Below are 125,441 nucleotides of genomic sequence, written 5' to 3'. Positions count from 1 at the left end.
CTTCAGTGATAGAGACTTATCTATGCAAAGAACAAGCTGAATTTAGAAAAGAAAGAAAACAAAATTGACATTTTACAACGTTCCGCATTATGGAAGATTCTCAGGCATTATGGCATCTCCAACAAGAACATCATAGAAATGCTTAATAGGGACTTTCACGCAAAGGTGATCTGCGGAACAGAACTTTCAGACAGATTTCAATTCCAAACAGGAGTGCTACAAGTATGCCTGCTCTCAACGCCGCTCTTTGATCTTCGCTTAAATTGGCTTATGACATCCAACAACAGGCCAATATAAAAATATCCTGAACATTCCAACAGTTACTTGAAGATCTTGACTTTGCAGATGACATTGTTTTACTAGCACAGCGACATAAGGATCTCTAAAGTAAAACTGATGACTTGTCAAATACAGCAGACTTAATACAAAAGTAACAATACAAAATTAATAAATATTAACTCAAAGAAAGATATTGAAGTTACAGCTAATAACGTATACCTTGGCAGCAAGATCAGAGCCAATAGGCAACCATTTTACGTCCAATACAGGATAACAAGAGCCCATGCCAACTTTGCAAACCTACCGAACATCTGAAAGTCATCCAATATCAGGACTCAAAGCGAAATCAGGATATTCAAAACAACATAATTAGAGTCCTCCTATATGGTTCTAAGTCACGGAAGGTGCCAAACACCATCATACAAAAGTAGACACCTTTCAAACAAGATGCTTCCTTATGATCCTTAATATATTCTAGCCAATAATGTTCAGCAATGAGGAGATGTACAGGACAACTGAAACAGCTGACATATCTGGCTAGATAAAAGAAAACGATGGAAGTGGATTGGCCATTTCCTGAGAAAGGACAGAAATACCAAGGGCAGCCTAAAGATGGACTCCACCTGGAAAAAGAGTTAGAGCGCTGCCGATGGAGATATCGCAGAGGTTAGTGGAAAAGGAGATAAAAAAATCAGGGATGAACTTGGGGCATGGTATAGCAAATGTCAGTAGACAGGCAGAAATGGAGATCCTCGGTGAACGCACGAAAAGCAAATAGTAAGTCAGTATAAATTGATTTTAATATATTTTTTTTTTAAATTCCATTTAATACATTCCCTTTTTCAGCTTATTTTTAATTTAATGCCGGACATGTTATTGCAATGTTTGTGCTTGTTATATATGTTTGTATCTATGCAATGTGTATCGTTCCGATCCTCTCAAATAGTCGTTTAACTGTATTCCACCTGTATCTCAAGCGACTGTGTAGTGCGCGGTCAGCGCGCTAGGTTCTGTTCGATATCGAAAGCAAGATTTTTGTTTTGCCTAGATAGCCGAATGGGGAGCGCGGTGGCCGCTCACTGCTAGGAGAATGGGTTCCAGAGGTCGTGAGTTCAAGCCTCGGTCGGGGCGGAAGGTGGAGCTCCAACAAAAGTGAATTTCTCTTTGCTTTTTATATATCTTTATCATTCACTATGGGCAGGTACATGTCAATTTGAGAGTTATTGCAATGTTTGTGCTTGTTATATATATATATATATATATATATATATATATATATATATATATATATACATAAAGTTTTACTAGTTGCGGCTGATTCACTAGTTTATTAAATTGCATATACAGATAATTATATCTGAAACGAAAGTAGCTTAATTTTATGTTTAATTCGAATTTTCTGTGTTTATCACAATAACTAGCAAATTTTTTGTATATTAAGTGAATATGCAATAAAAGATAGATTACATACCTTGTTAACAAAAAATTACACAATATCTAACTGTCTGGTGTGTAGGCCCGTTACATGACTGATCCTGCTCTGGTGACGTTTTAATCAGAAATGGAAAAAAAATAAAAGTTACTTCCCGTTCATCGCTATTGCGGTTATCTGGCAGTTTGTTATTCTTGCAACACCATGTGTCTGAAGTCCACTTGTGGCTGCAGGACACATGATCCCTTGTATTGTTAGGATTGTAGTTTGCTTGAAACCCCCCTTTTTAGCAGTCTGGTTGCAGATTGCTAATTTTGTATCGCTATATGTTTAGCCCTTTTTTTTTTCTTTTCTGACTTAATCAATTTAAATACATTAATAGTAGACTTTGACCCGTGTGTGCACCAGTTGACATTGCATCGATATATTTAAGTCCCTGACATTGCATATAATATCGGATATTTACGAAATAGATACATCAACACACAGTGTTGAAAACATTTTATAACCCAGCCTTAAGCCTTGTGGCAACGCGCTTTGGAAAACATTACACACTTTGAAAAAAAAAAGAAATTTCGAAGTGCATTAAATTTTGGTCCAAATCAAAGCACTATGAAATATTTTTTTAAAGTGCGTTATGAGTGTAGACCAACATTTTTTTGTTCATGACTCTTTATGAACTTTGAAAAGATAAATTCGTATTTGTTTTTTAACATTAAGATGTATAGCTTTATTTCTATATGAAATATTAATGGATATTTCATTTCGATGAACCGATACGGCGATCCATTCTTTCAGCAATGGAGATAATAACGTCAGATGGTATTAACAAGGATGTTTCTCATGCGCTGATCCATACTGCATGAGTTTCTTCCAAAGAACATTTATCCTACCAGTGGATTCAGTTCCAGAGGCCTGATGAATTGTGTTTGCCAATTTTTTAGAGATCAGATACAAAAGCAAAGATTTATGGAACAATTTTTTGAAGGGGATTATTGCACCTGCCATGGCCATTAAAAAGAAAAACAAAAAGATTTCTCCCCCTTCCCAACTTCGCGGGGTATAAATCGATGATGTTTAAAATGAGTTTAACACCACATAAAAGTATAAGCAATGAATTTTAAACTCTTTTTTTAAACGAACTAAAAATGTATTAATAAATGAATTTTGAATCCATAAACGAACTAAGAATGTACTATTAAACAACGTTGTTCCTATCCAGTTTAGGATGTCTAAGTATAAGGTCGCTAGCTTTTTAATTTAATTCAGTTTATATTTAAATTTCAGCTCTTATGTGAAGTAAAAAAGATCTTTTAGCATCAAATTATAAAAGCAAAAATATAAAATGGATAATTAAAAGAATTCATCCATTTTTGATATCCTATCTTTTATACTGAATGTATATTTCAGCCAATTATAAACATAAAATTTAATATTTAACATTAAGTAATTTGACGGCTACTTCTGTTGAAATAGCCCTTAAATTCGAAAAGAAAAATATGAACTCTTCCTAAGAATTGCGTAGACAGGGATTTTGAAATATGGATCTATAATGTAATATGAGCGAGGTCTATTGTTTTTTTTAAGTATTCTTAGTATTATTAGTAAAGATTAATCCGAACTAAAAATCATATTTGCACAATTTAGATAAAATAAGTAAAAAGTGAAAGAAAAAAGTGTAAATTTATTGTTTTAACAACCGCCATACGCGCGGATAAAAAAAAACCATTCCAAGGGTGGAGAGAGGGTTCTAGGGATAATTGTGTTTTCTGGGTGGGGCGGGGGTGTCCAAGGCCTACTTTTGATAAATTTACAATTTGAATTAATAATTTCTAAAAAATTTCACCCCAATTCCCTGACAAGTTAGAGAGAGATTGATTGGTCATCCATATTGGGAAAGCGCACATGTTTTGCCATCAATTTGTAACAAGCAAGTATGACGAGTTATCAAATAAAAAGATGAAAGAAAATAGAATTAAAAAAATAACATATAAGCTCTATTCAAGAACTCTTTATGGATTGTTTGAAATACATCAAATTCAACTAATCTATAACTCTATAAAAAAAAAAATATTCAATTTTTTTTTCAAATTATTCAATCATATCGCATCCTAGACTGTATTAGAAAATGTACAATATTAGAAAAGGTACAACACGTTTTCAAGAATAATATCAAATGGAATAATCGACCTGCGTAAATATTTAAGTACCCCTCTCTCTCTCTCTCTTTCTCTCTCTCTCTCTCTCTCTCTCTCTCTCTCTCTCTCTCAAATGCACCTTATTTTCTATGCTTTATTTACCTGTTTGCTTTTAGTACATATAATAACTGAGCAGATGAGGAGTTCTCCTTATGTGTGGGGAATACCCCCAATATTACACGTATGCATTAAATATTAAATTAGGATCTCATCTCCTCTTATATACCCGTTTGCATTCATTCATTTATCGCAGCTCATTGATAGTAACAAAAGAAACAGAATACCAACGTTTGCTTTTAAATACCCTTGAAATTCTTTTTTGGAAGGGGGGATATAATAAGCAATTCAAGCGTGTTTTAAAAAATGCATGTCTTTAGAAATAAATGCAAGATATGTGTGCATTTAAAATGTCAGGCATGACATTGACGTAAACAACTCATGAATAGAGACCGTGACAGTCCGGATTTAAGAGAATCGGTAGACTCTTTCAAATATTTTGAAAATTTTATGTGATTTTTTTTCATGATTTGTACAAATATTACAAATAGTAAAAGAGAAGGAAAATGTGGTCTTGATGCTGTTAATATGTACTACAAGTGTAAAATTTTCATGCCATTTATTTTATTGAAAAATGTGATAATGATACAATGCGCTGTAAAAATAATTTAATTACAAAAGGAGTTGATTGAAAGACAAGATTTAACGCCGTCGATCATTATTTGTGATGTTCTTGTAATATTAAGTTCATTGACAATTAATACTTTTGTCAATGAAAATTGAAGTGGCATATGTTTTTTAATTACTTATACATTTTCGGTTCTATCAAAATTTAATACTTTTGTCAATAAAACTCGGAATTGCATTTGCTAACGTAAAACTTACTCCATTTTGGTGCTATCAAAGAGATGTATAATTCAAAGTTCATGACCTTAACACGTTCAATTGAGAGTCAAAGACTAAACACTAAAGCAAATAAAGCATATTTAGAAACACAAATTTTCATAGCCATAATTTAAGTTTACAACTATTCAGATAATCTGACATCTCATGAGGCGCTGATATGCACGTAACTTGATCGTTCATGGGATGATTCTTTCACAGTTATTTAAATATTTAAACATACTTTACGAGATAAGTGCAACCAATTTATCTTTTGTATAAATAACAATAAAAACAGTCTCCGCGGACATTTGGTGTTATGAGAGGATCGCAGGCTGACTTAAAACCTTTTCTTTTCTGTTTTAAATCGTTCTGTTTAACATTAACTAACAAACAGTAGTAGCTTCTCGGCCACATATTTAATTATAATGCTAACAAAAAGAAAAGTAAAACCAAGGTATTTGTACATGATATCCGTATATTCAAATCACTCTTTGAATAGTTACTGTACGCAAACATTTCATATACAGGGTCCTGTAATTCCAAGTTGGCAAAGAAACATTGCTTTAAATATTATACCTCTCTCTCTCTCTCTCTCTCTCTCTCTCTCTCTCTCTCTGTTTTTTTTTAATGTACTTTTTTTTTTTAAAAAGAATGCCTTCATTTTATACGTTTCATTCCTGTGTATGCTATTAATACATGAAGTAACCAATTTTTGTTAAAATGTGTAGAGAGCAAAATTTCCTCATAACTATACTAAATAAATTCATTTAAGGTATCATCTTAGATATATGCTAAAAATACAAAATAAGCTAATGAATTAATGATCTTGGTTTTATAAAGGTCTTTAAACGAAAGAAAAACAAACAAAAACCGACTAAAGGGTTAAAATATATGTATTTAGACTAAATTGCTACAAATATAATTCAATTTGATGGTTAAAAGAACAGACGTCGGCAATTAAATACACTTTTCGTGGGGGGGGGGGGGGGGTCTCAAGAGAAGTCGCGCGTGTCTTTAAAAATAAAATCAACAACTGCATGCATTTAAAGAGTCAGAGATGACACTAATGTAATTAACACATCTATAAGAACCAATACGCTCTTTCAAACGTTTTTATTTTTTTATGTAGTTTTTTTTTCATGACCTGTAAAATTATTACAAGTTGGTAAAGTGAAAAAAATGTTGTAATTAAAATATATTACAGGTATAAAATTTGAATGTACCTTTTTTATAAATCCATGACCTTGGCACGTTTAAATTATAGTCTAAGATTAAAAAACAAAAGAGATTTGGAAACAAAAATTCCTCAGTGCCATTATTTTAAAATTTCAGAAAATCTGACATCTCATGAGGTGCTATTTTGCACGTAATGGGACGATTTTTGAGAAATATATAAAAATTTAAACATGCTTTACGAGATTAGTGCATCCAATATATCTTTTGTATAGATAACAATAACTACAGGTTCTGAACGGACACTAGGTATTAAAAAAGGGTCGCAAACTGATTTGTAAATAACATTTTCCTTCTCATTTAAATCGTGCAATTAAACATAACCTAACAAAAAAGTGTTGCTTCATTGCCAAATATTCAATTGCAATGCTAACAAAAAGAAAAGTGAAACCAAAACCATGACAGTCGCGGTAAAAGGTCATCCGTGATATGTGTCACAAAACTTTAAAAACGCATAAGCAGTTTAAACCTGTATCATTTCATAGGTATTTGTAAACGGCATCTCTATATTAAAATAACTATTTTATTAGTTACTGTACGTATGGATTACATACAGGTATACAGCATACTTTTAATTTCATGTTGGCAAATAAACGATACAATGATTTAGACCTAATACCGAGTTTTTTCTCTCTTTCGTTCTACCCCTCTTTCAATACTTATAACTCTAATAATTTTGAAGGATTTCAAAATATCTTCAATTCTTTTAAATATTGCGCATATATTTCAGGTCAGGTTTTGAACCATCAGAGGCAGTCGTTTTAATTTGTAAATGCGACAAAATGCAAAACAGGAAGTGACATATTTTTTACTTTAATTACTATGACTAAAAATATTCATAATTCAGTTCAGGCAAAGGAAATGTAATGTGTTGTTCTAATAATTAAAAATTGCTGACTGAAGGTCTCCGTTAATTTCCGACAAGGAATAGAGATTCTCTGCTTGTCAAAGATTTACGGAAACCACCGATTGTCTGGTTGAACGAGACTATAGTAAATTTAAGCGTAGGAACACATTCCACAACAAAATATATCTAATTTGTTCATACCATTTTAAATCTGACTTTTTAAAAGGTATTTATAAATAAGTTTCCTCGAAAACAGTGCTTCAGAATTTATTACCCCGAATTTATAGGTTTTTTCCGAGAACTAAGTCTTGTCAGCGGTGATGATTTGTGCTTAGGTCCAACCACTGTTTCACTTTCTGTTTGCCAGAGTAACTGCATTAGAGAGGTGATTAAAATCATTTCCCAAAAATCATGTTTCAAACTGTCATTTTTATTAAAATATAAAGGAAAAGAGGAACAAATTAAGAGTTTTATTCTTTTTTGACTAATAGAATAAACATAGAATGCCTTCGGTTTTTCTAAAAGCGGAATTTAACAAACTCTTGATCTCCTCCTTAAAATGTATCAACTATAGGTATCGGGATTACTTTTCCCTTGATTTTATATTGAATATTTAATTGTTTAATTATCTACATTATTATATTAAAGCCGTAAAGTTCGGAAACAAGATTCTTCAAATCAATTACGACATCATAATGGTTTTAGCATCAAAAAGACACTCTGAAATCATTTACTAAATCTGGACCTTAATTGCTTAAGGTTGTATGAGACACTTCCATGTTGAGACGTTTATCGAAATTAACAATAAAATAAAGTTTAATAAGATAAGTAGTGTCTTTCCCATCATTGCACTTAACAGCGTAGCGCAGTGGGTTAGAGTGTTCACTACGAATCTATCTGTCATGAGTTCGAATCCCACTGGGGTTTTTTCACAATTTTTACCACTCAGATTATTTTTAAAGGCTATTTTTGGTTAAATATTGTAAAATTTGAAAATTCTAAACCGATTATCGAGTATTTTAATGATAATGTTTTATAATCTACATTAATATCGACAAATGTCAATACATGTACCACCTTAAAGATGTTTCCATAATCTTGTTTAAATATTACCAAGCCTTTTTGGGGAAGATATTACGAGGGGTGTCTCAAAATAGTGTAGACAGAACTTATAACTTAAAATCTATTCACTGAGGTTAAATAAGACTTCTATGTTTTCTTCAATGTCCCTTTGGCAAACAATACAGAAAAATTCAAATTTATTTATAGTTTATATATTATTTTTTTTCCTTTGAAAATGAACAATTGGTAACAAGTTTTGTCATGTGGCGCAATATGCGACGTCAAAAATGTCTTTACGCTGTTGCTAAATCCTCAAGATTATTTACGCTAACACTAACCTTAATTTCTGAGAAAAAAATAACTTTGAAAATTTTATCTCTTTGAACACCCTGTGTGTACATTCAATATGAACTAACATATACATTTCTAGTTTGTTTTTACAATGTTATCTAAGTACAAACGATCTGCTGACTCCAAACTTGTCCCTTTTTACTTTTATACGTTCGCCTTGTCGAAATGTGACTAATTCAACAAATTTCTAAGCGATTTTGTTAATTTTATTTGCTTCCAATTTTTTGTTGTATTGTTTGTAATAATAGATGCCACGCTATATTAAGTTTTTATCTGTAATTATTTCATAGTGCACCTTAACAATTCCGCGCTCTCAGTTAATCTGTTTTGTTACAATAGTTGTAAACCGATATGGTAAAATAGCTGTATATTACATGGATACAACGCTTACCAAATATATATTTGAACATCACATACATACAATGCTTACCAATATGGTACACTTATTGTATATTACATACACACGATGCTTACCAATTTAATAAAAAAGTTTATTGTATACATTCAGAACTCAACACTTAATAAACCAAAAAAAATATTTCTGATCTTGATTCAAAAAGAAAAACAACTATTGATAAGATAGACTTCGATGAAAAATAAACCTTACTATAATAAATGAAAAGTTCAATGATAAAATTAATAATTTACCAAGTTAGTTAAATGTACAGTTTTACAAATATTTTATAGAAAATTCAAATGATGATAACTAAAATACATGTACTCCCTTTCTACTGATATACATCCTATTATATATCACATTTTAACAATACACAGGATGAAGCTTTGCCATTCAGTCGACTGAATGATAACTAAATGGCCTGAAAAGGGGACTGAATGGCATGGCTATGCAATTCAGTCACCTTTCAGTTACATTTCATTCACCTTTCAATTGACTAAATGGCAGAGATTCATCCTATGATAGGTGATGTCTACCTCAAATATTTGATTTTCTTTACATTACCTATGAGAACTTCACACACAAACAGATTGTCATCTTTGTCCACACATAAACCAAAAGGATCCTTCAGATCACAGTTATCAATGTAACGGAGAAATTGTCCATGCTTATCCAGTATGTGGATACAATGGTTGTCAAGGTCTGCTGTCAGGATACGACACTGACGGTCTGCTGTGATACCACATGGATCAAATGGTTTGTTCTTGATAACTAAGGGATGACCAGTGTATCTCCATTTTAGTGTACTGTCCTGATTAACAACCACCAATGCACCAGCTCCACAGTCAGCTACACATATATCATGGTTTCTGTTTTCAGTGATGTATTTAATTTTAACATTCTCTGAGTACAAAGGTTTACCTTCTTTGTCATATTGAATTGTTTGTTTTTCAGTAGATTCTGAGTAGCGGACAACTTTGGATTGAGTTACTTCAGCACTGTACATGCTTATCAGGATATCCCCAGAAGAGGTGACACACAGGTTTACTGGCACCCAACCGTATAATGATATCAACAATTTTGTCTGTCTGTTTGTAACTTTATTCACTGTCCCTGTTGCTCCATTAACATACAAAATATTTCCATCACTGTCTATAGCTATATCATTAGGAAAATTTCCAAAAGTGTGTTTGATTGTCTGAAGTAGCACACCTTCAATGTTAAAACATTTGATATCATTGGTCAATCCACTCGTCCATATCGTGTCTTCATTAAGGCAAGAAACACTTCGTAGATTTTTATGTCCAGTGTGTATTGTGGCAACAAGCTCCGGTTCATCCCGTAGTTCTCTAAAAGTAGGGTAAGGTTGGCTTACTGACAAGACACTTTCTTCTGTAGCAGTAGATAATGGGGTGATTGATCCAAGCAATCTGTACAGCTCCTCACAGTTTATTGCTTTTGAAATTAATGTTGGAAGGGATACCAGAACCATGGGTGGAAGGTTTTGGAACTCTCTGATCTCAGAGCTGTATTGGACGGTATGAGATATATCATTGGACTTCTCAATTTTCCTCAAAGCCAGAAATGTCTGTTTAATGAGAGACTGTATTTGTTTAATTTCATCTAAATGTTTCTTCAAAATGTTTTGGTGATTTACTTTTATCTCACCGATTTCGGACTTCATTTTGTTGATGATGATGTCGATTTCTCTGTGCCATTGCTCTCCTTGTTTGGACATCGTTGTTGATAGTTTTTCATATCCTTCATCCACGTTAACAAGCTGTTTTTCCAAGTCCAGTGCAATTTCCTCGTATGTAGGGGAAATATGATTCTCCAACTCTTCTATGTCTTTTTCAATAACTTCTTTCTTTGTCTTGTAAACTTTGGTAATTTCTACAAAGGTATGCCCCTTATGCTGTTTTGCTGCAATACACAAAGAACAAACAAAAACACTGCAATCTTTGCACTGTAATTCACAATGTTTTTGTTGATGCGTTTCACATTTCGGATAAATGAGGGTTGATCCTCGTTCCTGGAAAGGGACTGTCTTGTGTTTGTCGTATCCATCAGAGATATGTTCTCCTATGCAGGGCTTACAGAGGTTGACATGACAAAAGTCACAGTAGCTGTGTACTATGACAGTCTCACAAAGGTCACATCGGGGCACATCCTCAGCACTAGAATGAAGATCCATTGTTGTTCTACGAGACAAAAAAATCAAATACTTTTGACTGTTTGCTTAATGATACCGATCAAATACTTCATATATTCAATCTTACTAAAGGATTGATTTTGTATTTGCAAAATGTCTCAAAAAGGTTCTGACAGCAGGTCACATGTTACATCTCTCCATCTTGGTGACCTTGGTAATGCTGTGGCAGCTGAATTACAGTGGCAACACTTTAAATAAGCGGAACCAGTAACTAAGGGAAGGAAAACACCAACAGAAAACAAAACCGCTAGCCATCCGAGCAGAGTGGGTTGTGTTTAGGGTCAGCAATCCAACATACAAAAAGTATAATCGCTACAGAAACCAAATCCGAGGATTATAGACACACGGGTAGGATCGAAGCCACTCAGGAAACTGAAGAGATGATAGATGGCTCCAAACCCAACAGCAAACTGTCATCCAGATAGTGAACATCCTTCCCCTAAATAAGTATGTAGAGTTGTAATGTCTGCATCCTCTACGAGACATGAAAATTGGCTAAGTATTAAAAGAAATGGAGAGGTAAAACATCCAATTATTAGGCACATGTGAAACAAGATGGACAAAAGCTCGGTCTTGAAAACTTGCAACTGGTCATCAGACGTTTTACTCAGGAAGAAATGATGGGCAGCACAACAGCGGTGTAGGCTTAATACCCAGCATAAAACTAACGTAGTGTATAATAGGTTGGCATCCATTCAGTGATATACTTCCCTAGGCAAGATTTCATTCGAAGTATGCTAACTGATCATTATAGTCTGCTTCTCACAACTGAAGACAAAGAGGAGGAAGACTAGGACATCTCTTATGCAAACTTACAGAAAGCAGTGGAGGAAACACCAGTTTCCTCATACTGGATGATCTCAATGCAAAAGTTGGCACAAACAACCAAGGGAAGGAATCCACAATAGGAAAACATGGTTGTGGTGTGATAGACAACAATGGTTGTGGACTTTTGTCAAGAAAACATCCTTATTATAGGAGGAACAATCTTTCGACACAAGAACATTCACAAATTAACGTGGAGTTCACCTGATGGTGACACACAGAACCAAACAGACAATGTACTAATAAATAGAGGTAGAGAGGAACACTGCAGGATGTTAGAGCATCAAGAGGGGCTGTTATAGGAAGTAATCATACACTTGTCGTAGTAAAGCTGAAATTAATATTGAGAAAATTGAAGAGAGGGGAATGTCCATCTCCCCGAGTGGATATGAACAAACTCAAAGATTCAACCATCAACCATCCAAACATCATGGAATCTTTTTAACTACAGATTAAAAAATATCTCACCATTCTAGAAAGCAAACAAGAATTCGACAGTAAACAGTTCAACACCCCACTGATAGAAGCAGGAAAGAAAATACTTAAGTTGAATAAGAAAAAGAAGGAATAAATGACATGAGACAAATACAACAGAATTAATCGAACAAAGACGTAAAACAAAGAAAAGAATACTTACAAATAGGTCAGTCCGGCTAAAATATCAGCAAAAAGAAAAATACACAACACAGGACAAAGAAGTAAAAAAAACGTGCACGGAAGGACAAGAGAGACCTAGTTGACAGGCGAACATCGTCAACATCGATAATGATGTACGTACGGATAGTCCAGGAAGTAAAACAATCCATCAAACTTTATAAGAACCGGAATGCCCAAAGAATGACCATGTTCATGCAGAAATTCAAAAAGCTGAGGAAGTGCTTACACCCAGACTTCTAATTGATATCTTGGAAACCATTATGCAGACAGAAACAGCACCAAATGATTGGAAGGTTGGTCTCATTGTGAAATAATAAATAACTGTAGAGGAATTATGCTGCTGTCAGTTACCAGCAAAGTACTAAGCAGAATCATCCTAAAATTGTTTCAGTGATTAAGACTTATCTATGCAAAGAGCAAGTTGAATTTAGGAAAGGAAAATCGTGTGCAGATCAATTTTTTCTTGAGGCAAAACACCGCTATTTATCTTCTACTTCATCGACTTTGCAAAAGCATTTGACATTTTACAACGTTCCGCATTACGGGGGATCCTCATGCATTATGGCATCCCCAACAAGATCATACAAATGCTTAATAGGGACTTACACGCAAAGGTGATCTGCATAACAGAACTGTCAGAGAGATTCCAATTCCAAACAGGAGTGCTACAAGTATGCCTGCTCTCAATGCCGCTCTTTGATCTTTGCATAAATTGGCTTATGACAACAACAACAGGCCAATAAACGAATATCCTGGACAGTTTCTTGAAGATGCTGACTTTGCAGATGACATCGTTTTACTAGCACAGCGACATAATGATATCCAAAGTAAGACTGATGACCTTGTCAAATACAACAGACAGATCGGACTTAATAACAATGTTAAGGTAACTCCGTACCGATAAAATCATGGGTTCAAAGTTAAAAACTTAACTTTTTTTTAACTTATTGGACTTGAATTTCATCAAAAAATGAATAGAATATATATGTATCCATACTATTTAAGATGTAAGGTAATAAAAACCAAAGGCTAACATTATCATCTGAAAATCACACTTTCTTTTGTTTAATAACTAAACATAAGTGGATGGATACTTGTTTGTCTATTTAAATTTTATTGCTTAATTTGCCAGAAAACTAAAATTAATTAAAAAAAAGAAAAAAAATTGTTTACATTAGAAAAATTAATGCATTTAGATATATCACTCAGAGAAAAGTAGAAAAGAGTTATTTCCCTTTGTCATTATTGAATTATGTCGAATATAAGGATGAAAAATGCTTATTAAATATCTCCAAGTAAACAATGATTTGAGCTTTGATGTGCACCTATCATAACATAGAAATTACAAATCTACTTGCAAGAATTTTAATGAATTTATGGTTTATGTAAAATGTATGACGTCACAGGAGGGTGGATTTACTTTAAGAAAACAAAATTAATAAAGATTTACTCAAAGAAAGATATTAAAGGTACAGCTAACAACGTATTCCTTGGCAGGAAGATCAGAGTCAATGAACAATCTACCATTTCATGTCCAATGCAGGATAACAAGAGCCCGTGCCAACTTTGCAAACCTACCGAACATCTGAATGTCAACCAACATCAGGACTCAAACCAAAATCAGGATATTCAAAACAAACATAATTGGAGTCTTCCTATACGGTTCTAAGTCACGGAAGTTAACAAACACTATCAAACAAAAACTATATACCTTTCAATCAAGATGCTTCCTCATGATCTTCAAGATATTCTGGCCAATAATGTTCAGCAATGAAGAGATGTAAAGGACAACCCAAACAGCTGCCGTATCTGGCTAGATAAGAGAAAAACGATGGAAGTTGATTGGCCATGTCCTGAAAAAGGACAGAAATACTAAGGGCAGCCTTAAGATGGACTCCACCTGGAAAAAGAAGCAGAGGGCAGCCGATGGAGACATCGCGGAGGTTAGTGGAGAAGGAGATAAAAAAATCAGGGATGGACTTGGGGCATGGTACAGCAGATGTCATCAGACAGACATAAATGGAGATCCTCGGTGAAGGCACAAAGAGGAAAAAGAAAGTAAGTATAAAATGATTTTATTATTTTTTTTTTATTCCATTTAATACATTCCTTTTTCAGCCTATTTTTCTGTTTATGCCGGACATTCATACAAATCATGAGACATTTTAAAAAAATGCTGTTTCACTTTATATATATATATATAGTTGGGATTGATTAACTATTTTATTATATTGAGTAAACAGATACAATGTAATTAAATTTGAAACGAAAGTAGCATAATCTTTTATTTCATTCAAATTTTCTGTGTTTATCGCCATAACTAGTCATTTGTTTGTTTGTTAAATGAATATGCAATGAAAGATAGAGAACATACCTTGTTAATAAAAAATTACAGAATCTGTCTGGTATGTGGGCCCGTTACATGACTGGTCCTGCTCTGGTGACGTCTAAATCGGAAATGAAAAATATTATCAGAGTTACTTCCCGTTCATCGCTATTGCAGTTATCTGGTACTTTGTTATTCTCGCAACGTCATGTGTCTGAAGTCCACTTGTGGTCGCAGGAAACAGGACCCCTGGCATTGTGAGGATTGCAGTTTGCTTGCATTCCCCCGTTTTAGCAGTGTGGTTGCAGATTGCGATTTTTTATCGCTTAATGATTAGCCCTTATTTTTCCCCCCTGAATGATCTATTTAAGGTAGATCCCAACTCAGAAGCGTCATCAATTTAGCGGATATATTAAGCTTTAAAATCGAAAACGATATTTGTTCGGATTTGCGGTTTTTTGGTGTGTTTTTTTTTTTGGTTCTATTTTTTTTTAAATTCCGAATTTTAATGGACCAGTCAAGTGTAAATAATGTTTACCAGTATATAAAGGATTTGATCTTCAATAGGTCTAATAGTTGGAAATCGTGAATTTTTTAACTGAGATTTTAGTACGTTTGTGTTAATATATGCAGAGTAAAGGTACTGTTTATCAAAAAAATTATTTGTACTTAATACATGTAGTTTTGAGAGAAGACTTTTCGTGTTTATCAAAGCAAAGAAATGTAATGCTGTTTTCTGATATATTTTTGAATTGTATTTGTGACACTTTTTTAACTGCATTTGATAAGGGGGTATGTGTGTTCTAAAGGTCGTAGCAAAAAAAGAAGCACATGAAGAACTTTTTTTTTTATGCTTTTTAGTTGCAGTAAACATAAATCTAATATTTTAAAGTTTAAAAAATGGTGTTTAACCATAAAATTGTTAAGATAAGTTAAAAAATGCAAAATAATGTAAAAATTTTTAAATAGCATTTTTGTAACATTCCATTATAAAACTTCATTTAAATCAATCAAATGGTGATAATCACATTGATAATTACTTTCTTACAGATTGAATGATAAGTAAAAACATTTGAAACTTTGTTTTGTTTAGATGTTTTTTAAATATGAGCCAAATAATGATTTTGGTTGAAATCATGTGATCAAAGAAGGGGTATTCACCTTCTTGAGACTCTAGTAATAAAAGTGAATAGTTCAGACATGTATTGTTGGGACTTTTTTATTACAATAGGTATTATTCTACTTGATAAATGAAAAAAAAACCTCTAACCACAAAAATCCTACATTAAATACATTAATACTATACTTTGACCCGTGCGTTCACCGGTTGACATTGACAGGGACGTTTGTTCGTCCCTGACATTGCATGTAATATCGGACATTTATGAAGTAGATACATCGACACACCGTATTAAAAACATGTTTATAACCAAGCTTTAAGCCTTGTGGCAACGCACTTTGAATAAATTTGGGACAAAATTAACGCAATTTGAAAAATGTTTTCAAAGTACGTAAAATTTTGGTCCAAATCAACGCACTTTAAAATATTTTTTTAAAGTGCGTTATGAGTTTACAACAACAATTTTTTACATCATGTCTCTTAACGCACTTTGAAAAGATAAATTCTTATATTTGTTAAACATCTAGATGTATATTTGTATTTCTATATGAAATATTAATGGATCAATCGTTTTCGATGAACCGATACGGCGATCCATTATTTCAGCAAGGGAGATAATAGCGTCAGATGGTATTGACAAGGACGTTTCTCATGCACTGATCCATACTGCATGAGCTTCCTAAAAAGAACATTTATCCTACCACTGGATTCAGTTCCTCCCAGAGGCCTGATAATTTGTGTTTGCAAATTTATCATAGAGATCAGATACGAATGTATAGATTTATGGAACAATTTTTTAAAGGAGATTATCGCACCTGCCATGGCCATTTAAAAGAAAAACAAAAAGATTCAATAGGGCACATATGCATATCATTTTTCTTCCCCATCCCAATGTCGTGGGTTATAAAGCGACGATTGTTCAACTTAATTTAACACCACATAAAAGTATAAACAATCAATTTGAATTCATTTTTTTCCCTTAAACGAACTAAGAATGTAATATTTAACAACGTTGTTCCTACCCAGTTTATGATGTCTAAGTATAAGATCGCTAGCTTTTGAGTTTATTTCTGTCGTTATTTAAATTTCAGTTCTGATGTGGAGTAAAGAAAATCTTTAAGCATCAAATTATGAAAACAAAATTATAAAATGAATAATCAAAAAAAAAATATTCATTTTTGAAATCCTATTTTTATTATTGAATGTACATTTCAGCCAAGTATAAACATATAATTTAATATTTAACACTAAGTAATTTGACGGCTACTTCTATTCAAGTAGCCCTTCAATTCGAAAAGAAAAATGAACTCGCCTTAAGAATCGCGTAGACAAGTATTTTGGAATATGGATACATAATATGTAATAGAATCGATGGTTATTTGTTTTTTAAAAAGGTATTCTTAGTATTATTGGTAAAGATTAATTCGAACTAAAAGTCATATTTAGACAATTCAGTAAAAATCAGTAAAAAGTTAAAGAAAATAGTATAAATATATTGTTTTAACTTCCGTCATAAGCGCGGATTAAAAAAACCCCCAAGAGTTTGGAGAGGGTTCGAGGAATAATTGTGTTTGCTGAGGGATGGGGGTGTCGGAGGCTTCTTATTGCTTGTATTAGAAAATGTACAATAATAGAAAAGGTAATATCAAACGGAATAACCGACTGACGTTAATCTCTCTCTCTCTCTCTCTCTCTCTCTCTCTCTCTCTCTCTCTCTCTCTCTCTCTCTCTCTCTCTCTCTCTCTCTCTCTCTCTGCTGCATATTGGCCCTTATAGAGGTAGAGGTTTAGGGCGATGACGTAACTATTGGGGTCTCCTGGAGGGTATTTTTAGAAAAGTAAATTTATAGAGGTCGTGTTTTCATTGGAGGATTGAATATAGAGGTGATGGTATAGCTATTTAGAGAAAATGTTCTGTACAGAGCTTGTTTGTTATTGTTATATTTAGACAGGTATTGTTTTAGAGTTCGCATAGAAACATATTCATTATAGAGTTGATTACTATACCAGATAATGAGCATGCGCGAAAAAAAAAGAGTTTTAGTTTATTCATTTATGTAAAAACAATTTTGTCATTATGGATTGTCAAGGAGTGCAGTACAAATGGAAAATTATAGCATGGAGTGCATTGAAAAAAGATGAGAAAAACCCCAAAACGTGGACATTGAATGAGAGTCGTTGGTTTGACAATAAAAAAGTTTGTATAAAAGATTTTAGAGAGGTAACCCGAAACGGTTACGAGTTTGCTGACAGCTGGGAAATTAAAGAAATTTTATTTAAACGTAGAGTTATGCCCCAGTGAGCACCTGATATGAAACACGATGAATGCAATACAGACAAAGTTATCAATGAAAAAAGTTCAGTTTAACAATAACGTTTCACACCCTGTTAGTTCCATACGAAGATATGAAAGGTGAATAGATGAATTATGCCATTAATATTGATAGAGCCCATTTTAGAAGAAGAATTCAACAGACAGAGATGATTTTGTTGCCTGTATTGAATACGATAATAAAGTTATTAAAGGGCAAGTGAACGATGTTGGTTGAAATCATATGATCTAAGAAGGGGTAATCATCTTCTGGAGACTCTAGTAATAAAAGTTAATAGTTCAGACATGTATTGTTGGGACATTTTTTTTAATTACATTATGTATTATTCTACTTGATAAATGAAAAAAAACCATCTAACCACAAAAATCCTAAGTAGGGACCTACATTAAATAGATTAATACTATACTTTGACCCGTGCGTTCACCGGTTGACATTGACAGGGACGTATGTTCGTCCCTGACATTGCATGTAATATCGGACATTTATGAAGTAGATACATCGACACACAGTATTGAAAACATGTTTATAACCAAGCTTTAAGCCTTGTGGCAACGCACTTTGAATAAATTTGGGACAAAATTAACGCAATTTGAAAAATGTATACAAAGTGCGTAAAATTGTGGTCCAAATCAACGCACTTTAAAATACTTTTTTAAAGTGCGTTATGAGTGTACAACAACATTTTTTTACATCATGTCTCTTAACGCACTTTGAAAAGATAAATGTTTATATTTTTTAAACATCGAGATGTATATTTGTATTTCTATATGAAATAATGGATAATTCGTTTTCGATGAACCGATACGGTGATCCATTCTTTCAGCAAGGGAGATAATAGCGTCAGATGGTATTTTCCATGTGTACTGCACTCCTTGACAATCCATAATGACATAATTGTTTTTAGATAAATGAATAAACTAAAAATCTTTTTTTTCGCGCATGCTCATTATCTGGTATAGTAATCAACTCTATAATGAATATGTTTCTATGCAAACTCTATAACAATACCTTTCTAAATATAACGAAAACAAACAAGCTCTGTACAGAACATTTTCTCTAAATAGCTATACCATCACCTCTATATTCAATCCTCAAATGAAAACACGACCTCTATAAATTTACTTTTCTAAAAATACCCTCTAGTAGATTGTGTTTTTTTAATCCGCGCTTATGACGGCAGTAAAAAAATACATTTATACTATTTTCTTTAACTTTTTACTGATTTTTACTGAATTGTCTAAATATGACTTTTAGTTCGAATTAATCTTTACCAATAAAACTAAGAATACCTTTTTAAAAAAAACAAATAACCATCGATTCTATTACATATTAAATATCCATATTTCAAAATACTTGTCTACGCGATTCTTAAGGCGAGTTCATTTTTCTTTTCGAATTGAAGGGCTATTTGAATAGAAGTAGCCGTCAAATTACTTAGTGTTAAATATTAAATTATATGTTTATAATTTCATTTCTATCTTTAGTAGAAAATTATAGCATGGAGTGCATTGAAAAAAGATGAAAAAAAACCCAAAACGTGGACATTGAATGAGAGTCGTTGGTTTGACAATAAGAAAGATTGTATAAAAGATTTTAGAGAGGTAACCCTAAAACGGTTACGATTTTGCTGACAGCTGGGGAACTAAAGAAATTTTATTTAAACGTAGAGTTATGCCCCAGTGAGCACCTGATATGAAACACGATGAATGCAATACAGACAAAGTTATCAATGAAAAAAGCTCAGTTTAACAATAACGGTTCACACCCTGTTAGTTCCATACGAAGATATGAAAGGTGAATGGATGCATTATGCCATTAATATTGATAGAACCCATTTTAGAAGAAGAATTCAACAGACAGAGATGATTTTGTTGCCTATATTGAATAAAATAATAAAGTTATTATTAAAGGGCAAGTGAACTTAGACTATGTACTGTTTGGTTTTTTAATTAGTGAAACATTTTGACTGTTACGTATAAATCTGAGTTTTTGTATGTGGGTAAATGTTATTGTTCCCGCCAAGGAGACCCGAGAGGGTGGCACTACCGCCGCCATTCCCACCAAAGGCACCCACTACCACTACCAGTCCCACCAAGGGCACCCATTGCCACTGCCAGTCCCACCAAAGGCACCAAGGAGGGTGGCACCACCACCACCGCAAGTTCTGTGTTTGGATCCTCTATTGCGTTCAAGAAGTGGGAATTCAAAAAAAATTATACCTGATGTTGAGAAGATTTTAGATCTACTAAAAGACTAAATCAAAAGTTCTGCGAGGATTGCAAAAGTAATCAGAATCAAACGGGGTTTTTGCAATGTCCACGTTGCAATCCAAATAACTATTATATTGTGAAAAAAAAAACCAAAGATTCATTGTGCTCAAAGTACCCTTTGTCTTTAGTGATATATTTATGTATTTATCTTTGTTAATTGTGTATGTAACATGCTAAAAAAAAATTTTTAAATACATGTAAAGTTGATAAAAGAAATATTTTATTAAATCATGTACAAAACTTTCTTTTGTATCAATATGATGTGACTGCTATCTTATCATAAATTTTGTACTATAATAAAAATGTTTAATCATAGATTATTTTTATTTATTTTTAAAAAGACTGTGTGAATTTAAAAAGAGATGTAAAAGTTTGGTGTTGACCGAGGAACAACGACGGTACTTGAAAAACATGTGGACGAACGTGGAACATGCTGCGTCTTTTGCAGGTCCTTACAAATTGTATCAATTTGTGAAAAAAGAAGGGAAACAAAAAATTGGTTTAAAGGGTATTAAAGACTTTTTGTTAGATTTAGAACCGTATTCGCTTCAAAAGAGAGTTCAGAGAAAATTTCCCAGACGTCACATTTTAACCGATTCTATAGACACCATATGGGATGTTGATTTACAAGACATGCGATACATATCCAAAGAAAATTAAGAGATATAGTATATTATGGTTTTGCAAGAAATATTTTCAAGATATGTATTTACAGCTCCTTTGAAACAAAAAACGGCGTCGGATGTAATAGTAGCTTTAGAACGGATTTTTGCTGATGGAAGAAAACCCAACGTGTTTAGAACCGATAAAGGAAGTGAATTTAAAACTCGGTGGGTGTCCTCGTTTTTAAAAAAGGAAGGCGTACACCAAATTTTTACGGAAAATGAAACAAAAAGTAATTTTGCAGAAAGGAGCACTCAAAATTTGGAAAACAGATTGCAGCGTATGTTTACACTATTTGAGCAGTTACCCATGGCATCAATAACACTCCTTTCTGTCCTTTAGGGGGCCTAACTCCTGCATCTGGGACTAAAGAGAACGAAGAGGAGATTCGTTCTAGAGCTTATTTACAAAGGAACAAAAGAGCTGGTGCTGTGTCAAAAAAAATATAAAAACTCTAAAATAGCAGAAAAAAAGAAACATTATGAATTCAAAGTCGGTGATAAAGTTAAAATATCTCATTTGCGACGGACATTTCAAAAAGAATACGACCAAAATGGACGGGGGACATTTAAAGGTTAGTTAGATATACCGTAGTCAAGGTTTACCCGTCTACAAATTAAAAGACTTTGCTGAAGAACCTATAACTGGTACTTTTTACTCGTAGGATTTTCAGAAAGTACACACAAGTGACAATTTTTTATATTATATTTTAAAAGAAAGAAAAAAAATGAACAGTAGAGATCCTGGTGTCTTGGAATCAATAGCCTGCTAAATTTAACTCTTGGATAAAGAAACCCGACATACTGTTAACAAATCGCTCGCTGTCTATACAGTTGTCTCTTATAAATTGTTCGTCAGTTTGCGCCAGCTGTATGTATACCAAGTTGACTTCGATGCAATCATTTCACGTCATACCCGAAAAATGGAAATGGAAGACACATCAAATTCAACGTCATTCATGAAGTCGATGATTACCAGAAAGGGATGCGCAATAAGAATCAAAGGCTGTGTTATATGTATTATTACAGGCCTCTAGGGTTTGTTCAACCCGCGTATGAAACGTTTCGACTTTTAATGCACAGGGCGAAACAATATATACTTAAGTATATGATGTGAGAAAACATGCGACATGAATATCTAGAATTAGAGAGTATAATTGTTCTTGACATCAAACGTCGCATACCAGTAGTTTAGGTATAGTTTTACTTGTGGTGTACATCTAAAATGAAAGTTATATCAAAATAACTGTTGCAATTTAAGACAAATTCTAATATTTTTGAAAATCTACGTTCACCTCTTTCCTGATATATAACATGTTATTTGTCAGTTAAGCTGTGGAGCTACAAAAGTTGCATATTACAGACATGTACCTTACAAAGCTTTACCTATATGGTACTAGAACTGAACATTACACACATGCAATACTAACCTGATATGATACAATAGTTTTATATTACATATATACATGTAATGCTTTAAGGAACAAGGAATCATTCTTTGAGTATTATGGTGATAATTTCGGGCAGGACGTGATCAGATCAAATACAGCCCAAAGGGCTTTATGATAGATTTGATCACGTCCAGACTAAAATTATCACCTCATAATATTCAAAGAATGATTCCTTATAACTTATATTTATATAATTTATGCCATCGTACGATTAGATTTTAAAATATAGATAAAATATAGATACGCAAACCACAGTGTGGTGATCCGGAAAATCACAGGTGCTTGAGGACGGTATCGACCCCCCCCCTTTCCAACTCCCCCCCCCCACCCCCACCCCCCCCCACCAGTTTATAGACCCCCAGGACTTATTTTCCTTTTTAAAAAAAAAATTATCCTGTTATGACATATTTCTAATCTAATTTATACATTCATTGCACAAAATTACCAAAACAAACATTTTTTAAAAATCAGACCCTCTACATGTATATAATACAAGAAGGTTGCTAACTTCGTCTGCCAGCCGAGAAGCTCTTCCGATGAATATTTGTTGAAATGTACTATCAAACTACATCTACATGTACAAGTAAACCAGTGACCTCTTGTCGGTGCCCGATAAGTCCCTTCACTGAATATCTGCATGCCTGCTCGTGTAAATACATTTATTGGGTAAACATGACAATTTTCACCGACAAGTTGCAAGTTTTGAACCGATCTATCTAGAATTCATGGAAGTGAGGGTTTATTGCAAGGAAGATAACTCCGCTCTTAAACAGAGAAGTTCTGAGTGTACTCTAGAACAGTAAAAATGTAAGAAATTTACGAAATTGCATGGCAAACTCGAAAAAAGTACAATTCATTAGAAGTATGAATTCTAATTAAGCCGCGAAGAAGTGAAAACTTATTTATTGTCTTTGGTACACAGGCAACTTCGCCACATATGATTAACATATGTGAATCATATGTGGATCATATGATTTGTTTCATATGAGATCATTAAAAATGGGCATCATATGTGTATCATATGTAACAAATCATATGATGCACATATGATTCACATATGATTTACATATGATAGCCCTTTCATATGATTAACATATGAAACTTTTATGTGTGTTGGAAGTTATTTTCATATGAGAATCATATGAAAGGGGCATCATATGTAAATATGAAACATATGTGGGTTTTTTTCAAATTTATCAAAAGGAAAATATACACTTGTGCACACAGAAAATAAGGTATTTCTGCATTCGATAAAATTTATCAATATATTTCTAAAGTTTGTAGGCACAAGCATATTATTCTACAGATCTATCCCTCAAATGACTTATTTTTCCATACAAAGAAATAGCTTATTTTACACAGTGCACACAATTAAATTATAAAAAAAATATAGAAAAACAAGTTATTAGCATTTGTCGATACATATATTCTACTTAAGAATACAAATTATTGGACATTTGATTTCATAAATGTATAAGTACTGTCATGTATACCAATGAGGTCATATCATGAGTAAATATACCAAACTCATTAAAGTGTATATAACAAAGCTGAAAATTTAGTAAAAGCAATGTCCAGCGCTTCTTTAGAAATCTCTCAGCTGAACTGGAGAATTTCACGTGTTTAGTCCTGCTCTCTTGTTTATCTGCTTGCTGTCCATGGTCATGAAATGGAATAATGGCCAGAATCTTCTAAAAATAAGTATCTCTTAATAATTCTTCAGTATCTCCTTGATTGCTGACTAAATTTTCTTTAGAATATATGTATGGTCCCTTCAAAATGATGAAAAAATATTTTAAAAATTATAGACTAAGTGTATTTCATTATGTACAATACAGGTATTCATGAATCCATACATTTTTAAATCTACTTATTATAAATGAGAATAAAGCAATTCACCTGAAAGATAGTAGACTTTATTAGTTTATTTTTAATGACCTTTGCATATGCTCATGATCTTGAATCTCTCAATAACTCTTGAATTTATTTGGAACTGAATGAAAAAAACAATTTTTTTGATAGCAGCCATATAATACTTACCTTAATCAAAAGTCTGGACCAATGAATCCCTCAGAATAATCAGGTCACTTTTAAGCTTAAGATCGTAGTGCACATGATCCTTTTTCAACAATTTACTAAAATAAATAATTGAACAATTACTGAACATAGTGGTGCCTAACTATTCTTAAATTAAAAGTAAATTTAAAAGATCAACACACATGATCTTTTCAAAACATCTCAAAGTATTCACGTTAAAAATAATACAATGTTACTGGTTCTTTAAAATACAAGTAGTGCTTTAATTTACCATGAATGGAATGTTATGAACTTGTAATGCAATTTACAGTTATCATAAAGTTGACAAATATGCTACCTTTGAAATCCTTTGAAACCCAGAATGTGTGTATACAGTAAAACACGGTTATAGCGAGCACGCTTATAATGAATTGACGCTTACAGCGAAGTGAATTTCATTCCCCAAGTCTCTATTTCATGTTGTAAACTTGACGGATATAACGAATTACGCTTATAACGAAGCTAAATTGCCCGTCCCTGGGACTTCGTTATAAGCGTGTTTTACTGTATATCTTTGTGTGCAGTTTTACTCAGTTGAAACATGCTTTCTGGTGAGCACTTAGCAATCAAAAACCCTAAAAAATAAACGTTTTAATAAGCCCAACAATAAGTATATCTTAAAGAGTCACTGAGTGACCATTTTCATAATAAAAAATAGTAAAATCGTGATCAATTTTATATATTATACTGAATATTTTTACTGACACTGTGAATGTTTTGCATTTTGCATTGGTGACAGAAATGCAAGTTATAAATAAGATGTATAAATTCATAAAGGAAATATCAATCAATAAATTTACTTGCAATACATATCATATTTACATATCAGAATATTTACCCGACTATACAATATCTGCATGAGTTCTGCATGATGATTTCTGTTGATCAATCATTTCATCCTACACATTATCATTCAATCCTGTGAGTTTTGCTTTTTTTCCTGTCCATAACAATCACCTACTGTGTTGTGTGCGTCTTTAATTGGGCTTTATTACTGCTGATTTTCTCTGCTTTGTTTTCTTTTAAAACATAAAAACATAAAGTGTTAAACACAAACAATTCTATAATTGTCTGTTGCTAAACGGGAAAATTCGGATTCAATTTGACATTTCGCTATTTAACATTTAATTATTGCATCAATTACAGTATGTCAGAGAAGGTTTCAGGCAGTTGAAGCGACGACATGAATAAAAATTTTCCTTTATGTAGCTCTGCGTCATTTTAACCCAACATTCCCCTTAGGCAGCTGTTAGGTAGTCGATCTTTGTTTCTCTACTTTCATTTTTGATGTTTGTTTATATAACGAAGTTTAACAGATAAACTGATAACTGTAACATACATCTATCAAAGATATGAATTGCACATCAGATTGATCCTCTTAATTAATAATGTTTGTGCTACAATATTACGCCCATGGCCCAAAGTGTGTACCGATATTCTCACATACATATATAATTATCGATACGGTGAGTGAATAGGAAATTTATGACGATCAGATTGAATAAATCTGTTGTGCAAAATAAACTTTAAGTTAATGATTTAGGATAGGATAATGATAATCTTACATACTTTAAAAATCGCTCTCATCCCATCCTCTGCTTCTGGTGACGTAAAATGTGACGTATATGACAAAACAAATTTTAAACCGATTCCGGTTCAATTCCCGGAATGAGATTCTATTTTCTTTTTTTGGATGAATTGATTTTTTTCTCATGGTTACTTATTCGTTTCAAAAAGGATAAATGTGTACGTAAACATATATTTTAAAACTAATTCTTTTAACACGCATGTCTTCCAACACACATGTACTACATGCATAACGTTACATGTAGCTGTGTAATTATTCTACATTAAACCTAAATACGGCTTATACAACGTTACAGCATTTGTAAACATTAAAAAATGTTGTTCAAATTTGATTATATTGATAATATGCAAAAAAAAAATAGTTTTATAAACATTAAAAAAATATTATGAAATTATTTACAGATTTCTTTCATATGATTCTCATATGATTACACTTGTGTTATACATATGATCATCAAATGAAGGAATTTTCATATGTGAATCATATGTATATTGCTTCATATGATTCACATATGAGCGTTCATATGATTCTCATATGATCTGTCACATATGATACTCAGTATCATATGATTCGATATGCATGTGATACACATATGATTATCATATGATTCTCATATGAAAGGCAATACATATGAGAATCATATGTGGCGAAATTGCCTATGTACTGGAGAATCTAAAAATAAGGCATTCATACTGAGTGTATTGCAATGGAAGACATAGTAGAGAAAATAAAATAATTAATGTTACGAGTTATCTTCCTTGCGATAAACCCTTATTTTCGTTGATTCTAGATGGACGAATTTAGCAGCCTTCTTGTATCAAATACATGTACACAGAAGGTCTGGGTTTTTTTTAATGTTTGTTTTAGGTAATTTTGGACAATGAATGAATAAATTAGATTAAAATATATGAAAACCGAATATTTTAATTTAAAAAAGGTAAAGTCCCGCGGGTGGTATGATTGTGGGGGGGGGGGGGGGGGGGCGGAAGGATCGGTCCTGTCCTCAATCACCTATGAAACGGATCACACTCTGCAAAATCGAAAGTATCAAGAAGGGAAAATTGATAAGTATATACAATGTAATTGGTAGTGTAATCACAGGCAAAGACACTCGAAAATGTATACATGTATATTACATGCACCCAATATGGTACATGGTTGTATATTACATACACGCAATGTTAATCCGTTATGGTACAATAGTTGAATATTATATAGAGCTCAACACTGACCAAGAAATTACTTTCTGCTTTAAAAAGAAAATCTTGAAATGATAAATTAAAAAATGACAACAAACCGTGAACGATCTCAAAAATCCATTAAACGAAATACAAATTCAAAGCAGAGCAACACAGACCTACAAATAGATAGAGGTAGGATAAGTGCCTGGGAGGAGTGAGCATCCTCTGCTGACCGGTCTCACCCGCCGTGTGCTCTTTGTCGTAATCGGGAAACAAAATTGGAAAAGTTCGAAGACAATTAGGTGATTAATTATGGTCTAACGATTAGAATGAAGAACGTCAGTCAGCATGCGACCCAGTGGAAGATTGTATTTGCTGACAAGGTCGTTGTATCGATCATAGAATATACGAAAAGATGACTTCAAGCGAGACTGTTGATAGTCCTGTTTTATCAACTTGTTTGTCAGTAGCTTGCTTCGTCTTAGAAACTCTTCATACGAAGAGAATACCCTTGCGTATCGAATCAACTGAGAGACAAAAAACACCATATGCAGGTGATGAAGGTATATTGCTACACAAGTAGGGAAAGAAAAATTGAATGAAATACAATGTACATGTTCTCAGAAAAAGGAAACTTTCGTTTGGTTTACATCGCATATTACATCAGATTTTAAATCATATTTTAAGAATGGATAGTCTACCCTAAATATTTGATTTGTTTTACGATGCTCTTGAAAAATTCACACACATACAGATTGTCATTATTGTCCGTACACAAACCCCAAGGATTCTTCAGATCACAATTATCAATGTAAAGGAGAAATTGTCCATTTTGATCCAGAATATGGATACAATGGTTGTCAAAGTCTGATGTCAGGATACGACTCTGACTGTCTGTTGTGATACCTTTTGGATCAAATGGTTTATTCTTGGTAGCTGAGGGATGACCGGTGTATCTCCATCTGAGTTTCCCGTCCTGATTGACCACCACTACAGCAGCAGCCGAACAGTCAGCTACACAAATGTCATGGTTTCTGTTCTCAGTGATGTATTTAATGACAGCATTCCCCGAGTACAGAGATTTACCGTCTTTGTCATATTGAATTGTTTGTATCTTTTTAGATCCCGAGTAGCGGACAACTTTGGATAAAGATTCATCAGCACTGCACATGGTAACCAGTAGACCACCAATTGAGGTGACACACAGGTTTAGTGGCATCCAACCCTGCAATTTGATAAAAACTTTTGTCTGTCCTTTTTTTACTTTAATAATTGTCTGTGTTGCCACATTAATGTATAAAAGATCCCCATCACTGTCTAGAGCTATATCATTAGGAAACAATCCTGACGTTTGTTCGATTGTCTGAAGTAAGACACCTTTGATGTTAAAACATTTGATTTCCTTAGTCAGCCCACTCATCCATATCTTGTCTTCATCAAGACAAGAAACGCTGCGCAGACTTTCATACCCATTCTGTATTGTGGCAACAAGCTTCGGTTCATCCAGTAGTTCTTTGTTTGAAGTGTTTGATTGGTTTTGCAACAAGACACTTTCTACAATAGCAGTAGATAAACAAGTGATCTGTCCAAACAAACTATACAGATTTTCTTGGGCTATTGGTTTTGGAATGAATTTTGGAGGGGATACCTGAACCTTCGGTGGACGTTTTCGGAACTCTCTGATCTTAGAGCTGTATTCAATGGTAGGAAACATATCAGTGGACTTCTCAATTTTCCTTAAAGCCAGAAACGTTTGTGTTATGAGAGATTGAATCTGTTTGATTTCATCTAAATGTTTCTTTAAAATGTCTCTGTGTTTTACTTTTATCTCGCCGATTTCGGATTTCATTTTGTTGATGATGATGTCGATTTCTTTGTGCCATTGCTCTCCTTGCTTGGAAATTGTTGTTGCAAGTTCCTCATATTCTCCATCCATGTTGGCAAGCTGTTTTTCCAAGTCAAGAGCAATTTCTTCGTACGTAGGGGAAATATTATTCTTCAACTCTTTTGTGTCTTTTTTAATTACTTCTTTCTGTGCCTTGTAAACTTCTGTTACTTCTATGAAGTTATGTTCTTTGTGCTGTTTTGATGCAGTACAGGAAGAACAAACAAAAATGTTGCAATCTTCACACTGTAATTCACAAATTTTGTGTTGATGTGTTCCACATTTCGGATAAATGAGGGTTGATCTTCGTTTCTGGAATAGGACTATTTTATGTTTGTCGTATTCATCTAAGATATGCTCTCCGATGCAGGGCTTGCACAGGTTGACATGGCAAAAGTCACAGTAGCTGTGTACTATGGCAGTCTCACAAAGGTCACATCGGGGCACATCTTGGCCACTAAAAAAAGGATCCATGGTTCTTCTACGAAAAAAAATCAAATACATATGGCTGTTTTTTTTTTCAATTATAAAGATAAAAGATTTCATACATACTTGTATATTAATGATTGTATGTGTATAAAATGAATTTTATCGATTTTTACTTAAAATTCACCTAAACCACTCTTTTAGACTAATTTTTTTTATGCCGGACGTTAATACAGATCATGACATATATTCAAAAAATATACCTAAGTTTATAAATCATTTGTTTATAATGAACCAAACCTAATCAGTTTATTGATTTGAATAAATAGATCATATCTTATTCAAAACGAAAGTAGCTTAATTTCTAATTTAATTAGAATTATATGTTTTAATCAGCATAACTATATTATGTAACAAATTATGTGGTGTTTAAGTGAATATGTATTTATAGATCGATTACATACCTTGTTAACAAGAAATGACACAAACTCTAACTGTCTGGTATGTGTGTCCGTAACATGATTGATCCTGTGCTTGTGACGTCTGAATCCGAAAAAAACAATATCAGAGTAACTTCCCGTTCATCGCAATTGCCTTTATCTGGCAGTTTGTTATCCTCGCAACGTTGCGTGTCTTGAATCCATTTGTGGCCGCGGGACACAAGACCCCTGACATTGTAAGGATAGCAGTTTGTTTGAAATCCCCATTTTTTTTAGCAGTCTGGTTGCAGATTGCCAAATATTTATCGCTAAATTTGTTTGCCTTTATTTTTTTTTTTATTAATATTTAATATTATGTTACCTTTCGTAAGAATGGTAGTACAGTGCAAACATTTTATAGCGTCTTTATTATATCGCATTTCAAAAGCATGAAATACATGGGAGATGGATGGTCCATGTACTTTTATTTCGTACATAAATACAATTGAAGATTATGACTAAACCCCCACACTGTAACTATTGTAAGTGACAGATAGGGAGATACGTGTGGGGTTGTTTCAAGTTACAACTTCACAGAATTCCATGATATACATCATTTATTTTATTAAATTTTGCAGCGTATCGGCATATACAATGAATATGATTAGACATAGAAATATACAAAATATAAAAAAAAGAAAGAAAGGTGGTGTTCACGTTTAGGCGGATAAAACTCAATGTGAGTTTGCATCAACATATATTAGACTTTACTACACGCACGGGTTGACATTGCATGTCATGATACCGGATATTTACGAAACAGATACGTGAACACACCGTGACCGTATTGTTGACTTTAATATACCAAGCTTTAAGCCTACATATTAATTTCACTACACTCTGCTTAGTTAGAATGATCTACTCAGTAACTGGTCTCGAGACAAGCATCGCCACAGTTGAAATGTCTCCCATATATCCATAATGTACAGTGTTGTAACACATTGCAGAATCGCTCCGAAATTGCATTGAAATAACAGTTAAATTATCCAAAACATACCAGTTTGAGGCTGTAAATATCTTTCAACTAAAAATTTAATTCATATTAATGAAGAAATCAACACTTTTCACCAACGTTTTTTACTCGCTTCGAATTTTCACACCATGTTGACATTCGAAACTCTCGAGACTTTTCATATTAAATGCACTGAGTTAGAGTTATCTTCCGTATTTCCTTTGATGAACAGAATATATGAATAATTTTCAATGAAAATTTACATGCATTTGTAATATCGTTTCTGAGTTTATCCATGCAAATCATATATTGTGGAAACATAAACTAAAGAGCCATTTAGTGATTTCGTGTGAATGTAATATGCATGGGCAAGATTGCAAAATTCAAAAAATCCAGATGATTTTCGGACTTTTTAAAATAAATTACTAATTAGCGAAGCTTGATTGAGAAAAAATAAAAACAAACTGGTAATCTTCAAGAACCAATGATGTTTAAAACATATAAAACAAAAGATAATACTCTTCCAATTTCTTGATATTAAAGCCCAAAACTTCGAGCCGATTATCTTAATATTATAGTAGTATAGATACCGGTACTTGCAAAGAAATAATGTTAAATATTTACGTAAAAGGAGACTATATGTACTTGGAACTTATTTGACTGTCGTCACGAGAAAAGGACGCTAAAGTTCAAAATTTTACAAACTCCCCTTTTTTTGTTAATTTGGATTAACCAATTCTTTCTGAACACAAATATACAAAAACACCCAAGGTCTTGTGTTTTATAAGAATACAACGTAATGAAAATTTCAGTAGTAAAAAAAAAAGATAACTACGTCACATATGTCAACTGTTTTGTATTAAGTTTCCCTTGCCTCTTTTAATCGTGTTTAATTGTTCGATGAAAAACTTTTAATAATTTATTTAGAATTGTACATATCTAACAAAAAGAAAAAAAAAAGAACAACACATTTTAAATATCCAGTTACTTTTTCAGCAAATCCTAAACAACATTCACAACATCGTTTGAACCTTTGAATATTTATGAATATCGATCGGATTATGTCAGAAAATATGCTGCATAAATATATTGGAACATATTTAAACTGTTCACGACACAAAAAGTCACACATATTAGGTATATTTCACAAAAGCAAGGTTTGATCTAAATTATTCAATAATTCTCTAACCCCTTATTTTGATAATCTACTTTCACTTGTATTTTACATCTGATATGTATGTTATGTCAAAGTTGCATTTGAAAACTCAATCTAATTCTTCTGAAATCTAGATGAACCTCTATCCTAATATATAACATGCCACATGTCAGTTAACATGTTTGGCTTGAATAGTTGCATTTTGCATACACATAGTGCTTGTCCAATATGGTTCAACAGTGGCATATTATATTCATAGTGTTGAACACTGAACAAAAAGATTCTTCTGATCCGCTTCAAAAAAGTAAGTCTTGATAAGGTAAACTACATATATATAACTTCAATAAAAAATAAACGTCACCCTTGTTATTGATAGGTGAATGAATAGAATTAATGAAATACTTGCTGTATCAAAACTATAGTACCAAATGTATTTTATATAAAATTCCAATGATTAAATTTAATACACATGTAATAAGAAAAAAAACCACATTCCTTTGATTAGCATTATCTTCAACATTATTTGTTTTCAATAGATCATGTCTACTTTAAATATTTGATTGTCTTTACAATGCTTTTGACATTTTCACACACAAACAAATTGTCATCATTGTCCACATATAAACCAAATGGATACTTCAGATCACAGTAGAAACTGTCCATTCTGATCCAGAATGTGGATACAATGGTTGTCACAGTCTGCTGTCAATATATGACTTTGACTGTCTGTTGTGATACCACATGGTTCAAATGGTTTGATTTCGGTGACTGAGGAATGACCAGTGTATCTCCATTTGGGTTTCCCGTCCTGATTAACCACCACTACTGCACCAGCCCCACAATCAGCTACACAAATGTCATGGTTTCTGTTCTCAGTGATAACTTTAATTTTAGAATTCGCTGAGTACAGAGGTTTACCTTCTTTGTCAAACTGAATTGTTTGTTTCTCTGTAGATCCTGAGAAACGGACAACTTTGGATTGGTAGTCATCATCTTTGCACATAGTAATCAAGAGATCACCAGTAGAGGTGACACACAGCTTTGTTGGCACCCAATCCTGCAGTGTGAGCAACACGTCTGTCTGGCCATTCTTTACTTTATTAACTGTCCTTGTTGTCCCACAAAGGTACAAAAGATTCCTATCACTGTCTACAGCTATATCAATTGGGCAATTTCTTGAAGTTATTTTGATTGTCTTAAGTAACACGCCTTTAGTGTTAAAGCATTTGATATTATTGGTTAATCCACTTGTCCATATCTTGTCGCCATTAAGACAGGAGACACCGAGTATATTTTCACGTTCTATTTGTATTTTGGCAACAAGCTTTGGTTCATCCAGCAGCGCTTTAACTGAAGTGTTTGGTTGGTTTTGTAACCAGATATTTTCTTCTGTAGCAGTAGATAATGGGGTGATCTGTCCAAACAAACTGTACAGCTTCTCATGGTCTATTGGTTTTGAAATGAATGTTGGATGGGATACATGAACCCTGGGAGGAAGTTTTCGAAACTCTTTTATCTTAGAGCTGTATTCAATGGTAGGATATATATCAGTGGATTTCTCAATTTTTTTCAAGGCGAGAAATGTTTGTTTTATAAGATACTGAATCTGTTTGATTTCATCCAAATGTTTCTTTAAAATGTCCCTGTGTTTTACTTTTATCTCGCCGATTTCAGATTTCATTTTGTTGATGATGATGTCCATTTCTCTGTGCCATTGCTCTCCTTGTTTGGAAATCGTTGTTGTTAGTTTCTCATATCCTCCATCCAGGTTGGCAAGCTGTTTTTCCAAGTCCAGTGCAATTTCTTCATACGTGGGGGAGATATTATTCTCCAACTCTTTTGTGTCTTTTTCAATTACTTCTTTCTGTGTCTTGTAAAGTTCTGTAACTTCTACAAAGTTATGTCCCTTGTGCTGTTTTGATGCAGTACAGGTAGAACAGACAAAAATGTTGCAATCTTTGCACTGTAATTCACAAATTTTGTGTTGATGTGTTCCACATTTCGGATAAATGAGGGTTGATCTTCGTTTCTGAAATAAGACTATTTTATGTTTGTCGTATTCATCTAAGATATGTTCTCCGATGCAGGGCTTGCACAGGTTGACATGACAAAAGTCACAGTAGCTCTGTACTATGGCGGTCTCACAAAGGTCACATCGGGGCACATCCTGGCCACTACAATGAGGATCCATGGTTCTTCTACGAAAAAAAATCAAAGAAGTATGATTGTTTAATGTTAAAGATAAAAGATTTCATACATATAGTCAGAATGATCGTTTGTGTATAAAATGAATTGTATCAATTTCTTCCTAAAATTCACCTTAAACACCAACGCCACCTTTTCAGCCTATTTTTTTTTATGCCAGACGTTAATACAAATGATAATATATTTTCAAAAAATGCTTCTTAAGTTTATAAATCATTTGTTTATAATGAATCGAATCTATTCAGTTGATTAACTAGTTTATTGAATTGAATAAACGATCATAATATACAAAACGAAAGTAGCTTAATTTCTAATTTAATTGGAATTATATGTTTTAATCAGCATAGCTATATTATGTAGCAAATTGTGTAATGTTTAAGTGAATATGTATTCATAGATCGATTACATACCTTGTTAACAAGAAATGACACAATCTCTAACTGTCTGGAAAGCGTGTCCGTAACATGATTGGTACTGCTCTGGTGACGTCTAAATAAGAAATGAAACGAAATTATCAGAGTTACTTCCCGTTCATCGCTATCGCCGTTATCTTGCAGTTTGTTGTCCTCGCAACGTTGCGTGTCTTGAATCCATTTGTGGCCGCAGAACGCAAGACCCCTGACATTGTAAGGATAGCAGTTTGTTTGAAATCCCCATTTTTAGCAGCCTGGCTGCAGATTTCAAATTTTTGGCATTTAATTTTTTTGCTCTGAATGAATCATATTAAAGATTTCTAAACTATTCGAACTAAAAATCATTTTTAGACAATTCAATTAAAATTCAGTAAAATGTGAAAGAAAACAAAGTAAATTTATTGTTTTAATTGCCGTCGCATGCGCAGATAGGTAAAAAAATGTTACAAAGGTGGGGAGAGGGTTCTGTCCTTTACAAAAAAAAAGATTCTTGATAATCCAAATTTGGGCATGATAAAGGACAGTTCGAAGGATATTTGTATTTGATGGGTAGGACGGGGTGTCGAGGCCTATTTATGGTAAATTTACTACGTGAATTTAATATATTTGAAATTTGAAATTTTCACCCCCCTCCCCCCCCCCCCCCGAAATGGTAGATAAAATGTATGTTATATAATTGTAAGTCCAATTTTGTGTTTCTAATATATGAATTATATCAGTTCAGATAAAAGATCACAAAACTGCTTCTTATATAAAGTGGAAGAAAAAGAATAAATGGCAGATACCAGTAAAATAAAAAAATTAAAAAAACCATCAAAAGAAAAGATTTTTTTATTTGATGCATTATTAATCTTACATTTGCCAAAACATGAAAAAGAAAATAGAAACAGATGAACATTTGAACTTTATTCCGTTCATCTTGGGTATAGACAGTCTTCAAATGTTAGACATAAACATAAGATTTTTGTCACTTAACTTGCCGGAAAATGTTTGCATAAATCATGTTTTCAATCGATCCACTCATATTTGAAGAAAAGATTGGAGGATAAGGTTACATATGACCAGATAAAAAGGGGGCGTACATATTGTCAAAAACAAACAATAGCGACTGAGCATTTCTCTACATATCCATGCATCTTTTACACATTAAAGTGTATTATCAACAATATGTACAGAATATGGACTCCAAAATAAAGATGAAAGAGAGAGAGAGAGAGAGAGAGAGAGAGAGAGATTGCCAATGGTCATCCAAATTGGGAAAGTGCACACGTTTTGCCATCAATTTGTATGAAGCAAATATCACGAGTAACCGAATAAAAAGATGAAAGAAAGAAGAACAAAAAAAAATAAATATAATATATTGGCTAAAGAACTATATATGGATTGTTTACAATACGTCGAATTCATTTAATTTTTAGATTAATTGATAAACATTTAATTAACAATTATGAAACAAATATTAAATTAATAAAGTTTTTTAATCATAGCGCATCATAGCCTGATCTAGAAAATAAAATTGATGCATAACAAATTCTCTCTCTCTCTCTTTCTCTCTCTCTCTCTCTCTCTCTCTCTCTCTCTCTCTCTCTCTCTCTCTCTCTCTCTCTCTGTGACAATTCCCCTAAAGTAATAGGCAAATATCAACTTTCTTTAATACGTAAGACATACATCTTATTGCATAATTATGGAATGATTTTAACAAAATGCAGCACATTGCATAGATATACTAACAAACTGGTAATGGCAACAATGAATATGTAGTACAGTAATAATAGCATTGGAGAATGTACAAGTCACGCGCGTCGTTAAAAATAGATGCAAAACATGCTTGCATTTAAAGTGTCAGGCATGGCACCGAAGTAAACAAAACGTGAATGGAAATCGTGACAGTCCATGTCTTTGAGAATAAGTGGACTCGTTTTCAATATTTCTTTGTAGTTTTTTTCTTCATCTGTATAATTATTACAAGTTTTAATAGAGATGAAAAATGTGTGTTTGTTGTTGTTCATATGTGTTACACGTGTAAAATTTGCATGTACATAATGATATTCTATTGAAAATGCAAAAATGATACAATGCGCCTTACAATTATTGAATTACAAAAGGATTCGATTTGATCATTCTTTGTGATGTTCAAGCAATATTGGGTTCATGTTGATTTAATACTTTTGTCAATTAGAATTGAAGTGACATATGATTACGTAAAAACTTACTCCATTTTGGTTCTTTCAAAGATATATATATATATATATATATATATATATATATATATATATATATATAAATATATATATATATATATATATATATATATATTAGATATATACAGTGTATATTATATGTATAATTTAAACTTCATGACCTTAACACGTTTAATTGAGGGTCGTAGACTAAAAACTAATTAAAAGCAAATAAAGCAAATTTGGAAACCAAAATTTCTCATAGCCATTATTTTAGTTTATAGAAATTCAGATAATCTGACATCTCATGAGGTGCTATAATGCACGTACCTTGATCGTTCATTGGACGATTTTTGGACAGTTATTAAAAATTTAAACATGTTTTACGAGATTAGTGCACCCGATTTATCTTTTGTATAAATAACAACAACACGCTCTCCGCGGACACTGGGTATTATGAGAGGGTCGCCAGATGACTTGTAAATAACCTTTTCTTTTCTCTTTTAAATCGTGCTGTTAAACATCAACTGTCAAACAGTGGTCGTTTCTCGGCCATATCTTTATTAACATTGCTAACAAAAAGAAAAGTAAAACCACAACCATGGCAGTCGAGGTAAAGGGCCATGCGTGATAGGTGTCACGTAACTTTAAAAACACATAAACGGTTTAAACATGTATCATTTCATGGGTATTTGTACATGGTATCTCTATATTAAAAACACCATTTTATTAGTTACTGTATCTATGCATTATAGTTACAGCACGCTTGTTATTTTATGCAAGCAAATAAACAATATATATAAACATTATACTGTAATCTCTCTCTCTATCTCTCTCTCTCTCTCTCTCTCTCTCTCTCTCTCTCTCTCTCTCTCTCATGCACTTTTAAAAAGAATCAATGCCTTCATTTTACACGTCTCATCCCTGTGTTTGTTGTTAATACGTGCAGTAACCTAGTGTTTAAGTTTGCCTTATATTTGGGGAGAGCGGAATCTCCAAAAAAATAAACTAATGCATTTAAGATCTCATCTCATCCTGAATCTATGTCTATATCTTATCAAATATATTTGATTAAAAAAAATGTTTGCTGAAAATCCAAATTAGGCTTATAAATAAATGAAATGGGCTTTCTGCAGGTCTTCAAACAAAAGAAAAACAAGCAAAATCCGACTAAAGGGTTAGAATATATGAATTTAAACAAAATTACTACAAACAGAATTCAAGTTGATGGTTAAAAAAACTGGAACGTCGGCAATTAAATAGACTTCGACATTTCTTCTTTCTTTTTTTTTTTTGGGGGGGGGATGTCTCATAGGATTTAGAAATAAATGCAAGATTTGCTTGCATTTGAATAGTCAGGCATGACACTTAAGTAAACAAAACATGAATGGAAATCGTGACAGTCCAGATCTAAGAGAATCAGTAGACTCTTTTAAACATTTTCAATTTTATCATGTAGTTTTTTTTTCATGATTTGTAAAATTATTACAAGTTGTAAAAGAAAAGAAAAATGTTGTTATTAATATGTATTATATGTGTATTTGAATGTACATTTTTTTTAAGTTCATGACCTTGACACGTTCAAATTAGAGTCAAGATAAAAAAAAAACAGAGCAAATTTTGAAACAAAAATTCCTCACAGCCATTATTATAGTTTGGAGAAATTCAGATAATCTGACATCTCATGATGAACTAGTATGCACGTAACTTGATCGTTCCTGGGGCGATTTTCGACAGTTATTCAAAAATCTAAACATGCTTTACGAGATTAGTGCACTCGATTTATCTTTTGTATAAATAACAATAACAACACGCTCTCCGCGGACACTAGGTATTAAATCTATAAGTGGGTCGTGTAACTTTGAAAACAAAAGCGGTTTTTAACCTGTATCATTTCATGGGTATTTGTACATGGTATCCGTATATAAAAAACTTTTTATAAGTTACCGTACGCGTGCATTTTATATACAGCATTCTTGTAAATTTATGTTGGCAAAAACAATACAATGATTTAGATCCAAAACCTACACCTCTCTCTCTCTCTCTCTCTCTCTCTCTCTCTCTCTCTCTCTCTCTCCTCTCTCTCTCTCTCTCTCTCTCTCTCCTAATACCTCTCATAATTCTGAAGGATTTCAAATACCATCAAAAAAATAAATTTCCATGTGCATATATTTCAGATAAGATTTTATATCTAAAAGACGCTATCGTTTTTACGTGTAAAAATGCAAACAAATAAACAGGAACTGACTAATATTTATTTACTTCATTTCATCGCAAATACTATGACATTCAAACCAATTCTTATAGTTTCTGACGGAATTTGAACATAAAAATTGATTGAGTTCAGGTGGTGGAACTCGAAGTCACCACGATGTGTAAACAACTGAAGTATTTGAATTTATTCATCGATTACCTGACCCCTTTGTTTAAATCTTATAAGTCTTAGATTAAGATAATTTACAAAGTACCCACATTTGATCAATATATACATAGCTGATTTACTTAAAACGAGCAGTTCTGTTTGTTTTGTAATTGAAATAAAATCGTTTTCATTTACCAACCATTTTAAACGTATGAAGGTCTTGAAGGAAGTAAGAGGGGAAAAGTAAAACCAGTGGTCCCTATTAAGAGAATTTGTTAACACGGAAAGGAGAAAGTTATCTCAACAGTATTGAGAAATATGGAATTTCGATCTTTTTCCGAATGGCAAGGTAAATTGATAGAATATTTTTAGCTAATTTTATTATCACCCCCCCCCCCCCAAAAAAAAAACCCTAAAACAAGAATGTCTATCATTTATCGTCTTGCTCCATACCGCTCCTATTTTATCATATGTAGGTACAGAATGTCCATGTAATTAACCGCCCGTTTGTTTTAAAAATATGAACAGGTACTTGAAATTAAATACAACCAAATTCTTTCTTTCATTCATTCTTTTTGTGTAAAACGTTTCAGCCTATAGCTACCAGATAGATTTATGAATGAATGGTAATACAGGCAAAATTCTATTTTCTTTCTTTCATTTTTTCTTTCTATCTCTGTCTCTGTTTATCTTCCCCGAAAATAACAAAGTTGTATTGAAGTTATGATGATTCTGACAGTCTTTTATTTTGTTTTCTGATAACAAAACATCGACCAAAAAAAAAGTTTTGAAATAATTGTAAGTGCGTTTTCAGTAAAAAGGGGAGATGGAGTCTCCTTTAATGTTTTATCCAATTCACGTTTCAAAGCAATCTTTTAAAAAACCCAATCCAAACCAGGCGAACTCCAGTTTAGTTTGAGAACGAGGTCGCACATTTTTTTTTAAACTGTGGAGAATTGTTAATTGTTAAACTTGAAGAAATATCGTAACCTTAATATTGGGTGCTGAGTTTAAATTCTAATGTCTTACACACGCACAAAAAAGCACATGTGTGGTCCACTCCCCAATTTAATTTTCAAGTACTATAGAATACCAATTTTAATTCAAAACAATATTTTATTATACATCAAAAATAAGAGGTAGACATAAACGGTGCCGGTATAATTACCATCCCTGAAATGTTAAGCAAAACTAGAGCAAAAATCACGGGTATTGCACAGTTACATGTAAAACATAAATATTATGTTCCTTTTTTTCAATTAAAGACTCTTTTTGCATTTTTACAATGCAGTTAATAATGCTATGATATAAAAGACATGTGCTTACTCTCTATCACACACGCTCACATAAACTGAACATAGATATGATGCTTACTAGTAATTGCATCTTTTCACATCTAATACATTTATCTACATTGATTCATATGTCTCAAAAGTTGAACACTTGTCAGCAATAATGGAAAGGCCCCTTGTCCTCCTTCTCTCTCAATTTCTCTCTCTCTCTCCCTCAATTTCTCTCTCTCTCTTTCTCCTCTTTCTCTCTCTCTCTCTCTCTCTCTCTCTCTCTCTCTCTCTCTCTCTCTCTCTCTCTCTCTCTCTCTCTCTCTCTGCAGTAACCCAAAATTCGCGCAGTCAATATCGCTGAAAATAGAGATCTCTAGATGTCCACTGAATAGAACAAAATTGCAAGTCAACACGCTGTGGTGTGTCGGGGTGTATATACTTGACCTTTCGACAACGGGATCACAATATTATTTTTAAAACCTCCTCTCGATTTTTTCACTTGTTTCAGAATTCTCATAACCTAACGCTGTGAATAAATGATTCCTCTTGAGTTTTAAAAGCGCCGTATTGTTGACCCTTTTCTACCTCCAAAGAAGAAGAGTTCTCTTTGAGGTTAGCGCTTAATTTGATACAAACAATCGAAATTCGCAATGATAATATTATGGGAATTAACTATCCGTTTCTCTAATTCAATCCTGGCGCTTTAATTTTCTTGTGCGAAAAGCTGACATTTTCACAGCCCCTGTTTTTTTTTCTTTGTTGTGACGTAAATCTCATCACGACTTTGAATACAATATCAGTGTCACGTGATAAGGATTCACGGCTATATGTATTTGGAGATTGTGACAATTTCTTCGGAAAAAGATTATCTTTATGTGGCTGTCAAACATCAGAAGTTTTGAAAAGTGTTTTCAATATTTGGTAAACAACAAACCTGTTGGGGTAAGTTTTTGATTTTTTTTTCTGTATTTTACAATCATTTTCAAGTTTAAAAACTTTAAAATAAAAAAAAAAATTTGATTATCGATTTTTTTACTTTAAACATTTAAATCGTTACACGGAATTTGGCCAGTTTTTTTTTATTTGATTATGAATATTAAAATTATTTTTTTGCATATACTTTTGACTGAATAATATTCCTTTCCTTTGAAATCATAATAATGCAATATGCACAGAAAATGCTTTCGTTTGGTTTAAGCATAGTTTATTGTATAAACATACATAAATGATTCGAACACAAGTTTTAACAACTTACCTAATGCATTTCTTTAGAGTTTGAGTATCGACTCGTCCCCCCCCTCTTTTTTTTCAAAAGAAAAAAAAAACCCAAAAAGAATGAACAAACAGTCACGTTTATTTCCAATTCTAAAACCCTTGAATACGAAATTTGGAAAATCTAGAACAAATGCCAGAACATGGCATCCAACCGGAACGCATTGAGTCACAACGATCCAGCCATTGAAAAGCACAGATTATATCTTTTATCTGGGTCTTCACGATTTCTGCTGACATCTCCTGTGTATGCTGGCATTGCACACACAAACACACATTGCCCATTATACATAATATGTAATTAATACCCCGATACTGTGTGACCCCTTACTTCTATACTATTTCAATTTACACAAGAACTCTTCGTGGGCGAATTTAAAATTGGGTGATTTCTTAAAAAAAAAATCTGCGCGTATGAACGAGAAAACTGAACATTTAAAAGAAAAAGCTTTTTAAAAAATGACGTCTTATTATAAGTTAGCCTTGCAATATTTCAACCACATTGAATTTTTTTACTGTCTCCAAACTTCACTTAGTTTTGTTTTGTACAAACTTAAAAATTATTGAACACTTATATTTAAAGCATGTTATGTAATGGTGTAATGGTATAAAAATGATCATGTAATATTTCGTTGATCATTGGTGCCCAACTTGTAGGTTTGATGAAATGTGACTCAACGCGATAAATCACATTCAAACTCCTTGCCGTATTATTAATAATATCCACCCGTCCATGAAATTCATCATAATTCATTTGACAAAAGAGGTATTATGTTTGTTTTTATCGGGGTTTTTTTTAGGGGGGGGGGGGGGGGGTCCTTGTTTTGGGAGGATTTTTTGTTTGTTTGTTTTAATTCTTTTTTTTCAGGGTTTTTTTAGGGGGGGGGGGGAGGGGGGTAAAGTATTGGTATGTATGAGAAGTATATCTTTGTCTTTGACATCTACACTGTAGATGACTGCAAAAAAAATTTCAATAAACCACACAGCACCAAATCAGGAATAAAACTAAATTAATATTAAAATCGTCACAGATCTTTTCGTACATTTAACCTTTTTACTGTAATGGGTATTGTCACAGCACCAAATCAGGAATAAAACTAAATTGATATTGAATCGTCACAGATCTTTTCGTACATTTAACCTGTAATGGGAATTGTCTACATAAGGCCCTGACACTTGACTTGTATACTCAAGATTAGTTATGTTCATAGCTCTCTCTCTCTCTCTCTCTCTCTCTCTCTCTCTCTCTCTCTCTCTCTCTCTCTCTCTCTCTCTCCTTTTTCGCGTCACGATTTTCCGTTCAAAATGTACTCTAAACAAATCAACATTTAAACTTTCAAAATATTTTCCACAAAATGGGCGTGGTCAAACGATTGAATTTCTTCTCTCTCGTTTTTCTGCTAATTTTCTTCCCCCACGCACGATAACAAGGACAAGACGTATTTACTTAATACTTAATATTTAATACATTCTATCTCATTTTTCATTATAGGCAAACGAGGGTTTAGACCCCGTTTCTCCATCGGGGGAAGAAAATTAGGTCAGAGATTAGGCACATGAGAAATACCTTACCCCCATCAATATTTACACAGTACCCTCGTGTAGCTAATATGTATAAATCCTTAAACACATTTCGCATTTTTCTGCATCAATTTTATAAGGTAATCAAAGAAAAGATGAAAAGGAAAGAGAAAAAGGAATTAAGAAATAAAAACAGGACTGGTGCAATAAGAATTTATTGGTCGTGTAAGTTTCGTTCTGATGTCAAATTTCATTAACTGACCAATTTGATACTGTTAGATTTGTCGTGACAGGGTAGAAATATTTCAATAGTCACCTTCTCAGGTTTCGATTCTTTAACCCGGCGAGGGCACGCAAGAAATTTAAGAAAAAAGTATAAAGGTAAATTTAAACTACAAGTACATGTATACAACAAAAACTCCTACAAACAAAAAATGCCAAAAAAAATCTTCATGTATTAAAACTGTAAAATACCGTAGTTTTAATGATTATATCTTTTTTTTTCCCAATTCCAGAAAGGTACAACATAATTTTGTTAAAATCTCATTGATTAAATAATTTAAAATCAACTTTTGAGTCATCGATCTATGAGCTGATTACAAGAAGTCGATATATCAATTCAATGGTATGTTACACGCAAACAGTAGACATGGCATCATAACGAGGGTGTATTGGGACTTAAACGATCAAAGACTTAGTGCAGTACTGTATTAAATATATTTAATACTGTAGGTTGGGGGGGGGGGGTGTCCGACAAATAATTTGTTTTTGCCGGGATTGAAGGGACGAGAGGGTTTTTTATGCCCTTTTGGTAATTACTTTATATGAAATTAATAGGTTTAAACTTCAGGATAAGTTTCGGAACCCCCCCCCCCCCCCCTTTTCTCCGACACTCCCTCTAGATTCGCACAAGGGCTGGCCATAATAAGTAATGAAGTGCAATGGAAAATAAACACATTTATTTATACAAGAGGCTTTTAATAAAAGTATCCATAAATTTCCCTATATTTTATGGGTAGTTTACGTTTCCTAATTTTATTTTTATGTCGTCATCATCATAAATCGCCAAATCATATTAATATTTTAACACTGCTGGTCCAATATTTGATAGGAAATCTTGTTCAATTGGTTGTTTCAATACAGACAAACATATTTTTGCTAGCCTTGAAAACATCTTAATGACTTTCGACGATAAATAAATGAATTTTCATTGAATTTTGTATTTTAGTATAAAATAATTTTAGTTAAAAAAATCTTTATTGGGTTAGTATCCGGTATAATTAGCAGAAAATGAAACGTAGTTGAGACTGTGAAAGATATCTTCATCTCAATTCAATCAAATTTTAACTATCTATCTACGCAGTACGAATATTTCCTTATTATTAAATACAACAAACAGTTTTATAACCTTTACGTCAAATCATTTCACTGTGTATAATTGAAAAAAAAATAAACCTACGCATTAATTAAGAGCAAACTCTTCGTAACGCCAATTCTTTTATGTATTCATTTGCATAAAAGAATAGTTTTTTTTTTAAATTAGAGCTTAAAGTTTCATAGCCCCTAAATATTTGCACCGGATATGTTTTAGAAAATAAAAAATTGGCGGGCCAATCAGAAAAGCAAAGAAAAAACAGGATCTAACCATAAATGTCAAACAATAGTTGAAATTTATAATTTATATGAATATAAGTACCCCCTTTACGCCCTTTATACTCAGGTCATTTAACAAAATATATAGACAAACTCTCCAGATTTTTAAACTTTTATTGAGACAAATCTAGATCGGATCCGCGGTGTGACATCCCATTCTATTTGTATTCATTACTTTATCACTTCAATATTAATGGGGTTTGACGTCTGTGGACATTTATGACCTATAAGGCCATTTGAAGGTATCAATAATGTACAAAACACAGTAATTGATTGTATGAGAGAATGTATGTCTTCCCAGCTTAGAATCTGAGTTTTTTTCTCCATGAAGACTGATCAATTCGATATACGACACGTACATATATACATGTATATATAAATTTGAAACCAAGAGAGCAGGCACGTACCGTCGGCTTTGAATGTGGTGGGGAGGGATGGGATGTGGGGGGGGGGGGGGGGGTGCTACTTAAATTTTTCCAAAAAATATTCAAAATATCTAATCTGCTGAAGAGAGCGGATGGGGTACATGGTATCATAAAAGTTTGATTATATATATCAATCAAAGGGAGGGAGAAGCAGTATGTTCAAAATTCGTTTTTTGAATACATAAATTTAAATGCAAAAATTGGATGGGTTTTTCCTTAAATATGAATGGGCATGCCCCCCCCCCCCTTTTTTTTGCTCCCCCCCCCCAGTTCCCCCACGATGGAGGCACCCGGAATTCGCTACAAAATATCATTGAAGTGGATTTAAAATCAGAGAAAATGCTATCATGATAGAACATCATAAAACATAAATGATTATATACCGATTTTCTATTGGCATTGTTTGTTATACAAATGATGAGCAATTTAGTTATTGTGACAATGGACGCAAAGAGCAAATACCTACAATTGTACGTCAGAATTTCTTCACCCGATATCTGCCTAATGATAATATCATATCATAATATCTTACATGTGTGGTCAATCATAGAGAGCCGATGTAACACATACATGTATAAATAGATACATGTACACTCATTGTCTGCAGACAGGGGTGGTTATATGATAATATGCGAATTTTTAAAGGAAGCAAACTCCATTTTATGGACTTTGAAAAGCATTGTAGAAAATTATTATTGAAGAAACGTGCAAAAATAGGAAAACAGGAAGTCATCATGTCACTCTGTAAAACTGCAAGGTAATTGGTTTTCTTTTATATTAAAATACATTTTTTCTCGTGATTGGTTCATATAAATGATTCTAACTGTGGTGGTGATGTGTGTGTATGTGTGTGTGTGTGGTGGTGGGGGGGGGGGGTTGACGAGTGCGTTCTTTTTGTTAAACGGGAATTTTAAAAACAGCTACACCTCATCCCTTCTATAAGACTTCTGGCAGATCGCGACTGGTCAATAATCTGTTCCGTGTTTCTTATTCAAACAAAACTGTGCACTAGATGTCAGACCCTTACATGCCACACCCCTAATATTTCTTTTTTACCTTTTCGATCACGATTTCTTTTCATTCGGACACTTATAGTGCACGTCCTCATAGTAATATCTGTGGGATGTATTTCATAAAATGTTTGAACAGGGTCGGATGAGTTATTATCTTGCAACACATTTCGTATTTGCCATCACGTAAGCCTGTATGCGTCTTCATTCAATGTTATAATTGGATTTTTGAGTCGCCAAATCAAAGAAGTTTTATAAGCATGTGAAACTTTGCCTTCACGGCATCAGAAAACCATGGCCGGTCCCCACCCACTAAAATTTACTCATTGGCAAAAAAACACATTTCATGTGAAACAAGAGGCCCATGGGCCACATCGCTCACCTGAGGAACAATAGGTATGATAAAGTCAGCTACATGGAGTCATAAAACAAACAATCTGGACAATGTACAATAATACATGTAGATCCTGTATAAATAAAATCCATTTTTCCCCCTTGGAACTCGGATAGCCCTGATTGCTGCCAATATTTACAAGAGCAGACTTTAATCACCGCTCCTGCACATATATAGGGACTCAAAGTTACGCAGGCAGGGATGACCGCACACCTACGCAACTCAACAGGTACCAACATTTACGCAAGCAGGGATGACCGCACACTTGCACCAACAGCTCAACCTAACGCAAGCAGGGAGTGCCGCACACTTGCGCTAGAAAGGCCTGAACACCAGCATGGATGACCATACATTAGTGCTCCGCCGCTACCACCACCAATACAAGCAGATATGATTGCACACTTGTATTAATGCTATACAGGGCAGGAATGACCGCACACTTTGTATCGAAGGTTAGAAAACTCGTAGATTAGATAGAGCAACGATGTTCACATACTCAATCTATCCATACTTGTTCAAGTTTAACCCAAAACAGTCGCTCATCGAAATGCAATAGACACTGTCCCTATATATATGCCAACCTAAAATAATTCATAGTATCTAAAAATTGGAAATCAAAAATAAACAAAATAATCTGGCCTTACCCAAAACTTCTTATGCAGAACAACTTATATACATTGAATATTTATTATTGTATAAAAATAATCATCACAATAATTGGTTAACAGTGGATGCATTAATTAAAATAATCAAGAATCAATAAATCAAGGGCAATAACTCAATACAGTAATACAAAAAGATTCTAATGAAAAAATAGCTGCCTGCTTCAATTCTATAGTCATATCACATGTTGAGTATTGCAGTTCTCAAAAAGATCCTTTACAATTGTTTATATATGGGATATTTAGCTACATCAAACTCTGAACCTTCTTGTGAGGCCGAAGAATTGTCCTGGAGCCAAAGTTTTAACAATGATAAAGAATCATCTTGCTGATTAGTTTTTTTAGATTTTTTTTAGATTTTTAAAGATTTACTTTATATATTCCTATGTAAAACTTTAACACCCCCCCCCCATGTGGCCTCACCCTACCCCCAAGGATCATGATTTTCACAACTTTGAATCTACACTACCTGAGGATACTTCCACAGAAGTTTCAACTTTCCTGGCTGATTAGTTTCTGAGAAGAAGATTTTTAAAGATTTACTCTATATATTCCTATGTAAAACTTCGACCCCCCATTGTGCCCCACCCTACCCCCAGGGATCATGATTTTCACAACTTTGAATCTACACTACCTGAGGATGCTTCAACAACAGTTTCACCTTTCCTGGCTGATTAGTTTCTGAGAAGAAGATTTTCAAAGATTTACTCTATATATTTCTATGTAAAATTTTAACACCCCCCCCCCCCCCAATGTGGCCTCACCCTACCCCCAGGGATCATGATTTTCACAACTTTGAATCTACACTACCTGAGGATGCTTCCACACAAGTTTCAGCTTTCCTGGCTGTTTAGTTTCTGAGCAGATGATTTTTAAAGATTTACTCTATATATTCCTATGTAAAACTTCGACCCCCCCCCCCCCATTGTGGCCCCACCCTACCCCGGGGGTCATAAATTTCACAACTTTGAATCTACACTACCTGAGGATGCTTCCACACAAGTTTCAGCTTTCCTGGCTGTTTTGTTTCTGAGAAGAAGATTTTTAAAGATTTACTCTATATATTCCTATGTAAAACTTCGACCCCCCATTGTGGCCCCACCCTACCCCTGGGGGTCATGAATTTCACAACTTTGAATTTAAACTACCTGAGGATGCTTCCACACAAGTTTCAGCTTTCCTGGCTGTCTAGTTTCTGAGAAGAAGATTTTTAAAGATTTACTCTATATATACCTATGTAAAACTTCGACCCCCCATTGTGGCCCCACCCTACCCCCGGGGGTCATGAATTTCACAACTTTGAATCTACACTACCTGAGGATGCTTCCACACAAGTTTCAGCTTTCCTGGCTTTCTGGTTCTTGAGAAGAAGATTTTTGAAAATTTCTCGATATTTTTCATTAAATTCTAATTATCTCCCCTTGAAAACGGGTATGGCCCTTAATTTTCACAACTTTGAATCCCCTTTGCCTAAGGATGATTTGTGCCAAGTTTGGTTGAAATTGGCCCAGTAGTTCTTGAGAACATGTTGAAAATGTGAAAAGTTTACGGACGGACGGACGGACGGACAGACGGACAGACAGACGACAGACAAAATGTGATCAGAATAGCTCACTTGAGCTTTCAGCTCAGGTGAGCTAAAAAAAAAGAATATATAAATATGATTGGTTGGAATCATTGTATTGCGGAAGTCTCGAATTCTTCAACAGTTGAATAAACGTGATTTGCATTTGCTAGTTGCTATCATTTGACAATTTACACATGCATTACAATTTTTAGGACGAAATTGTATCTGTAACAACCTACATCCAACCATTTCTTGATTTCAAAACACAAATCACCCTCAAATCGATTTTTACTAAGTGTTCAGTTATCAAAATATAAAATAGACCCTAACTCCATTTTACCTTATGCTTCATGTTCATCACTTAAAATCGGGATATACCCCCCCTCGGCCCCCTCCATTCTATCAATAAGAACAGCTCTCTTTCTCTCTCTCTCTCTCTCTCTCTCTCTCTCTCTCTCTCTCTCTCTCTCTGTAAAATATAAGGGTAAAGTCTCCCGTATGAATAATATATGCACATTTAAAATTTACTTTACCCGCCTTACTCTTGTGCTTGCTATAAATACATATAGTAACATAGCATATGAGGTGTTTTTTCTCAGATGTAGGGAATTTTCCTAAAATTAAAGTACAATGTACATGTATTGAATTTAATAAAGAACTCATCTTCCCTTATATCTGATTACATTTTTGGGAGTTGATTTTAATCAACTCTCCTATGCACTTACTCGGGCAAAGCGAAAGTGAAACAGTGTTTGGACCTACATGTAAGCACAAATCGATACCGCTGACAACACTTCGTTCTTGAAAATAATCGATAAATTCGATGCTATGTATTCTGAAGCATTGTTTTTCAAGAAAACTTATTTATTAATACCATGAAAATTATAAGACTTTAAATTGTACAAACAGTTTAGATATTTTTTTAAAGTCGTATATATTCCTACGCTAGAGTTCAATGTAGTCTCGTTCAACCAGACGCTTGACTGTCTCCGTTAATATCCGACAAAACTGAGTCTCTCTTGCTTGTCGGAGATGAATGGAGAAGGCGAGCGTTTGTTTGAACAAGACAAGATCGAGTTCAATCTCTCAGAAATATTTCGATTACTGATACTACTTGCCATGCAAAATCACATATCGTTGATTTTGAATAAATGATAATCGATAAAATCAACTCCCGTCAGTACTTCAGTACGTTGATTCTTATTTATTGCGACTTTAAGAAAAATGTGTTTGCTGAAAAAGTAAAGCTATTGAAGACACGAATTAGACTTTCTACGAGTCTTAAAATTTTAGCGTTGAACCCCCCCCCCCCCCCCCCCCAAAAAAAAATATAATAATACATGCAAATAAAACAAACATTGATGTATGGTTAAGATGAAAAAATGGGAAAAAATATGATGCACGTCAACTCCAAACATCAGGCCACCTTTAAAAGTGATGTCTGTCTGCTCCGCCTCCGTAATATTTTTTTAATTGTATGGACAAATTCAATACAAAAGTTGAGATAACTAAAAAATGGATCCGAAAATAACATATTAGGATTTTCAAAATGTTAGATCGGGAACCTTTCCGTCAGTCAGGTTTTATGTACTGTAATTTATTTTTCTTGCATTACTCAAACTTGTATGAGCACTAAATCTTCGCCCATCCCATTTTATCAAACATTATTTTCAAATTTAAAAATTTTAAATTTCGAAAATGTTACTTCCTCATACCTACCCATGGAGAACTTCTTTTATTGTTATCTCTGGGGTGCACTCCAATATGTTTGAACAGTGACAAAACTTGTCATGATTTTACTAAACCAGTATTTACCAACATGACTTAAGCGCAGGTGCATTATTTTTGGAGCGGGGATTCAGAGCTACGATTGGATTGTTGAAGACCACCAACATAATTAATTGAGTATGTGAAAATTTTCTTTGGAGAAAAAATTACGCCCTGAATTCAACAAAAAAAAATCTCTTAAATACAATTGGTCGAAACCAGCATAATGAGGAAGTCTTAATTCGTCATGAGTTGTCATGGGAACGGTTAAACAGACAGTGGTGCTTCACATGCATTTCACGTGAATAATCCAATGGCTATTAATATCGCATGGACCAATTTGTTTGCACGGCGACTATATAGGAAACACTGGACTGAGCTGCTTCCTTCTTACATGTAATTTTAAATCTTGAAATATAAGTGTATGTACGACTGTTACCCTATCGACTTCCTGCACGTGAAGAAACTTCTAAAAATTACAGTGGGCGGTATGAAATTATATTTTAAAGCTGTGGTCGTGTTTTTTTTTTTTTATTGTGTAAATTGAAAAAGATATTTTATTTTTATTTTAAACTTTTTTTTAGTTCCATTGAATAAGGAAAATGTTTCTTCCTTTTACTGAAATATATTTTTGCATGAGTTTCAATATAGGTTTATTTGCTAATTAAAATTAAAAGTTATGATATCTTTGTCCAGTATTACTTGTAACAAACTGGACTTTTGAATAAGATACACCCGAAGTCTATTTAGATCAAGTCATATGTAAGTGATGATACCGTTTATAAAAAGGTGTTGCTTTTATTTAAGGAATGGGGAATCACTTTTCATGCATTTTAAAGTGGTCAAATACGGCCGGGATAATCAAATCCACGATAAAACCAGAAGAGCAAAGAGAGAGAGAGAGAGAGAGAGAGAGAGAGAGAGAGAGAGAGAGAGAGAGAGAGCCATGGATTCCGAACTCTCACGATTTCCATTCAACAGTTTAAGTATAAAATCTTAAGATCTTTAAATGCCAAAGATTACTAACTAAGATGCCCATAATGAATCGTCCCTTTATATATATGTTTTAAATTCTTTTTTTTAAATACATGGACCCATGTCTTAGTACAAAAAAGAAAGGAAGTCGTGTTTCGTCTACGTATTCATGTTTACATGGATTTTAGTAACGAGTTAGTTGCACTTTTTAATGAATATATTTTTTTCTAGCTGCTATTCAAATCGGTCACGATTACCCTAAAGGTGTTCAAAGAGTGGTGTGTATTGTTTTGTTTTTTAATTCTTCCCTTTTATTGGTGTAAAAATTTAGTGTATCGTATCTTAAATTTGTGCTTAAAACTTGACAAAGAGACAGTGATGACCGGAAGATGAAGATCCCAGATGGCTTTACACGGCTATTTTTGAAACCGCCATTTTAATTTGTAAGATAAAAAAAAATACCAACTTTGGTCCTCACCTTTCACCATAATTTTAACAATCCAATCTCATGATTGTTTTATTTGCCAATATTAGAATCCTTCAGTATTTACTTTCAAGTTATATGATTACAAAACTGATTTTGAATTGAATAGATAAAAAATGTTACCAATTGCTTAATTGTTAAATATTTTACCATATCTTTCTAACTTTTGTTGTTGCGATGTTTTTTTGTTAAATTCTTGATTTACTAAACTTTGTATATATATACAGAAGTAAAAACCTCATCCGCTTTTTTTTTTTATTTTAATGAACGTCTTAGAAACATGTCGCCCCAAACTCTGCATGTACTTATTGCAAAATAATGAAAAGATTATGAAAACAAGCTGCATTGTGCTTTTTCTTTAAAAAAAAGTAAAAAAAAAAGTCTGCCTACACGTATAATATAATACTTCATCGGTCAGGGTAATTATGTGTAAACCTTACACGCGACATCAGGGTGGTTCTGCAAGGTTGACTCATGTTGTAAAAACAGTTTAATTTAAGATTTAATTAAAGAAAACATACGTACAAAAAACATAGTATATGTTTAAGCCGTATTTCTAACTTTATCAACAGAGAGAGAGAGAGAGAGAGAGAGAGAGAGAGAGAGAGAGAGAGACGGACGGAGGTCTGGAGAGAGAGATAGAGAGAGAGAGAGAGCAAGCAGGTCAAAGGTTGAGTCTGTGCTGTCGAGCGTAATCGGTTTATTATGGTGAGAGAGAGGAAGGAACGAAGTACGCTTGTCGAAGTACAGTAAGTTTGTTTATTTATTTTTTAAAGGAATATTGACATTAAACATATTTTATCAATTATCAATTAGATGTAGATCTCATTATTAAGAAATTACCATACAAGAATCTTGAAAACAAACGAATAAGGCAATTCATTTGTACATTTGTATATATCGTTTTTCAGATTTGTCTTCTCTTGTTTGGGGTTAAAGGTTAGAAACAATTATAATATAATTGTAACACAATAAGCAAATTTAAAGGAGCCTGGATGATAAGAAATTGTCCATAACAATTTAGATATCATAATACAAATCTACCTTTAACCATAAACTGACATTAAGTAATGATCGAAAAATCCCAAATAATAGAGCTTAAAACTTGAATGTTTTCAACAGACATTTCGGTAATTCTAGTTACCCGTGTTTTCCTGTATCTGTCTATAAAGCTCTCCTCCTCATGGACATTAATATAGTCTTTAAAAAAAGACAATAACCATCAAGGACAGAGATTTCTCTGTAGCGCAAACACATTTGATATGGTCAATCATATGGTTTTAAAAGATACTTAAAATTTTACAAATCTGCGATTGCAAATAAATGTTGTTATTTCCCGGAATGTAATTTTTGTTTTTCGTAGAACTGAAGCTTACTGTGTTATTATTTTGAGAGAGAGAGAGAGAGAGAGAGAGAGAGAGAGAGAGAGAGAGAGAGAGAGAGAGAGAGTCTAGTATTCTCCAATTTTACTGCGCGCTCTCTTTTGTACAGAACTATTACTGGGCCAACCTTGAGATTATCAAAGCTCCAACAAACCAAAACGTTTTAATAAATTTTCAGACTTTTCCAAAACTTTGCATGAAATATGATTTTTACATGAGTTTGGGGTGTATCAGCGACAAAGGTCTGATTCCAACTGACGATAGTTTAAATACAGTTTAATATCAATGAAATAGCTCAATAAGGGATTAACATAATATGTACACTGTGAGATGTAAGGAAATCAAAAGCTATTGAGTAACTCATGACATTTTAGCAGTACACGTATGTACATGAAAGGATTAACGCGATGTAGTGTTATTATAAAACAGAAGTCAATTAAAAGATTAGCTGTCCATACCTGACTATTCCTCAGGCGAGAATAAAGTTAGATGACAATGTGTGAAAATTATAGAACGTTTTTAAAACAGTTGTCAAAAAATAGAAGGAAGGTTTTTGTCGCAGTTAACACGAAGTCCCAAAAAGTTTAAAAGTTCATTAACGCAATTTAATTGAAAAAAGTCTGAAGGGTCGAATTTCACACAACGACACGAAAGGAATGGATGGCGTGCGTTTTTTTAAAATTATGTTCTCCTAACACCTACTCCGATGGGGAGTGTCGCTTTTCTATGTAGTGGGTGGAGATTAACTTCCGTTTTCTCAAAATATCTTGAGTAGTAGGTAAAAAAATATCGAAAAAAAAGAAATAAAAACCAAAAGCCCAAAACCTTAATACGACATCGTTCTCATAAGACAGAAAAGAGCTTAGCTATTTTCCTAACACCCACCTCCGCGCTGCAACGGGTATATTTCTCAGGTGGTTTTAAAATCAACCATGCTCTTTATAATATAGAATATAAAAGCATACTCTCCCTTCTAATTAAATACATGTTTGTACATGCATTTCATTGCAATATTTTTTTTTCCTTTTCTTTATTGGTTTTCGTTAGTACATGAGTATATTATTTAACAGTCCCAAAAAAGTTTTAATTTAACCAGCTCCTTTGACACATGTACAATGTAGTTCTCACATTTTAAGAGAAATGAAAGCACCGACGTTTTGAGAAGGGTGTAAAGAATTATGAAATTATATATAAACGCAAAGAAATATTGACACGACAGCCCTAATTTTGACACATGCAGTCAACACGTCTTATTCTTTAGTATGTGAAATATTTTGTTTAGAGATAAGAATCCAAGTAGAATTGAAAACAAAATTAAACTTTATCTATCAACAATGAGATCTTTAAATCGGTGACCAATTAAATTACAATGTATGCTACATGTAGCTTTAACTCTTATCCTACACATAATTATTATATGTTCCAGTAGTTTAGTTATCGCAAGGGGGATTATATCCGATCGTGATATCAACAGATGTAATCCGCGGCCAGATATTAATCGGACAGAATGTTGTGTCAAAGCAGACAATTAGGAGGTAGTGATATTGTTGTGTGTGTGTGGGGGGGGGGTGGGAGGTGGGGGGTTGAAATTTGGTTCTTACTGGAACAAAGGGACCATCTTTTAATTTAAAGTATTGCAAGCACTAAAGAGAAGAACGGCGGGCGATTTTTCGTGGTTTATATATCAGAACGGCTAACGATGTATATAGAATATATAATATCATGTAAAAACACTGTAAAACACTTTTTTGAACAACACGTAGTTAAATTGCCCGTCTTAAACACTTTTTTGAACAACAAGTAGGTAAATTGCCCGTCTTAAACACTTTTTTGAACAGCATGTAGGTAAATTGCCCGTCCTAAACACTTTTTTGAACAACATGTAGTTAAATTGCCCGTCTTACCGGTTTTCGTCGGTCGTGTTTTAGATATAACCATTTTAACAAGACCTTGGACTTTCTGTAGGACGTTACTTTCAATATTTCTTGCGTCAAAACAAGTTAAAAATGACGCTGATTTCGAGTGAAATATACACCGATTGCGTAGTCTTAGCTCAAAAGCCAGACAAATCTTGTTGATTTCAAAGAGCCATGCATATGGCTGAGTGTCCTACAGTGAAATAAACAGCCTCAGTCACATTGCTGTTTGACACCAACTACCCAAAGTCCAAGGTCTTGCTAAAATGGTTCTATACACTAAAAAAAAAACACAAACACAGCTGACGAAAATTGGTAAAACGGTCAAAATAAAAAAAAAAACAACTTTATATTAATCAAAACGAAACAGAGGACAAGAGTTATGGTAACAATATTAAATTTTCTGTCATTTAGGTGTGTGTGGGAGTTGGGGGTGGGGGATATATCTTTGACCTTTTGTTACTTACGCGATACTTTCCTGTGACAAAGCCTGTCACCTATTCATGCATTAAACCAACCTGACAAAAGGCCACACGGTTATTTAAAAAGGATTATGTAGTAGTAGAGAATTTAAATTTCCCTGGCAATTTTAACGGATATACACAATGGTGTTGTTTACAAATAAAAATCTCTGTCACTTTCACGACGTTTAAACTGATAAATCACATTAATTTTGTTATCCAGAATAAACTGAACATATTTTATTGTATAAAAACGTAAACAAAAGTCAAAATGTAAAGACATAATAATACAAACTGACTGCCGTTATTGAAAACTACTACAGCATACCTGATAGATTTATACACTGAGAACATGTACAAAGTTTTGATTTTTTTATCCAGCGCGGGAAGGGGGGGGGGGGTGTCCGAGGAATATTTGAATATTTGTGTTAGTCCGGGGGTGTACGAGGGATATTTATGTTAGTGTTAGCCCGGGGTGTCACTAGTTTTGATTCGTACGTACATGTATGTACAAAACCAAGGGTATGCATACAAATCTTACGAGCAATTTTTACACTTATACATGTACATCTAACCCCCCCCCCCCCCCCCCCCGTTTAATTTCCCATCAGATATACAAATATAAATGTATACGAAACAAATATATTCAATTGAAAATTTTGTTGATAACTAAATAAAAGTAATGAAGTTGTTTTAAATACATGTAAAAGCAAAAACCAAAAAACCCCAGAAAGATGAAAACAGTGCGATACCGAAATCACCAATGACGGATCTACAAATGTTTTCTATCATTTATAATGTAATTAATCGAATTATAGAAAAATTATGCAATCACAAGAATACAGGCAATAAAATATTATGTCATACACTGCAAATAGGTGTGAAAACGCATGTTCAATTCGTTGAATAACCAAGGCAGACGACTTTTTTTTTCTGACGGTAAGGTCTTTACACAGTGTCTCCGGCAAATAGCACACGCCACAGAATGAGGGGTAAATGTCTAGGTATGTTATCTTATAATCTTAAGATTAAAAAAAAAAAAGATACCCGAAATTCAAATTCAATGCGAGTGGTTTTTTTTTTGTAAATCTTTTCATTCAGTTGGACTTTTCTTTTAAATTTTCTTTGAGTTGTTTTTCGGGGCAAGATTTCCAGTTACGTAACTTAGTGAAATCTAGACGCGCGCGGGGGAAAAAGAGCATAGAACTTGTTTTCATTGAACTAAAGAACAATTTCAAAAGATTCATTAACAGTGGAGGTATGTTGGGTAGCGCACACAAAAAGCCTAACCTGTAAAAAAAAAAAAAAAAAAAAAACAACGAAAAAAGTCAGTTATACATGTACACGAATGTTATTTTTGAACTTAGCTTTATTTAACATTAGCAAATTTGAATTATACAGTTTTTAATCACATGGAATACCTTATTTAAGACATGAGTTGTTTTATTACTTTGTATATCACTGTACATGTGCATTTTTATGTACATATTTGGTTTAAATGATTATATTTTGTTTATATTCAGCGAAAATGATAATGTGATAAATATAACAGAGGAAAACATAGTTCCAAAATACTTTTATTTCATGTAGACATGTGTTAACTTTTCAAATACAATTGTATTTGGCATAAAAGATGCAAGGAATAATATAGCCTAATGTATATTGCTTACTGCTTAACCAGTTAAAATTAATCACAAATAAATAAATGACAAATAAATGACACATATAAACTGCTTGCGGTCAAGATCTGACACTTTTTACGCATTTTAGAGCATGGATAGAAAACGACGTGCAAAATATAAAGAAGAATATATTCCATTGATTGAAAGACTGAAAACTTCCTTACGAATTGAACATGAATTTGTTGTTACCATGATCATGAAATACGTTGTATTGATAATGCTAGAGACTATTAGTACACAACTTTACACATAAAATGTTGAACTCTTTTTTTTTGAAAATATTATAGTTAGTACATGTAGGTAAAGTGGATAACTTGGAATTAAGATGTATAACGAAAACAATCATCGTCTGCATCCATTAGATTTGCCGCTACAAATAAAAGGCTTGGTTGTTGTAAAAAAACAAGTATGAATGAAACATGCATGTATAGAGAAAACTACAGGAAATGCTGACGGAAATGAATAAACATGTACATTCTAACGGATTAACAGATAAATAATTCTCTCGCGTGGTACGAAAAAAGTTATAATATTTTTCTGTTGTTGACATGCGTATGCGCTGATTTATAATTTCTGTGCTGAAATTTACGCTGAGCTTTATCACATTTCAAACATGGAATATTGTAATAATTACAATGTAATCAGACGCAATGATTTTTGACAAAATTTGACGAATTGTGAGCATTGACTACATGTATGTGCATTATTCGTACTTGGATCTTTTTAAACTGAGGAAAAATGTTAAAACAGGTGTTATTGCCTTAGGTGAGATGAAACTTGTTTTGTAATTCTAAATGTATTGATTTGGACAAAAATGCGAATTTCAAATCAACTCCTCGGGCCTCTCGAGTGATTCAAGAAACAAATGGCGGAATAATGTAAATTATTGTATAATTGTAAGAACCACCCCCCCCCCCCCCAAAAAAAAATAAAAAAATAAAAAACGCAAATGAGGCTATTTAATACAGAAAGCAAAACATACTAGTAGCAGGTAGAAGATTCATCGATACATTTACATAGCTCATTATGCAAAACAAATAAAGGCACATGCTATAATACAACGTTTAAACAAATCAAAAGTTTTCAGAAGTATACAACTAATGTTTACTTAAGTGCATCGCTGTATGCCCTGATGCTATACTTGATTTAATTCCATTTATTTATATTTCTGTTTATTTTTTATCTCGCTTATATTTTGTCGTTACATTGTTCCATCACTGTTTGTCGAATTCATTGTATAAGGCGAGGGCTCAAATAGGCAAACTGACTGCTGCCCCAATCCTTATTAGGTAATATTTTTTGCATATAATAGAATATCGTTTAAGTAATTTTTTGATTTAATAATTCGTACAAGTTCATGATTGCTAACAGATACATGGTAGTAAAAATTTTGTAACGAAAACAAAGCGAGGTGTTTTGCATAATATTTTTCTATCAAACTTATTTCACGTATCATTTTTCTGTCATGAATAAGACTTTCTTTAATGTATAAAGCGCACGCATGGTCAGTATTTTTCTTTTCATTCACTTTATTATATCAATCCTGCAGCAATGTCTATGCGGGTAGATATTCAGCTCGGCAAATAGTTAAAGTCGATGGGACTTTCAAAATGTGCCTAATTTAAAGAATGATTTTCTGACAAATTAAGGTTTTCCAGTGTAGATGCATTGGGATACTGACATGAATTAACAGAAACATATTTCGGATAAAGTTAACAAAGAGTTTGTTCTGCGCAGGAAGTTAAAAAAGTGTGAGCATATACATGTATTTGCAACCAGTGTTTCATGGAAAAACAAATGCATCAATTTGCAAATTTATGACGTCATTTTTTTTCTGGAATGAATTATTACATGGTATATGACCTTGTATATATCATCTTTGAAATACTATAACAGCTGTGAGGTTGGTGACAGAAAAAATGCAAAGTAATTCCTTATTGATGTACTAGTTTCTTTTTCTGGAAAAAAAACCCCCAGAAAATGAATTTTTTTTTAAAATTTCAATTTTGAACTTATGCATGGGAAAGTATGAGAAACAAACAATTCACTGATTTGTAGTTGAATAAGCATGTTATTTTATGATCGGGACAAGATTAACTGATATATATTTACGAGGGTAGAACACTGTAAAAAAAATCCTACTTGACTCATCTATATATTGTTTTCCAGAAGAAGTCTTGTCGGATGCCAATTTCATCGTTCGAATTTCTCGCTATGAGGACAATGTAGAAATCACCGGAAGTAGATCAATCCGATGGACGGAGGTGACGACAGAGAACAATAAAAACCTACGTCTGCAGCAGCTGACCAACGATAAGCCTTGTTTCAATATTCAGCGCTACCTTCCGGACGAGAAAGCGCCGTCATCAAAACACGAATTAAAATCCGTCATTAGTTACTCGGGGAATTTGAATTCAGTTTCAACAAAAATGATGGAGCCCGCTGTGACCGTGGAATCAAACAACAATCATGACAATCTTGGATTTAAAGCAGACGACGCAGATGGCGATCAAATAAAACCCGCCAAAAAACCAGACGACACGGTTATCGATATCGAGGTTAATGACATAACCGTGACGTCATCAACACAGAAAACTGCTGAAGCGTTCGGTGTACACGCGATTGATGAAGATGGCCGAGATTTGCCGAATGGTGGTGGATTTGAATCAAGACAGAACGAGGTTGAATTTGTCGGTAACGGTGAACAACAGAATGAACAGACACAACCGGAAAAAGCCAATGATAGGAAGAAAAGTGTGGCCATTCAGTAAGTTTTTTTTTATTTCTGTTATTTAATTTTGTTTTTTAACTTCGCAAATGATTTAAATTTTAACTAAAGTTCCTTATTTGTAGATGATTAGTAAATTCTCTTTTGAATATTTCCTAAGATTTTTATAAAAATTAATTTTAAAGGTAAAACCAAAATATCGACGCAGAAGCCGGAAAAGACAAAAAATGAATTTAAACCGATTTGATAATTTCATTTTTAGATTATCGGCCATTTATTCCCCTTATGAACATTAACAAACTATTGTAGTTTTTTAGTTTGATTCGACCGTTGGATTTTAACCCCATATTTTCGAATTAAAATTCTTTTTGTTGATAGATATATCTAAAACTATTAAAATGAAACAACTGTGCCGAGCCTACAGTATGTTACTTGTTTAACATAACCTTGTTTCTTCACAAAAAGGACGTCATTTTACGATCTTTACCATTACTACATTACCATCAGGTAAAAAACGTCCCATACACGTGCGCATGCGTGGATCTAGGAGAGAGATTGTGCACCAAACTTAATATATTATCGTAGTTATATTACCGAAAATATGCCTTGGACCCCCCCCCCCTCCTCCGGCAAACACAAATATTCATTCGACCCCCCCCCCCTCCCCCCGGAAAAAAATCTGGATCCACGCATTTTGCATGTGTCACTATACGAAAACCTATAACTGGTATGGACACTATACTTAAGTCTATCTTAACAAATCCTCAATTAATTTGTACTTCAATCCCCTCCCCAAACTCCTTTAGACTTACAAATATGCACATTCTCTTCTATTTGGCATGATACATGTGCCTTTTACTAATTAACAATTTTTAATTGTCAATGAGTCCATGACAATAATTAGTATAAGGCACATGTACATGTATTGTGAGTCGATAAGTCAATAACATTCTCTCTCCTTATTCAATGTATCAATTTACAAATATACATGTACTCACCTATCCCACATGGTTATACAGTGCATAAAATATTAACTGTTGTTCGATTACTTATCCAACCCATAAAATGTCGTTTTTATGTAACTCCATATCCTTCTTTGTAAGGATACGTGTATTACAGTATTGTAAAGATAGTAAAAGTAAATAACTAATAGAAATGATTGATAAAACAAGACACTGCAGCAAATTATTCAATCATTTCATAACCTTAAAAAAAATATTTGTTGGTTAATAGTTTTATTAATCGGTGCTTCTCGGGTTTTTCCGACAGTGCTCGTGTTTATTTCGAGCTCCTACGAAAAGGCCCGAAAAGTTGTGTTTGCGACTTTGGAAGTTCATATACAGAATAGCCAATTTTCTACATTGGTCCTGGTGGATATATGTATAACTGAGAATTGCTCGTTATCCATAAAAGGGACCGACGAATGGCGAATACCATCTGTTAACTATACCTTTATTACCGTCTTCCTTGGAAGACGGTATAAAGAGTTGAAATAATTTACAGTCTCCGGGTTGTGCAATTCCTTTCCTTTGTGATTGGATGAAAAAACATGATGTGAAAATTTACATTTATTTCATTGGTTGAAATACTGTTCAGCGCAAGGGAGATAATTTTCTGATGATCTTTTTCACGTACGACTTAACAAATTTCGTAGATTTCAAATCTTAAAAAGTGAGAAAACGAAAAAGCAATACATATTGCTTTGAATGAAATTCAGCCTTTGGTTTTCAGGTCCAACTAGTTGAAAGTAGCATTCTACAATATCTATTGAAATTATTTGTTTTTCTTTTAGCATTGTTTATTCAAATACAAAAAAAAATTGATGCGGTATGCCTAATATCGGTAAAGTTATTTGCACCTTAGATAGATAAATGCAGTGGGATAACTTTGATTTTATCAATATAATACGAGTCTACGACCCTACCTAAGAACTCTTTCACCCTACAGTCGATCTCAACTTACAAGCTCGGGTACACAGTTCTCAATTTTAGACACGCAGGCTTAAACGACACATGAGACACAAAAATGTTCGGATAAATCCACTCGCCATGCTATGTAGAGGAAGGTGACATTTATATAAAAAAAAAGAATTAAACTGTCTTTGATAACTAACTGCTGTTTTGGGTTTGTTCTAAAGACGGTAAGCTTTTTTAAAAAAGCTAAACTTGTTAAACTGTTTCATAAATAACAGTATGAATACTGAATATGAAAAACATACTTTATTATATTTTAAGTTAAGTAAATTGTTTATCAAACAACTTATTCTTAAGTAAAGCCTGACGCCCCAATAATAAAGCCAGCAACCTTGATAAATTCATAAATCACTGTCCTTCTCTCCCCAGGGGCAAGCTTGTGTTTCACGGCCTCTGGTGAGAGAATAAACTCGTTGTAAATAAATGTGTAACTCGATCCCGATGTAATATCGACTTTACAGCAGCGCACGTGTCAAAATCCACTAACCTGCAATTTTAAAATATACGTACTTATTGTATACGTAGGTATGTAGGTAAATGAACGTAGTGTATACACCTGATATTTATTTTCATGAAAGATATATGTGATGTTGACACCTTACATGTCCTTTAAGGGGAGCGATTGGGGGGGGGGGGGGGTATGGTGTTGAGGTTAAAGGGTCAATGTCCAGTGACCATTGATGCAATGTCCGTTTTATTACAAACTTAATACCGCCCCGCTTTTCATCGGGCTTTTGTTACTTGCTGATTTACCCTAGTCCTAATGCGCATGCATTTTAATACTTGTTAATTGGTCATGTGTTTTTTTATTTTTTATATAAACTGAGAGGAGGAGGTTGGCTTACATCTTCGGTTTGTGTGATTAGCCACGCTAAAGATAGATGTTTTTGAGATGCTTAAACGGATTTAAACATGAGATATTATATTTCGAAACAGTGGTCATACGAACAGTCTTAATGATATCTTTTAAGAAGCATCTCTAATTCAACCGGTTTCCTGGTGTCACGCAAAGCGATCATTAAAATACCGTATGAAATGCTCGAATAAATATTTTAAAAATAAAAGATTTGCATTCATATTTTTTTGTCTGAAAAATTCATTCGATTTTTGTATAAAAACCAATAGGCAGCTTTTGGAGTGCAAGCCTCTTGCAATAGTGAGATTACATTGAAAATTTGGCAATGTAACAATTTGAAAATGATTATATATTATGTTTAAAAGTGTATAAGAACATGCATGAATAATGTGTATACTAATACCCTACATCATTCAGACGTTGTCAACCCTTGGGTAAAGATAACTATCGCGTCAAGAATATATTTTTTTTTCTCTTTTCAAAGCAACATGTCTAACTTAATTTAGAGTCGGTATTGCCAAATTTAAACTTACATGTATACACTTTCTTAATTTAAAGTAAATGGTAAACAATAAGTTATTCAAATTTCTTTGACGATCGAGTCTTTTATGTAAGTTTAGTTCGAAATATAGTTCTGGACAGCACAAAACGATGTATGCCAGATTCGCAATCAACCTGGATATTTTAAAATTTATTTCTTATTTCTCTATATTTGCACAGTTTTATTTTAACCATTTTGTTTTTATGATAAAACAGATATTTTAAGAATCGGTAAGGTATTGTCTTAGCACGCGCCAAATATATTTTGCTTATATAGAATGATATATTTCAAAGGAGGATCATTTGCGAAACATAATGGCTTATCAGGGATATCATGCTTCAGAGTTTATGTCTTTCCAATTACTGGTCTATCTATCTATCTATCTATCTATCTATCTATCTATCTATCTATCTATCTATCTATCTATCTATCTATCTATCTATCTATCTATCTATCTATCTATCTATCTATCTATCTATCTATCACCCATCTTTCCATCTATCTACCTACATGTATCTTTCCACTCATTCATCCTCCCTTCATCCCTTAAATCCTTCCGTCCTCCTATACGTCTGCCCAAATGTCTAGAGTTTTGCATCTGCTAGTTTCAAAGCTTGTAAATATATCAGATATGATTTCTTTTGTATTCATTCAAAATTCAGTTAAAAAAAAATAATCAATTACTTTATTTTCTAGTTAACTATCAAATGTATAGAATTTTTTTTTACGCATTGAGAATTTTATGTAAAATATCTACTAGTATCTTTAGAAAAATGACAAAAATAATATTGTTTGTAATATAAAAAAACCAAAAATGGCAAACAAAGCAAACAACAACAATATTGAACTCTAAACAACAAAGATCACAGGCATAAACATCATGCATTGTAGTTTGGATCGCACACCTAGAGGCATCAATCATTTACTGCTTTGTATGGAATATAAACCAATACATGCTGAATGTTTTTGTTTTCTCGACATGCGGACTTTTTCTTTATTATGCACAGTTTTGGGCTTTTTAAGATTGCTTCAATTATTTTCATTTTCATTTATTTAGAAATTATACGGGCACAAGTTTGAAGTTGTATTAATCATTTACGTTGGATTAAATGGTAAATAATATCAGACCTTAGGAAAGTTAGCGCTCATTTCAGTCAACATATATATTGCGTTCTGGAGAAAAATAAAAGATTCAGCAGAAATCAGGGATACCAAAGATAAGATTCTCCTAATATATTTTTTTTATCGATTTTGTCTCTTAGATTTGTCTCGCTGCTTCCTTTCTGAAGCTTTTTTGTTTTTTTTTCAATTTTCTGTTCTCTATTTGACCACAGTTTTTAATTATACATGTATATCAGAAAACACTGGTATTAACTACAATGTAGTCAACAGATCAAGAGACAGTAATACCACAGGCAACTTTCTCATTCCTGTATTCCAGAAAGTACTCTTCAATCAGTGTGCGTGCAGTTTTACATATGATGAACTGTTAAATTGACAAATAATACTGTAATGAAGACGCACCGGGATAATTAATTAATCAATCCAAATCTTTTGATATGGGAATGCAAAGGCATTTTAGTTCTGTGTATCAGCTGCAGGTCCTGTGATGTTTAGCGTTTATTGAATATACTTGATGTGATGAAATCTAAAGTTGATGTACAATTTAAAAACAGGGACGAGGAGTTGAAGTGGTTGTCATGGATGGAGATACAGTTCACCAAGATCGCGGGGGAGGACGGCGAGATCAACCTGGAGGAGTTCAAGGACGCTCTAGGGGTCAAACGGGTGAGAGAGAGAGAGAGAGAGAGAGAGAGAGAGAGAGAGAGAGAGAGAGAGAGAGAGAGAGAGAGAGACAAAGAAGTAGAATAATAATAAGATATAGAAGAGAAAGAGAAAAAAAAAGAATTAAAGATAGAGAGAAAAGGAAAGAAAATGAAGAGAATGAAAACAACGAAAGAAAGTCAAAGAAAAAAAGAACAAAAAACAAAGAATGAGAGAAAAAAGAATAGAAAGAAAAAGTAATGAATTAAAGAATGAAAGAGAGGATTTTTTTCATTAAAGTAGATTTTATAAAATACATTGTACATGTAGATGTTTATCCACATGTAAGTCACCCACACATATAATTACATGTATACATTAGTAATGAAACAGTCAATGACAATGACAATGAGAAAAAAAATACTTACAAATAACAAACATATGATAGTTGCTTACACTGGTTACATATTAATGTCACTCATAAATTCATTTTATTGTAATGAATGTATATCGATTGTTTTTTAGGACCAACGATATTAGTTTTAATAAAGTTTTTATTGAACTTTACAGTCTTTTTTCGCGGAACGATTTTTCAATCTGTTTGATACAGACAAAAGCGGAAGTATCGAATGTGGAGAACTAATGGATGGACTCCGGATGTTGACAAAAGGCACGCCTGCGCAGAAATTGAAGTTCCTGTTTGATGTATACGATGTAGACGGTATGACTCCCGGTTTTAGTAGAAAAATGCTAGTATATTATGTTTTTGTTAAAAACGGTTACTGCTTTTCCTCTCGATTTTCTATTTCTACCAGGTTGGCTACCTTACCATTTCAAATTCTATCTTTTTATCTCTCAAAAAAATCTTTTATTTTCAAGACTAAAAAAGATCTTAAGAATAACTACGATACTGCTTTTTTCTCGTTCAGCAAATTGATATACATGTAAGTTGCTGAAATATGACACAACGACAAATGTTTGATCAAAGCGCAATTTACTGTAAGTAAATTTCTAATTACAGGCACGTAGCATCGTTTTTGAAAGTGTGGGGGGGGGGGGCAGACTCATCCAAAAAATCTTGACAAGAAAAAAAAAGAATTTCCCAGAATCTTCAAAATCCTAATCCGTAGGGGGGGGGGGGGGGGGGGGGGTTGGCTATATAACTTCTATTTCAATCCTAATTTCCTTATTTTCATATCAGTTTTTTACAAACTCCAAAAAAAAAAAAACGAGGGGGGGGGGGGGCAACTCCATGTTAATTAAATTTTTCATATGTAAATTTTAAAAAATTCGTTGCTGCAAGAAAAAGGGGGGGAGCGATGCTACGTGCCATAATTAAACTTAAAATTTTAAAATCTCGCTTATTATTTTTGAACATATATAAGCTACATTAAACTAGCATTAAATGTCGGCATTCGCGATTTTATTTTCTCGTGATATGATGGAAAACCGTAAAATCGCGGAATTAAGTACTGACGTAAAATAGGGAATCAACAGTACCAAAAATGAATTTCAGGCAATGTAATTCATGAATTTGTCATGCTCATTCAAGAAAAAAGCAGTGTCACAGTTTAAGTAAATAGCAATCATTGAAGTTCGTCAATATCTTTTAAAAAGTTTGATGTATAAATCAAAATGTCATATTTCTGTTATACATAGAAAAAATGTGATCCTAACGTAATTGTCTTCTTTTTTCAGGATCGGGTTCTATCGATCGTGAAGAACTTAAGACTGTTCTACGATCGTGTATGGAGGAGAGTTCCCTCACTTTGAGCGAGGAAGACCTTGATGATCTCACCGACGTACTATTTGACGCCGCGGATGAAGACAATAGCGGAAGTATAACCTTCGAGGAGCTGAAGGCGGAACTAGAAAAACACCCCGGGGTCATAGAAAATCTCACCATCAGGTCAGAAACCTATACCTGTAAAACAGCCCAAAATGAGAAAAACAGCAGTTACGCAGTTATTTCAAAGATGTCATTAAAATATATATATATTTTTTTTTGGGGGGGGGAGAGACAAAAAGTACAATTTAAACTGTTGCCCGTCTCTCTAAGTTTACAGCGTTATAGATAGCTACTTGTACATGTAAATAATCGCAAGAAAAACAGATCATAAGATAGTTGTAATAAAAAATCATCTAAAAGATTGTAATATTCTGTTTATTTAGTATCATCAGAATAAAAAAAATTACTAACACACTGCTATCAATCTTATTAATGTGAGATATACATGTTTGTTTGATATCAGAATATGTATTGTTTCGCTTTTTTACTAACTGCGCCATTTTAAAGTAAATTTTTAAACGTTTGAAAATCACGCTATTTGTCATTAATTTTGTACAGTGCAGCGCAGTGGTTGAAACCCCCGGCCGGAACCAATAAAAAGACCAAAGGGTGGACCGAAAAGCTGACCTGGAAGTACATTCGGAACAACCTCAGGAAAGTTGTCTTCCTTGTTCTGTACATCCTTATCAACCTGGGGCTGGCGGGTTACACTATCAATAAGTACATCGACTCCAACGCATTCGTTATAGGTAAAGATCTCGTAAAAGTATCCACAGTATTGATGACGGAATGAGAATCTGCCATCCAGGTGACTGAAATGTAACTACAGAGTGTCTGCTATTCTGTCACATTTCTAGACGTTTTAGTTAATTTTTAGTTGACTGGTTCACACAGGACTTTGGTGCATGTGAGAGAATGCATTTATTTTTAGAAATAATAAATTGAGCATTTTTCTCACCTTCACCATCATACATTTGGCTTGCGCCCATGCAGCGTGTTTTTAAAGCTGTTTTGAGTCATTAATTATGAACGCTGCGTATTCTGAAAGTTCATTGCTATAATACATGGCATCAATAAGAAACATTTTTTAATTCTAATAAATCTTAATATAAAATTAAAGTTTAACAAGAGTGTGTTGTTTTGTTTCAGTTGCACGAATTGGAGGAATGAATCTCAATTTTAACTGTATGTTTATTTTGGTCCTGATGCTGCGGAAGTGCTTGACCTACATACGGGCTACTCCGTTAGCTGGTTTTCTCCCCTTGGATCAAAATATCGTATTTCACAAAATGGTTGGCGGCATGATAGCGTTCTATGGAATCACGCATACCCTCGCTCACATAGGGAATGCTTGTAAGTCAAATAGCAGTAGGTTAGGTCAGGAAAATTAGCCAGTAGACCTGTCTTAATATACATATATACATGTATATTTAAACTGAAAACAATTGTCTTGGTACCAAAAACTTCGATACAGTAAAACACGGTTATAGTGAACACGCTTATAATGTATTGACGCTTACAGCGAAGTGAATTTCATTCCCCAAGTCTCTATTTCATGTAGTAAACTTAACAGATATAACGAATTACGCTTTTAACGAAGTTAAATTGGCCGTCCCTGGGACTTCGTTATAAGCTTGTTTTAAGATCATTTTGTAGATTTTGAATGTTTGAGGTCAATGTTTATATAAATAGTTGTCTTATTGTTGATTTTGTCTCTACACTCTTTCAGTGAATAAAAAATGAAATGTGTAATGTTACAGTGTACAAATGATGGAGAAAATGGATAATTCATACTAAATGAACTATTGTACACATTTGAAAAAAAAAATCTTATTTATTTTTTTCATTGTCTTCTGGTTTAGTGTACATTGAGTTCGCCACCCCAGAGAAGAATCTCACCACCGTTGATATTCTGTTCACAACAAAGGCCGAAGTCGGGTGGGTGGGGCACTCAGCCTATATTACGGGATGGCCCATCCTAGTCATTCTTATCATTATAGTGATCTGCTCACTTCCGTTTGTCAGAAGAGGCGGCCATTTTCAAGTAAGAAAGCGTCCATTATTTTGCTGTTTTGTGTGAGCGGAATTAAATCGTCACATTTATGTTTTTTAATCAAACTAAAATGAAATTTATCCTGTCAATAATATAAAAAAAGTATGATATTTTAATCCCTTTCTTATTCCTCCCTGTGCTAGATTTGCTATACACTTGTATTTTCTTCTTTCTTAGCGTCCTATCCAGAATATTTCTGTGATATCGAGGATCAACTGTTCAGCTTCATTTGTTGATTTATTTAAACTCCCATTATTGTCGACAATTTCCTACTGTATATCGAAGTATGACGCATAAATAGATACTTTAACATAACTTCGCCGCAAGAAATATTCGCAAACGCTGTTCTTGCGAGATTAAGTCGAATCACAATAACAAACTACATGTATGCCATTCAATCAACTGAATGTTAACTGGGAGGTCTGGAAATGTGACTGGATGGCAACATTATGCCATTTAGTCACATTTCAGTAACATTTCAGTCACATTTTAGTTGACTTAATGACAAAGGTTTATCCTGTGCATGCAAAATAAAGTTTGTGCACAGTCAAGAATTTGATTTGGGATTTTTTTTTGTAATTCTACAGGTATTTTACTGGACACACATGCTGTATATACCTTTCTGGATCCTTCTCATCTTGCACGGTCCCATTTTCTGGATGTTTTTCATTCTTCCGGGTGTTATTTTTATCCTTGAAAAAATATCACGGTCAAAGATCATCAAACGGGCTCGGTTCGGAAATACACATATTACGGAAGTCCATTTGCTTCCGTCAAGGGTATGGATGTTATGACGCAATTGAGGTTAAATTGAATTTAGATATCAGAGAACTGAATGGCTGTAGGCATTTGTAGACTATATTCTACTGCGTATCTAGAAAGAAAGAGAGAGAGGGGGGTCAGTTTGATCACCCTTGAAAAAAAACCCCCAAATTTCTTATATTTACGTGGTAAAATAAAAAATATGCCCCCTCCTGGATTCTGGATCCACGCATGTATATCATCAAGTGAATGAGCCTAAGGCAACTAGATCAAAAATCTGATATTTTTTTTTCTACGAATTGGACATGAAAAATGTAATACTGTATCTCTAATGATGAAACAAAACATATACTTTTGATTATTTAAAGCTTCATTATAGAAAAATGTCCGAGCCAAGATATAAGTTCTAAGGCGCACTTTTTTTAGGTTTGTCATTTGACTATTTCGAGACCGGACAACTTTAAGTACCAGCCCGGGGACTACATCTTCATACAGATCCCAGTGATAGCAGCTAACGAGTGGCACCCGTTCACCATCAGCAGTGCCCCAGAAATGAAAGGTTGTAAAAGCAAAATACATGTACTTTATAGAAAAAAACCGTTATGGGGAGAAAAAAACCCCAAATATTATTCTGATCCTCAAAACTGCTATATAAACGTTCACAATCAGCAGTAATCTAGAAATATAAGATTCATAATTAGTATATTCCAAGTGTCTTATACCGTGATAAAGCTTACAAATTCAATTTCTTTTTATATATGCCTCAAAAGAACTTTTGATTAGCATAAAATAGGCGTGTTTAACAGCTTCAGGTGATTTAAAAAAACACCTCAAACCTTTTTGTATGTCAAATGACGAACACTGTTAGGGCAAAAGCTGTGTTTCTATTAGTTTAGTATGATAATTAATTATTATAAACGTTTTAATTCAAGGTCACATTTGGCTTCACGTGCGATCTGCCGGACATTGGACAAACAAACTATATGAGTATTTTTCCGAGCTTGACCCAGTTAATCTTGGTAAGCCGGATATTGTCCTCAAAAAGAGGCGCCAAACCCTCTCCCCTGCTCTTCTTAATTTCAAAGGTATTTAGTTCTTTTCTTTATTCATTTTTTTCCTGTTATGCATCTTACAAAGCAAACATTAATGCATACGATAGATCGAAAGAGTGGCAATTTGTTATTGTTTGATTTTCATAAGAAAAAAGATATTAAATTGATTTATTTCTGCAGATTTAAATCCTAGTAGGTAGTTCTTAAGAGAAAATTACGGAGAAAATTCGGGTTGTCGGACCCTATTTTCTTTTCGCAGAGCCGCAACTGTCTTATACGCGTTACTGTATTGACTAGATTTTCAAGCATTTTGAGATATTTAAAAGTGCTACGTATGATGCATAATTATGTATTTTTTTAATCTTTGATTTTTGTTAACATCTCCGATATTATTTACAATTTCTTGGTGCTTTTGGTAAGCCAAATACGTTCTTCATTTATCCATCTTAGATGTTGTGTAAATTATGCATGAATATTTCATGTATTTGTTTCCCTTTTTGTGTGGTTTTTATTGTGTTTCTTTTATTTTGACATTGTTAGAAAGATGTTAAATGTAAGACCAGCTGAACACTTTGATTGTATTCTCTTTTGAAACGAATGGGTTGTTCTGTTAACAAAAGAAAATAATAAAGTAGATAGTTTGACGTTTTCACAAAATTTTAATGTTTTTAACAGGAAATTAGTTAGATATAGAAATATTTGCTGTAGATAGAATGAATGTCTTACACGTTTATACTTTCCCATCAAATTCACTTCAAACATGTGGGTGTTTATATAATCATTTTATCATGGCATGGATTTTCTGTCCTTGTTAACGTCCTCAAGACATTAATATTAATAAGTATCACCAAGGTTGTAATTATCAATTTATAGTGATCTTTCTGTTGTACTTGTATTACTAGTATGTATGTTTTTCAATTTAAAGCAATACGTACAAAAATATTGCAATTTGAGAGGAGAAAATGTTCCTTTCAAAGTATTTTCTTGCTTTAGCCGTCAACCTATGGTGATAAACATATATACAAAAATAACAGATGAATTTTTCCAGAATATTGTTTTATGCCTTCTAGAGATGTTTTTAAAAGTTTCTAATATGATGGATGCCTTCTAGAGATGTTTTTAAAAGTTTCTAATATGATGGACCAAGACTTTCTTGTTGAATTACAATATACTGAATTTTTACACTTATCTTTTATTTTACCAGCGTCAGGAATCAAAAGAAAGGGCTCACAGTACTTGGAAAAAAGCCAGGTTTGCTTTTATAATTTCTCGTAAATCTTACTTTGTCTACTTGAATATTGCTTTAACATGAATTCTTACATGATTATATGAAGTACGATTAATTAAATAATTATATTAAGTTAAGCTAGACGACGTTAAACAATAGCAAAGCATAGATATTAAAAGTACTAAAAACAATAAAGATCATTCATATGTTGTAAAAAGAAAATGCACAACTAAATACTGTATACAGTGTTATGTTCGTTCCATGTAATTTTCGCCCTTCTACATTTGCAAACAGTTTTGCCCCGTTTTGAATTCACTCAGAATAAGTTGTGTTTAAGGATAGATACATTGGAATCCGCACAATCTATAATTCGCCCGCTAACAACGAGAGCGAAAAGGTCGAAAATAAAACGGGGGCGAATATTTCCCTCTATACAATAAATGCTTCATATTTTCTACATTTCTTGTTCACAGAAAGAATTGGAGCACGAGAAAAGGGTCGCTCAGAAAAACAAGAAAGTCCGTATTAAGGTCAGTGCTTTCTCAAAGTAATGTACCTATATCTGAGAAAAATCGTTAAACTTTTTTTTTGACGCTTGAATTGCCCATCGTGTTTTCATAAATGAAAAGGTTCAACTGCCAGTTGATTTGCATATATCATGTGTTACAAATCGAGAAAATTACAACTTCCAATTGCCATATCCCTTTAACAGTGCCATATAAATTTGTAAATTACAACTTTCAATTTCCATTTTCCTTTAACAGTGCCATATAGACGGTCCTTACGGGACAGCGACGAGGGAGATCTTTGAGACAGAGCACGCGGTGCTGGTTGGGGCGGGGATCGGCGTCACTCCCATGGCCTCCATTCTACAGAGCGTCATGTATAGGTATAAGGAGTCCAAGAGGACCTGCCCCCAATGTCAGCATAGCTTCTATGGACCAATCTCAGAGGCCGCCATGAAACTTAAAAAGGTTAGAAAGATTTAATGAATCTTGATCAACCATTTTGATTTGAGTTGTGTTTTCTGTTGGAAAAATGTACAATTTAATTTTCTGCGAACATGCTTATTACGAATTTACACTCGTGTGGTTTTATCATTATTCGTTGAACACAAAATGTTAAGCTACGTTACAAATGTTCATTGACATGATTACATTATTACATAATTACATGATTACAAGATTACATATTCACATACTAGTAACACAAGTAAAGGTATCCTCGAATCTGTTCACTTTTTAAATCCACAAAAAAAAAAATGTTGACGAATTATAATGAAACTACAGATTTTGAGGCAAGAATTTATTTGCCTTCTATTAACATTGTTGTTTTTTTTTCTTAAAAATTCCAAATAAACTGTTCCTCCGTAGGTTGACTTTATATGGATCAACCGGGACCAGAAGTCTTTTGAATGGTTCGTGGGTCTACTAAACCACATAGAGAAAGAACAAATAGACGTGGCGTACGAGGAGGGCAAGGAGCCTGAGAAAGTGATAGAGATGCACATGTACATGACGGCCGCCCAGGGCAAGACGGACATGAAGGGCATAGGACTGCAGATAGCCCTGGACCTCATCCATAAAAAGGACAATAGGGACCTGATCACAGGGCTAAAGACCCGGACACAGGCGGGCAGACCTAACTGGAATCAGGTACCTGTAACTGTAAATTCTTGTATGATGCTGTAAAAATTGTCAAAACTATTAAACAAATGCAAGCAGGTGTTGTTAATGTCTTTATGATACTGTCAAAATCATAAGGACTCTAAAAACGCAAACAGGTGCGGTATTGTTTTTTTACGATACTGAAAACACTGTTAAATCGCATCTAGGTGCTGTAAATTTCTTTATGATACTTGTAAAATTGTTCAAAAGCGATCAGGTACCGTTAATTTCTAATTCTGCGAAATATATCGAAGTTGATTTACATGAAATAGTTAAAGAAATATAACGCTAGCAAATGTATGCAATTTTTAATCGTAAGTTAACACACTGTACATTCACATATGCAATTATTATGAAAACCAGCCGAATCGCAGAAATAAGCGTTAATTGAATATACAGATGTGTATCGTTTGTGTGTTTCTTAAATAGATGTGGATTATTTTTCAAAAAAGTGAAGCTATGGTTTTTTTTTACTGCAGATATTCGACAAAATTTCCAAGGAGAAAAAAGGAAAAGTCAAAGTGTTCTTCTGCGGGGCTCCACAGCTGGGCAAAATAATCAAGTCCACCTGTATGAAATACAAGTTTAATTTCTCCAAAGAAAACTTTTAATTATTATAACAATGATAACAAAGAAAATGACTTTGTACACAAACGAATATATGCTACACAGACTGACCGTTGAATTTGTAAGAAACAAATGAGTTCATCTTCTGTATCTGAATCGATTTGATTTAGTGTGCATGTATTTTGATTCATTTTCAATATGTTGTTCTTTGTACAAGCTGGTTCTTATTAAGGTTCTTTTGTTGTTGTTGTAAATTTTGTTGCAATTACTTGATTTTTTTTTAAATTCAATTTGTGAGTGTCGTAAAGATTTTAAATTAGTGACTACCGTACGCAATTCCTGCATAAGACAATCCGTGAAAATCAAAACATTTAACCTGTTAATGTATATAAAATTGTTGTTGTTGTTTTTTCATGTAGATCTAGAACTCTTGTTTTATGATTCCGCCACCTCATCAACTTACTTAACACGACCATTGCCTTTATGTAGTTTGTGTCAAACAGCGATGTGTCTGTTTTATTCTCGGCCATTCACTATTCACCCATTGGTTTACAGAAATTTACTGTAACAGCTTTTTGGCGACTCTTAGATGTGGTGACGTAATTCGTGCATGTTTCACTTGCGATAGTTTGCACTGATTTCAACTTTTTTTGTTTTGATGTTTTAATATATAGTTTTATTATACATTCTAACATCAACGTCTCGTTAAAATTTGTAGACCAATCGTATTTACTCGATCATTTCCGCTGGCGAAAAAAATAATAGCGGAAATGGCCAAGTAGTCCGAATGAATTTTAGCCTTGCCTTTTTACTTTCATTTCATTGTATATTTCTGGGATGAAACATATATATAAGTACTCCATTTGAAATGCCAATTCTTTAAATGTAAGAACAAAAAAAAAATTGTAAAATCAAATTTTAAGTTTGATTTCAGTCTGACACTTAACCTAATGAAATGAAAAACTTATTATTCTTTTACATATCGTTTTCTTAATATAGTTATATGATTTTTCATTGTTTTATCAATCATGTGTGCCATATTTTTTAATATGATGTGGTTTTTAAACACAAAATGATATTTGTATATAGAGTGTTCGTTTCTTTGATATCACTTAATTACATTACTGCATAATATAATTATTAATTGTTATGAGCTTTATTCATTTTGACAGTAAATCAAAAATCGCATTATGCAAAATGCAAATTAAATGAATTCACAAACAAGTTGGCTTTCTTTTTTGAATTGAATACATTAAAAAAAAATTTTGTCGATCTTTCAAACTCGAGCCTTATTTGACAGTTGCTATAGCCTTTCGTCATCTATGTAATAGATCATATTAAGTAAAACTTACGCGATTCAGAAGGGGCAGAGAGAGCGAAGCGACCGATCACCTTCTTTATCGCGTGAGTTTTACTGAATATGATTTAACTTACATCGAACATAACTCACATTTTAATTGGCTGATCAATAGTTCTGCGCCAATAAGATATCAACTCTCTTTTGTTTAAGAATTTCTTAGCTGTCAATCGAAATGTGACTTCGCTGTGAATTTAGAAAAGTTCTTAACGATTAAAAACTTAACTACTTAATAGAATATTAATTTTAGTGACTGCTGATTGGATGAAAACGTGGGTTATGTTCTATTGTTATACTTTCATGTTAAATACTGAAATCTGATTGGTTAAGACGCAGTTAATAATATTTACTATTACCCTCAGCGTTAGCAACGCACTTGGTAACGGGTAACATTAAAAAATGTTACATGCGCGAAAATTATGCGCGTACGGTTCGCTGTAGAATTCACGTTATTCCTATATAAAAGCAGTAAAATTTTCTTAAAAATTTTAAAAAAGACATTCAGTATAACAAAATAAATAGTGCCTGTTTGGGAGGATAACAGTTGAAATTGACACCCCTCGAAAACCATTGTCAACCTCCGCTTCGCGTCGGTTGACAATGGTTTTCTCGGGGTGTCAATTTCAACTGTTACCCTCCCAAACAGGCACTATTTATATACTATGAGATAGTACTACCCTTTTATTTTCACGTTTTCATTACATACTAGACTCATATGTACAGTTTTTGTTCATTTATTGCCATTTTTAATATAAAGAGCAAACTTTGGATAAGAAACACCGTATGTTACATAATGAAATTAGGGTATCAAGTTCGAAAAGTAGCCTAGTTTTGCCGACCTCAGTCTTTTCTAAAGGGGTGGGGGTTCGATGTATGATTTCGTTAGCCATGTGGGGGGGGGGGGGGGGTCCAAGGCCGCTGATTTGGTAAGTTTATTACATGTATGGTATAATTGTATGAATTTTATAATTCGATCTCATCAAGATCAGCACGACCGTGTACTTTAAGCTGGTACAATATTTAAATAGATAAATACACATACATGTAATAGGTAGTTAATTTTATTGTATTGATGATATTTGCTTATTATGGAAAAATAATCCATATTATATTTTTCTTTTTTTTTAAAAATGCTTTCAGATTAAAAACACTGTATTTCTCTGACTTAACCTTGTTTTTGGGGAGTTGATTTTGATCAACTCTCCAACGCAGTTTCTCTGGCAATTCGGAAGTGAAACAGTGTTTGGACCCAAGCTGACATGATCAAAACTTAGTACTTGAAAATAATCGATTAATTCGATGTGATGTATTTAGAATAATTGATTTTGGTGTAAATACCTGGAAATAGTCAGATTTTAAATGGAAAAAACAATTTTTATTTGGTGGCATGCATTCTTACGCCAGAGATTTTCTCCAGAAAAATTTCGATTACTGATACATAATGCATCGTAGAGTTGATGGCGTTAATTCTATTTTTAAATATTATATGGGGTTTCCGTCTATAGCTCAGAATTCTTGTAGGAAAAGTCCGATAATTCATATTAAACAACATGTTCGTAATTATTTAAATGCAGATAGAAACTAGTTGCCATGCGAAATTCCATTTTGAAATAAATCAATACTCAACAAAACTAACTCACGGCATAACTGCTGTACTTTGATTTATCTTTCTAATTTCAACAACAACACTACCATAGATAGCAGTACAAAATATAACTGTTTCAGCGGTTATTGCCTTCCTTTATATTTCCGGGATACTTGTGAGAAATACCGGAAATGAAATCATACGAGAACAAAGATGGCTTTTTAAAACTAGGACCAAGAGACATATCACTAATTTATGTGAAATAATGCTGTACAAGGATATTAAGTCGTGCACATGTCTTTTTATCGGCACTCTTAATTTGTAATTTCTAAACTAATGGTGTGTCTGCTAAGGGACTCTTAAGACAAGAGTGAATGGAAGACAAGGCGAAACTCGTGACCCCTGAAGTAGAGGTTAAGGATGCTGACGTCAGAATTAATGTCGGGAATGAAGGAGAGAACGGAGCTGTGGAATTGGACGCCGTACGGACCAACAAAGGAAGGGTGGCAGCTCAAAACACGTATGGTGTTTTTTTTTTTGACAGCGTAATTTTCCAAATCTAGGTTTAGGTTTCATTGGGAGGGGTGATGTTGTTCATTAATTTGAGTCTTGATTTCCAAGTCAAGTCCCGCTCATAGCATTAATATTCTACTAATGTTATAAGACAGATATATCACTTAATCAGATACCAATATCATTTTACGATTTTGTTCAATGAAACGTTCATTCAATAAAATTCAACGTTACAATCTGTGATGCTAGGTGCTTGACATTCTAGTGGAAAAAAAATCATATATTAAATAGAAAGCACCGTGTTTTGTCAAAAATAAAATAACCATCAAATACAATTACACAAGAAAACATTACGAGAAAAACAGCGTGCGGTACTTTGGAGATTTTGTTCTGTGATTGAAATATAAAATACCATCAGAAATAACATTCAATTTGAGAGAACTTGTGCTTATTTAGCATTATCAATTTAAACTTATTTGTAGGTGTTGCGATGATGACACACAATGGCTGGCTTGTATGGAGGATCAGTTCCAGAAAAGAGCCAAACCTGATGGTAAAATACAGTTGGAGGATTTCAAGGACGTACTTGGAGTTCGTCAGGTCTGCACAATTTCCACTTAATGTTTGTGTGCAAACAGTTTGATGGAATAAGCTATTGTCTTAACAGAGTGTACTCATTAACCTTTGTTTGTTCATTGCAAATTTCAAATTTGATTAAGCAGTACTAAGCGCAAAATTGTTGATTGATTGATTGATTGGTTTAAATTAATACTTGAAATCTAGACAACATTGTACCTTCAGTCAGTCCAATTTTTGTTGAACTTCATTGATTCTTTGATAAAGTAAAAAAGAAAGCATGAAAAACACCAAAGCTCAGTTTTTCATGCAATTGCAGTCATTTTTCGCCGAGCGATTCTTCGATCTGTTTGATAAAGAGAAGAGTGGAAACATTGAGGTCTATCTACTGTTGCACGGACTGCGGACTCTGGCCAACGGGGCACCTGTGGAGAAACTCAAGTTTGTCTTCGATGTCTATGACATAGATGGTAAATGTTGTTATAAAACCGACTTGAAACCCTGGTACCCTTAGTATCTTCAATATTTGATTTTTACCTGATTTTTTTCGGACATCACTGTTGAGTTTGGTAATGATATCAATTTGTTATCGATGCAAGGATTTTGTTTTATCTATTTTTAAATTTGAATGGATATTATCCATGAATGATCGTATGGTCAAAAACATTTTTTTTTAACTCAACGTCTCTTTTAGTGTCTATATAAATATCAATTCAATAAATGTATATCATTAATACAATTTATGAAAGATACTAGGCAATCATTTTAGACTTGTATAGAAATTACAAAATCGATACTACTTCACTCAACGTACATCCTGGACAATATATATGCCTTTGAAAAATAGCATTGTAAGTAGGTTTCACTAAGTGCGCTGTACCCGGATGTACTGTAACAAAACACGACCACTGTTTATTGTATTTTAATACACATCAAGTCATCAACATTCGAACTTCCGATGTGATACAGTGTTTAATTTTCATTTGCGGATCTAGGAGAGGGGGGGGGGGGGCAGGGGTAGAGGAGGAGGTGGGCGGAGAGCGGGGGAGCAGGGACTACTAAGATATTTAAATTCAAAGTTATTAAGTTAAGAAAGAAAACCCCGTAGCCCCTCCCCTTTTTTCTCTGGCAAGCAAATTTATCCCTCGAAATTTTATACTGACATAGCCTAAACAGCCATTAATCGAATACTTATAAAAAACAAAATGAACTGATTTTCTCAAAAGATGGAAAAATTATCATTCAAAAAAATACAAACAAACGTAAAGAGCCGAGTAAAAGCAGCTACCACAAAGCAGGGAAAATGAACTGAGTTTTAAACAATATTGGACAAAAGATATTTTTTGCACACATTTTATGTTAAAAAATAGAATAATTGTTTTAAAAAGAAACCATTATGTATCGTTTTAGGATCTGGAAGTATTGAGAGAGAGGAACTTAAGACCATACTGACCACGTGCATGGAGGAGAGTTCCCTGTTTTTGGGGGAGGACCATCTGAATGACCTCACTGACGTCATGTTTGACGCGGCGGGGAAAGACCGGACCGGAAGTATGACCTTTGATGACCTCAGACAAGTGGTCGAGAAACACCCGAGTGTTATGGAAAACTTGACCCTAAGGTATAATTTTCTTTCAGACAATACATTTTATGGATTACTATTAATAGTAATATATACACCATACTGCAAAAGTATAAAATTATTGTTTTCAATTTTTATTTTCTTACTTTATTATGAAAATAAGAACATGATGTCCATGCGTGGATCCGAGAAATGTTGATAGAGAGGGGTGTTCATATAGAAATTTATGTTTCGGGGAAGGAAAGGTCAATCCGAGGCATATTTTCGGTAACTTTACTATGTGAATTAAAAAAAAAAGAATTTTCAGAGAGAGAGAGAGAGGGGGGGAGAGAGAGAGAGAGAGAGAGAAAGAGAGAGAGGGGGGCTCTAGATCCTTGAAAGGTATTTTGAAACAAAATCATTCTCAATGTGTTTAAATTATAACAGCGCTACACAGTGGTTGAAATCCTCTGGTCCACCAAAGAAAGAGGAGAAAAGTTGGCGCCACAAGCTCACGTGGACGTACTTCAGAAACAACCTGAGGAAGATCTTGTTTGTCGCGTTGTTCGCCGCCATTCAGCTGATCATCACAATCTACACCATAATGGCGGTGCTGGAGAAGAGTTCGTCTGATCCGGCTTACACGGCCATCCGAATCTGTAAAATTGATATACTTCTTGATTTGTGTGGAACTTTCATAAATGGGTTTTCTGATAACTGTATACAGGGTTATTTTCGCCCCCATGCTATTTTCGCCCTTCTTCACTTGCAAACCGTTTCGCCCCGTCTTAAATTCGCCCAAACTCACTTATGTACTAAAGAAATAGCTTGGAACTTTGGAATTCGCCCAGTTATAAATTTGCCCGCTGACAACGAGGGTAAAAGTGGCGATCGGGGGCAAATATTACCTTGTATACAGTATTAATGCACACTTTGAGATTTGTTCAAAAGTGCATGAACTTTTGGCTATTCTTTTAATTTGTGAAAGATGAAAAAATATGCTCAAGAACAAAATTAATCACTTTTGCGTTTTTTTTCCATTGGGTTGATACTTTAAAACCAAGGAAAACCGAAATCAGGTTATACATGTAGTGTATCATTGGCAGACATTACTTGTATAATTCATCTAGTACTATATAAGAGACGTTACTGTATTGAAAGACAATAGTAATGAGAATGAGTTTAAAATACAGTGTTAAATTTTTTTTGGATTGTTTAAGTAATAAAACGGATATTTAATAAAAATACAAATTATAAATTCAATTAACAAACTATCAACTTATCTTTAGTTAGAAATTATGTTTTCAACATTAACTGACGAAAAATACGAAATTACAAATGATGGTCTATTTGAAGTAACATAGCTAAGTACCAGAAATGATGAAAACCTATTGTGAGTTGTTATAAAAGAAAAAGATATGCAACTTATCAAATGTATAAAACCAATATTTGCTAGTGTTTAGGATAAAACTACCAATCGATTTTATAATATGAAGTCCAATACATTTCATCAAAGACTGTTTTAGTATCTTATCCTCCAATTGCTGAAAATTATGTAAATTATACGATAATTCACTTCTTTTTCAATGAAGTGATTCAATACAGTTGGGCGTAATAAAATCTGTTTTTTAAATTTGATCTCTCCCAACCGTATTTGATCACTTCATATTGTATACGTGGTTATTTTCGCCCTGTGTAATTTTCGCCCTTTGACACTTCCAAACAGTTTCACCCCGTCTTTAATTCGTCCAGACACAGTTGTGTATAAGAGTGATATTTTGAGACATTGGAATCCGCACAATCTTAAATTGGCCCGATGACAACGAGGGTGAAAGAGTCGAAAATAAAACGGGCGCGAATATTCCCTTGTATACAGTAACATCCAAAGAACAATTCTTTCGTCATTAATTAAATCTAGTGTATAATTTTTCTATATTGTTTACATTTCAGTTGCAAGCGTCGGAGGGATGCTGCTCAACTTCAACTGTATGTTTGTCCTGGTCCTGGTGTTGCGGAAGTGCCACTCCCTGTTGCGTTCCACGCCACTGGCCGCCATCTTGCCTCTGGACCAGCATATTACGTTCCACAAAATGGTTGGCGCCGCTATAGGGGTGTCTGCCGCGATCCATGTCGGCGGCCATATTGCTCACGCCGGTATGCTCTGTTCTTAATCTTAGTATTTTATCATGTACATGTGTATCATTTATTTTTTTTCTCCTTCAAGTGAGCTGCAAAAGTAAAATAAATTTCATAAACTATTTTGAAGTTTTCTTTCGCATATAGAAAAGTTAAAAAAATAGATACATGTATTGTAAAACAAATTATTTGCGGATGAGTTTGGTTTGCGAGAATCGTAATTACGATGTTGTCGCGAATACCGGGTATTTCCCGGCAAGAAACTTGTTTATCAGTGTTTACCCGTTACCGTGAAACAGTCAAAAAACAGATAAACCGCGAATAATTATTAATCAAAATTGTTAGTTGGTTAATGATATGAAGACGTATTTCATTAAAATGTTGTTTACAGCCAAGAATGAAAAAGTGCATACACAAAAGTAAAAGAAACAGGTGAATTCACTTCTAGTTCAGATGGCATGGAAAACAGTTTTGTTGATCCGACAAGGCAGTTACGAATTGTTGACGTTTATTTTTTTTTCTCAAAGTTTATGTCCAGACCGTTACACCGGAAAAGAACATGACAGCAGTGGACATACTATTCACCCAGAAAGCCAATATGGGCTGGGTGGCGGGCACGGCCTACATCACGGGCTGGCCCATACTGGGCATACTGATCATCATGACTATCTGTTCCCTCCCTTTCGTCAGGAGAGGGGGACATTTTGAGGTAAATTGTTTCCCTCTTAAACTGAACTTTATATATTTTACAACGATCGATAAACAAGTTCTACAACTTGCATCATTATCTCTCGTTGGCATGGGTGTTAGCGCAATGGGGCCCATGATGTTTGAGGAAACCGGAGTATCCGGAGAGAACCCCACGTGTCCAAGCGGGCGACCGCCATTCGCTATCACATACAATCACTGTCGATTATGGGGATCGGACAAGGGTTGCAGCGGTTAATTGCTATCGTGTTACTATTAAACTATAGCACGAAATTATGCCAAAAATATAACTAGGTAAAATTTTGAATACGAGAGCTCACCTTTGATTTTCCTGGCTCCACTACAGTTCTGTACTGTTTCTATAGAGCTATGAATTGCAAATAATGTCCATGAAAAATATAGGGAATCATACTAGGTGGATGATTATGAGGTGATAATTTCGGTCGTGGCGTGATCAAATCTATTCAATAACCTTTTGAGCTCTATAATATATTTGATCACGCTCCGACCGAAATTATCACCTCATAATATTCAAAGAATGATTCCTTATTACTTATATTTATATAATTTTAAGCCATCGTACGATTAAATATTTAAATATAAATAAGCAAACCTCGCTGGCGCCACAATTTTGCGTCATTTGAAGTTATGGGTTATAAAGTACAAAATCGATACGTAGTGTTATCATAGGCAAAGACACTGGAAAATGTAAATATATAATGATATAAATCCCGAATCGCTCTATTCTTTCACTAGGTTTTCTACTGGACACACATGTTGTACGTCCCTTTCTGGATCATACTAATTATCCACGCCGAGGTCTTCTGGTACTACCTGATCCTACCGCTCACTATGTTCATCATCGAGAAGATCTTGGGGTCGCGACTTATCAAAAAAGCTCGATACGGAGACATATTTATAACTGAGGTCGGGCTTCTGCCATCTGGGGTAAGTTTTATGAATGTTTTTTTTTTTTTTCTCTTCCTGCTATTTGTACAGTTTTGCTATCAAGCAGTTACGTTAATGTCTGCTTTTCTGATATTTGCACGGGAGTCTGGTATGAGGTGTATATATCTAAGTTTGTTTTTAAGATGCCACATCAAGCATTGATTTCTTATTAATCACTTGCAATAACAAAACGTGTGATGAGCTAAAACAATATCCTTTTTTTTTTTTTTTTTTTATAAAACTGCAGTCATTTCATTTGGCTGTTTTTGAGGATCTATAAGATTCTAATCTTTTAAATAACCTCTCGTATGTATTTCGTGTCTTTAATGAATAAACTATAATTATGTTTTAATCATTTTTGATAGATATTGTTGATATTTTATTCTTCCATAGGTGTGTCATCTGGTAATAAGTCGTCCGGATAATTTTCGATATCGTCCTGGGGACTACATTTTCCTGCAAATCCCCGCCATTGCAAAGTTTGAATGGCATCCTTTCACAATTAGCAGTGCGCCAGAAATGAAGGGTAAACATAACAAAAAAAGTGTGTAAATTGTATTGGTAAAAACTTAATTATTCATTGTGAAATGGAATAATGTTACCAATATTTGGTACTTGATGGCATTTAGCTGTGGTTGTTTAATTAATTATTTGCCTTTGATGTACAAATTAGCTTATAAATATGTCATACAAGGATAATTCAATGAAAAAGGAAAGAAGTCTAGGAGGCCTAGATACTCTAGGGAAAGGACAGAGGAGGGGTGGGGGGGGGGGGGGTCAAGCACAGGTGATCGAATTAAATCGAAACCTGTGTAAATTATGCTTGCGTTCAATAGAAAAGTCACGGGGGCCTAGATACTCTAGGGAAAGGACAGAGAAGGGGTGGGGGGGGGGGGGGGGTGGTCAATCACATGTGATCGAATCAAATCGAAACCTGTGTAAATTATGCTCGCGTTCAATAGAAAAGTCTCGGGGGTCTAGATACTCTAGGGAAAGGACAGAGAGGGGTTGGAGGGGTGGGGGGGGGGGGGGGTTGGTCAAGCACATGTGATCGAATTAAATCGAAACCTGTGTAAATTATGCTCGCGTTCAATAGAAAAGTCTTGGGGGTCTAGATACTCTAGGGAAAGGACAGAGAGGGGGTGGGGGTTGGTCAAGCACTTGTGATCGAATTAAATCGAAACCTCTGTAATTTATGTTCGCGTTCATTTTCCGACAGGGCACATCTGGCTGCATGTTCGCACGGCCGGACATTGGACCAAACAGCTATATGAGTATTTCTCCGCCATTGATCCTATCCAAGAAAACCCGGATAAAGAACTGAAGATGCGACAAAGGAAAAGCCACGCCAGAGGTCAGATTCTCCTTATTGTTCAAACTATATTATATATTGTAAACTGTGGAATGAATAAAATTTGTGGGGGCCAATTTTTGTGGACTACTTAATTTCTACAGGCTCCTTGGGACATAGTTTCGTGTATTATTATACCTGGAAAAGGAAAATTAATATGACTTGATAACCCTAACTTAATAATGTGCGAAGGATGATACATGTAATTCATGGATGGTATGTAACCACAAATTTCTCTAAAATTGATTCCCCCCCCCCCCCTCCACGAAAAAAAAACCATTCTAATTATTCCAAGGTACCACTTGCTATCTGATACTGTAAACTTTTTATACAATTTAATATTATATTAAAAAAAAAATAAAAAAGAATTTGTTCAGATTTTTTTCTTACGTTTCTTGTTTTAAATGTATTTTAGCTTCTTGGATGCCAGGAAAGCGTCAATCTCAGTTTAAAATAAAGGACAAGGTAAAACCATAGCAGACGTATAGGGAGACTGGATAGTCAACATATTACCATCATATTTACATTAAAAAATCAAATATGATTTGTAAAGCTATAAACTTTTTTTTAGTAGAGAAGAAAACCATTTATTTTACAGTTTAGATTTTGGGTATTTTCATATACATGTATATTTTAATCCATTTATTTCACACTTTAATTAATTTTTTTTTTCAAATATTTTATATAAAATTCTTCTTTGAAAGAAGACCGATATCAATACTGTCTAAAGGCAACGACCATAAAGTACTCTTAATTTATTATATGTTGTATACGGGCTAACATAAGAAACAATGCGCCTTTAAATCTTAAATTTTTGTTTTCAGGAAGAATTACAAGCTGAGAAGAGAATAGCGCAAATTATGAAAAAAGTTCACGTTAAGGTATACTTTATCATATTATGAGCCTTTTGAACGAAGTTAATTCTAATATAACAATTTTTATGAGAGGATTTGATGTAGTTTAAGGCAAACTATTTTACGCACACAATGTTACTATAACACTTTCAGAGAAATTACACTGCAATTATCTGACTGACCCTCAGTATCTTCCCTGAATGCATATGAAAGCAGAAAAAAATACACAAGAATGAAAAAAAAAACATCCATTCAATTGAATTGCAAATGATTATTTTGTGGGGGGGGGGGGGGGGGGGGGGGGGTTGGTAAAAAATGTTTTTTTCAAAGTTATTTAAATGTGGAAAAAATATAAAGTAACCTTTAAATGAACCAAATGAAAAATCTTAATTTAAAAAAAGTATAATATTAGTGATTAAGACCAACGTCTTTTTTGATTGTGTGTGTGTCACACAATGTCCTTTTCGCAACTTTACTACACAGGGAAATGTGGCTCGCATGATTTTCATGCGATTTCCTTTTTCGCATGAAAATCATGCGAATTTTATATGAGATTCATGCGAGCCACTTTAGCCTGTGTATACATTGCTTTCCATTCCATATAGTGCAACATCGACGGCCCTTACGGTACGGCGACCAGGGAGATCTTCGAGACAGAGCACGCGGTGCTGGTGGGGGCAGGGATCGGCGTTACCCCCATGGCTTCCATTCTACAGAGCATCATGTACCGTTATAAAGAGTCCAAGAGAGTCTGTCCCAACTGTAAATTCAGCTTCTATGGCGTCATCCCTGAAAGCGTCATGAAGCTGAAAAAGGTAGATTTCAGCTGGGCTGAATTTTGCAAACACTTTACGAACTTACAACTTACGACCCCCCCCCCCCCAAAAAAAAAAAATAAAAATAAAAATAAAAAATAATGAATACTTATTAATCACATATTAATCAATTTTTCAATTATATGGTCTTACAATGTTATAACAAAATTCAAAATAGCTGTAAGTTACTGGTTTTGTATATAGATTTTATTCATTTAAAAAAGTTCCATGAGGTTGAAAATATCTATGACTTTATCCAATTTCTTTTGTAAACGCAGCCCTGACCCTGTGGCGTCCTTGTTAACAAATCGCGTCGAGAATATTTTCAAAAATGTTGACTATTGTCTGATCGGCTTATTTTTTTTTTGGAGGATTTTTTTTTCGGGGGGGGGGGGGGGAGGTACCTACACCCACCAACCACAAAAAGGGAAACGCCAATTGTTGAATTGTGTATGGATTGTCGAAACATTGAAAATACAAGCAAATTAACCATTTTAAACTTTAAAAAAGAAGAAATAAGGTTAAAATTTTGAGCTCGAATCGTGTCGATGCCTCTTTAATGAGACGAACTTTGTAAGATCTGTAATGATTGTTATTTAACTTATACATACAAAAGCAAAGTTTTAACTCTGAAGTGAGGAAATCTAACCATCACCCTCCCTTGTAGGTGCACTTTATCTGGATCAACCGAGACCAGAAGAGCTTTGAGTGGTTCGTGGGCCTGCTGAATAAGATCGAGAAAGAGCAGATAGACGTGGCGTTTGAGGAGGGCAAGGACCTGGAGAAGGTTATAGACATCACCCTCTATATGACGGCGGCCAAGGCCAAGACTGACATCCGGGGGGCGGGGCTACAGATGGCGCTCAGCATCATACACCGGCGGGACAAGAAAGACCTGATTACCGGACTGTCCACACGGACCCAGGCCGGCAGACCGAACTGGAACGAGGTACTAGTATATAGTTCATTGTTCAATGATATTTACATTTCTCCAGTGTCTTTGTCTGTGATAACACTATACGAATTGATTTTGTAATGTACAGCCCAATAATTTCAGATGACGTACATGTATTGTTCGGGCGCAAGCGGGGTTTTTGTCATTAATATTCTAATAACAAATCGTACGATTGCTTATGATTATATGAATATAAGTAATAACTAGAGCAAAGCTCGTTGCAAAGCAACGAGTGGGTCTTCCGTTAATGTCGGAAGTAAAGCCGGAAGTTCCTGTAAGAAGCAGACCTCTTAAACCAACAACAAGAGTAACTAAAATAAAAAGATGAAAAAATCGAATTATTCCTGGTACGACTTAACAAAATCCGAATGATTTCAAGTACGAATTAACAAAAACCTTTCTAATTTCAAGAACGACTTGACAAAAAAAATCCGAATGTGTTCAAGCACGACTTAACAATTATTTTTGGTACGAATTAATTTTACTTTGAACATTACGCTATTTTTTAAGCCAAGGACGTGGAAACAAAATTTCCGGAAAAATCAATTTTTAAACCCCGATATCTCTGTAATGCATCGTCCGATTTTCAAACGGATTTCAGATTTGAATTCACCATGGCCAGTTCTATAAGACTGTAGTATTGTCTTATTTTGTTGAAAAAAATGAAAATTTCCAAAAATTGGAACTGCTTCCGGTTTTGAGCAAAATTAATGAACAAAATTTTAAACCCCCCAGTACATTATAGAATTGATACATCTATCATCAGTAAAAATTTCAAAGCGATATCTTTTAAGTTTACGGAGATTTCTTACGGACAAAATCACTTTTTTTAAATTTAAAAATGGCCGCCAAATTTGAACGGAAGTGACGTAAATGCTGAAACTTTAACATCTTTGAGGCACGGTAACTTGACAAAAGCTCTGAAAATTTCATTGAAATCGGATGAAAAGTTTTTGAGATATAAAGCCGAGAAGGAGTCAGAAAAAAAATAAAAAACTAGAGCAAAGCTCGTTGCAAAGCAACGAGTGGGTCTTCCTTTAATGTCGAGAGTAAAGCTAGATGTTCCTGTAAGAAGCAGAGTTCTTAAGCCAATAACGATGGTAACCTAAACAAAAAAAAATTTAAAAAATCGAATAATTCTTGGTACGACTTAACAAAATCCGAATGTACAGAGTACGAATTAACAAAAACCTTTACGATTTCAAGAACGACCTAACAAAAAAAATCCGAACGTGTCAAAGTAAGACTTAACAAAAATCGAATTATTTTTGGTACGAGTTAATTTCACTTTGAACATTACGCTATTTTTTAAACCTAGAACGCGGAATCAAAATTTCCGAAAAAATCGATTTTTAATCCCTAATAGCTCTGCAATGCATCGTCCGATTTTAAAACAAATTTCAGATTTGAATTCACCATGACAAATTCTATAATACTGTAGTATTGTATTATTTTGTTTAAAAAAATGAAAATTTCAAAAATTTGGAACTACTTCCGGTTTTGAGCAAAATTGATGAATAAAATTCTAAACCCCCCAGTACATTACAGAATTGATACATCTAACATCAGTAAAGATTTCAAAGCGATATCTATAAAGTTTACGGAGATTTCTTCCGGACAAAATCACTTTTTAAAAAATTAAAAATGGCCGCCAAATTTGAACGGAAGTGACGTAAATGCTGAAACTTTAACAACTTTGAGGCACGGTAACTTTACAACAGCTATTAAAATTTCATTGAAATCAGATGAAAACTTTTTGAGATATAAAGCCGAGAAGGAGTCAGAAAAAAATCAAAATAAAAAATAAAACTAGAGCAAAGCTCGTTGCAAAGCAACAAGTGGGTCTTCCGTCAATGTCGGAAGTAAAGCCGGATGTTCCTGTAAGAAGAAGAGCTCTTAAACCAACAACAAGAGTAACTAAAATAAAAAGATGAAAAAATCGAATTATTCCTGGTACGACTTAACAAAATCCGAATGATTTTAAGTACGAACTAACAAAAACCTATCTGATTTCAAGAACGATTTGACAAAAAAAAATTCGAATGTGTTCAAGCACGACTTAACAATTGTTTTTGGTACGAATTAATTTTACTTTGAACATTACGCTATTTTTTAAACCAAGGACGCGGAATCAAAATTTCCGGAAAAATCAATTTTTAAACCCCGATATCTCTGTAATGCATCATCCGATTTTCAAACGGATTTCAGATTTGAATTCACCATGGGATGTCATATAAGACTGTAGTATTGTCTTATTTTGTTCAAAAAAATGAAAATTTCCAAAAATTGGAACTGCTTCCAGTTTTTAGCAAAAATGATGAAGAAAATTTTAATCCCCCCAGTACATTATAGAATTGATACATCTATCATCAGTCAAAATTTCAAAGCGAAATCTTAAAAGGTTACGGAGATTTCTTCCGGACAAAATCACTTTTTTAAAATTTAAAAATGGGCGCCAAATTTGAACGGAAGTGACGTAAATGCTGAAACTTTTACATCTTTGAGGCACGGTAACTTTACAAAAGCTCTGAAAATTTCATTGAAATCGGACGAAAACTTTTTGAGATATAAAGCCGAGAAGGAGTCAGAAAAAAAATAAAAAATAAAATAATAATAAAAAGAAACCAAAGAAAAACAAGAGGGTCTTCCGTTGGAAACGGAAGACCCTAATAAAATAATAATAAAAAGAAACCGAAGAAAAACAAAAGGGTCTTCCGTTGGAAACGGAAGACCCTAATGAATCAATATTTGAATATTACGAGGTGATCATCTCGGCGGTCGGTCATAAAGCCTTTTGAGCGTTACCGAATTTGATAACGTCCCGACCGAAATCATCACCTCATCCTAGTATTTCTCCAAAAACGATTCTTTATTCCCTATTACAGTTAGACGTATTTCATTTTACGGTGAATAGATATTTAAGAAAAAATGAATTATTTTTTCAGCATTATGAGGTGATACTTTTTTTCGGGGCGTGGTCAAATCCAATAAAGCCCAAAGGGATTTTAAAATCGCTATTTTTTGACATGTAGCACATGCAATGGGTTACTACGCGGCACGGCGAATATCGTGAATCGGTTATGCTCTAAGCCACGCCCATTTTGTGTCGCTCAGCTTTTAATGAAATTATTTTATTATAGGCTTCAAAATTGATTCTCAATGTTGTCACAAACAAAGACAGTTGAAAATGTAAATATATATCATTTAACCATGTTTAAGACCTAATTTTTATGTTTCGCCGTGGACCCAGGCGGGAAACCCGGGGAGAACGAAGTATTGTAGTGTCAACAACATTCTTGGACATCAATTTATTAATGAGTCGATTTAGTCAAAATCGCAGTTTTAAAGACGTTTAGATTTGCGGGCAACTAGATTACTATATCAATTTAAAAAGGAAGTATAATATTGATTACCAAAGCGCCATTTCAACGGCCTAGACTTTTATATCATTTATTTGTTGAAAAGATACTTGTGTACAATTATCCAAAAATTTCGATTACTGATATATAATGCATCGAAGAGTTCTTTAATTATATCTTTAGGTATTACACAACATGATTCATAAAGGGGTTTTTCGCCTACAGCTCGGAGTTCTTGTTTGAAAAGCCCAAGAATCCGTACATAAGAAAAACAAATAGCGTTATTATTCAAATATTGCTAAGAAACTACCCGGCCTGCTTAGTCACGTATCGTTGATTTTAAAATAAACAATAATCAGTAAATTCAACTCTCGAGAGTACTTCAGAACTTTGATTTCAATAGCATTTGGTTGTGATATACTGCAGCTTTTGTGTTACTAATGACATTCATGTATTTTTTTTATTTAAGATATTTAGTAAAATATCGGAGGAAAGGAAAGGTAAAGTAAAGGTCTTCTTCTGCGGGGCCCCACAGCTTGGACAAGTGGTCAAGAAGGCATGCATGAAGTTCGATTTCAGATTCCGAAAAGAAAACTTTTAAACTTGGCTCAATTCATCCATTATGATAATATAGTTACTGCAGTAAAATGAATCCTTAGTGCTTTCAAATAGAACAAACACATTTTTATGATGGTAAATTTTGTAATTATGGTATTTTTATCTGTTTTGTAAAATGTGCTTTTATAGACTATACTTTTTTATGCGCTTCGTTAATAAAATTATTAGGTTATGAATTTGTGTGGGGTATTGTTTTCGTGTTTTGTGATATCGATTTTCCTAAGAAACAAAATCATTCTTTATAACGTAGCATTAATATTTTCGTTTTCGTGATAATCGTATGATTATATAAAGGCGGTATGGGACATATGTCAAAATAAATTTGAATTAAAGTACATTTGAATTAAAATACTTTCACTGGTTTAGAATTTTTAAATTTTACAACATTTAACCAAAAGATACTTTTAAAATTTTTTTGAAAGGTAAACAATTTAAAATCCCCAGGGGGATTCCAACTCATGACTTGCAGATTCGAAGTGAATCCTCTAACCCACTACGTTACGCTGTTAGGTGACAACTTTCAGGAAAGAAAACCATTTTTAAAATTACACTTGAATTTATTGTTTATAAATAGTACGCCAAAACATGGAGGTGTCCCATACCAACCTCAAATATTTTCTATTCATTCTTTGCATAAAATGCATAGGGGACTATTTTTGCAAATCAATATATTTAACTTGAATTGAGCTGTTAAAATGTTGGTTCAAAAGAAATGTGTGTATTTTTGATTTGATCGAAAGTTCTTTTGTAAAACGCAACTGATAATTACCAAGAGTTTGAACGAGGACAACAAATTATGAAGAAAACATCATATTTTATTCATTCTAAATATCACTCTGATGATATTCATAAAATAACAAAATATGTTGGACACAAGACAAAAATTCATAAAAAATAGCTAGAGTGTCGCATGTAAGCACGACAATGTAGTTAAAATATCTCAATTCAAAAAGTTAAACTTGTATAGGTAGGTTAAAGACATGAATTTAAGATTTTCAAGAGATATCTGTAATAAAAAAACCCAAAAACAAACCAAAATTTGAGTAATATTCGAAAAATATTCTCCTATATCCTATTCTTTCATTGCTCAGTTAAGTAATAGAAATCATTATGCGAAACTTGCAGTCAACATTAAATCTCACGAAATAGATAAATTATTATGATAAATATACAACAGAACAAATGTAAAAAAAGGAATAAAAAAAACCCCGGAACATCAATATAACCTTCTAGCTATGGACGGATAATCACAAGTTTGTTTTCATCACAGTTTGGGATTTTGTATAAGGTAAAAATAAAATATGTTGATATACATATACCTCAACAGTTAAAAAAAATGAATTCATCACATGTGAGATAACCTCAAAAATCACATTAATAATTGCTCTAATCAATCATCGGAATTTGTAAATAAAATTCGTCAAAATATACACATAAATAACAATATCACAGATCTTGGTATTGTTCCATCAAAATGGCTTAAACAGCATTCTCAAATAACCAATCATTCAAAGGCCTCGCTTCCATATTCAACAAAAAAATAAATTAGTAAATTCGTGTTCCCGCATTCCAAAAAGTGCACTTATAGAAGAAGTAAAAGGGAATCTCTCTTTAGAACGAGAACACTTTTCTAATATGGTCGCGACGAGCGGCAAATTAGAATTTCCAAAATGGCCACTCTCAAATCACAGATATTGTAGGTCGTTACTCGAACAGATATGTATTTTCATTTTTCCTGGCTTTTCCATGGCGGCTTCCTTTTTCCGCCCGAACAGCTGCAGTTCTTTGGAGATTCCGCTCTCGTTTCCGTTTTCTTCAATCCTTGCCTCGGCGATGTAATCATCAACAAGGGTGTTACAATTCCACACCTTAAATTTAAAAAAAAATTTAAAATTTTAAAAATATTATACTTCATATCATGAGCAAGGTGTGATATTTTTATTTGATTCTTGATTTAACATGGAGATTCTACTTAAAAACACGTACAGTTTGAATTTTTTTTATGTACATCGTTTCGAAAAAAAAGGAAGTAAATTCGCAATATCAACTCTGATTTGGTAAGCGGAACATACCTCGACAATTATTGGCTGGTCCACTTTCTTTCTGTAGAAGGTGGCCTTGGTACCAAACTTTGGGTTTTTCTCGTTATTGACCACAATGCTTTGTACCTTCTCCCCCTCACAGATTATCTTTACGTATGGGTCCATTGCTAAATCAAACAAAAAATGAAACTGTTAGATATACATGCATGTACAGAAATAAATGGTAAGGCCATTCCTTGGAAACAGAATTGGAAAAGGTTGCTGGGAAAAAAATGTTAAGGAAAAAGAAAAAAATAAATCAAAACTTCCGATTTTTAATTTTCACAGCAAATCTTTACTGTACACTGATAATTGAAAGGTATGCACAAAAATTCACATGGTAGCCATTTTGAGTCAACAGGAACAATACATCTGTAATTCATGTATTTCTTTTTTTTTCTGTTTCAAAAAAAATCGAGATAATATCTAGCCCGGTTACTTACTTTTGACTTTTGATTTGGGTGGAATTTCCAGCTCTGAGCAGCTTTCAATGGTTACCGTGGAAACCAGGACGAAGTTAGCGGCACAAGGACAGCCATTGGACGGACACTCCATGGTTAGCTCCCTTGAACAAGGCGACAAAATATCTTACTTTACATTCTTTACACAACATGATATGCATCAGTAGAACAATTCTTCAGTAATATTACGATGTGGGGTTTTTAAATCAATATTTATTCGGGTTATCCCGCTTTCATTGAAATGCGATGTCATAATGTTTTTCTTCTACATATAACCATTTTTAAAAAGCAGGATTTTGACATTTGATCCTTTTAACAAATCCGTGTTTTTTCTTAAAATGCCTTTGAAACAACTGGAATTATTTTTAATGGTTTAAATAAAGGAGAACTTTAAACTTTGCAGAGGAGAATTAATTAATTCATTAAAATGGAACAAATACATTGTTTCCTTTCCCGTTCCAGCTCAAGCTAAACAAATTTTGTTTTTAGTCGGACACCTGCCATTCCCATGGTGATTTTTTTCTAACTAAATTCATTTGTGATAGTAGTGAGCCCGATTCATGCACCATTTTTTTCAGATATAAATGTACATGTAGAGAATGGATAGTAAGGAAGAAAATGACATGCACAATTCCAGAAACGAACATGGAGGGTAATGAAATGACGAAAAAGAAGAACCAAAAACATTGTAATATGAAAAACAACATTAAGAATGAAAGAAATGAACAGACAGATTGATGTATAAGACAGTCATATACTAAACCACTAGTTGCATTTGCAATACAGTTCTTGGTATTTGTGTGTTGGTGTGGATTGCTATAAACATACCTGGCACTGTCAGCATTAAAGCAATAATTCATGGATAAATTAGGTTAATGTTTGTTTTACATAAATAGAATAATACTTGTCTAACCTTGTTTTATACACGACATGTAGATTTGTAGTAAAATTACGTAAAATGCGTCTTTGAAGTCGATTTCCATTCATTTAAAACCATCCATATACACAAACATGACAACAGACATTAATTAACACATACATGTAATATCATAAATATTTATATTATATTACCGGTTATCAAAATAATTTAAACACACATTTGTACTCATACTAATTTTTCCTATATAATATCAAAATGTATTCTTAATTTAGTGATCTACAGTTTAAAGTTTAAGTGACCTACTTTTGATGACCTAATTTTCAATGGCCTACATTTCGGTGACCTACCTCGCTCCTGAGCTACTTCCGGTGTACAGTCTGAGCATGAACGGCCCCAGTTCGTCGGAACTGGTGGTGGTGGGGACCACCACGTACCTCCCCTTGGGGAGGATCATGATGCCGAACACACTCCTAGACTTGCTGTACTCTGACGCGAACACCTTCTCTCCCACGATGTGTACCCTGTACTTCCTGTTCTCTTCCACCTAAACATATGATAAGCCATTACATAAACAACTGTTATCTTTTGGTTGTTACATGTATGCGGTATCTGGGTAATTATGGTCCTGTGCATTTTCTTTTTTCTACACTTGCAGACGGTTTTGTTCCGTCTTGAAATCGCCCAGAAATAATTTGAAAATAAAATACTCTTTCTATTAGACACAGCTTTTTAAAAACTGTAAAAATTCGCCACATATTAGATTCCCCCAATGATTACAAGAGCTCAAGGGGCGAAAAAAAACCCTGGGACAAATATTTCCCAGTTAACAGGAGTTGGTTCAACAAAATTTATTTACGTTGATACATGTATGTATCTAGTTCTTCATGTGGAAAGTATATTTTTTTCGGTGCGACGTTATGTTTTACAAATTTCTAACAATGGTCAAAGATGAAATAATTACCGGAAGTGAAACAGTGTTTGGAACTTAGCACAAATCATCACCGCTGATATGATTTTATTACTTGAAAACAATCAATAAACTCGAGGTAATGTAGTCAGAAGCAATATTTTCAAGGAAACTTATTTATAAATATCTTTTAAATTGTCAGATTTTAAATGATACGAACAATATAAACATCTTTTGTAGTCGTGTGTATTTCTACGTCAGAGTTCAATATTGCTTGGATACAATTTTCCTAAAAATATTTCGATAAATGATACATAATGCATCGCAGAGTTTGGTGGCGTTAATTCTATTTTTAAATATGACACAACATGATTCATATTGGGTTTTCCGCCTACAGCTTGGAGCTCTGTCGGAAAAGCCGTATAATTCATATTGAATAAATGTGCGTCATTATTCAAAAACAGTTAAGAAACTACTTGCCATGAACTACAAATCGTTAATTCTAAAATAAACAATCAATAAAATCAACTTCCGTCGGTACTTCAGTACTTTGATTTACGAAAAACTTTATAAATATCATATTTCTGACTAATTTTAAGTAATTTATTACATACTTAGTAATTAATACATGGTTTTTGCTTATGCGATACAGCTAACTTTATGATATCAGTATCAGCCTGCAGGGCTTTACGGATCCTGCAGGGCTGATACGGATCCTGCAGGGCTGATACAGATCATGCAGGGCTGATACGGATCCTGCAGGGCTGATATGGATCCTGCAGGGCTGATACGGATCCTGCAGGTCTGATACGGATCCTGCAGGGCTGATACGGATCCATGTATACTTGTAGTTCCCCTGGTTTGTTTACGTTAGTATTTACCTTCATGATCTGGAAGCCTATGGTGTTGAGCTGTATCCCCAGCTCCTGACGGCCCGGCTTGATGTCATGTTGTTCCAGGGACACCATCACACGGTCATTCTGTCCGTTAATGTCAAACACAAACTGTAACGACAAAATAATTCATGATTCACATTAAGAGGGTTTATAGCTTTTTGCCGTTTTTGAACTATATTTATATTCTTGAGAAAAAGAGCTTTATAGATGAAAAAGATAAATATTCAGATTTTAAATTGTAATATTTGGATTTTTTTATCTACTAATATTCAAATCTGAAACGATACGGTAAATCTTATATATAAATATTGAGCAATCCGACTCGAACCTCTTCATTGGCTGACTAAAGAATATGGAAATGCATTACATTTGGCAACAATTAATTTTTTTTTGAAACCTAATAGTTCAGTTTTAGCATTTTCAAACTTATTTTGATAAATAAAATATACGACATGACTATATATTTTAAGTTATAAAATGTTAGAAAGGACAATACCTCTCTCTCTCTCTGTCTCTCTGTCTCTCTCTCTCTCTCTCTCTCTCTCTCAAGGGGTTTAATTGATTTTTAGAAATCTTCTTAATTAGAAATGTCTGACACCCTTTTCGAAATGCTTTAAATGTAAGTATGGTCTCATGTAACAACTGTTTTACTAGCTGTTTAGGTTCGTAGATCAATATTTCAACACCAATTCATATATATTGAAAAGATATTTAATTCTAAAGTAGGTCTACCTTAAAATACTCGAGGTTGTGTGGCGATGTTTCCGATTATGCAATGAATAACGAGAACGTCAATGCACTCCGCTGCATGTTTACACAAGCATTATAATGCTTGAAAAAGTTGTCTAAGAAACATTTCTTTAAGTGTTCCTTCTCAACGGAACGAGATCTTAACAATTGAATTGATTTATTTCCTGCTATAACCCGAACACCTTTTATATTGAAATTTACACATGTATTCTTTTCAAGTAACCTATCCTACTACCCGAAAACGCTCTCTCGATGTGATGAATTGCATTCTAATTGAAGACACTTTATGGTTTTAAACTTATATATTTACATTATCCAGTGTCTTTGCCTGTGATAACACTACGTATCGATTTTGTACTATATAACCCATAATACAAATGACGCACAAATTGAGGCGCCGGCGGTGTTTGCTTATTTATATTTAAATATTTAATCGTACGATGGCCTAAAATTATATGAATATAAGTAATAAGGAATCGTTCTTTGAATATTATGAGGTGATAATTTCGGTCGGGGCGTGATCAAATCTATCATAAAGCCCTTCGGGCTTTATTGGATTTGATCACGCCCCGACCAAAATTATCACCTCATAATATTCAAAAAATGATTCCTTATTCCTTATCAAAATAACAATTAATCTTAATTGAAATTGTGGGTTGCCTAGACATGTTGCTGAGCTGCAATCGCTGTCAGCTGTACTCTCAGATATTTATTCAGTTAAATTAACTATATAATTTTTTTTCAACCACTAAGGAGATGGTCTTCGAGGAAGATCGATGAGTTTTCAAATTAACGGATAACTTTTAGATTTTCATTGGTTACATTGTTAATTTCGCCCCGTGTATCTTTTACCCTTCACGCTTTAAAACGATTGAACCCTGTTTATAAATCACCAAAAGAATACAATATATGACAGAAACTTTTTTTTTAAACAACATAGATTTGAAATCTCCCGGTTTAAAATTCGCCTGCTGACAGCAAGGTTATAAGGGGTGAATGTAAACCAGGGGCAAATATTTCCCTGTATAAAATATCATTGTCAGCATCATGCCACCACAACATAATATACAGTTTACTTTCATTTACCCTTTACCTTTAGGTTACATTTTTACAGTCTACAGTTTACTTTCACTTTACCTGTGGGTTACTGAGGAAAGTAGCTGAGTTGAAGTCGTTCCCGCCATTTCTTCCCGACACGGTCCACTCGCCGTGAAACATGGCCTCACTCCACGTCTTCTTAATACTGATGATGCTAGTGTTGACGAAGTGACAGATGTCGATGTTGGTGAAGGTATTCATGAAATCCTGGAACGACATCCTAGAGAAAAAGTATATTCATTTGTAAATATTCAGTTATATATTTCTTTCATTTCATTTATGTTCTATATTCTGTTACAAATCCATGGTATGATTATTTTCTGTATGACATGTTTCATTTTAATTGATATTCCTAGAAATTAATGTTGCTGTGTGTAAAAAAAATGCTATTTGATACTCACATGTAAGAACAATGATTTTTCTTTTAAATTGATATTTGGATATTTCACCTTTTATTGTTATTTTTGAGTTAATCGATACAGATATAATCTGTTAATTAACTCGATAAAAATTGAATAAATGATTATTTCTAGGGCGACCAATTTAAAATTGAATGAAGTATGATAAGATCGTTGATATTACAAAACAAACTTATCGAAATTTAACACAACAAGATTAAAAAATAACATGGAAAACTCTTGCTCAGCCATAACTATTATCGGTGTTATGTAAATGTACACGTATATTAAACTTTAAAAACAGGCCCTAGTACACGCATGACAATCTGGATGTCCTATATGTTGAAATTTAAAAAGTGAATTAAATGAAGCGATCAAATTTTAAATACATTCAAGGCACTTTAATTTGTGTGCATAGAAATCAAACCGATTGCGACGTCAAGATTCTACATTATAACTTGATCGTTTGGAAATCAAGACACCTACCAGAACTCGCCTTCTTGTTCGAACTTCAATCCCATTTTCTCCCATTCCGACTTGTTAATTTTAGACCATTCTGGTGAACTACAAAATATAAAGCAGAACAAGTTAAACAATATAAAATTGAAAGAAACAAGAAAAACACATAAAGGCATTGCATTATTAAGCAATATAAAAGACTTAAAAGTTTTTTTTGACATTTTTTTAAAGTTATGTAGCTATGAGATACTAAAAAATCTTCGTAGCCCCTAAATGCACTATGCACCCATTTTTTTTCCTTCTCTCAAACAGAAAATACCTTAAACAATTTTAAACTAATAGAAGACGCACCGCAAAAGCTTTAAGGTCCTCCATTTCAAAGGAAGACCCCCCAACAAGAAAAGTTCACTTAAAACCTATTCGTCTAGATCAACTATATACTTACTCGTCCGACCAGGGCCCGTTCCACTCTTTGATGCCCCAGGGGTTGGCGAGCCTCACCATCTGTAGACTGTTGTTACCCACCGCCCCCTGTAGCTTCTTCTCCACCTTACTCTCCAGTACCTTGGTAATGTTATAACCGTGGCCCAGAATCAGCCCGTTGGGCAGTTCCTTGCCCACCTCTGTTTTCTGACACTGTTTAGATAGAAAATAATTCTCTTTATTGTGAGTGTTTTTTTTTAATTTATGTAAAAAGACAATTGTTCAAGCATTGGAGTAGGTGTTTTGAACAGTGTTAATAAAAGAAATGATTTATAGTATAATGACTGGACTGTGGCTCCTAAATAGATGAACCTAACAATTTTAAGATTCATTAGAGGAATGTTTAGATGCAAGATGAATTTACGACAGTTTTTAAAAACAAATCTTGGGTTATTTCCTCCAAGGCAAATTATAATTCGTTTACGGTAACTTTAAAATGATAACCATTCACATGTAATCATAAAGTCATAATTACGATATAACGACCTCACCTCTATATTACAGTTCATAAGGGCCGAATTATCACATGACTCCTTCAGTTTATAGAACAGTTGATCCACTATCTTAGTGTCATTCAAGTCTAGTCTGGTCAGCACCAGTTTCTCGGCCACGCCCCCTGTGAAGTCTACGAGTGCGTCTGCGCTACGTCCGTCATTCAATGACTCGTAGTCTCCGTATAACCTGAGACAAGCAAATGGAGAAAAACGAACAGGTTAAGTGCTGAAATATTATATTTGAAACCAATGGACGTTAACCATCTAAAGTAATGGACAGGATGTCTAGTCATTTGAACTATGAACTTTGAACTATGAAAATTAACACTTTTCATGCGCAGATCTATCAAAGGCCAGCTAATTTCTACTCCCGCCGAAAATCAAATTCACATGGTAATGTTACCGAAAATAAGCCTTGAACCCTTACCCCTTAACTCAATCTTGAAATCAAAATCACTACTCACCCCACCCCCCCCCCCCCCCCCTTACACTCTTGGATCCGAACATGCTTATTAGCAATATACACATATATATTTTTATTTTTCAATGTAGTTTTATAATTTTAAACTCTTCTAAATTTCTTGGCCAAGATGTGAACGTATGTAAATGTGTTAAACTTACTTAGCGTACGCCTTCTCCAGTAGCGCGCTCCAGAACTCGTTCCGTGACTTTGAGTGACAGAAGATGAGTTTGCCGTTCTTGGTAGGCAGACGGTCGTCTATGACGATGTCCACCCACTCCCCGAACCTCCAGAAGTGGAAGTGAAAGACCCCGGCGTACTTGTTCTTCTCCGCCCTCTCGTCCCATTCCTGTTCCTTCAGGTTTGGTAAGACCTGTAAATCAAATTGAATAAAAATCAACTGAGAGTACAAAAACGAAACGAACTCAGTGAATAGTTCGAGAAAATAAATTTCTATATGGATACAGTTTGTATAAAGCAGTCAGATTTGCAGAGAGTTTGAAGGCAAGTTGAACGGTACATATGTTTATTTAAAAAGGGATTGAAATACATAGAATTCAGCTCGGTATCAAACAAATCGAGAATAATCAAGTACTGAGAATTCAAATTATACGATAAAATTATAAGCATGGGAAAGGTTTATATTACAAAACTTAAAAGGACAGAGGGTTATCTCATGTACGAGGCATTTATTAAAATATATTCAAAATAAAGTGAATTCAAGTATAATTTGTATCAAAGCTCCATTGACAAACACTATTGAAGCAATAGATTAAATAATGTTATCTCTAAATTTTTTTTTTGTATTATTGAAAAAAAATATTTCGGTATTGGATGTCTTAATTAAAAGATTAAAGGGGTGGTAATTTTTTTTATCAAATCATTTCACAAAACGATAAGTCCACCATATATTTATTTGCAAGATAGAAAGTAATTTATTGTTAACGAGAATACCTTTTCAAATAGTTTCTTTTCCAGTGCCAGACTTGCGCACGCAGTCACAAACCACGTGTTTCCGAGTTCTCCCTGGTTGAGATCGTCACAGGTCACGCCCTCTACGACTAGTTTTGGAACCTTACAAAGCTCCTAAAAATACAAAGGATATCCGAATTACATAAAAGGATTCAAAACAGGCGCATTTTTTCTTTATTGGAATTAGATGGTGTAAGCATGCATGAATAAGTGCCACAGGATAAGGTTGTCCTTTTCTGTTTGCTAAAATGCGACAGAATGGCATAGTCCTGTCATTTCGTCACATTTTCAGACCTGTCAGTTAACATTTCAGTTGACTGAATGACAGAGCTTCAATCTGAGTTTGGCTTATTTACTAATATCATACTTCTTTTCATCTGATATGCGGAATCATTAACTAGTGATTCTATATGTACATTTACTTGATTCTTGAATAATATACGAGTGCATGCAGGTTGAATATCATGCATTCCAATATTTCCATTTCAAATTTGTATATAAACGTAACAAAGTTACTCAGTGATTTGTCAGTTGCAATAAAAATCAAAATATATATACTTGGATTTTAAACCAATCTTTAATAAAATGTATATAAGGGATGAAGTGAATTTAAAGTAATGTCTCATTTCTATTTTTAAAAACTGCCAACGGAGCGTTTCAATAACAAATAAAAAGTTTTCAACGACCAATGCAATACATATATGTAACACTCTTTATATTGAATTTTTTAATGCTCATTGCTTAGCTCCAATGACAAGAAAAGTTGCTACCCCATGCGTTGCTAACTTTATCTGTTTTACACCTAAACTCAATCAACACAGGGAAATCTATCCCAGTCACTCAAAGGGGGAAACGAACCAATTGTGAGAATAAGATACATTGCCTTTTGTAAAAAAAAAAAAAAAGTGAATAATTGCAAGAATTTGATTTAGTTTGATCTCAATTTCACAATCGAAATATGTAAAGAAAAGTTTGCACAAATCAGATCAAAAACGAATTTAACACCAGCACCACTATAATTGCTAACTCTGTATTTCATGATCCAGTTTTTGGTTATAATTTATTCTAAAGTTTAATTTAGACAAACATTAATCTGGATCTTAACTAATTTAGACACAGACAAGCAATACCATGTTGTTAAATCAACGAAAACCAAACCTGATTCAATCAATAGTTCATGCAAACCCAAAGTAAACAGCCGACTCGCGTAATGCATTTAAATGAAATACATGTATATTCATTGAAAAAAAGAAAACATACAGTCATGTGGATTTAACCAAGATTTTTTCACCTAGCGGTGTTACAAATTGTTATTTTTTCCGCTAACAATCTAAACCATTCAAACGTTAACAGGTTAGCATGGGAAAAGACTTGATCGATCAATGGTATTGATTTTCTAAACATAACTGATTCTTTGTTATCGGGCTTAGACTAGCCTTATTTGTATTGATTTGGCGAAAGCAAAATAAAAAAGAATTCTGTTTAGAATAGATATCTTTTCTAGCTAACTGTTGTTGCATTGACATAAAGGTACAATATTTTATAGTATCTTTATTAATTTATAGATTATTTATAAAACAGTAAAAATCAATAGTTTGGGGCAAGTTTTTTCAATGAGATATACATTAATTCTATTTCATTTTAGGAAGTGTATACGTAAATAGGCATAGAGAGGATAATTGATCAATTATAAAACCTGTTATCCAAGCCTGCTGTGTGTATATATGAAACATGCTCATGAAGCCATGAGGCAGGTTATACAACAACTGACATTCTGCGATCATTTCATCAGCAGCAATGTGTGATGAGAGAGAGAGAAAGAGAGAGAGAGGGGGGGGAGAGAGAGAGAAAGAGAAAAAAGAGAGAGAGATAGAGAGAGAAGTAAGAAAAAGAGGAAGGGAATGCTTTTTATCTAAAAAGGTAGAAGTGGTTTTTGGCCTTAAATACGAATATGAAACCATCGTGTAGCATTGTACATTCGGTCTGTGTTATGATGGTAATTATTCTCATGATTAAAATATCCTGATGTACATAGACGTTCAGGGACCCATGCTGTTGATCAGACAAATGGAATATCAATTATGAGTTTCTGACATTGAATGCCTAGCTATTATTCCGTAACAAAGCCAGACAATATACACATCATTTTGATGATTGTCCTCCGAAATTCCAAATAGCTAAACTATATCTTATTTATATTTTAGAATCCATTATTTTCTTTTTTTAACATATAATCAACAGATGATGTGCATAAACAGCTTGGATTTTTTTGTTTCTTGTTTTTGTTTTGTTTTTATTTTTTTATTATTCATTTATTTTCAATGCCAAAACACTCTGAACATGCATGCGAACTATATTCACATTTAGTGTCAAATATAATAATCTCTTCGACAGTCTCATTTGGTAACTATATCGACATCGAAAGCTACAGTTTTTTTTTAAAGTATGCGATCAATTAATTTCAATGTAACTCATGCAATTATCAACAACATAACACAGAGAGCTTTCGGTGCGTTTATAAAGATCTGTAAAATCAATCATTGTTAAAGATTGAAGGCAAAAAATAACAAAACGAAAATCATTTGTTGAATGGATTTACGAATTAATAATGTAATTCTGGTTGTAACGCGATTTCTGATTCACTAAAAAAGTTTTATATAATGCATAAAGAATGTTGCCTACATCACATTTAAACCTACGTCAAAACGTATCCATCCGTCAGACGTTACGTTTGAATATTGTGATGTGATGTCATTTTAAAGGTCAAATGACTGTTTTTATCTTCAGCTAATTACAAAAAACTGAATTATAAGTAAATGTATTAAATGCAGATTTTTTTAGTTTTATACAATATAAAATGGTTTAATTTGGGACAGTTTACGATTTTTATAAACAGCTTTGCTTGAGTCTGAATAAAAAGAAAAACTAAAAAAAGAAAGCATTAAATTTTCCTAAGAAATTGTTAGGAAAACCAACGCATACATGTAGATGCATGGTTCAATGCCAAATATAGAAACGGTAGCCATATCACAGGATGAATCCCTGCCATTCAGACAACTTAATGTTAACTGAATGGTCTGGAAAGGTGACTGAATGCCATTCAGCCACCTTTCAGTTACCCTTCAGTCACATTTTAGTGAATGGCATAGATACATCCTACGATACCTAGCAAATTACTAGAAATCGTGGGTTTTTTTCTAATATGTAGAAGTGCACAATTGGTCATGCACATATGTATATGAAAGATTAATACTTCATTTTTTTTTTCAGTTGATGTTATAACTATTTTATCTAAAAACTTCCTGTAATTTAAAATCTATAGCTAAAAACATGTAACCAGCATTCAGATAGATAACTTTTAGTTTACCTTAGGTCGTTTCCATTCAATTTCAGTGTCTATCTTTGAATAGAATATGGATTTATTATTTGCCGGGAACTCGGGGTCTTCAAATAAAATTCCTTTGCTTAGACACTCACTCCTGATAGAGGAGTATTTCTGTTTTTTGAATGCCGTTGGCATGATGCTACTGATGACCTGCAAAAAAAAAAAAGAAACAAATGTTAGAATTATCTTGTTTCACACTTTACATTTCAGTGTATAGTGTGCATCTTAGCTGCAGGTGTGTATCTTTCGTGTATGTAACTGAGGTGTGTAGCTCTTTGTCTGAACAATTCTGATGAACGACCCGGGTGCTACATTTCCGTGTGTTAAATAATTGCAATATAAGGTGCATAACAAATTGCGCTAGTTTTGGACAAATTTTATTTCCGAACACATTCTGTACAAACTTTTTGATTCCGAGGTCGTCCATCCGAATTTTTTTCAGATCACGAGTAACATACCTGCAGCTATACACATATGTGCTTATAAATGTGGAAAGTATATATATTCTTTGTACAATATATTTATTTGATAACTTCTTTTAAGATTTATCAACATGACTTTTTTTCTCTCAAATTTTCAATTCGTAACAATACTCTCTCTCTCTCTTTTTTTTTCTCTCTCTCTCATTTACATTATCTCTCTCACCTGAAATTGATATTTGAATTTGTCATTCTGTTAAAACTTAAATGTGTTGAATTCAACTCTTCCACATCAATTGATACTCTAAAGCCAATCAATTCAATCTTCTATATATGTCAGGGATAAATACCTTTTCTAACTTCATTCATGTGATAGTATAAGATTAATTGAATTGATTTGTAAAGACCAAATAAATTTTAACGTTATTCTCTGCCAACTTAAGCGACATATTCAATGGAACATTTCAATATTTATAGCAGGCAAGTGTAACGGGACCATTTCAATCCATTCTACCATTGACTTCCATTATTGTGAAATCCCAACTTTTTCTGATCGATAAATCTCCAATTAAGACATACGTACACAACAGAAAACTAACATTCAGAAATGAAAATCTCAACCCCATTACTTACTTCTTTCATAGGCATTGTGAATATTTTTTTTTTCTAAATAGTTCCCCAAAAGATTGAAATATCGCTCTATTCGAATCACAAAGAAATCTAGCGGAAGTCGTTTTCAGCCATTATTAAAACACCAGTGGAGACCATGAAATACACTTTTATTTACTTGAGAACGCCGTGTATAGACTTATGTAGGACTGTTATAATCGTTTTAATCCTTAGGCCCCCGATCAGCGCTGGTTTTTAACTCTATGTCGCTGGCCACAACGAGATTGATCGCCAATACACTGACCGTGTTTTAATAATTTGACTGCAAAAGTGCATATAATTGCTATAACTATAGTAGTTTGACTGCATTAGCCATGACTGATTACTGCAATATTGTGCACTGAACTTGACTGCAATAGGTTTTCACCAAATTTGATTTTAATTATGTGTTCTGAAACTAACTGCAATTTTAGTACATGTAGCTTTGTACTTAATTCCGCGATAGTGGTTTCATGTTGTGAACATATGGCCGAAAAATAAAAGAGAAATATTAAAATCGCGAGATGTGCTTATAGTATCTATATAGTATCTCTTTCGATGCATGTGCATGAATAACAATCGATTTGCTTAAAGAGGTTCGATCCTAAGCGGTACAATTAATTTAATTTATTTCAAATAGAAAAAATGTATTTGATGTCATTGTTCATTCCGATAAAAAAAATCAATGTACGTAAAAACGATTTATCAGTTAGTTGTGCAGATCTGTACCTTTAGTGAGAAAGGTCGAGCTAAAAGCCGGAATCAGCATATACATGTAGACCCTCGGTTTTGTTTTGAATTTGGTGAAGCTATGTGTGTAGATAAAAAAAAAATACAATAGAAAAAGAAAACATTAATACTTTTTATCGCAGGATCCAACCTCCTTAACAAATCGAAAAAAAAATAGCTACGTTCTATGAAATGACGATTTCCTCACCAAATAACATGCAGCAGCACATCTCTGTAAATACTATTCCACCAAATTTATTTTACAGGGAATCGATGAAAACGAATTCGTATCTTTTAAAATGTAACAATATTTGGTCATTTGCTGCATTATACCTTTATAGAGTTGTCTTGGCGATGACGTAACTACTAGGGCCCCATACAGGTGTAACAGGGGCCAAGTAGAGGTGCAAACCTTAGGGATTCTTATAGAATACTTTTATCATCGATATTTTTAGTAATATGGCCCGTAAAATGGTTTTCGAAAAAAATGCGAACTTGCGTAGAAAAAAAGTTAAAGTATAGATTCCTCTTATCATCGCTATTCATAGAAACGGAATCCTTTCTAGAAATGCTGACTCTACAAAATAGTGAGTATGCGCGGGAAAAAAAGACAATTGGTTTCATTATTTATTAAAAAAAAAAAAAATCTTGCATATCATTATTTCATAGATTGTCAAAGAGAACACTACAAATGAATTATACATGGAATGCATTAAGACGTGGACATTGAATGAGATTCCTTGGTTTGACAATAAGAGAGTCTAAATATAAAGTATTCCAAATGGCTATGGGTTTGCTAGCAACCAGAGAACTGAAGAATGTTTAGCAAAAAATAGAATTACACCCTCAATGAGTGCTTGATATTAAAACGAAAAAAATGCAAACCAGAAAAAGTTGTTAAAAAAAAATTCCAGTAGTGACAAAAATGTTCACACCTTGTTAGCTCCATACGAAAATAGGGAAGGTAAATGGAGGACGCCATTGAAAGAACTCGTTTTGGGATAACAATTCAACAGACAACAGACAGTACTTTGGTACTGATATAAAAATTCAAAAAAGTTATAAAAGGGCGTTTAGAGGACTGAGGACCTTTATCATCGATATTTATAGTATTGGGTTCCGTATAGATGTGACATTGGTGAGAGAGAGAGAGAGAGAGAGAGAGAGAGAGAGAGAGAGAGAGAGAGAGAGAGAGATAATAATAATAATTCAATTTAAATATATTTGGGAATATTCAGTAATTACAATGATTTATGCACATATATGTATAGGTCTAAGAATAGACTAAAAGCACTAACTTAAAAAGTAGTTAACCTATTATAATACGTCTGTTTGATTAGGCAGTTATCTTTGACTTTCACTTAAGATATTTAGATTTTAACTTACCTGTACAGTTTCAATAACAGAACATGTTCAGTTATTACATATCAACATTCAAACATACACTACATGTGTGACACTATGATTCCGATCCTCGGAGCACACAGAAGTCACACAGACATATTCAACATGTTGTAACAGATTAACCGCAAAGAGTTTTCTCTCTTCCTGGTTTTTAAACTGATAAAACCCGTTCCAGGAATTCACAATCTATATTGACTCGAAAAAAAAAACCCCAAACACTCTCTCTCTCTCTCTCTCTCTCTCTCTCTCTCTCTCTCTCTCTCTCTCTCTCTCTCTCTCTCTCTCTCTCTCATTTTCACGATATATACAATATTAGTAAAAATGCACTTAAAATACATCATATAAAATGTTAAGGAATACTCATGAGACATTTTTCAATGGTTTTCATGAGAAAGAGGGTTTGTTTTAATTCAAAATATTCAATTGTAATGCACGCTTTAAAACATAATATTCATTGAAAAAAATATGTTTTACTATTTATTAAATGCTGCATACTCCGAAAAATGATTTATTAGTAAACTACGTAGTATATTCGAAAAGATATAGGAAAATAATTTATTTCGAATATAAAAAAAAAGTTTAATTTATTCTTCTTCCTTTGATAACAAATTGTAGACCGTATAAAGTATTCTTATTACTACAGACTGTTACTCCTTACATTGGTGTCGTTTTACTCTCAGTCAAATAAGTATATTTCAGCATAAAAAACAATGCCATCAACTTACTTTCTATCTTGTCAGTATTAAGAGATTATATATCCTCAGAGTTTCTCCTTCATGTTGACATAATATCACTTTTCATTTATTTTCTTTCTTAAGTATGTCTGTGCAGATTGCCTGAATGCTTTGACAACGCTTATAGTTTAATAAAGAACAATTCTGCACACATCTAAATCTTTTACAAAGCCATTGAAAAACCGTTCCTTACTCGTACGGCCGAATTTCGTAGGAATTTTTCTCCTTCAATATTTTGTACAAACATTCGATACACGGCTGTAATCTTTTATGTCATAACAAACGCTTATCAACAAAAGAAAGCGCTCATAAGGGATAGAACTATTCATCTGTCCTTTTAAATATCACAACAAATAGAATTCGTGAATGCATTAACGAAAACTTGGTCTTTAATCATGAATTTCTTCACCCGTTAAATTAAATAAACATGGATGACTCTATTCATTCTTTTTTAACATACGAGAATTTGTCACAGGTTTTACCCTTGATATCGACCGTTCTCAAAAATTTACATCCACATGCAAACACTTTCAATCATTTTTACAACAATTAAATTGATTTATTACCTGTGGATCTTCATCATGTTTTGTTACGTATATTACAATCATAATACAGGGATTAGATATTGATGTGTAGGGGAGGGGGAGGGGGAGGGGGGTTGGGGAATGAAATAAGCATCGGCACGCGGTGTCATTCCGCTATTACAGTATATGGTATAGTACTTTAGTAGTTGGCCCTAGATTTATATCGTTAATTTGACCTTTAAACTGCGTTGTATAAGCTAACTTACAACGCAGTTTACAATATTTTGTAAAGTCATCATCTTTACGATGATAAATAAATCATTAACATTGAATCAAATGGCAGATAAAACATTTATATAAAATATTGCATCAAATCGTTGTAGACAATTTTTTTTAATAGGAGGGAGGGGGGTTCTTTTTAGATAAATTTTCCTTTTATTGAAAGATCGAGAAATAAAATAATGAAAATAGCTAGATACTTGCAAAACGTATAGTGCATGAGAACTGTAATGCACATTCTAAATCAAAAGGCACATATTCTACTTTCCCTAAGCATACATAGCTTTCGGTCGGGAATTAAATGTCTATCTGTACAGGGCAACAGGTAGAGTTATGAAAAATGCAATGTCAATTATTCACTCATTCCACCGTTCATGTATATTGACCTACCTATTTATAAGTTCATTAATCCAAGACCCAGAGTCAATCTTGAGAAAATAAAAACCTCTAACACCGAAATCCAAATCCCTCAGGCGTAATTCGATAATCCAGGGTCATTTACTATATCGTGTCGTATCGGTGTAAAAAAAAATGGTCAGATAGCCGAGAGTTATCTGTCCTTAGTTAAAGTTCCGGAACGACCCATCCGCGACAAAAGGGCACGCTAGCAACAGTGTAAATATTTTTGCGAGCATGTAGAGAAATTATTGACAGATTTATCAGGTGATCCTCACGGAGTAAGTGCGAGCTGTAAAATTCATTTTGCAATGATTTTTTCATTGAAATCTCTGCCGGTAAATCGATATTTGGGACGCATTTTTCTCGCTGGCTTCATTACGGTTTTTCATTGATAATTACTCTTGTGTTGTAATTTTCCTTCTAAATGCATTTCAAATTCGTATTTAAAGTACAATGAAAGCTAACCAAATTAAATTTCGGGTTTCTCTGACAAATTAGATCTAATGTTCCACGTTTTTATACAATATCGGAGAATTGATAGACGGGAAAAGCAGACAGAACGTATGCTTAGAACAAAATGAAATCAGTGAAAATACTAACGAATGAATATGGCGTCGCGGTTCAAGGTTCGGTGGGGTGTTTAAAATATATAGGAAAAACATAACAAAACAAGAGCGTCTACTACTTCAACATTATTGAATTATTGGTGCATTAAAAATATTCGTGTAAATATGCTTGCAAATACAGTCCTTTACACAAGTTTAGATTATCAAAGTAGACATGTTGTATAATTTATTTGATAAAATTAAATACATCGGAAAGGTCAATATGCTTTTGAATTTGGATATCGTATTTATTATTAATTAATAGAGAAAACAAGCATGGTTCGCAAAAAGGAAAAACGACATAGAAGAATAAAAACGACTGGATGCACAAATTACTGATAAGTTGATGATTAGAGTAGAGCAAGATTCTTTGCATGCCATCATTTTGTTTTTGTGTGAAAGAGGGAAACGACACAGGCTATCAATTCGATATGGACTAATAATTTTTCTCTCGTTGTTTTTCTTTAAAAAATATTTATTCATTTTTCAATTGAAATTGATCATCATCAGTACGAGGATTCATTTGTCCAATTGCTTCATACCTTTAATATGTTTGATATTTTATAAACGTGCAGGTCGCCTGGATTCTGTTTCAATTAATCATTGATTAGAGCTGCTCATATACTTTTAGTGATCTATATCTCATCACAATAAGCAATCGGATCAGTAACACTGGAAACGATGAGATTTTAAATAGCACGAAAAGCTAAGAAAACAAGCTTTACTCAAACAAATGATTAATTTTCGCCAGAGGCGTTGAATTACATATGAGAGAACACGTGATATCAAATTGCTATTTATTTTTGCGTTAACTATAAATATATTTTGACTTTAAGCCTATTTTTTTGGCTTGTCATTTCGACTCATTTGTTTATATTGCATAGCTCTTTTCACCGTGATTAAAGCAAATTTTCCGGGCAGTTTTTGTGGATTTTGAAGTTTATCCGGATTGATGTTGTTGTGTTTAAGGAATGAAAACCATACTTCTTGATGTAGATAATATAAAAAAAACCAATAATGGACATCAGAAATAGTATTATTTCTTCTTTTATCAACTTAGTAATATATTAGGGATAAATTAATCATATTACAATGTACAATTGTACAATGTACAATATAGAAAATACAAGGATTTGGGGCTCGTAACATAAACCTTGCTTATATTTTGTCTCAAGTAGGGTCATTACTAGTACTTAGGGAAATATTAGGACCTACATAAGTCATACTTATGCATGACTTATACTGTAACATATAGCAAACTTAATAATGTCATAGCTAAGTGATGCTTATATTTAAATTAACTATAAAATAATTATTGTCCTAGCTAGGCATTCACCTAGTTACGGATTTAAGTCTAAGAATGCATGTTCCTTAGTCCGACTTAAGCACTGTCATAGACTTAAAGGGGCATGGTCACGATTTTTGTCAGATTCTATTTTTCTGTTTTTATTATTTACAATGCTTTAGATATTCATTTCTAATGATCAAGTGATATTTGATAGTCAGTCATTAGTTTATAAGCAAGACACAGAGCTCACAATTCTTTGTTATGTAAACAAGGCTCGTGTCCTGTTTTTGTTTATATAGGTTCAATATACTAGTACAGAAATCCTTTTCAAGCTGATTTTTCTATCTTCTTTATTCGTCTTAAGCATAAATAAACAGTTCATAACGTTTAACACTTTCATATAAGGTCTAAAATAGGACTTTTCACTTCAACATTCAAAATGTAAACAAAGGCATTGTTTACATAGTAAGGAATTGTGAGCTCTGTAACTCGCTTATAAATCAATGAATGACAAGTCAAATTTTGGTTGCATATTAAAAATGCTTTACTTAAGCATTGTAAACATTAAAATCAGAAAAATAATTTTTTACCAAAATCGTGACCATGTCCCTTTAAGATCCCTTGGTTACTGATATTTAGCGTAAGATATTAATCTTACATAACAAGTATGGTCTCCACGTGTTATATGTATCGAGACCTAGTTGCAAAATACAGTATATTAAACTATCTGGTATTTACTTGCAAACGTCCTTTTTATTGGGCAATTAATTAGAACCATTTTAAGAAGACCTTGGACTTTCGGATGGACGTAGCTATCTATTTCTTGCGTCAAAACAAGTTAAAATGACGCGGTTTCAAGCGAAATATGCACCAATTGCGTAGTCTTAGCTTAAAAGCATGACAAATCTTGTTGATTTCAAAGAGCCATGACTGAGTGGCCAGCAGTGAAATAGACAGGCCTACGTCACATTGCTGTTTGACACAACTACACAAAGTCCAAGCTCTTGTTCAAATGGTTCTAGTATATTTGTTCGCTTTATCATAATGTCATTCATCATCAAATATTTACATCCAGGGTCTTAGTCTGTGATAACACTTCGAATCAAATTGTCAGAATAGCTCAATACAGCTCATCTATGACGTTAATGTACTGTTGAGGCACAAACGGGGTTTGCATAATTTTTCGAAACAGAAATAATCTAGAAACGTTCATAATTTTAATTTTTAATAGAATAATTGCCGAAAATGATATAGATATAAGTACAAAGGAATCTTTTTTTGGATATAACATTTAAAATTGACAACAACAGCAAACCATGGACATCTTGAGAAAAAAAATACCAGCAAACGGCATCTTTTCACTTTGATTTTAACTTTGATTTCAACTATGTCGGATAATGCGTCAACAATAGACCCGAAATCACGAAATCTATGCGCCTTTGTAAATTATGGGCGCATTGAAAAATCATGCAATTGCAAACAGAAAATTAACTTTTCGCACAATTTTTAACATTATTTACCTTTTTTTTTCTAAACAGCAATATAACGAAGCCTTGTTTTAATTACAAGAAAATGTGAATTTTTTATATCTCGCGTGAAACTCGAAGATTAACTAGTAAATTTTGGTTGACCAAAAAAAAAAAAAAATCAAAGCTAAAGTTAAGCATTGTTGACATTTAAATTGAAAGAATAACATCTGATAAAAAAAAATCTTCTCAACTCGTGACCATGCTTTTATAACATTTAAGACGTGTGAATGGATATTTTTTTCCTGAAGACCATTATCTTACGTTTTACTGCATCACTAACCGTATTTTCTCCATAGCCTTCGTTTCAGATTTATAGTTTTTATAAAATTAGAAGAATAGCATGATTAATATTTCAACACATACATATTACAAACACAGATGGTGCCCTGATAGTGTCGCAGAAATAATTATAAAGAAATGATGCATGAAAATATGCAATTTCAGTTCACTTTGATCATGTCACATTTACAACCTCAGATATTATTAATTAACAAAAAGTACCTGCTAAGAAAACAATAAAGATGATACATGGTCTCAAACCTCCTTTATGAATAACAAATAGTTAATAGAAAATGAAGAATGTTTTGAAATATAATTTTTTTCTCTGTATTATGTTATACAACGACCGTGTAATAAGACCCATTATGCTTATGGTTTACTATTGAGAGCAAGTCATGATCAAACTATCTCTTCGATACTGGGTTTTGCGACTTTTTTCATTATTCTTCCTCACTTATTTTTGTAAGGCAGATTTAAGACATGGCTACTCAATGCTACAGTACGGACACAGGTTGGGCAGAAGGATGATAACGTCGTATGATGGATATAGTATTCTGGATTGTGTAGAGGAATGTCTGAGAACAACACGATGTCGGTCCGTCAACTACCACCAGGGAGCCCACTTCTGTCAGACCAATTTTGAAAACAGGACAACTGTACCCGATCTGTACATAGAGAAGCCTGGCTGGATATACAGCGATAGAAAAGACTGGGACAAGGTTAGAGTTAAATTTTAGATGGATTTAAAATTTAAAATCATGGCGCCCGTTTAAGTGAATGTTTTTTTTAAAAAACCAATATATTTATTATGTGTACATGTATATTTTGAAATTTGTTTGGCATAATAAATTGGATTGCCACACAAATGATATAAATAATGTTTTTAAGCACAACGATTTCGAATTGTGTAAGATGTAAAGCAAAGGATCGAGAAATAAAAACGCCATACTTTTGGAGAGTAGTGTGGTATCATTATTGACACGGTTTTTGAGTGAATTTTCAATAATATATTTTTTTTGTAATAAATTAACTTTGTTTACGGATGTTTTTGATATAATCTACAGGAAATTGCTGGAGCGTGTTCGGTTTCAAACTGTGCCCTCAATGAAAAGTGCATCCCCAAACCTTTTGGACAGTATACATGCGTCCTGTCAGGTGCGACTCATTTAAATACTGTCTCAGTTTTCTTTGAATATTGCGGCCATTATTGTGATATTCACAAATAAATATTTCGACAATATATACTGAAATATTTTGCATTGCAAAGAAAGAAAATGGTTGTATGGTTGCGTCCATTTTTTGACTATACATGTATTTACCTTTTTAAATGGAAATCTCTGTATAAAGATAATTGAGAATGATCAATTTTGAAAGCAAAAATATTTGAATAATATCTTCAATAATTGCAAAATTTTGACCAAAACTAATATTTCAACAATTCTGAGGAAGATCTGATGGGTAATATTTGTTGCTTTATATTGTACTTAATTCGTATTTAAGTGTACAGTTTGTATTGTAATCTATTTGCAGGATTTGTTTTTCGATGCAGTAATCCCATTTGTTTATTCATGAAGTTTTTTTTGTGGTTATTTAATGTGATGTCCGCTCATGTCATATTTTCTTAAAATGTTTTAAATGCAAGCATAAGTTAATGTTTGGAAGAAAAGAAAAAAGAGTACAGTACAGTGGTTTGATCAGTATTCGTTGAATACCAATTTTCGTGGATTTCGCTGTTAAGTTGATCCGAAATCAAATGTTCATTGAAGTTCAATTTTAAGTAACAATTTGTATTGATAAGATCATTGGCCACGAATTTATGTATCCTTGAAACTAAGGTTTTCAGAAAATCCACGAAAACTGATACCCACGAAAATGAATGAAACCACGGTTACAGTTAGATGTATGAAGTACCTTAACATTTGACACTGAAAGATAACGAGCGTCGGATTTAATTGATGCTGATACATGTAGGCATAATAATATACCAGCAAGTACTATGTTTGCAATTTACGGTGACGTATTCTGTGAGCCAACTGAAGGCATCAACCATATTACAGTAATATAAATAAGTTAAAAACAATTGCGCTACGTCGAAGAGAGCTTAATATGCGTTTCTGATATTTCTAGATTGTGGAATTCCAAGTAACGAAGGTTTCTCTATGAAAGAGATACAAGAATGGGATGCCATTGGAATAGCAAGAATAATTCATATCAGATGCGCTATCGGTTACAACCAACAAGGGTCTGAGGTCTTTGTGTGTAGATCCAACGGATCTTGGAGGACGGATTTAAACTGCACCTTAAAAAGTATGACAAACCTTTGATAAAGTATTTTGATTTTTTTAAAGATTCGCCATTCTGATTGCAATAGCATAAGGTTTATTTTTCCCCTATAAAATTGTGCCAATTTTACCAACTATTTCTCACAAGGTATCCGAAAAGCTTTTAAAACCAGAAATACACACTTTATGATCAATCTCTGATAAAGTAAGTTATGGAAAGGAGAGTCAGGCTGAATAGAGATTTTATATTCATGTAAAAACGATACAATTAGTAAAAAAAAACTTTTCACCGGGGCACCATAAGTAAATATTACATATAAGATTTTTTTTTTTTTTGGGGGGGGGGGGGGGGGGGGTTGTACAAGCATGACCGATCTGGAACTGTATCGTGCTGCATTTTTGTTTTGAAAATTAATTTGATACCATTATTAGAGTTTAAATGTTTTATTCAGAGACATACAGAGAGAAACATTTTTAAATGAAAGAAACTCCAATCATGCACCAGAAAAGTTCCATCATATATGATAAATAAAAAGCAACCCAGATACAGTATATATCAATCCGATAAGATTTTAAACCTTTTTTTTTTTAAAGTCGGGTTAAACCTATCAACTATATATCATACACCTAAAACATTGATAGCAACTATAATCATTCGTCAGATGAAGTAACGTTCTTTTTTTATCAAAAGAGAAACAGTCAAGTTTTGCATTAAACACAGTGTTAAGTTAACTAGTTTATAATGTACTGTAATCAACGATGTCCATATTGTCTAAAGGGACTATATCTATCTTAATAAGTTCCTTATTATATAAAGCATGTCCAGCCAGGTACACGGAAATGACGTCAAATGCTACCAAAACCTGTCTACAATTTGTTGACACACCTACAAATTATCTAAATGCAACGATCCACTGCAAAATGGATGGTGGTGATTTGGTTAAGCTAGACACCAAACCATTGAAGAATATCTTCTTTGAATTTATCGATGGTATGTAATATTTATGCAGTTAATTGTCATGATTATTTTGAAGGTTTTTTCTACAAGAATGTTTAAAATGTCAAAATATACTGACATAAATATTCTCTCAAGTGTCACAATCAGAATGAAAAAAAAAAGAATTAGTCATTAATATATATCGTAGTTTGTTTCTAAAATATTCAAAATTGCCAAATGGAAAAAAAAGTCGATTGCAATGAATCTCTTAACTAAATTTGATTGAACACCTAGTTGTAGATAACAAAGGTATAATAAGCCTTCATCAAATTAAAACTTTAAAAAGGAACTTATTTGTCGTTTTTACCGAATATAAAATAGTGTATACATAATACAAGTTGGTAAAATAGATGACATACATGAAGGGGAATAATGTTAAATCGATATACTAGTACAACTTAGTTACAATCCCTAATTTTCAATAATATGAGACGGGAATTATCTATGATGATGTTTACGATGACATAAATGTACTGCCATTTGTACCTATTAATTTATCCTAAATCAAGGCACTGTATCGTACTGTCATGATAGCTTGAGATATTTGTTGTAAGTCTTAAAGTAACACTTGTCCAGGTTGTTCAATATATGTTAATGTCATCATTTACACGTGCTTGGGTAATTAGTCACAATCTATGTTTTATATAATTATTTCAAAGGTTACATTGATAAGACTGCAGAAAACAACATATGGATTCAGGGTGAAAAAGATGGCGAAGGTATTTGGAGATTTCATGACGGTTCAAATCTGCCGGACTTCTTGAAAAGAGATATGATTGAAACAGACTTACCTTACGAACTTCATCTGAGATATGTTATTGACAAACAGCAATTCTGGGATGGACAGGCAAAATTCGCAAATAGCTTCATATGTGAACACAGAATTTACTAAGTTCTTTTAAAACACATGAAAATACAAACAATTTCCGAAAGGAATGTTTTTCTTTTTAATTATTCAAAACTGTCCATATTTGTTTGCATTTACATTTTTGTTCAAAATAGAACTCTTTTAAATGATGGTAGTAATTTATGATTTTATAGTAAGTGTACCGTGGATGTGTAGTTGGGGACAGTATGGAAGACGCGATTATATCACACGGTTTTTGGAGTGTTAGATGAAATTCTAGCATGCACAATGTGTCCTTATGTTTTGTCACATGGTACACAGGATGAAGCTCTGCCATTAGGTCACTGAAATGTCTGGAAACGTGATTTAATTGCATAGTTACATGTATTCAGTCACGTATAAATTATTTTTTAGTCACCTTTAATTTAACTGAATGGCAGAGATTCATCCTTCATCCTGTGTTAGGGATCTATTATTTTCCGAATAGACGATATACTTATATGTACACTGTTTTACGAGACTCAAATATACAATCCAGAACTGATTCAGTGTAATGTTAGACATTAAGGTTGTACAAAGAATTTGTCTCATAGACCGTATTTTAATTGTTTTTAGACTGATATAAATGACCAAAAAAAAAATGAAATATATAAATAAAGACTTTGACTTTTGACTTTAATTACCTTTTACTGTTAAAATTATGAACAACATCAATCAACAAGACTTGATATTAAGATACTAGGACCTGACACTCTTAACAACACCTGATCGTTGCATCATAATAATATTGAAAAGATACATGTAGTTATAATTGTAGTCGTAGAGTGTTTCGGCGGTAAAATAAGCCTCAGCAGGCATCCAAATTTAGTGTACCTATTGTAAGCGAGATTTAATCAAAAGATCTCCTATATTTGTGTGTTTGCTGTATTCAATGATAGGTGTCGTGTAAAATAACTTTTTGCAAGTTGAATTCGTCTTCAAAATGTTCCAGTACTTCAGTATACGTTTTTTAACCCTTCGACGCGGGGGTTAAATTGTGTAACCTTGACGTATGGATGTTTTGAGTTTGATTTTTCTGTTTTACTCAGTAAGAGTTTCCTTTCGTTTCCTTAGATTTCGTCAATGATCGGATTTATTTCCCTCTCAGAATGACCTCTCTTTGATAACTGTCCTCTGAAGTCTGTAGAATTATGTTGAGGGTTGATGGATCGTTTGTGTTTCTCAACTGCCTGATCTATTCTCGTTTGAGGAACGTTGTGTGCGCTATTTTTATGAAGGTATTGAAAATCATTAGTAAGTTTGATAAAGGATATGATATGAAGTTATGAAGATATGAAGATAACAAAGACTCAAGGATTTTCCTTTTTTGGTCCATCAAAAAGGATAAATCCATCATCTCAGAATCTTCCGTGAAATACCGGTAGTATTTTGAATACTGAAATTGAGATTCTATATATCGAGTGAATTCGTATATTCTCATATAAATCCGTAATATCTGGCGAGGGTATTGCATCCATGCTACATCTTATGATTTGATTGCAGTAGTTCCCGTCAAATTCGAAGTAATTATTTTCTAATACGCATCTGAACAGGAAGATTAAATCTCCGACATCTGGATGCGGTATGTTTAAATTGCTCTTTTCAGCATTGGTAAAGGCAAGTACAACGGCATTTAGTAATTCTTCAAATTTAGTGTTTTTTTACATACTGGTTACATCATAAGTGATCAGTAGCGCATCAGTAGGGAGTTGTTGAGATTCGATCTTATTGATAAAATCAGTTGTGTCCTTGATATAGGTTGACTGTTATTGTACGATGGGGATAAAAAAATAATCACAGTATGGCCCAATTTTTCTTGTTGGTGTGTTGCATTGAGCAATAACTGGCCGTCCGGGAGGGGGGGGGGGTAGCCGTTTGATGCCACATAGCTCAATAAGGAGGGCATTTCGTATGTTGTCCTGAATTGTGTGTATTTTAGGGAGCAGGTAGTAATAACCGCATTCAAGCAGCGGATTTTGTTCTTTTAGAAATCATAGAGTATTTTTATCTATGGATATTTTGAATTAGATTGTGCAAGTGTTGTAAGTCAGGGTTTTGAACTTAAATGTAATGTTTTGAGACTAAGTGACGCTCCGCCTCAGATATATTCTGATTTCTGTCCATTATAACTATAGTATTACTTTCGTCCGCCTTCTTTATGACAATATTGAAACTGTTTTTAAGCAAAGAGAAAAAAAGTAATCTATATTAATATCATTGATGATGAATTACAAAAGTTGGAGTTATTCCATCTCATCATCAAAAATAAAACCCTGCGATAATTTTTTTTTTCTAAATCAAAAGTATTTTCTGATTTTTTACATTTAAGCTGAGATTGTGGTTGAAGTTGTGGTTGTGAATCAAATAGATATATAATTGTTATCCATATTACATAATACTAGTGAAAGTGTTTACTACAATAAGGTTAAATATATACTGAAATCTTTTATAATTGTATATGTATATACATGTAGTTCAAGCGTTGATGAATAAACTACATTAACTGATAATCATAATTCATTGACAATTCATTCTGTTTTACAAAAAATATTTTAGTTTCAAAGAAAAAGTTTAAAATTTTTATGTGTTTGAATTGGAAACTTGAAAACTAAATGGTATATTAAACAGTCTAGCTTTATGGGCTTGATCTTATTAACGTTTATTAACATTAAAAAAAGACCTGGCCCTAGGATAATGAAGTAAGTTCAGACTTCAGTCAAAATCTAAGTTAGTCATAAAATGATTGTTTATCGTAAAATAACCATTTAACCTTGAAATAAACAATGTTCTATTAAGACATTTTTCATAGCATTTCAATTTTGTCAGTGTTTTCAATCACGAACTATTACGACATTATACATGTTTGACGTATTTAAAAAAAAGTATTCAATGTACTTTGAATGTTTTCATATTTTCTATAACATCGTCACTTTCTCTACTATTTAGAGTAAATATGAAATGTTAACGGGGACAGCTTACTCGAAAAGGGTGGTTATTATCTGGGTGTTGTTGGGTCACCCTTATTTTAAAAACCCCCATGAAATCATTGATTAGGGACAAAGCAAATGTATGTACCGACGCAAAAAGTATTGGGAAAGTTGATGACAAATGTTTTTTTCATATATTATCTTAACTTGGTGGTTTTGTTTTCAGCCTTTACGTTTTCTGTAATAAAGCATTTTAAGAAATCATCAAATTGTTTGGAACTAAATAACTGAGATCATGAAATATTGTTGTTTAATCCACCTGTTCATTGATTCATGTAATCCTAGTCATAGTTTTTTTTACTGAAAACACACAAAATAAATATTCTTCCTTTGAAATTCATATATTTACGACGAATCCGTGATTTTTTTTTCAGTCCATGTGAAATATACACAAGTCAATTTCAGGTGCAAATGCAGCTGCAAAAATGAGTAGTTTTAAAAGCAGACTACACTTGAACAAACATTTACAACCTGTCAATATTCTACGGCTGATGTTGAGCTCGACATGGCTTCCCCAACAGTACCCAGTCTGTTTTTACCTACAAAAGGATATTATTGACTTTTGATTATTCCAAATCATATCAATATAATAACATCCATAAAGCATATTCTACGAAAGCCGAGAAGGATCATTCGAGATTCGAGATTCAAAATACGAGATTCGAAATACGAGATTCAAGATTCGAAATTCGAGATTCAATATCTAAATTAACCAATCAAATCAAGGGTCTGAAAATATGTATCCTAGCGACATAAAACTGTTCTAAATAAAGATTATCCGTACATGCTCTTATATACAAATAAATGCTATGTTCACTTCTCCCTACCTAACTTAATAATTATTTGCATTTACTTTTACACAGAATATCTAAGTAGACTAGTAATAATGCAGTGTGCTTTGCGGATCTAAGTGATTTTGTTTGCCCTGGTGCATTTTCACATGATGCGTTTGAACCCTGGGGTATTTCACCACCAGTAATAGTTTAAACCCCGGGTTTATTCACCCCTTTTGTGTAAAAAATCGGTTATGGTAGAGATCTTCATAGGCGTAGCGAATTTTTTCTGTAGGGGGGTCCTAGGCCAATTTTGAATAATTTTACTAAGTAAATTTATTAAGCTCCAATTTTCCCGAGGAGGGGGTACAGGTCCCCTGACCCCCTCCTTTCTAGATCCGCGCATGAAGATTAGTACATGTATCAAAATAATCTAAATATAAATAATCAGTCCGGTTTCACCAATAAATATAAGCATTACTTATCTTTTTTAAGTATGCATACAGTCATACACTAGTACTATGATGATAAACAAATCATTGAGATAGTATCACATCATACGGAATTATTAATTATTAAATTTTTTTTTTTCCTTTTCCTCAGTAAACAACTTTTTTTTTTTAATGAGTCTTACCTTTGGAATTGTTTTCAATATAGAAGGATACCTATTCTCTACAATTAAAGATAGGGATGATATGGTGCCAGTTTGTTCACATTGCCGATTTCTTGTGCAGAGAACAGTAAAACTTTTTTTTAAAATTTGATTGTACATGAATATTTAAAAATTAATTGTTGTATTTTGTTATAATTCATTCATTGATATATCAACAAGAAAGAATAAAAGGTATAGACAAGCATATGTATCACAGCCAAGCTAAGATCTGTAGTTTCCTTCCCCCCCTTCCCCGCACCAAAATTGACAATAATTACATATAAATCATATCCGAAAAATATTTGTGTGTTTGCTGTATTCAATGATAGGTGTCGTGTAAAATAACTTTTTGCAAGTTGAATTCGTCTTCAAAATGTTCCAGTACTTCAGTATACGTTTTTTAACCCTTCGACGCGGGGGTTAAATTGTGTAACCTTGACGTATGGATGTTTTGAGTTTGATTTTTCTGTTTTACTCAGTAAGAGTTTCCTTTCGTTTCCTTAGATTTCGTCAATGATCGGATTTATTTCCCTCTCAGAATGACCTCTCTTTGATAACTGTCCTCTGAAGTCTGTAGAATTATGTTGAGGGTTGATGGATCGTTTGTGTTTCTCAACTGCCTGATCTATTCTCGTTTGAGGAACGTTGTGTGCGCTATTTTTATGAAGGTATTGAAAATCATTAGTAAGTTTGATAAAGGATATGATATGAAGTTATGAAGATATGAAGATAACAAAGACTCAAGGATTTTCCTTTTTTGGTCCATCAAAAAGGATAAATCCATCATCTCAGAATCTTCCGTGAAATACCGGTAGTATTTTGAATACTGAAATTGAGATTCTATATATCGAGTGAATTCGTATATTCTCATATAAATCCGTAATATCTGGCGAGGGTATTGCATCCATGCTACATCTTATGATTTGATTGCAGTAGTTCCCGTCAAATTCGAAGTAATTATTTTCTAATACGCATCTGAACAGGAAGATTAAATCTCCGACATCTGGATGCGGTATGTTTAAATTGCTCTTTTCAGCATTGGTAAAGGCAAGTACAACGGCATTTAGTAATTCTTCAAATTTAGTGTTTTTTTACATACTGGTTACATCATAAGTGATCAGTAGCGCATCAGTAGGGAGTTGTTGAGATTCGATCTTATTGATAAAATCAGTTGTGTCCTTGATATAGGTTGACTGTTATTGTACGATGGGGATAAAAAAATAATCACAGTATGGCCCAATTTTTCTTGTTGGTGTGTTGCATTGAGCAATAACTGGCCGTCCGGGAGGGGGGGGGGTAGCCGTTTGATGCCACATAGCTCAATAAGGAGGGCATTTCGTATGTTGTCCTGAATTGTGTGTATTTTAGGGAGCAGGTAGTAATAACCGCATTCAAGCAGCGGATTTTGTTCTTTTAGAAATCATAGAGTATTTTTATCTATGGATATTTTGAATTAGATTGTGCAAGTGTTGTAAGTCAGGGTTTTGAACTTAAATGTAATGTTTTGAGACTAAGTGACGCTCCGCCTCAGATATATTCTGATTTCTGTCCATTATAACTATAGTATTACTTTCGTCCGCCTTCTTTATGACAATATTGAAACTGTTTTTAAGCAAAGAGAAAAAAAGTAATCTATATTAATATCATTGATGATGAATTACAAAAGTTGGAGTTATTCCATCTCATCATCAAAAATAAAACCCTGCGATAATTTTTTTTTTCTAAATCAAAAGTATTTTCTGATTTTTTACATTTAAGCTGAGATTGTGGTTGAAGTTGTGGTTGTGAATCAAATAGATATATAATTGTTATCCATATTACATAATACTAGTGAAAGTGTTTACTACAATAAGGTTAAATATATACTGAAATCTTTTATAATTGTATATGTATATACATGTAGTTCAAGCGTTGATGAATAAACTACATTAACTGATAATCATAATTCATTGACAATTCATTCTGTTTTACAAAAAATATTTTAGTTTCAAAGAAAAAGTTTAAAATTTTTATGTGTTTGAATTGGAAACTTGAAAACTAAATGGTATATTAAACAGTCTAGCTTTATGGGCTTGATCTTATTAACGTTTATTA

The 125,441-nt window shown here is 33.4% G+C and overlaps 6 protein-coding genes and 1 pseudogene across 13 annotated transcripts; 3 read left to right on the top strand and 4 right to left on the bottom strand.

Moving 5' to 3' along the window:
* Positions 1 to 8,317: 8,317 nt before the first annotated feature.
* LOC128170396 (uncharacterized) lies at positions 8,318 to 14,821 on the bottom strand. Its single transcript, XM_052836172.1, has 2 exons — positions 14,750 to 14,821; positions 8,318 to 10,882 (listed from the first exon to the last, which is right to left on the bottom strand). The coding sequence occupies exon 2, from the start codon at positions 10,873 to 10,875 to the stop codon at positions 9,214 to 9,216; it is 1,662 nt and encodes a 553-aa protein (XP_052692132.1). The 5' UTR covers positions 10,876 to 10,882; positions 14,750 to 14,821; the 3' UTR covers positions 8,318 to 9,213.
* A 13,140-nt stretch (positions 14,822 to 27,961) lies between these two features.
* On the bottom strand, positions 27,962 to 30,244 carry LOC128173255 (uncharacterized). Its single transcript, XM_052838970.1, has 2 exons — positions 30,157 to 30,244; positions 27,962 to 29,747 (listed from the first exon to the last, which is right to left on the bottom strand). Exon 2 carries the CDS (start codon positions 29,738 to 29,740, stop codon positions 28,079 to 28,081), a length of 1,662 nt encoding a protein of 553 aa, XP_052694930.1. The 5' UTR covers positions 29,741 to 29,747; positions 30,157 to 30,244; the 3' UTR covers positions 27,962 to 28,078.
* Positions 30,245 to 31,709: 1,465 nt separating this feature from the next.
* LOC128173164 (uncharacterized) lies at positions 31,710 to 34,966 on the bottom strand (annotated as a pseudogene).
* A 4,703-nt stretch (positions 34,967 to 39,669) lies between these two features.
* On the top strand, positions 39,670 to 74,967 carry LOC128172919 (NADPH oxidase 5-like). 5 transcript variants are annotated; one of them, XM_052838654.1, is made up of 17 exons: positions 39,670 to 39,788; positions 60,063 to 60,660; positions 61,087 to 61,128; positions 65,668 to 65,779; positions 66,326 to 66,476; positions 67,454 to 67,664; positions 68,103 to 68,293; positions 68,694 to 68,897; positions 69,407 to 69,588; positions 70,185 to 70,376; positions 70,786 to 70,918; positions 71,292 to 71,378; positions 72,616 to 72,662; positions 73,113 to 73,169; positions 73,404 to 73,613; positions 74,013 to 74,294; positions 74,786 to 74,967. In XM_052838654.1, exons 1-17 carry the CDS (start codon positions 39,758 to 39,760, stop codon positions 74,915 to 74,917), a joined length of 2,862 nt encoding a protein of 953 aa, XP_052694614.1. In that variant the 5' UTR covers positions 39,670 to 39,757; the 3' UTR covers positions 74,918 to 74,967. The 5 variants fall into 5 exon arrangements, with proteins under 5 accessions (XP_052694614.1, XP_052694612.1, XP_052694613.1 ...); XM_052838652.1 differs by having other exon boundaries at positions 71,292 to 71,444; XM_052838656.1 differs by lacking the exon at positions 39,670 to 39,788 and adding an exon at positions 41,549 to 41,664 and having other exon boundaries at positions 71,292 to 71,444.
* Positions 74,968 to 78,068: 3,101 nt separating this feature from the next.
* On the top strand, positions 78,069 to 92,313 carry LOC128172082 (NADPH oxidase 5-like). The gene is made up of 15 exons (XM_052837855.1): positions 78,069 to 78,335; positions 78,811 to 78,928; positions 79,224 to 79,374; positions 80,315 to 80,525; positions 80,913 to 81,124; positions 82,416 to 82,619; positions 83,129 to 83,310; positions 84,066 to 84,257; positions 84,651 to 84,783; positions 85,477 to 85,611; positions 86,024 to 86,073; positions 86,433 to 86,489; positions 87,068 to 87,277; positions 87,945 to 88,226; positions 92,061 to 92,313. The coding sequence occupies exons 1-15, from the start codon at positions 78,190 to 78,192 to the stop codon at positions 92,190 to 92,192; spliced, it is 2,415 nt and encodes an 804-aa protein (XP_052693815.1). The 5' UTR covers positions 78,069 to 78,189; the 3' UTR covers positions 92,193 to 92,313.
* Positions 92,314 to 93,019: 706 nt separating this feature from the next.
* LOC128173139 (calpain-5-like) lies at positions 93,020 to 111,216 on the bottom strand. 4 transcript variants are annotated; one of them, XM_052838858.1, is made up of 13 exons: positions 111,061 to 111,216; positions 105,916 to 106,083; positions 102,531 to 102,662; positions 101,738 to 101,949; positions 101,114 to 101,303; positions 100,585 to 100,775; positions 100,167 to 100,244; positions 99,322 to 99,502; positions 97,420 to 97,542; positions 95,979 to 96,175; positions 94,734 to 94,855; positions 94,282 to 94,418; positions 93,020 to 94,077 (listed from the first exon to the last, which is right to left on the bottom strand). In XM_052838858.1, the coding sequence occupies exons 2-13, from the start codon at positions 106,066 to 106,068 to the stop codon at positions 93,895 to 93,897; spliced, it is 1,899 nt and encodes a 632-aa protein (XP_052694818.1). In that variant the 5' UTR covers positions 106,069 to 106,083; positions 111,061 to 111,216; the 3' UTR covers positions 93,020 to 93,894. The 4 variants fall into 4 exon arrangements, with proteins under 4 accessions (XP_052694818.1, XP_052694820.1, XP_052694819.1 ...); XM_052838860.1 differs by lacking the exon at positions 111,061 to 111,216 and adding an exon at positions 109,859 to 109,998; XM_052838859.1 differs by lacking the exon at positions 111,061 to 111,216 and adding an exon at positions 109,116 to 109,258.
* Positions 111,217 to 115,165: 3,949 nt separating this feature from the next.
* Positions 115,166 to 119,445, top strand: LOC128174125 (uncharacterized). Its single transcript, XM_052839757.1, has 5 exons — positions 115,166 to 115,489; positions 115,835 to 115,925; positions 116,898 to 117,077; positions 117,870 to 118,043; positions 118,709 to 119,445. The coding sequence occupies exons 1-5, from the start codon at positions 115,166 to 115,168 to the stop codon at positions 118,939 to 118,941; spliced, it is 1,002 nt and encodes a 333-aa protein (XP_052695717.1). The 3' UTR covers positions 118,942 to 119,445.
* The last annotated feature ends 5,996 nt before the right edge of the window (positions 119,446 to 125,441 follow it).

Source organism: Crassostrea angulata, chromosome 2 (genome assembly GCF_025612915.1).
Source record: "Crassostrea angulata isolate pt1a10 chromosome 2, ASM2561291v2, whole genome shotgun sequence".
Taxonomy (NCBI): domain Eukaryota; kingdom Metazoa; phylum Mollusca; class Bivalvia; order Ostreida; family Ostreidae; genus Magallana; species Magallana angulata.
Note: the sequence above shows the minus strand (reverse complement) of the source record. Positions and strands in the feature narration are given on the sequence as shown.

Bases quoted from the DNA above. Each gene is read 5' to 3' on its own strand.
- LOC128172082 (XM_052837855.1), top strand. From the start codon at position 78,190: ATGGAAGACAAGGCGAAACTCGTGACCCCTGAAGTAGAGGTTAAGGAT. The intron at 79,375-80,314 runs GTAAATGTTGTT...GTATCGTTTTAG, and splicing joins CGATGTCTATGACATAGATG to GATCTGGAAGTATTGAGAGA. The intron at 84,258-84,650 runs GTAAGTTTTATG...ATTCTTCCATAG, and splicing joins TCGGGCTTCTGCCATCTGGG to GTGTGTCATCTGGTAATAAG.
- LOC128170396 (XM_052836172.1), bottom strand. From the start codon at position 10,875: ATGGATCTTCATTCTAGTGCTGAGGATGTGCCCCGATGTGACCTTTGT.
- LOC128172919 (XM_052838652.1), top strand. From the start codon at position 39,758: ATGGAATTTCGATCTTTTTCCGAATGGCAAG. The intron at 69,589-70,184 runs GTAAGAAAGCGT...GTAATTCTACAG, and splicing joins GAAGAGGCGGCCATTTTCAA to GTATTTTACTGGACACACAT. The intron at 73,170-73,403 runs GTCAGTGCTTTC...TTCCTTTAACAG, and splicing joins ACAAGAAAGTCCGTATTAAG to TGCCATATAGACGGTCCTTA.
- LOC128173139 (XM_052838857.1), bottom strand. The intron at 101,950-102,530 runs GTATTCTCGTTA...TTTGATTTACAG, and splicing joins AAAAGAAACTATTTGAAAAG to GTCTTACCAAACCTGAAGGA. The intron at 101,304-101,737 runs GTAAGTTTAACA...TGCTTGTCTCAG, and splicing joins CTGGAGAAGGCGTACGCTAA to GTTATACGGAGACTACGAGT.
- LOC128173255 (XM_052838970.1), bottom strand. From the start codon at position 29,740: ATGGATCCTTTTTTTAGTGGCCAAGATGTGCCCCGATGTGACCTTTGT.
- LOC128174125 (XM_052839757.1), top strand. From the start codon at position 115,166: ATGATCAAACTATCTCTTCGATACTGGGTTTTGCGACTTTTTTCATTA. The intron at 115,490-115,834 runs GTTAGAGTTAAA...TATAATCTACAG, and splicing joins ATAGAAAAGACTGGGACAAG to GAAATTGCTGGAGCGTGTTC. The intron at 115,926-116,897 runs GTGCGACTCATT...TGATATTTCTAG, and splicing joins GTATACATGCGTCCTGTCAG to ATTGTGGAATTCCAAGTAAC.